Raw genomic sequence first — 137,233 nt, 5'->3', positions numbered from 1 at the left:
GGAGGTTCCTTAAAAAGTTAAAAATAGAACTATCAGGGTGCCTAGGTGGCTCAATCAGGTAAGCACCTGACTCTTGATTTTGGCTCAGGTCATGATCTTAGGGTTGTGAGACTGAGCTGACATTGGGCTCTGTGTTCAGTGGGTATTCTGCTTGGGATTCTCCCTCCCTCCCTTTCCCTCTGCCCCACCTCCTGCTCATGCACACACATACTCTAATAAATAAATAAAATATTTATAAATAAATTTAAAAAATAGAACTACAATATAATCCAGGAATTCCACTTTTGGGCACTTATCTGAGGGAAAGGTAAATACTTCAAGACATGCAATCATAAATTTGCACCCCTATGCAGCATTATTTACAATAGCCAAGATAGGAAAACATCCTAAGTGTCTATTGATAGATGAATAAATAAAGTATGTATGCATATGAGATATGGTATATATACATAAATACATACAATGAAATACTATTCAGCCATTAAAAATCAATAAAACGTTGCCATTTGTGTGCAACATGGATGGACTTTAAGGGTTTAAGCTATTAAGTGAAATAAGTTAGACAAAACCAAATACTGTTTGATTTCACTTATATGTGGATTACAAAAACAAATGAAACAAAACAAACCAAAATTCATAGATACAGGAAACAGATTTGTGGTTGTAGGGATGTCTGAAGAGGATCAAGAAATACAAAATTCCAGGGGCGCCTAGGTCAAGAAATACAAAATTCCAGGGGCACCTAGGTGACTCAGTTGGTTAAGTGTATGCTTTCTTCTCAGGTCATGATCATGGGGTCCTGGGATTGAGCCCAGCATCAGGCTCCCTGCTGAGCAGAAAGTCTGCTTCTCCCTTTCCCTCTGCTCCTCCCCACCTCCACTTGTGCTCTCTCTTGTGATTACTCACGCATGCTCTGTCTCAAATAAATAAATAAAATCTTTAAAAAAGGTACAAAATTCCAGTTATAAATAGCCATGGAAATATAATATATAGCATGGTGACCAAAGTCCATGACATTGTACTGCATATCTGAAAGTTGCTAAGAAAACAGATCTTCAAAGTTCCCGTCATAAGGGAAAAAAAATGTTATGACTCTGTATGGTGATGGATGGTAACAAGACTTACTGTGGTGATGATTTCAGTGTTTCCAAGTATCAAATCATTATGTTGTACACCTGAAACTAATATAATGCTATATGTCAATTATATTTCAATTTAAAAAAAGAAAGAACAATCAAAATAATGGGAGGTAAATAAAAAGTGTGATATATATGATACCACTGAAGATGTTACAGGCATACCTCATTTTACTGTGCTTCAGATTATGCTTTCACAGATACCATGTTTTTTACAAATTGGGAAGTTTGCAGCAACCCTGCATCAAGCAAGTCTATCAGTATCGTTTTTCCAATAGATTTGCTCACTTCATATCTCTGTCACATTTTGGTAATTCTCACAATATTTCACTTTTTCTTTTTCTTTTTTTTCAGATTTTATTTATTCATGAGACACAGAGAGAGAGAGAGAGAAGCAGAGACACAGGTAGAGGGAGAAGCAAGCTCCATGCAGGGAGCCCAATGCGGGACTTGATCTCTGGACTCCAGGATCATGCCCTGGGCCAAAGGCAGGTGCCAAACCACTGAGGCACCCAGGCATCCCTATTTCACTTTTTCATTGTTAATGCATTTTTTAAAAAGACTTTATTTATTTACTTATTCATGAGAGACACAGAGAGAAAGAGGCAGAGATATAGGCAGAGGGAGAAGCAGGCTCCATGCAGGAAGCCTGATGTGGGACTTGATCCTGGGACTCCAGGATCACGCCCTGAGCCAAAGGCAGACACTCAACCACTGAGCCACCCAGGCGTCCCACGTTATTGCCATTTGTTATGGTCATCGTCTGTGATCAGCGATCTTTGACGTTTCTATTGTAATTGTTTGGGGATACCATGAACCATACCCATATAAGATGCCAAACTTAATCAATAAATGTGTGTGTATAGACTGCTCCACTGATGGGCTGTTCCCCCTCATTTTTCTTCCTCCTCTTGTACCTCCCTATTTTCTGACACACAACAATACTTAAATTCTGCCAATTTGATAACCCTACAATAGGCTCTAAGTGTTTAAGAGAAAGGAAGAGTCACACATCTCTCACTTCATACCAAAAGATAGAAAGTATTAAGCTTAGTGTGGAAGGGTGGAAGATATGTTAAAAGCTGAGACAAAAAAAAAAAAAAAAAAAAAGCTGAGACAGACCAAAGCTAGGCCTCTTGTGCTAGTTAGCAAAGTTATGCATTAAAAGGAAAAGTTTTTGAAGAAATTAAAAGTACTACTTCAATAAATACATGAATAATGAGAAAACAAAACAGACTTATTGCTGATATGGATAAAGTTTTAGTGGTCTGGATACAACATCAAACCAGGGGAGCCTATGTGGCTCAGTTGGTTAAGTGGCTGCCTTCAATTCAAGTCATGAACTCAGGGTCCTGGGATAGAGCCCAACATCGGGCTCCCTGCTCAGTAGAGAGTCTGCTTCTCCCTCTCCCACTGTCCTTCCTCCATACTCCTGCTCTCTCCTCTCAAATAAATAAAATATTTTTTAAAAAAATCAAAACCAGCCACAACATTCCTTTAAGCCAAAGCCTAATCCAAACCAAGGCCCTAACCCTGTTCAATTCTATAAATAGGCTGAGAAAGGTGAGGAAGCTGTAGAAGAAAAGTCTGAAACTAGCAGAGGTTGGTTCATTTAGTTTAAGGAAAGAAACTGTCTCCATAACATAAAAGTGCAAAGTGAAGTAGTAAGTGCTGACATAGAAGCTATAGCAAGTTATCCCAAAGATCTAGCTAAGATAATTTATGAAGGCTGCTCCCCTAAACAAGATGCTCAAGGTAAACTAAACAGCTTTCTATTGGAGAAGATGCCATCTAGAATGTACATAGCTTCCAAAGCTTCAAAGGACAGAGGAGGAATTAATTAAGATGGCAGAGGGACCCTGTGCTTGCCTCATCCCTCAAACACACTAGATCAACATCAAGTTATTTTGAACAACTACAAAATTGATCTGAAGATTAAGAGAACAATCTGCACAACTGAAGGGAGAAAACGTGACAAGTACGAGGACATGAATTAGACATGAATTAGAGGAGGGAAAAGCTGTATGGATGTGCCCTTTTTGCAGAGAGATATCAAGGAGAGAGCAGGAAAGAAAGCAGTGTATAGGGTTGATGCTATGCTGTGGGGATCCCTTGGATCATCCTGGGAGAGAAATGCTACCCTTCCTGGAGGACATTTGAAAGAGGGTACATTGCCTATCCAAGGGCAAAAGGCCTGCTGGACTCCACTGAGTGGCCATTCAACAGCAGAGGACAGAAGCATGTTCAGAGAGCAGATAACCTGGTCACAGCTTTTTCCTGTGCTGACTTCTGGCACCTGTGCAAGCATGTAATAGCTTTTCTGGGACAGAATGGTGCTGGGCACAGCACTACAAGGCTCTCCTCCAAGGTTGGGGAGTAGGTCCACGCTTTGCTGGGTCCTTTAAGATTTGGAGTTTTGAATCCCAGCCATTTGCCAGAGAATGGTGGCATTGGGCATGCAGATGGCCCAGACACAGACAGGTTGAGAGTAGGGATCTGATGAAAGCCTGGAACACAGTAGAGGTGATTGTTCACTTTACTGTGAGGGCCTCCTGAACAGTGACTGAGGCGAGTTCCCCTCCCTGGGAACAAAAGGGCAAGGTAATACCATCTTCCACCCCTCTGCCCACAAGCACAGTTGGACTTCAAAGAGAAACAGTGCCTCCAGGAGAGGCTGGAGTCGCTTACACCAAACCCCATCCCCCTGCACCCCACAGGGCATCTTTACAAAGGCAAAGGCTTTACAAAGGCTGAACTAGCACAGCAGGCCTCTCTCCCTCAAGATGACCTAGGCCCCCCAGCACTAAGTCAACTGATCACAGAATGCTCCAAAATTTCAGCTTCAGTTCTGGTGGAAATATGACGAAGCTTTTTCTTTTCTTTTTTAAATTTTATTAAGTTTAATTTTATTGTATTATTTTTCTCTGGAATCAGGCTTATTGGTTTTGTCTGTTGATTGGTTTCCTTTTCTCATTTTTTGAATCAGCCTTCTTTTTTTTTTTTTTTCCTTTTTCCTTTTTCTTTGAAATCAGGCTTATAGTTTTCTTTGCTTGCCTTTTTGTTTTCCTTGGATCAGGTGTTTTGTTTTGTTTCGTTTTGTTTTAATCAGACTTACCTTAACAAATCGAAGTGCACCTAGGGAAAGGTCCAAACACTCCCTACTGCAAGCAAGGAGAAACTCTGCAGAGGACTAACCTGTGGGAAAGAGTAGCCAAAACACAACAACAGAGTGCATACAGCACACATCAGAAACACTTCCTGAAGCAGCAGGCCATGGACAGTATATGACCCCTTCCTGACACAGTATACTCTCAGGAGCAAGAAACATTAATAAGCTTTCAAAACACACAAAAGGCAGAAACCTAGACATAATGATGAGACAGAGGAATTCTCCAAAACGAAAGATCAAGAAGAAATCATAGCCAGGGATTTGCTCAAAATAGATATAAGCAATATATCTGAACAAGTACTTACAACAGTCATGAAAATACTAGCTATGCTTGAAAGAAGCACAAAAGACAGCAGAGAAACTCTGACTGCAGAGATAAAAGACCTAAGAACTAGTCAGGCTGAAATTTAAAAATGCTATAACCAAGATGCAAAGCCAACTGGATGTAATCACAAGGATGGAAGAAGCAGAGAATTTAATAGGGATACAGAAGATAAAATTATAGAAAATAATGAAGCTGAAGAGGGAAAGAAGACTATTAGATCACGAATATAGACTTAAGGAATTCACTGATTCCACAAAGCATGATAATATCCATATCATAGGAGTCCCAGAAGAAGAGCAAGAAAAAGGGGCAGAAGGTTTATTTGAACAAATTATATCTGAGAACCTCCCTAATCTGGAAAAGGACAGGCATTCAAGTCCAAGATGCAAAGAGAATATTCCTCAAAATCAACAAAAAGAGATCAACACCAAGACCTATAGTGAAACCTGCAAAATACAAAGATAAAGAGAGACTTCTGAAAGCACCTAGGACAAAAGGTCCTTAACCTACAAGGGTACACACATAAGTTTAGCAGCAGACCTGTCTACAGAAACTTGACAGGCCAGAAGAAAGTGGCATGATATATTCAACATGATGAATAGGAAAATTATGCAGGCAAGAATACTATATCAAGCAAAGCTATCATTCAGAATAGGAGATATAAAAAAGAGTTTCCAAGACAAGCAAAAACTAAAGGAGTTCATGAACACTAAACCATCCCTGCAATAAATATTAAAGAGGACCCTCTGAGTGGGAAAGAGAGACCAAAAGCAGCAAAGCCTAGAATGGAATAGAGATGATCTACAGAAACAGTGACTTTACAAGTAACACAATGGCACTAAACTCATGTCTATCAATAATTACGCTAAATGGAAATGGACTAAATGCTCCAGTCAAAAGACAAAGAGGTATCAGAATAAGAGAAAAAAAGGACCCATCAATATGCTGCTTATAAGAGACTCATTTTAGACTCAAAGACACCTCAGATTGAAAGTGGGGGGGGGGGTGAAGCATTTATGTTAATGGACATCAAAAGAAAGCTAGAGTGGCCACACTTATACAAACTAGATTTTAAACCAAAGACTGTAGTAAGAAATGCAGAACACTATATCATAATAAAGGGGTTTATCCAACAATATCTAACAATGCCCTTGTGGCCAATGCTCTGTGGTATAACCTTGTTAAAAATCAAGCTTCCATATATGAGTGGGTCTGATACCAGGCTTTGCAATTTGCTCCAATGTTTTACTTTTTTGTTGTTCATCTCTCCACTAATAACCACTATCTTGACAGCTACAGGTCTATTATAAGTTTTATGTGGGAAAACAAGTGACTCCACTTTATTCTCTTCTTGGCTATGCTTGGCCTTTTTCACTTACATGAAAAGTTTAGAGTATCTTTGAATTCAACACACACACCTTTTAGAATTTAACGGGGATGGCACTATCAATTAGGAATTCAAATGTCTATATCTTAGTATCTAAATATATATCTCGGGATCCCTGGGTGGCGCAGCGGTTTGGCGCCTGCCTTTGGCCCAGGGCGCGATCCTGGAGACCCAGGATCGAATCCCACGTCGGGCTCCCGGTGCATGGAGCCTGCTTCTCCCTCTGCCTATGTCTCTGCCGCGCGCTCTCTCTCTCTCTGTGTGACTATCATAAAAAAAATAATAATAAAATAAAATAAATATATATCTCTTTATAATATCACACATATCTTTACAATATCATCTTTCCATCAATAAGCATGATATTCCTTTTCATTCATTTAGTTCTTTTTTAAAAAGATTTTTATTTATTTATTTATTGAGACAGAGAGAGAGGCAGAGACCTAGGCGGAGAGAGAAGCAGGCTCCATGCAGGAAGCCTGATGTGGGACCCGATCCCAGAATTCTGGGATCACGCCCTGAGCCAAAGGCAGATGCCCAACTGCTGAGCCACCCAGGCGTCCCTCATTTAGTTTTTTTAAAATGTCATTCAAAAAAGTTTTGTTTTTCCCATATGATAAAAAGAACTAAAAGGCACCCAATTGAATGGGAGAAGATATTTGCAAATGATGTATTGGATAAAGGGCAGGTAACCAGGATCTATAAAGAACTCATCAAAATTAACACCTGAAAAAATAAATAATCCAGTTAAGAAATGGACAGAAGACATGAACATTTCTCCAAAGAAGCCATACAAATGACTAAGAGGCAAATGAAAAGATGAACATCACACATAATCAGAGAAATACAAATCAAAATCATGATGAGATACCACGTCACACCTGGCAGAATGACTGAAGTTAACAGCTCAGGAAACAACAGATGTTGGTGAAGACGTGGAGAAGGGAAACTTTTGCACTGTTGGTGGGAAATACAAACTGGTACAGCCATTCTGGATAACAGCATGGAGGTTCCTCCAAAAGTTAAAAATAGAACTACCCTATGACCCAGCAATTGCATTACTAGGTATTGACCCCAAAGATACAAATGTAGTGATCTGAAGGGGCATATGTACCCCCAATGTTTATAGCAGCAATGTCTCCAATAGCCAAACTATGAAAAGAGCCCAGATGTCCATCAAAAGATAAATGGATAAAGAAGATGTGGTGTGTATGTATGTATATATGTTATTATTAATAATATTAATATTACTCAGTCATCAAAAAGAATGAAATCTTGCCATTTGCAAGAATGTGGATGGAACTAGAGGTTATTATGTTAGGTGAACTAGAGGTTATTATGTTAGGTGAAATAAGTCAGTCAGAGGAAGACAAATATCACATGATTACACTCATATGTGGAATTTAAGAAACAAAACAGATAAAATAGGGGAAGAAAAGGAAAAATAAAGTAAAGACAGAGAGGGAGGCAAACCATAAGAGACTCTTAACCTTAAAGAGCAAACTGAGGGTTGCAGGATGGGAGGCAGGTAGGGGATGGGCTAAATGGGTGATGGGCATTAAGGAGGGCACTTGTTGGGATGACCATTGGGTATTATATATAAGTGATGAATCACTAAACTCTACTCCTGAAACCAAAACTATACATTAACTAACTTGAATTTAAAATTTGTTTTTTGTTTTTTTTACATTTTAAAAAATATTTTATTTATTTATTTATTCACAGAGATGCAGAGAGAGAGAGGCAGAGACACAGGCAGAGGGAAAAGCAGGTCCATGCAGAGAGCCCAACGTGGGACTCGATCCAGGGTCCCCAGGATCACGCCCCGGGCTGCAGGTGGCGCCAAACTGCTGCGCCACCAGGGCTGCCCTAAAATTTGTTTTAAAAGGCTTCAAACCACAGGATGACTCTTCTCTTGTTAGGGGCAATTGGAGCTGATGACTTTAAGTTGAAGCCAATGTTCATTTACCATTCTCAAAATCCCAGGGCATTTAAGAATTATGCTAAATCTACCATGCCTATGCTCTATTCTATAAATGGATCAACAAAGCCTGGATAACAGCCCATTTGTTTACAAGATGGTTTACTGAATATTTTAAGCCCACTATTGAGATCTACTGCTTGGTAATATTTCAAAATATTATTACTCACTGCATGCTACAGAGTAATCATTTGTAAAAGAAAGAGCCTATCAATGAGGCAAACTTCACTGTTGCCACTGACACCCCAACTTTCAGCAGCCATTGAAGCGAAACCCTTCACCAGCAAAAAGATTGACTCACTGAAAGCTCAAATGATGGTAAGCATTTTTCTTAAAGATTTATTTATCTATTTGAGAGAGAGTGAGTGTGCAAGAGGTAGGGGCAGAAGAAGAGGGTCTTAACCAGACTCTGCACTGAGAGCAAAGTCTGATGTAGAGCTCAATCTCACAATCCTGAGATCATGACCTGAGCTGAAACCAAGAGCTGGAGGCTTAACCAACTGTACCACCCAAAGGCCCCAGTTGCTAACATTTTTCGCAATAACATATCTTTTAATTAAGGTATATACATTGTATTTTTAGACATAATGCAATGGCACATTTAAGAGACTATACTATAATATAAACATGACTTTTACATGCACTGTGAAACCAAAAAATTTGACTTGTTTTATTGCAGTGGTTTGGAACCAAACAGACAATATCTCCAAGATATGCTTGAACACTTAGCTATAATCAAAATACATTGTGTACATGAACCAAAATTTGACAGCAGATCTGGAAAACCATTAAAGGGAACCAGTGAGCAGTAAGTTGAGAATTCCTAGTCCCTTGGAGCTAAGCTTACCTTCAGAGTATACCATATTATTCTGATTCCCTCTTACTGCATAATTAATAGAGACTTAACCATATCTTGGCTTTCTGTCCCAGGCCAACTCTGCCAGTGTTTATAAACAAAGTGTGGATGAAAGCACATCTGTTTACAAATGGTTTTCTGAGTATTTTAGGCACATTGCTAGGAATTACTGCTCAGGGAAAAAAATTCCTTTCACAATATTACTGCTCATTGACAATGAAACTGGTCAGCCACAGCTCTGATGGAGGTGTACAAGGACAGGAATGTTGTTTTCATAACTGCTTACATAACATCCATTCTGCAGTCCATGAATCAAGGAATAATTATGAGTTTCAAGTCTTACTACTTGAAAAGCTGCAGATGCCACAGACAATGATTCCTGTGATGAATCTGGGAAAAGTAAATTGAAAACCTGGAAAGGATTCATTATTCTTTGCCATTAAGAACATTCATGATTCACTGGAAAAGGTCAAAATATCAACATTCACAGGAGTTTGAAAGAAGTGGATTCCAACCCTTATCGATGACTTTGAGGAGTTCAAGACTTCAGTGGAGGAAGAAACTGAAGATATGGTGGAAACAGCAAAAGAATTAGAATTAAAAGTGGAGCCTGAAGATGTGACTGAATTCCTGCAATCTTATGATTAAAGTTTTTAAAAAATGAAGAGTTGCTGCTTATGGATAGGCAAAGAAAGTGGCTTCTTAAGATGGAATCTACCCCAGTGAAGATTGTTGAAAAGATAACAAAAAGTTTAGAATATTACATAAACTTAGTTGATAAAGCAGTGGCAGCACTACAGAAGAATGAATCCAGTTTCGAAAGAAATTCTATTTTGAGAATAATGCTATCAAAAAACATCACATGCTACAGAGAAATTGTGAACGGAAGAGCCAATCAGTGGGACAAACTTCATTGTTATCTTATTTTAGAAGTTGCCACAGCCACTCCATACTTAAGTACCAGCACCCTGGTCAGCAACCACTCACATTGAGGTAAGACCCTCCTCACCAACAAAAAGATTTTGACTTGCTGAAAGCTGAGATTATAGGATTTTTTTTACAATATTATTTTTTACATTAAGGTATGTGCATTGTTTTTAAAGATGTAATACTACTGAACATTTAATAAACTACAGTGAAGTGTAAACATAAATTTCATTATGAATATAAAAAAAAATTTCATTATGACCTGGAAAATCAGAAAATTCATTTGGCTTACTTTATTGTGATGGTCTAGAATCAAACCCTTAATATCTCTGAGGTATGCCTATATTTCAAAAACAGAATAAATAATACCAACTACTGCAAAAAGGACTAAAAACTATCTACTAGATTTAGTGATAGAACCACTGATGACTTTGGATAGCAGCATCAATGGAATGATAGAAGCAGAAATAAATTTTCAATTACAGGCTAACTGGATATTTTGGCTTCAGTTCCAGGCCACCATAATAAAGCAAGTATTACAATAAAGCTACCAAAAAACTTGGATCCTTATATTAAAGGGGGATCTTAGGGCTTTTTCTTCTTTTTTAAAGACTGGATGCTGAGCATACTTAAATTATATGAGATAGAATCAGTAGTGAGGAATCAAATTTAGACAATTTCTAGAGCTTTGTATCCCATAGGATAAAGATGTAGGACCCAAAGCATAGGCAAACAGATCAGCCTTATAATGGTAATTCTCCTTCTACTGCCACTAGAGGAAAGATGGGTAGAATTCAACTATATTTATAAATAGGGGGCAATAACTAAGGAATAGTTACAACTTCTCTAACAAATAAGAAAATGAAATAGTTCGCTAAGGTTGAATAGAAAGCTAATAAAATAAAAAGTCAAGATACATGAGATTTAATTTAGCCACTTTGACCAAAAGAAAAGGAAAACAGAAAAGAATTTTAAGAAGTACTGCAGGGTTATGAGTTTGGAGACAATGGATTTCTAATAGCACTAATAGTCTGATTCTGTGATCTCCTATGCAGCACTTGCCCAAGCCAAAACTGAGGGACTACGATTTACCCATGGTTTGTATTTTGGAGGGCACACAAACAAAAAAAAATAATAAAAGGGCAAATAATTTAAAGGTACTGGCAATAGAACATTTAAATAAAGTGGATAAGGTAGAAAGGCTGAAAAAGTTAAGAAAAAAAAAAAAGAAAGAAAGGTCTTGATGGAGGAGAATTGAGTGGAAGTCTAAGTGATGCCAAGTAAAAGTGTGATGGCAACAGTATAGTGATAAACATGAGAAAATGAAGGCTAACATAATATAGATGACATTAGAGAAGTCATTTTACCCACTGTAGGGCCAAGCCAAGTATTATAATATTATACATACATGTTTATTCATGAAGAATTGTAGATAGGATCAATTTTATATAATTATTAATTCCTAAATACTTTTAAATACATTAATACTTGATTTACAAAGTTTAATTCTTACTAACTCGGGTTACTATTTTAAAAAATCAAAATGCCCTGTTCACATGGAAATTTGCAAAATATTTCAATAATGATATATCAATTCGAATAAAGAAGAAAGTTAAAAATCACTGGTCTAGGTCAACCTGTTCATTTTACAGAAAAGGAAACAGAACTCTAGAAGTGATTTACCCAAATTCAGCAACTTGCCATAGCAACAGAACTTTAAAAATAAATGGAACTTTCTACAGAAAATGGTTTTTCTGTATTGAAAAATAACTCACTTTACCCTTCTAAATAGAAATATTTCATAATTATAAACCTTTCTTTTAAGAATCTAAGAATATCTACCACAAATACTGTGTATACACCATGTTTAAAACTTAAATACTGTGTTCATTACGCTTAAAAATTAATAAATTACGCAATTCTAAGTCCTTACGTAAAGACCTTAATTTACAATCTCTATGAATTTCTTTGCCAAAAGTTATCAAAGAAAAATTGATATGCTGAATCAGTATAGATGATATATTTTATTTACACTGCTGATTGAAGTTATTCCATTTCTTTTATAATCTTCCTCAACACAGCACTATGGAGAGCCATTACTAGAAAAGATGAATTTGGCAAGTGAGATGAATCCTATTTGTCTTCCCAGCAGCTTAACCACTCAATTGGTATATTAAAAAACAAACAAAACAAATCTCACATAGTTTTGAGCTATGTGCTATAAAAACAACAAAATAGGAACCATCCATACTCCTATGTATAGACTACATAATAGAAGCTCAATAAATACCTATTTATAGCAAAGAGGGAGTCATTTCAGTCTTCTGATCAAAGCAAATATTCTTATTTATTCATAATGCTACACCTAAGGATTAAAAACATTATCATACCTTACCCTTCCTCAAGGAATTTTAAATCTGGCTGTGAATATGAGACAGATAGACAATATATATAACCGCTAACGAGTAACTGTTTTTCAAATGTAGGCCAATAAAGTACATCTCTGGGAAATGGATAGTGAAAGTTCTATCTAATCCACCAATGATACCACTATCAAAATATTTTACAATCGTTTTGTAGTTTCCCTCTGTCAGTTTCACCAGGTCATTATCAAATCTCATTTTAGGGACACCTGGGTGGCTGAGTGGTTGAGTGTCTGCTTTCAGCTCAGGGAATGATCCTAGGTCTGGGGATCAAGTCCCACAACTAGCTCCCTGTAAGGAGCCTGCTTCTCCCTCTGCCTATGTCTCTGCCTCTCTCTGTGTCTCTCATGAATAAATAAAATCTTTAAGAAGTAAATAAATAAAAGTTTGTTTTAAAAAACTTCATTTTGGGACACCTGGATGGCTCAGCGGTTAAGCTCTGCTTTTGGCTCACAGCATGATCCTGGAGTTCTGAGATGGAGTCCCACATTGGGCTCCCTGAGCGGAGCCTGCTTCTCCCTCTACCTATGTCTTTGCCTCTCTCTCTGTGTGTCTCTCATGAATAAATAAATATTTTTAAAATATCATTTTAAGCCAAAAATTGCACTATTTCATTTATTCCCCAAAGTCAAACTCACATTTTTAAAGTTAGTTCTCAAAAATCCAACCTCAGGGGATGAGGTTTCTCCACTTACTTCTTCTCAAAAGAACATCCTGCAAATTCCTAAAATTTCAAAATAAGAATTCCCAAAATATTTCATGAGAGCAAGACCCCTTTTAAAAATAAAACCTGGGCATCCCGGGTGGCTCAGTGGTTTAGTGCCGCCTTCAGCCCAGGGTGTGATCCTGGGGACCCGGGATCGAGTCCCACATTGGGCTTCCTGCATGGAGCCTGCTTCTCCCTCTGCCTGTGTCTCTGCCTCTCTCTCTCTCTGTGTCTCTCATGAATAAATAAATAAAATCATTAAAAAGAAGAATAAAACTTAATCGTCATTATTTGTAGATACTATGTCTACAAATACTCCTAAACTCACTAAAACTATTTTCAAACCCAAAACCAATGCAACACTTTTCACATCACTCACAGACATGCAGAGTGACAAAAAGTTTTGAATCATGCAATGTTGAGGTCAAATAGCATTTTGGTTTTTTGGGGGTTTTTAAAAAAGATTTTATTTATCTATTCATGAGAGACACAGACAGAAAAAGGCAGAGACACAGGCAGAGGGAGAAACAGGCTCCATGCAGGGAGCCCAATGCGGGACTCGATCCCGGGACTCTGAGACCACGCCCTGAACCGAAGGCAGATGCTCAGGTGCTGAATCACCCAGGCGTCCCATTAATACATATTAAATAAGGTAACTCTTAACAGAAACACACATAAAACAAGGTTATATATTGATAGATTGACAAAAATGTTGACCAGAGGCTCACAGGAATGTAACCTGGTATTTCTCCTAGGAGCAATGGTTCAGTATTCACTAATGCAGTGTTCATGGTAACTTTATAAAACACAACTACCCCAAGTAATAAGAATCAACTTTACTTTGAATGTGACAACTTTATGTGCTAAAACTTAAGTCACATGATAGGGCAATAGAGTTCAGTCATCAAAATGAGCTACCACCTCCCAACACAGCATTATTCCATGAGAATGATAAATGTCAAATAAATAGTTCAGAAAATTAGGTGCTAAAGTCTTTTTTACGGTAAAGACTCCTATAGTTCAATAGTCCTCCCTAACCAGGACAAAGATAAACCATTTTCCTGTCATTAGCTGGAACACATAGAGGCAGGCATCAGAAGCTTAAGCACAAAGTCATCCAAGTCAGAGAAGAAAAAGGTTCAAAATGGACAGCAGAACATGGTCTTGGTGGAACAAGAAACCAAAATATTAAGTCTGTGTCCTGATGGGCCAGAGTTCTTTAAAGGGTCTAAGAGTGGACTTACCACCAGTGAACAAAGAAGGTAAATATTTTTGTTTCTTTAAGATTTTATTTATTTAGCAAGAGAGAGTGTGTGGACATAGGCATGGGTAGGAGGAGGTAGAGAGGGAGTGAGAGAATTCCAAGCAGACAACCCACTGAGCGCAGAGCCTGATGCAGGGCTTACTCTCATAACCCTGAGATCACGACCCAAGCTGAAATTAAGAATGGAGGCCCAAGGGCAACCCCAGTGGCGCAGCGGTTTAGCGCCGCCTGCAGCCCAGGGTGTGATCCTGGAGACCCAGGATCGAGTCCCACGTCCGGGGTCCCTGCATGGAGCCTGCTTCTCCCTCTGCCTGTGTCTCTGCCTCTCTCTCTCTCTGTGTGTCTCTCATGAATAAATAAATAAAATATTAAAAAAAAAAGAATGGAGGCTCAACCAAGCCACCCACATGTACTGAGAAGGTGAATCTTAAATGGATAAGATTTCAATTTCCCACTGTATTCATACTTCTAAATTTTAGAGGTATCAAATCCTTTTCATGGTTTCCCTCTGAAAATTTATTTTACTCCATTGTGACAGTTTAATTCTGTTAACTTAGGTAGGCTGCAATACCCAGATATTTGGTCAAATGCCATACTAGATCTTCTGTGAAGGTAATTTTTGGACAGGAATAACATTTAGATCAGTAGACTCTAATTAGTCCAGATTGCCCTCATGATGCAGGTAAGCCACATCCAAGCAATTGAAGGCCTTAAGAAAAACCCTGACTTCTTCTGAGAGTTTAATTCCACCAGCTAACTGACTTCAGATTCAAACTGCAACTCTTTCCTGTCTCCAGCCTGCCAGAGACCTCTACCTAGATTTTGAACTTGCCAGCATCCACAATTGTAAGCCAATTCCTTAAAATCAGTCAATCTCTCACTCCCTCTCTCTCTATATATATATATAAATATACACAATTGGCTCAGTTTCTCTAGAGAAACATTAACACACCAACATAAATTTCAAAATGCAAATACAATATTGAAGTAAACAGAATCCAAGTCCTCCACACTCTATAAAGACAGAGATCTATTTTCAGTTCATTGACAATACTTGGTACATAACATAAATATGATACTTGATGAATGAATATTAACATACACATATTTTCTTAACAATAACTTCTATTGATTACTCTGTTTCAGGCACTATGCTGGGGGGTGTTTTATCTTTGTTCAATGTTTTATTCCCCCAGAACATCCCTTCAAGAGAGTAATTTTAAGTTCCCATTAAATAGATAAGGAAACAGGTTCAGAGTTTAGGTCTGTCGCCCACAGTCACCATAATTGGCAAAGTGACCAAAATTCAAATAAAGGTATGGGGCCCCTGGGCGGCTCAGCTGGTTAAACGTCTAGCTCTTGATCTCATCTCAGGTGTTCATCTCAGGGTCATGAGTTCAAGCCCTGCACTGGGCTCCATGCTGGCCATGAAGCCTACTTTAAAAAAAAGTGAATAACATAAAATTCAAAGGTGTATGTGATTCCTCAAACTTGAAAGGCAACTTAGAATAACAAAATCAATAAACAATGAGAGGTACAAATAAAGTACAATGAGACTAAATCCCAGAATGTACAGGTAAATTGAAGGCAAATTAAGAAAAACTTGTATTTTCACAGTGAAAAGTAAAGTCTGGATCTCATTAGGATAATGGGTAGTACTAATGGAACATAAAACTAGTTAAGATTCTTTTAATTCTCACCGCCACCCCCCACTCCACCATGGCTCAGTTGGTTAAGCGTCTGCCTTCTGCTCAGGTCATAATCTCCTCCTCCTGCGAGGCAGCCCTGAATTGTACTTCCTGGTCAGCAGGGAGTCTGCTTCTCTCTCTCTCCCTCTACCCCTCCCCACTGCTCATTTTCTCTCTCTCAAATAAATAAATAAATAAATAAATAAACAAATATTTTTTTTAATTTAGGATTTTATTTCTTTATTCATGAGAGACACACACGACAGGCGGGGGCAGAGACACAGGCAGAGGGAGAAACAGGTTCCACGCAGGAAGCCCGATGTGGACTCCATCCCAGGACTCCAGGATCACGCCCTGGGCCGGAGGCGGCGTCAAACCGCTGAGCCACCGGGGCTGCCCTAAATAAACTTTTTTAAAAAAGAAAATCATTTAACTAAACTTACCTTACCGTTATATACATACCCTCCTAATGCTGGTGTCACTAAGATGCATGCATTCACTCCTATAAAATACACTCGATGTCCGGATCTCCGTCACCAAGTCTGCCCTCTCGCTGCTGTTCCCACGGTCGTGTTCGTCATCCTGAAATTCTTTATCGGCTTTCAGGACGCTGAGAAAATAATCTGTGATCACATACCGTGCATGAATGGTTCGGCTTGACTTAACATTTTTAAATGGCTATACGCACTCATCTTCACGCAAGGCACAGTACCGAGAAGTGCGAAACAGGGACCAGACCCGCACGGTCATGAAGCCGGACCCCCACAGTGGTCGTGCCGTCACCCCCCTAAGCAGGGTTACTCACTGACAGCTCGCGGGATGGGCGGGGCGGCACCCCACGGCCTCGCATCTGCCACCCACCGTGCGGGTAGGTGTGAGGAGGTCACAAACAGCACCTCGAGCCCGCCCGCCGGTGCTGTCCTGGGAAGGAAGACCGGAAGCCACGTCGGTGCGTGCGGCTCACTGGCCCGGCCACTCGCGGCCCAACCGCGTCCGCGTCCACCTGAGGAAGCGTGGCCGCCCGCCGTGCTCCTCACGCCGCCTCAGGGAGCCTCGGGGGCAGGACCTCCTAGTCCAGACGACCCAACCTCGATCTTTGGAAGGCAGCGCCTCTCTCTTCTCACGGTTCCCCCACAGCTCCGACCTCGGAAGCCCGGAGCGGAGTGCAGAGGCTGCCCAGGAGTCCCCCGGTGAGAGGGCAGGTAACAGGCGTCGGCACTGCTGAGGGGCATCCGGGGGCGGCAGGCGCCCGGCGGGCGGGCGGGCGGGGCGGCCACGGCTCTGCCCTGACCGTCTGCGCCGCTGGGAGGCGGCCTCCCGGGCACCCCCGCCCCCACACGAGCCCCGGGCCCTCAGGTCCCCGCCCGTTGGGGCGCCCCTCGCCCGCCCGCACCCCGCTCCGCGCCGTCCTGAAGCGTGGGCCCTCCACTCACCAACGACTATTTGGGGCGCTGGCGGCGGCGGCGGGGCTGCAAGTGGACCAGGTGGCGGCCGGGCTGCAGGCCCAGGGGGTCACACGGCAGCTGGGAAGCCGACAAAGAACCAACAGGCGGGCGCCGCCGAGGCGAGGCGAGGCCGACGACACCGCACGCGCCAGCCCAAGCGAGGGAAAGCATGAAGGCGTGAGCTCCCACACAACTGGTTTGCGCAGGCGCGCTGGATGCAAAGGGCATCCCTCCCCTCCCCCCGTTCATCTTCTCCCCTTGCCCCGCCCCTTCCGCTCAGAAACATGCTAAGCTCCGCCCATGTCCCCACTCCTTCCGCTCAACCCTAGCCTCACACTTGTTTGTTGCCATTCGACACCCGCCTCCCTGCAGGTCACACCCCAGTTAGCCCTCATTTACCTCTAGTGCACTGATAATATAAAAAAAAAACATTCGTGACAGGATAAAATAAGAGTGTGGACCTAGTGGAGAAGGTGGCATCACTACACTTGTAGCTCTGGAAGGAAAAATGGAATATATTGCGGTTTTTAAAATGTAATACTGTAATAAACCTGTTTCAGTCTCTAAGAAGATCTGATTTCTTCACACTATTTCCTTTTCAAGCCTATTGCATTCTAGGATTTCCTATGATTGCCCAACTCCTTCAACCTAATTATCTTCCTCTTTTTTTAGATGCCTATTTCATTTTCCTGTAGTATACCCTTAAACAGTTCTTTTAGGAGTGATCTATAAGTGATAAATTTCCTCAGTCCTTGGAAGTAAAAAAAGACAACTTTAGTCTGCTCCTCACTTAAATGCTAATTTGCCTGGCTATAAAATTTGAGGCTCAAATTCATTGTCCCCCAGAAATTTTAAAGGCATTATTCCCTTGTGTTCTAGTATATAGTGTAACTGATAAGAAGTATGATGCCAATATTGTTCTCAACTTCTGATTTATTTTTCTTTTTGGAGTCTTTTTAGGACTCTTTTATCTTTGGACTTGTGAAATTTCTCTAAGATATGGCTATCATTCAAATGGATTAGCACAGGGTGAGACCTTTCTATTTGAAGACATGGAGCTTTCCTTTCTGGGAGATCTACTTTTTCTCTACTCTCAATCTGAAACTCCTATTAGATGTATGTTGGCTTTCCTTTGTGGGTCATCTCTGCATTTCAATATTTCTTTTTGTCCTCTTGTTCTACATTCTGAGAAATTCCCTTGACTTTTTTCTCTAACCTTTCTGTTGAGTTTTCCATTTTAGAATTATATTTCTAATACTTATTACTTATTTGGGTTTTTAAGTAATCTCTCCACCTACTGTGGGGCTCAAATTCATGACCCTGAGATCAAGGGTCACATGCTTTTCTGACTGAGCCAGCCAGGCACCCCTATTTGGGGTATTTTTTAAGAGTCTCCTATTTATATTTTATAGATGCACTGTCTCCTCAAATTTCTCTGAGAATATTAATTTTAACTTTTTATTTTTATTTTTTAAATATTTTATTTATTTATTCATAGAGATGCAGAGAGAGAGAGAGAGAGAGAGAGAGAGGCAGAGACACAGGCAGAGGGAGAAGTAGGCTCCATGCAGAGAGCCGGACGTGGGACTTGATCCAGGGTCTCCAGATCACGCCCTGGGCTGCAGGTGGCGCTAAACCACTGCGCCACCGGGGCTGCCCAATTTTAACTTTGTAAAAAGTTCACCACTGTTCCCTGAACTATTTCTGTTCTCCTAGGGTGAAGTCTTCTTCATTTTGGCTCTGTTGGTTTTGTGGAACTATCTTATGGCCCTCGGTTGTCCTTTTGTGTTTTTTTTTCCTTTTGTGTTTTTGAATATGAGGAGCCAGATGAATTACTTGGGTTCTTTTCTATCACCAATCTCTTTCCAGAATGAAAATGCTGATTATGTGATCTGTATGTGCAGGCTGACTACTTCAACTGGCAGGCAGGAAGACTTCCTCTCCCACCCCCATGCTAAAGCTTCTTTTTTTTTTTTTTTTAAGATTTTATTTATTTATTCATGAGACACACAGAGAGAGAGGGGGGGGGGGCAGAGACATAAGCAGAAGGAGAAGCAGGCTCCACACGGGCCCTGATGTGGGACTCGACCCTGGGATTCTGGGTTCATGCCCGAAGCCAAAGGCCAATACTCAACCACTGAGCCACCCCGGTGTCCCAAGTGCATAAGGTTCTACTCTGGGCTTTTAACTACTGCCATCCCAGGACATAACTTGGTTTCTTTAGAAGAGTTCTCTAGCCACTGCCTAGGACAAACACTGCCAAAATATGCACAAAGTTGAGGGAAGAAACGAGAAGCAGCTGATCCACACATACCTCCTACACACTGTTTTCCATCAGTTACCTTGAACTTGTGCCTTTCTTCCCACTCTAGGTCTTTGTAGCCAATCATTTAAGTATCTGAGATCATTTAAATGGAAGGCATCTCTTTTCCCCTGCAGCTTCTTGTATACTCGAAGCTGTGGCTCCTTCTTCTCTGATTTACCAATCAATTTTATTGATTTGCCTTCAATCTTAGAGAAGCTCACCAAAACTTGATTTGCTAATATAGCCCTGCTCTTCCACCTCTACTTTCACTCATGGATTGATTTCCTCTTATACTTCTTTACTATCATTGTAATGGAAGGAAGAAATATTGGTAAACATGGGAGCTTTTCATCTGCCTCAAAGTGAATGTCCCACTTGAGTCATTGGGATTTACTAAATGTCATGGGAAGCCACTAGGGGCTCTAACCAGGGACAATCGCCCTGGCTGTTCTGTGGAGATATATAGAGTGAGAAATCATTGCAGTAATTGATACCCACTAGCCACATGTGCTATCCAATACAATATCTACGAGCTTTCTGTGCCTTCTGAGCCCTTGGAATGTGGCAAATACCACTAAAGAACAGAATTTTTCATATTATTGAATTTGAATTTGAATATTACTTAATTTTAATTTTATACCTGATTAATTTATTAGAGAACTTCTATATTTATAAGACCGTGGGCATTTCAGTCTACTTTTTCAGCTATACATTTTATGAAATCTAAATATAGTGGAGGTATTTTGGATGAAAACTAGCTTCCAAATTGAACTGTGACTGTTACTGCCAAGTACAAAAATTTGGTGCCTTAGGCTGTTATAACAAAGTACTGCAGGCTAGGAGGCTTAAGTAACAAACATTTCTTCCTTATAGTCCTAGAGGCTGGGAAGTCCAATATCAAGGCATAGGCAGATTTGGTGTCTGGTGAAAGCTCACTTCCTGGTTCATGGAAAGCTGTCAGACCGTGTCTACACAGGGGAGAAAGGGAATGGGAACTCTCTGGGATCTCTTCTATAAAGGCATGGATCCCATTCATGAGGACTCTACCCTCATAAGCTAATCACCTTCCAGAGGCCCCACCTTCAAATATCATCTCATTAAGAGTCAGGATTTCAACATATGAAACTGAGGGAGGGGAATGCAAGCATTCAGTCCACTGCATTTAGTAAGAAAAAATAATGCAAAATATATCATTAATAAAGTTTTTATATTGATTACATATTTGATGTGATACAATTTTAGATATATTTGGTTTAAAATACACTATAAATATTAATTATAGCCATTTCTTTTTAGTTCTTTTAACATGGCTGCTAGAAAGTTTAAAATTATAAATAGTGTTCACACATTTCTCTTGGACAGCTCTGCTCTAGAATCTTACCCTGAACAGTTCAGGCCCCATATAAAAGTACCTGGCTGGGACACCTAGGTGGCTCAGCGTTTGGGCATCTGCCTTTGAATCTTGGGATCCTGGGATCAAGTCCCACATCAGGCTCCTTGCAGGGGGCCTGCTTCTTCTTCTGCCTATGTCTCTGCCCTTCTCTGTGTGTCTCTCATGAATAAATAAATAAAATCTTTAAAACAAATAAAAAAATAAAAGTACCTGGCCACTTCCCTAACCTAATCTTCCTGTCTCCACTCTCTCCTTTATTGCTCATGTCCAATCCACACTAGCCTCTTGAATCCACTTAGCTTCTTCTGTCTTGCTTGCTGGTCCCTCCCTGGAAAATCTCCCCAACACATTCTCACAGCTCGCTACCTTAAATCATTAAGTCCCTGGACTACCTGCAAAAAACACCCCTAACCTTATTCCCAACTGCTCTCTTTCCCCTTCTCTGCTTGATTTTCTTCATGGCCCGTAAGCACCATTTGAACTTACAGATTTTGTTTGTTTGTTGTACATCTCTTTGGCTAGGAGGTAAGTGTTGTGATGGCAGGAGTTCTGTCTGACTTGCTTACCAGAAAGCACTCCAAAAAGCACCTCACACATAGTGGGTACCCAGTAAAAGTTTGTTGAATGAATGAATGCTCACACCTCTGTACTCTTTTTCTTTCTTTACTAAAGACATTGTCTGGAGAGAGTGGAGGATTAAATACTGAGAGGAATTATACCCTCTTCCACACAGCAGAGGCTGACAAAATAGGCAAGGGACATACTGAATTGTGAAAAGAGGGAATGAATGCATGGTGGGAATTTAAACATTGGTCATCTCTTTACAGCCGTAAGATTAACTGCGGGAGAACACAACCCGACGCAGTCTATTAATGTATAATTGCTCCCAGATGTTTCTCTCCTTCTATGGACCAAAGAGGACTCTAGTTTTGCCTACTCAATTTCTTTCCCTCTATCACCCTCCAAGAGGGTCAGAAACACTCTTTTGAAGATACTGTTGGGAGCAATCTTCTGAAGAGTTGAAAAGAAAGGAGTGTGAACAGTTACACTTTGTAACACAGAAGGAAAAAAGGAGAATTTTGAGAAGGATTGCTATAGTCTATGAGTCCCCTTTTGGATATCTGAAAAATTGAAATGGAATACTTGAAATTTTGAAATTTTTTCAAATTCTAGGTCTCAACTGACATATCTGAGCCTGGACCACATGGTTGATGACTACAAGTTATGTATGTTTAGACCTTTATATTAAACACAAATAAATATAAGTTATAAAAAGCAAAGACTGTCAGATTAGATTTTTTTAAAAAACCAACTATATATTGTCTAAAAGATGAAGATATAGGGCACCTGGCTTGGTTCAGCGTCTGCCTTCAGCTTGGGTCATGATCCCAGGGTCCTGGGATCAAGCCCCTCATGCAAATAGTGATTAGAGAAAACTGGAGTGACTATACTGTTAGACAAAGTAAATATCAGAACAAGGAATATTAGCACAGATTAAGGGAGAACAGTTCATAAGAGGATGTAAATGTGTATGCATTAATAACAACACTTCAAAATATTGGAAGAAAAAACTGAAGGAACCAAAAGGAAAAATAAACAAAGCTGAAAATATAGTTGGTGGGGTACCAGGCTGGCTCAGTAGACAGAGCATGCAACTCTTATCTTGGGGTCATGAGTTCAAGCCCCACATTAGACATAGAGTTTGCTTTTAAGTAAATAAATGAATAAACAAACAAATAAGTAAATAAAATATAGTTAGAGAATTCAAAAATCCTCTCTCAATAGCTGATAAAACAGACAATGTGATCACCACCATCACATTGAAGTAATTGACATTTATAGAACCCTCCACTTAACCATACTCAAACACACACTTCTTTTCAAGTGTACATACAATATATTCCAAGACAGAACATATTCAATGCCATAAAACAAGTCACAATAAGTTAAGAGGATTGAATTCAGGCACAGTATATTCTTTGACTACAATGGAATTAAGTTATAAATCAAAACCAGAAAGGTACCTGAAAAAATTCCTCAAGTGTTTGAAAATTAAACAAACACTTCCAAGTAACCCATTGTGAAAGAAGAAACCACAAGGGAAATTAGAAAATATTTACAACTGAATAAAAATTAAAATGCAACACACCAAACTTTGTGGGATACAGCTGAAGCAGTACTCAGAGGGAAATTTTTGGCATTAAATGCATATATCAGAAAGGACGAAGATACATGAAAAGATGCTGAACATCACTAATTACTGGGAAATGCAAATGAAAACCACAATGAGAGGCACCTGGCTGGCTCAGTTGGTAAAACATGACTCCATCTAGGTGTTAGACTCCCATTTTGAGTATACTTAAAAATAAAATCTCAAAAAAACCCCACAATGAGATAGCTCCTCACACCCATTAAAATAGCTATCATCGAGAAGACAAAAGAAAATAAGTGTTGGTGAGGATGTGGAGAAAGGGAACCTTGTGCACTGGTGGTGGGAATGTAAATTGGTTTAGCCACCATGGAATTAAAATACAACTACCACATGATCCAGCAATCCTACTTCTGGGTATTTACCCAAATGAAATGAAAAGAGGAATCTGAAGAGGTATCTGCACTCCCAATTATTGAAGCATTATTTAATATGGAAATATGGAAACAACCTAAGTGCCTGTCAAAGGATGAATGGATAGAGATGGTGATACACACACACACACACACACACACACACACACACACACTGGATTATTATTCAGCCATGAGAAAGAAAGAAATCCTGCTATTCACAGCTACATGGATGGAACTGGAGAGCATTATGCTTAGTGAGATAAGCCAGACAAAGAAAGACAGATAACATAGGCTATCTCACATGGTATCTTAAAAAAGCTGAATTCATAGAAACAGAGAGTAAAATGGGGGTTACCAAGGGCTGGGGGCTAGGGAAATTGGGAAGATGCTGATAAAGGATACAAGCTTGCGACAAAAGGATGAGTAAGTTCTGGAGATCTAATGCACAACACAGTGATTATAGTCAACAACACTGCATTACACACTTCAAATTTGCTAAAAGACTAAACGTCTCACCATAAGGAAGAAACGATCATTATGCAATGCGATAGAGGTGTTAGCTAAAGCTATGGTGATGATCATACTGCAGTATATAAATGCATCAAATCAACACACTGAACACCTTAATTTTATACAATGATGTAAATTAAATCTCAATTTTAAAAAAAGGAAAGAGGAAAGGTGTGATTAAGTCTTTCATCTTTAACTGTGAAATAGAAGGACTATTTATTTCCCTCTCTTTAGTAGCAAATGGGATGGAATACTGGGAAGATGTTGGACTCCATGGTCTGACAAATCCAGGTTTAATTTCTGGCCCTGTTCTTTTTTAATTGTATCACATCGAGCCACTCACATTCTTTCTCAGCCTCTGATTCCTCCTTTGTGAAATTGAGTTAATATGTTTACCATTTGGGCAGCGCTGGTGGCTTAGCGGTTTGATGCTGCCTGCAGCCCGGGGTGTGATCCTGCAGCCCCAGGATCGAGTCCCAGGTCAGGCTCCCTACATGGAGCCTGCTTCTCCCTCTGCCTCTCTCTCTGTCTATGAATAAATAAATAAAATCTTTTAAAAATCTATGTTTACCATTCAGGATTGCCAAGAGGACTAACCGCTGTCTTTGGCACCTAGAGTGTCACCTACAAGTAAGCATCATACTCATCTGTGTATCACTAACAGGGAGGGCCAGTTGAGGGTTAGGGACAGCAAATACTCAAAGGAGATGAAAAGAGAAGCCACATGGGGAAAGTTGGAACCCTGACACTTAGCTTTAGCTATCACATCATTGTCAGAGAAACTCAAATTACTGAATCAAGATATAGAACCCAAGTAATGAGAAAATTTCCACCCTTGCACTTCTTTTTGTGTAGTGCCTTAACACAGGATCCTTGATACTTTTGTATGATTTCTCTGAATGGTTATATTTTGATTCCAATGTTGTTAACATTTCACATAGTCTGTGAGCCTCTCTCTTCTGAAAACTGCCTCTCTCCCATCCACAAGGTGGTGGAGGCTATTATTATTATGATTTAACCCTCCTACAACACTGCTCTAAGTACTTTATAATTAACTGTTTTCATCCTCCAATATCCCTATGAGATAAGCATTGTTATTACCCCCATTTACAGATGAAGAAATTGAGGCTTAAAGTTTCCATGGATACATTCATGATTCACAAACTTACTGAGCTCAGGATTACCTTAAGAATTATTACCTTAAAAATTATTCTAAAGAGCTTTCATTTATGTAGGTTATAACTTTTAATATTTACCATACTAGAAATAAAAATTAATAAATGTTTAAATATTCACTTAAAAATAACAGTAACAGGGTGCCTACCTGGCTGGCTTAGTTGGTAGAGCATGGGACTCTTGATTTCAGTGTTGTAAGTTTAAGACCACACTGGGTGTAGAGATTACTTAAAAATAAAATCTAAAAAAAAATAACAGTAACAAACCCATCACATAGTAATATAACTAACATTTTATGAAATGCAATTTTTTAATAGTGTAAAGGAACATTTTCAACTTTTTGCATTTTGTGGGCGCTGCTTCTGGGACCCCAGGGAAGCTATACTTTAACTTTTACCAAGGTCAGAATGACTTCAAAGCATGAGCTCTATTTCTGCCCAGGCACACACTGTACATCTGCTTCGTTAGCAAATAACCTAAAAGAAACATTTCAAACTAAAGATAAGAGTAAAAATCTCCCTAAGTTCCATTCCCATACTCTCAGAGCCTGTAACCTTGCACAAACTAAAAGCATAAGATAAAGTTTATAATTTTCTGGAATGTCCTTCATCCTGATGACTTGTAACTCTTGATGTAACAAAAAACATATATAACCCTGTATTAAACATTCCTTCTCTGGATCATTCTCTCTCCATCTCTCTCTCTCTCAAGATTTTATTTATTCACTAGAGACACAGAGAGAGAGAGGCAGAAACATAGGCGAGGTAGAAGCAGGCTCCTTGTGGGGAGCTCAATGCAGGACTAGATCCCAGGACCCCGGGATCAGGTCCTGAGTCAAAGGCAGAAGCTCAACCGCTGAGCCACCCAGGCATCCCTCTGGAGCACTCTCTTACGTGTGAAGATTATGTATCCTAGGCAGCTATCCTCACTTGGGTTTCAATAAAACCCTCTTCCTTTTTTAAAAGAAATTATAAAAGGCTAGTTCATTTTGCATTGGCAATAGTGAGAAGAATAGCATATTTTTAATTTCTAAAATCTCTTTAATGTCCAACTTAACAGAAGATGAGTCCACCTGATTTCTCACATCTGCTTTTGCATTCAATCTATTCTGATAGCCCATATCATGCAGCATCTGGAAAATTCCACTGCATACTCTTCAGAGAATGAGTGAAAAAGTCAAATATCTTAGTATTATTTAAAAAGTAATTTTTTATTTGTTTTTAATAAAAATAATTTTGACATTGTAACCCCCCCCCCAAAGTATGGGGGACTCCTAAATCCCCAGATATAGTTTAAACACTAGGTTACATAATGAATCCCAAAGACCTGATTTAGTATAGCCTTGCCCCATTTCCTGGCCTTGGTTGATTAGCTTAAAGCTGGGTTCCTGACAAAGACCAGGCCAAAGAGCCCTTCTCCAAGGATGTTATGCTTGGGACCAGCAGGCTAGAACTCAGACTGCTTTATGCAATGCATGGTCTAATTTAGGAGCCATGTGCTATTTGTTTGGGTTTTTTCCTACCTGTGGAGAAAGCCCTTTCATGGTGAGTTAATAATGAAGGCAGGCCACTGAAAGAAGCAGAGATAAAGGACAGAAGGAACATTCAGACCATATTCAAATCCCTGGTTCTTACTGTTCCTAAAGCCAGGAGGAGTGTCTCGTCCTCATGTTTTGGGCCACTCTTTATTTTCTTTATAGGAATCCCACTTCGGGCTTAAACTAGTAGGAGCTGGATTTCTATCACTTGCAACCAAGAGAGTCTTAATGGACTATATTAATCAAGTCTTTTTCTCCAGGTTGTTCCCTCTTTTTTTTTCTTAAAAAAAAAAAAAAAAGGTTTTATTTATTCATGAGAGACACACACAGAGAGGCAGAGACATAGGCAGAGGGAGAAGTAGGCTCCCTCTAGGGAGTCTGATGTGGGACTTGATCCCAGGACCTCAGGATCGTGACCTGAGCTGAAGGCAGATGTTTAACCACTGAGCCACTCAGGCACCCCTTTTTGCTCTTTTTTAATTAAAAAAAAGTGACAAACAATGCTGAAAGAAGCGAAGAACAAGCTCCATAAGAGACAACCCTGGCTGAACTAATCCCAATCTTAAAAGTTTGGACTAGAATGCTGTTGATGTGAGAATCAAACATTTTAGGTCTTCCTCTGTGACAAAACTTTAAATTACTTTTGACAGTGTCGGTAAATCTGACTCCAAATTCAGCCACAACACAATTAAGCTCCCTGCCGCCTACCCCTACCCCAGGAGGTGGCACTTTTAGCTTCTCAAATTATAGGTTCAAACAACCTTCCTTAGTTTAATTTTTCCAAGTCACAAAAGACTAGCACTGTTAACTCAAACCTCTACAATTTTCAATAAAGGGCTTAGTGGGCCCTGGATTCAATATATTCTCAGCGACCTATACAACATGGGACCTTCCTGCTGCAGTTGTATAAAAGGACCTAATTAGAGCTGTCGCCTAGAGATCAGTTTTTTTTTTTTTGAGCTCTATGTATATAATGAATAAGAAAGACACACTCGCCCACTGATTTCTTTTTAATGTGATTTTTATAAATGTTCATGCTCTAAACAAACGGGTGTTAAGGTTCTAAAAAATTATATAATGAATTAAGACTGCACTACCTCAGGTCCAAATATCTTGACTTCTCTCTTTCTAGAAGAACACATTTAATTGCTTTCAAGGACCAAAGGTCTTTGCAGAATGCAGTGCATCCCTCTGGGTCTATTTGTGTCTGTCTTTACCATTGCATGACCTCAAAGACAGAGAAACTCAAATAAGCAAGCAACAAAAGCAGAAGAGTCACAAAGGTGGGGAAAACAGAGTTATGCAATTGGTAGCATCAGTAACATACTTTTGAATTGCCAGCACAGCCCTAATGAGAGAACCAACAAAAGCCTCTATCCATTATTACAAAAAACCCTGAGATAGAACTACTCTATTTTTTTGGCAAAAAATTACATGTGATGAAAACTTTTTAAATTTTCTTCTATCACCTTTTTGTTTTTAAATTTGACATTCCTTTTCCTCTCCTAACCATACCCAAAAATTCTCAATGGATTTATGTTATGCTAGAGTGGAAAGACCTTGGCTGTTGAAGCCAAAAGACCAAAGGTCAGACCTGAGCATTATAATTTGCTAGTTGCAAAGTCTCAGACAAAGTTGGTATAATAATAGTTCTCTTAGAATGCTAAGATAGAGATGAAATGAAATTATATATATATATGTATATATATATATATACATATATATCAGTCAAGATTACTTTGAATGAATGTTACAGAAAACCTAATAATAAAATTAGGCTCAGATAGTCTCAAAGGCCAAAAGTAGGACTAGTTTCAGGTAAAGCCTGATTTTAAGTATCTCTAATGATGTCACAAGGATGTCAGTTTTTCTTAAGGTGCAAGTTAATATTATCTTAGACAGACTTCTCTTGGTAGCAAGATGGTTGCAAAGAGCTCCTGGGGCCACACCGTTTTTCAGTCATATTCAATCGAAGAGGGGAAGACTCTTCCAGCGTCTCCTGTGGAAGAAGAGGTTTTCTCTTCCAGAAGCCCTAGCAAACATTTCACCACATCCTGGTTCTTGATGGGGTTACATTATCCTCCTCTGACCTGATCTTTAAAGTCAGGGGAATAGTTTTTGCTGAAAATTTCAAATCAGGAAACCACGTATAAAACATGGGATTGATCCCACTCAGAACACTTGATTGGGAAAAACGAGGAGTTATGAAGAAAAAGGAAGGTGGGAAATGGATGTAAGATTATGACAATGTGTGAGAATGCACCTAGAGGTAGGATGCTGAGTAAACTGAGGTGAATTCCATCTCTAGGTTTTGTGAGGGAAACATATCCTTTCAAAGGATTAGGGATTGGCCTCAACCTTGCTAATTAGACCTTCAGAATATTCCATAGCATCTTCAATACTTGAGATTTTATTACCATTACTCATCCTTGCTTTTCCATATAATTTAGGGTTTATATAATCTATAAACCAAATGGTTTAGCTTCACCTGTTCTTTTTTAAACACAATGCTAAGTTTTATTTAAAAAACTTTTAGATTTATTTAAGTAATCTTTACCCAACCTGGGATTTGAATTCACAAGCCCAAGGTCAAGAATCACCCACTCTTCCAAATGAGCCAGCCAGGTGCCCCAAGCTTTGCTTGTTTTTTTTTTTTTTTTAATTTTATAGAATTTAAGATGCTATTATTTAATATCTCACTCAGAAAAAGGAAAATACCTTAACCAAATCAGGACCTAAATGCTAAGAGGTCATCAATTTTATTTTTTTACATTAAAAAATGTAAAAAACAAACAATAAAAAAGCATATCTTAGGATGGAACACAATAATACAACACATGGCATTATCTTGTATGATCACCTCTGTATCTTGCTTCTTTGGCTTAACATCATGTCTTTAAGATTCATCTGTTTTTTTATAGCTTAATTTCATGTAATGCATGAATATACCACATTTTTATCCTTGCTCTTATTTATAGATATTTAAATTGCTATCAGTTTTTGACTCATATAAGCAATGCTGCTATGAACCTTCCTATTATATCTCTTGTGTACATGGGCTTACTTTCTCTATATACCTAATGTTAGAATTTCTGAGCCTTAGAACAAGCCAATTTTCATCTTTCCTACATAATGTCAAACTGCTTTTACAAATGGTTCTTCCTAGGGGTGCCTGGGTGGTACAGTCAGTTAAGCGTCCGACTCTGGTTTGGGTTCAGATTGTGATCTCAGGGTTGTGAGATCAAGCCCTGCACCAGGCTTCATGCTCAAGCCTGAGTCAGCTTGGGTTTCTCTCTCCTTTGCCTTCTGCCCTTTCCCTCACATCCCCATGCTCTCTTTCAAATAAGTAAGTAAATCTTTTTTAAATGGTTCTTCCTATTCTCACTTTTACCAGCAGTGTACAGTTCCTATTAATCTATATCCTCATCAACTCTTGAATTGTTTCTTTTTTTTTTTCATTTTTACCAATCTGATGAATGAGTAATTTTATTTTATTGCAGTTCTAAGTTGTATCTCCTTTATACTAACATAATTGAACACCTTCTCTCATTTGTCTCATTTGGATTCCTCATTTGTTCAAATCTTTTTTTTACATTTTATTTATTTAAATTAAATTTGACAATATATAGTATAACACTCATTGCTCATCCCATCAAGTGCCCTCCCCATTGCCTTTTACCCAGTTAACCCATCCCCTAAACCACCTCTCCTTCTGCAGCCCTCTGTTTCCCAGAGTTAGGAGTCTCGCATGGTTTGTCTCCCTCTCTAGTTTTTCCCACTCAGTTCCACTCCTTTCCCTTATAATCCCTTTCACTATTTCTTATATTCCACGTATGAGCGAAACCATATGATTATCCTTCTCCAATTGACTCAGCATAATACCCTCCAGTTCCATTCATGTCGAAGCAAATTGTGGGTATTCATATCTTCTGATGGCTGAGTAATATTCCATTGTGTGTGTGTGTGTGTGTGTGTGTATAGATATATATATACTGTCCTTTTGTATTCATATAGACATATATACTGTCTATTCTATTTATATAGACTGTCCTTTTTCCAGTGGATATTCTTTCCTGCTTTGTCAAATATATGTATATGTGTGTGTGTGTATATATATATATATACACATATATGTATACATATATGCATATATATTCATATATATACCACATCTTCTTTATCCATTCATCTATCGAAGGACATCATGGCTCCTTCCACAGTTTGGCTATTGTGGACATTGCTGCTATGAGCATTGTGGTGCAGGTGTCCCAGCATTCCACTACATCAGTATCTTTGGGGTAAATACTTAGTAGTGCAATTGCTGGGTCATAGGGTAGCTCTATTTTAACTTCTTGAGGAACCTCCACACTGTTTTCCAGAGTGGCTGTACCAGTTCGTATTCCCACTAACAGTGCAAGAGGGTTCCCCTTTCTCCACATCCTCTCCAACATTTGTTGTTCCCTGTCTTGTTAATTTTTGCCATTTTCCCTGGTGTGAGGTGGTATCTCATTGTGGGTTTTATTTGTATTTCCCTGATGGCAAGTGCTTTTGACCATGTGTATGTCTTTTTGGAGAAATTTCTGTTCATGTCTTCTGCCCATTTCATGATTTGATTTTTTGTTTTATGGGTGTTGAGTTTGATAAATAGATCTTTAGGAATGCCTGGGTGCTCGCTTCGGCAGCACATATACTAAAATTGGAACGATACAGAGAAGATTAGCATGGCCCCTGCACTAGGAATGCCTGGATGGCTCAGTGGTTAAGTGTCTGCCTTCGGCCCAGGGCGTGATGCTGGAGTCCCTGGATCAATTCCCACATCGACCTTCCTGCATGGAGCCTGCTTCTCTCTCTGCTTGTGTCTGTCTCTGTGTGTGTGTGTGTGTGTGTCTCTCATGAATAAATAATTAAAATCTTAAAAAAAAAAGAATTTTAGATCTTTTTTTTTTTTGAATTTTAGATCTTTATAGATCTTGGATAATAGCCCTTTACCTGATATGTCATTTGCGAATACCCTCTCCCATTCTGTACGTTGTCTTTTAGTTTTGTTGACTGTTTCCTTTGCTGTACAGAAGCTTTTTATCTTGATTAAGTCACAATAGTTCATTTTTGCTTTTGTTTCCCTTGCCTTCATAGATGTATCTTGCAAGAAGTTGCTGTGGCCAAATTCAAAAAGGTTGTTGCCTGTGTTCTCCTCTAGGATTTTGATGGATTCTTGTCTCACATTTAGATCCTTCAACCATTTTGAGTTTATCTTTGTGTATGGTGTAAGAGAATGCTCCAGTTTCATTCTTCTGCATGTGACTGTCAATTTTCCCAACACAATTTATTGAAGAGACTGTCCTTTTCCCAGTGGATATTCTTTCCTGCTTTGTCAAATATTAGTTGGCCATAGACTTGAGTACCCATTTCTGGGCTTTCTATTCTGTTCCATTGATCTATGTGTCTATCTTTGTGCCAGTACCATACTGTCTTGATGATCACAGCTTTGTAATACAAGTTTGAAATCTAGCATTGTGATGCCACTGGCATTGGTTTTCTTTTTCAATATTCCTCTGGCTATTCAGATTTGTATGGAATCATACAAATCTTATTTGTTCCAACTCTGTGAAGAATGTCCATGGTATTTTGATAGGGATTGCATTGAACATGTACATTGCCCTGGGTAGCATAGACATTTTCACAATATTAATTCTTCCAATCCATGAGCATGGAATGTTTTTCCATCTCTTTATGTCTCCCTCAATTTCTTTCAGAAGTGTTCTGTAGTTTTTAGGGTATAGATCCTTTACCTCTTTGGTTAGGTTTATTCTTAGGTATCTTATGGTTTTGGGTGCAGTTGTAAATAGGATTGACTCCTTAATTTCTCTTTCTTCAGTCTCATTGTTAGTGTATAGAAATGCTACTGATTTCCGTGCATTGATTTGTATCCTGCCACATTGCCAAATTGCTGTATGAGTTCAGCATTCTTGGGGTGGAGTCTTTTGAGTTTTCTATATACAGTATCATGCCATCTGCAAAGGTGGAGAGTTTGACTTCTTGTTTGCCAATTTGAATGTCTTTTATTTCTTTTTGTTGTCTGATTGCTGAGGCTAGGACTTCTAGTACTAGTTGAATAACAGTGGTGAGAGTGGACGTCCCTGTCACGTTCCTGATCTTAGGGGAAAGGCTCTCAGTTTTTCCACACTGAGAATGATATTCACTATGGACTTTTCATATATGGCTGGTTGTTTTATGAGTGTTGAACCACCCTTGCATCCCAGATATAAATCCTGCTTGGTAATGCTGAATAATCCTCTTAATGTACTGTTGGATCCCGTTGACTAGTATCTTGGTGAGAATTTTTGCATCCATGTTCATCAGGGATATTGGTCTATAATTCTTTTTGGTGAGGTCTTTGTCTGTTTTGGAATCAAGGTAATAAAACGAGTTTGGAAGTATCCCTCCCTTTCTATCCTTTGAAACAGCTTTAGTAAAATAGGTATTTCTTCTTTCAACGTTTGATAGAATTCCCCTGGGAAGCCATCTGGCCCTGTGTCTTGGGAGGTTTTTGATGACTGCTTCAACTTCCTTGCTGGTTATTGGCCTGTTCAGGTTTTCTATGTCTTCCTGTTCCAGTTTTGGTCATTTGTGGATTTCCAGAAATGCATCCATTTCTTCTAGATTGCCTAATTTGTTGGCATATAGTTGCTCATAATAGGTTTTTAAAAGTGTTTGTATTTCTTGGTATTGGTTGTGATCTCTCCTCTTTCATTCATGATTTTATTGAGTCTTTTTTCTTTTTAATAAGTCTAGCTAGTGGTTTATCTATCTTATTCATTCTTTCAAAGAACAAACTCCTGGTTTTCTTTATCTGTTCTACATTTCTTCTGGTCTCTATTTCATTGAGTTCTGCTCGAATCTTTATTATGTCTCTTCTTCTTCTTGGTGTAGGCTTTATTTGCTGTTCTTTCTCCAGTTCCTTTAGATGAGAGTTTAGCTTGTGTATTTGAGTTTTTCCAAGTTTTTGAGGGAGGCTTGGATTGCCATGTATTTTCCTCTTATGACTGCTTTTGCTGTATCCCAAAGATTTTGAATGGTTGTATCTTCATTTTCATTAGTTTCCATGAATTTTTAAAATTCTTCTCTGTTTTCCTGCTGACCCATTTATCTTTTAGTAGGATGACCTTTAACCTCCATGTGTTTGAGTTTCTTCCAAATTTCTTCTTGTGATTGAGTTCTAACTTCAAAGCACTGTGGTCTGAAAATATGCCGGTTTCCTTACACAGATTAGGGAAGTTCTCAGCTATGAGTTGTTCAAATATATTTTGTGGTCCTCTCTCTCTCTCTCTCAGCCTTTTCTTGAATCCCAACTAGACATATATTCTTCCTTCTCAAGCTATCATTTATTTCCCTAAGCCTTTCTTCCTGGGTTCTTAATTGTTTTTCTCATTTTTCTTCAGTTTCCTTCCTTTCCATCAACTTGTCTTCTATGTCAGTCACTCTCTCCCCCACCTCATTAACCCTAGCAGTTAGAGCATCCAGTTTGGATTGCATCTCAGTTAAAGTATTTTTAATTTTGGCCTGGTTAGATCTCAATTCTGCAGTAACAAAGTCTCTAGAGTCCTTCACACTTTTTTTCCAAAGCCAACAGTAACTTTATAAGTGTGCTTCTGAATTGAATTTCTGACATTGTATTTAAATCCACATTCTGTAACTCTGTGGCAGAGAGTATTGCTTCTGGTTCTTTCTTTTGTGGTGAATTCTTCCTTCTAGTCATTTTGTCTAGTGCTATATGAGTGAGCCGATTAAAAAATATCAACCAAGACCTAAGTGAAATATACCCTGGATGATTCCAAAGAGGCCAGAAAACAAAAGAAAAAAAAAAAAAGAACAGAACAGAACAAAATCAAACAGAAGGACCACAAAAGTGTAAAACAAATTTTAAAACAAAGTAATAAAAATAAAAAACCAGAAACCAAAAACAGAGAAGAAAAGAAAAAAAAAAGGTAGGGATGATGGTGGTGAGGAAGTGGAGAGAGAATGTAGTCTCCCTCTGAGAGAACTTAGAGGACGATTCTCCTGGTTCTGAGTGTATTTTGTTCTATACGTTAGAAGATGCTCAATCCCAAATTTATATAAACCAGCAATACTTATATAAAGACTCAACATCGACCACAAAAACATAAACCAGATAAAAGATGGGGGCAAAATAGGAAGGAAGAGAGAATATAGTCTCACAGAATGAACCAACACAGTGTTATTACACTTGGTTCTGGGTGTATTTTAGTCATGTGTTAGAAGGTACTAACTTCCATCATTGTAGGACAAAACAAGACAGAAAAAACAAAAAACAAAAACCCATATCTCATATATCCACCAAAATTAAATCGAATATGTTGAAGGGAATCCAGAAGTGAAAAATACATCTATATATCTATATCTATATTTCCACATGTAATTGTGGAAATATGAAAGTCAAAAAGGGAAAAAACTTAAAAATGAAGAGTTGGTAAAATATTGTAGTTAAGGTAGAAAATGAGAAAATGTATTGGACATTTTTAGCCTGATATAAAATGAGTCGTTAAAAAGAAAAAAAGACCCTCTAGTTCTAGATACTATTTTCCCTCAGTCCTGATGCTATCCAGTGCTGCTTGTTCAGTAAACTTTCTTTTCCCTTGTTCTTCAAGCAGTTCTTCTGGGAGTAGGGTCTGCTGCACTGATTCTCAGGTGTCTGTGCCTGGGCAGAGATGCCCCACCCATTGCCAGGTGCTGGGCTCAGTATGAACTGTTTATCCTTTGAAACCTTTGTTCCCGAGAGTCTCTGCCCCTCCCAGGAGCAAGGTGAAACAAAGAGAAAAAACAAAAATAGGCAGTAGCTCTGGATTTGAGCTCCCCTCGAGTAACTAACCACAGTCTCCCAGTCCACACTGACCTAGATGCTCCTGGGGGCAGGTGTGGGTGCTCTGATCTGCACAGCTTGTCAGGCACCCAGCAGCAGGAGAGTTTTTGCTTTCCTGTGCCCTCCCTGCTTCCACCTGTCCCAGGGGGAATGGAAGACAGCTGGCTTTGTCTGCTTCAGCGCCTTCAGATCCAGGGCCCTGCGCCACTGGACCTGTGCTCCTGGCGACCACTGTGTCCATCGCCAGGCTCTAGGGTAAAGGTAGCTTCGGGGCTGGCCTGTGTAACCAGCAGGCTTCTCCCAAATGTCCTGGAGGGCTGTGGCGCTCCAGCTCTTTACCGAGATCTGTCCGTGGTTTGCAGTGAACTTTTTCCCCGGCGCTCCAGTCTTATACTATCTCTGGGATTCTTCATGCTTCACTGACCCTCTTGTGATTCTGCCCGATTTCCCTGATAAGCACTTTTCCATCAGGGAAAACTCAGGTGAGTATTTTTAAAATTTATTTATTTATTTATTCGTGAGAGACACAGAGAGAGGCAGAGACATAGACAGAGGGAGAAGCAGGCTCTTCACAGGGAGCCTGATGCAGGACTCAATCCCAGGACCATGGGATCATGCCCTGAGCCAAAGGCAGATGCTCAACCGCTGAGCCACCCAGGCATCCCCCCCCCCTTTTTTTTTTGAGATTTATTTATTTATTCATGAGAGACACAGAGAGAGGCACAGACAAAGCACGGATTTTTAAAGTTACCGCTTGTCCAGGGCTGAGTTTCCATGACCTGGAGGCTTTTGCCATTCCACTTTAGCCCTGCTAGTCATGGTTCCCCTCCCCCACTTTATTTCTTTTAAAATTTTTTCACCTTCCTACCTTGTTAGAAGTAAAAACTTTTCTCTCTGTAGCATTTCAGCTGTTCTCTCTTTACATCTTAGGTTGAATTTGTAGGTGTTCAGGATGTTTTGAAAGTTATCTAGGTAAGGTTGTGGGACCAGATGAATTGAGGGCCCCTACTCTTCCATCATATTACCAGTCTCCTATAACCATTTGTTCAAATTATTGGTCCTTTTTAAAATTATTATTATTGGGATGCCTTTTTCTTACTGAATTGGAGAAATTCTTTATATATTTCGGATATAAGCCTTTTTGTTTTTATGTAGTGCAAATCTCTTTTCCTGTTCGATGGCTTGTCTTTTCACTCTCCTTATTGTGTATTTTGTTTAATTGAAGTTCATAATTAAGTGTAGTTGCATTCATGTGTAGGGTAGGCAAAACTTTACCTCTACCTCCTTAGGATCTCTGGCTGGGACTAAGAATTAAATCAAATAAACAGATCAACAAGAGAAAGGTATACAGAGTTTTCATGTACATGGGAGCTGATTTAGGAAAGTGAAGACCCAAAGAAGCAGTTGGAGCCAAACACCCACATACTAACATGGACAATGAGTAGTAAATAGAGAAAATAGGACAAGACAAAGTATCTGGAGTTAGAGCAGTTAATTATAAAATGACTAGAAAGATAAGGTTTAGTTGAACAAGATTTGTTTGTATACAGTTTCCCCAATCTTTTACTCTTTGAACTTTCTGTCTCTGGTGATAAGAATGTTTCTTTCCTCCTAGGATAGGGAAGAAATCTTTTACATCTTTCAAGGTACCAGTCACTCTCCTGGGCACTTTGACACATGTGTTTTTATTTCACTTAATATTTTAGACTCCAGGAGATTCAGAAAAACCCTTGGAAACAAAATCATTATAAGCAAAGTATAAGAAGAAGTAGAATTTTCCTTTTTATCATGATTTCAAAAACTCAGATTCCTCAGGTGCCTGGATAGTGGCTGAGTCAGTTAAGCATCCAACTCTTGATTTCAACTTAGGTTGTGATCTTAGGGTTATGAGATTGAACCCCATGTTGGCTCCACAATGAGAGCATGGAGCCTGGTTAGGATTCTCTGTCTCCCTTTTCCTTTGTCCCTTCCCTCATTTGTTCACTCTCTTTCTCCATCTGAAAAAACAAGCAAACAGAAAACAGCTTCCATACTGTATTCCAGAAAGAAGCCTTAGGAGGGGCTTCGGTGAATGGTTATGTATGGTAGAAAAAGTATGGAACAGAATGGAATAGCAGAAAACAGAATACACTAATGCAAGGAATGACTCAGGTTTTCAGCACAGGTGTCCAGGTGGATGGGGTACCATTTGCTGATGGAGGGAGCGGAAGGAGGAACGGAACACAAATTCAGGACTCTTGATGCCAAGTGATAGAATCCCACTATTTTTACCCACTCCCAACAATTTCAAGATTTTAAAAAGGAGGAAGTAAGGGTAACTAAATGGCTCATAAACATGAGAAAATCGGAGGTGGATTGGTGTAGGGCACAGCCATGCTGGAGAGTTCACATGATGTCATGGCTTCCCCTCTAGTAAGCTGTTTCTTCTTGTGGTCTTCATTCCTACTGCTCTTGACTTTCTCCTCAGAGCTGAAGAAGAAAATCTACATTGTCCTCTAAAGTAATAATCCCAGAGAAATAGATTAAGGGGAAACATATTCTAGGATAGTCTGGCAGAAATTTCCAGAAATGATTTTGATTGGCCTGGTTTGTGTCAGATGTCCACCCAAATCTGCATGTTTCTAGCACCCATTCTGTTCACCACTACTGAATACTATCTTAGTATTAGCCTTTCTTTTTCCCCCAGTCTGTCTTCCTACTCAGACTCTTAAACTCCTCAAAGGCAAATAATCATTTACTTTTTAGCCTGAGCATGGACACTGTTCTTGCACATGGTATTGGAGGTTTTAAAAAATGTATTAGAACTAAAATTAGACACATCTAAATTCTGAAGGATGTATAAACTGAGTTAATTAAGCATCTTGAAAGTGTAGCTAAGTGGTATAATAAGAAACTAAAAGGTGGATGAATTAAAGTGGAAAAAAATCATGGTACTCTTATGCTTGGGTTCTGTGAAGGTGAATCATACCCAACTAGTTTACTAGAGTTCTCTGAATGTATAGATGGACAGAAGGACAAGGTAGAACCAGCAGACCTTACTTGGTGTTTCAAAAAGCCTTTGATAGGGGTGCCTGTGTGGCTCAGTCAGGTAAGCATCTGACTCAATTTCTCCTCAGATCATGATCTCAGGATGGTGAGATCCAGCCCTTGCCTCTGTTCTATGCTGGGTGTAGAGCTTGCTTGAGATTCATTTTCTTTCTCTCTCTCTCTCTTCCCCCCATCTCTTAGAAACAAAAACAAAAAGCCTTTGATAGATTCCCACATCAAAGGCTTTTAGAAAACTGATATTATCCTGGAATTTTAGATTTCTATCGTTGTTGGTTTTGTTTTAATTGTTTTTAAACTTTTGTCTAGGAAACAGAACCAAAGTCAAATAAGGAGGGTCAGAAATAAGTGAAAAAGTGTAAATGATGGGCACTGATCTTATTTAACATTTTAATAAATTATCAAGAAGGGTATGGACAATGGAATTTTTAGTTTGCATGTAACAACTCTTTCAGTTAGTGCACTATTTAGCTGATTAAGACAAAGATAAACTGATAGAAAATACCTTGCAATATGCCCCCCCCCCCTTAGCATTCTTAAGTCAGGACAACCCAGCCAGGCCACGTATGTCAAGGGTCTGCAGGTCCCCACTCCATTGTTTCTTTGGTGATGAAGAGGGTAACACGGGGCATGTGCTGGCTTTGACCATGCTTTGCCTCATGGAAGGGGCCAAAGTGATGATTACTTACACATCACATGGAAGTAAGTGTGATGTGATAGAAGTCATGGCCCAGAATCATGACCACCAGAAGATTGCAGTCCCTGTGACCAACCTCAAGTTGTCCTGCCAACTCATGCTCAGTTGGGTGGACTTCCAGCTCCAACCACCTATAACCTTCTGCCTGAAGTCTAATTTTGGTCCCATGTAGTTCATGCAGTAGCACCAGATTATTGCTGTAAGCAATGACATTTCTGAGGAAGAGAGCAAAGACGAGGGATGGTAAGGAGGTGGAAGCTGAGTTGTCCCCCATTTTGCCTGCCAAGAAGCAAGGGCATAGGCCTCTTTGGTCAGCTAGCTGCCTGTCACATATGCCACGGACCAGATTTCTATGCAAGTTTCAGTAATTTTAAATGAGTCTTCTCCATTGAAGAGAAGGGAGGGAGGTGGTGGGATTGAGCTCAGAAGAGAAGGAGGTCTCATTCTCTATAGGACCCTGGTGTTCTACTAATCTTATACCATGCCTGGGGCTTCTCTTTTTTACTGGAGTGGAAGGAACTCTGAAATTCTATCCTGATCCTCTCTCCCCATTTGCTATGAATTTAGAGGTCAGCATCTGAAGCTCAGGATTACACATTTTTAACACTTTTTACATTTTTTGATAAAGGTTGGAATAAAGTGGTATGGGTTTTGTTTTGTTTGCAAAACAGGAAAATGACAATAGGTGGCTTGAATTTAAATAAGGTTCCATTATGCATTTATGATGAGTATAAAAGTGTGGCTAATAGGAAGTGGCACCCAGAGGTTTTTGTTTTTTGTTTGTTTTTTGCAGAGACACAGGAGGAGGGAGAAGCAGGCTCCATTCCAGGAGCCCCATGCAGGACTCCATCCTGGGACTCCAGGATCGGGCCCTGGGCCAAAAGCAGACACTAAACCGCTGAGCCACCCAGGGATCCCCAGAGTTTTTGGTCCTACTAGACGGACTTATTTCCCTTGTATTTTCTGTTTTCCATGTATTTTGTCCACTCCCTACACCTATGTGCTCAGTTGAAGAGACCCGTACTGGCTAGAAGAGAATTCTATTTTGGACAAGGGAATACTACAATCTCAGAACCTTCAAGGAATGGGGGAGGGGAGATGTATGGGGTGATGGGGTAAAATGGAGTAATACAGATTGGAAAGAAATAACGTTTTAAGGAAGTAAAGAGGGAATGGTTATGAGCACAAAAAAGATATAACAAATCTGAAGAAAGTTCAGAGAAAAACAACAATGATATTCACAGAGATAAAGTCCATCCATTGAAGGATGTCAAAAACAACAACAACTTGGTGGCTCAGGGGTTTATCCCCACCTTCTGCCCAGGGCCTGATACTGGGGACCTGGGATCGAGTCTCACCTGCATGGAGCCTGCTTCTCCCTCTGCCTGTGTCTCTGCCTCTCTCTCTCTCCCTCTGTTTGTCTCTCATGAATGGATAAATAAAATCTTAAAAAAAAAAAAAAAAAAAACCTTAAATTCTCCAAACACACATGAAATGGATAAAATAATAAAGGACCAAGATATGATTAAACACATCACAAAATTCGAAATTGCTCTTATTCTTTGCAGCTTAGAAGTGGTTTGAGAACAACAGACTCAATGTTACTTGGAAAACTTGTTTCTCAGAGGATGGGTAGAGATTAAAAATGCAAATATTTTAAAAAGGATTTTAAATAAATACATCAGGTCTCTCTAAGGCCTCCCTGAGAACTGTGAGGGGTGATGCGCCTGGCGACCAGGGTCAGGCTGTCTGGAGCTCGAGTCTGGGCTTGCCACGACGACTCCCTCATGCTGCGCGTGTGCCCCGGGGCAAACGACTGAGTATTTCTTAGCCCACGTCTCAGCTGTAAACCGGCCCCGCCGTAATACCCGTCGCGGCGACTTCAAAGGGTGGTTTGGTGTTCAAACGAAGCCATGTATTTAGCGGTGTTTTAAAGTACTACGAGGTGCTTCGTAAATATAAGGTGTTTTGGTTACGGCGTTGGCTGGAACGATCGCAAACTCCCAGACGCGGGGCCTGGAGGGAAGGGCGGTTTGGGTCCTACCAGGCGGAGATCGCTGCGCCTGCACCATTTCTTGTCCCTCGCTTTACGGAAGCATTTTGAGGAGGAAAACTTTTCTGTGTTTTTGAGGTGTTGTTGTTGTTGTTGTTTTAAATCGGCTTATAGCAAGGAGCAAGGCGCTGTCTGTAAAAGTACCCCTCAGAGGTGAAGATAAACCGCCCAGTCGTCACCCAAACGCCGAGACTGTCAGGAAGGAGTTTTCCGCGGAAGCGCTGTCGTCTCTCCGGCAAGGATGCAGGACGCGCGCTCCCTCAGGACGCCGGCGGCCGAACGGCAGCGCGAATTGGTAAAACCCGTCGTCCAGTCACGCAGTTATTACAGTTCCGTTCTGAGGCAGTGAGTGACGTGTCACAATTCCCCGGAGTAGGCAGGGGGCCGCGCGGCGCTTCCAACTCCGAGCGTCCCGCGCCGCGCTCCCGGCGCCGAGAAGGAATAATGCGCGCGCACTCGGGCCCGGCCGCTCCCCTGCGCGCGAGCCCGCCTCTCCGGCCCGGCCCGGGCGCGCGCGGCCGCGGGCGCGCCGCCGGCCCACGTGACCCTAGGCGCGGCGACTGGCGGGGGCGGGCGGGGGCTCGGGCCGGCTCCGCAGCGCCGCGCAGGCGCCCCAGGGCCGCGCCGAGCCGAGCCCCTCCTGCTCCCTCTAGGAGTCAAAATGGCGGCGAGGGGAACCTGGAGCAGCCCCGGAGCCTGAGCCACTGACAGGAGCGGAGAGGGCGGCGGCGGCAGGAGGAGGATGGCCGGGGGCGCTGGCGCCGGTGCGGACCGCGGTGCTGGTGGCGGCGGCGGGGGCGGCGGCCGCGGTCGCAGCGGCGGCAGCAGCAGCAGCAGCAGCGGCGGGAGGAGCCTCCGGGGTGAGCGTCCCTCGGTGTCTGTGAGGCTGGGAGCCGAGGCTGTGCCCGGCGCGGCGCGGGGCGTCCCGGCACGGAAGGGGCCGTGCCGAGGAGGTGGGGGCGCCGGGCTGGGGCTGGGGCTGGGGCTGGGCCGCCGCGGGGGGCGCCGGGCCGCCGGCGGGGAGGGGGCAGTCGTCCGTCTGGGGCTGAGGCGGCGGCGGCGGCTGAGGCGGCGGCTGAGGCGGCGGCGGCTGAGGCGGCGGACTGACCGGTCCCCGCGCGCTCCCAGGGGCGGACTGGGCTGTGCGCCGTCGTCCCGGGGACGGAGGCGCGAGGTGTGGCGCTTGGGGCGGAGAGAGCGACCCGAGGTGGCCGCGACGGCGGCTCGGCCGGCTCCGGGCTCCAAGGGGCGGGACCCGCCGCTCCCAGGACGCCGGGAAACCGCTCCCGAGACTGGGGCGCGTGTTTACCCGGCGGCGGGGCTGCTGCCGCCCCGGGGTGGGCGTGAGAGCGGCGGGCCGGGGTAGGCGGGCGAGCGGGCCCGCGGACGGCTGCTGCGGGGAGGGGGCAGAAGTTAGATGGTCCGGGTAAGTTACTGCCCCGGGATCCAGCTGGAACCGCGTTTTGACAGGTTGGGAGGAAGACAATACCTGGTGTTTGATAAAGGACTGTGAGCTGGGAGTACTTGAATGGCGAAGAGCGTGCGTTTCCCGTGCCCTGTCGTTTCGCACGGCTGTTTACCAGCCTTACCCCGAGGATCGGAACTTTCTCACCGTCTTTTTGGAGAAGCTCTGAGTGTTACTTCTGCTTTGAACTACAATAGCACCCTCTTCACACACCAGCTCAGATAATACTCTGGATTAGGTCGTATTTACAGAAGCGCTCTTGGTTATCTTTACCAGAGAACTGTTCCCTGAGCCCAAAACATCTTCCTGTAATGAGGAAATGGGCATTTTTTACAGAAGTACTTCGTGTTTTGTTTTGTTTTGTTTTCAACGAGCAGAATCTTTCGTCTCTGAATAGCATCCATTTCTTTCAGATTGTTGAAATACATTACTTTCTTCTGGAACTGTGGGAGAAAGATCTGAAATAGCGAGAATCATACATGTTAATAGAAGCTATGATTAAACTTGTCTTGGAATTTTGGAGTCAGAAGAACCTTTAGAAATCTGGTATGACTTGTTTTAGAGCCGAGAAATTAGGCCCAAGGAGATGAGTGACTAGCCGTGGGTCCTACAACTGGCCGAGGATTGGGCCAAAACTAGGATCTGGGCTTCTCTACGTTCCTATTTATTTATTTATTTATTATTTTTTAAAGATTCTGTTTATTTGTTCATGAGAGACACAGGGAGAGAGAGAGGCCGAGACACAGGCAGAGGGAGAAGCAGGCTCCATGCAGGGAGCCCGAGGTGGACTCGATCCCAGGTCTCCGGGATCGCGCCCTGGACCGAAGGCGGCGCCAAACCGCTGAGCCACCCGGGCTGCCCTATGTTCCCATTTTAGAGAACTCTTTTCACTACAGTCCCGAGCTTCTTATTCTTCGTTGATAGCATTCTTCACCACCAGTAGTAGTGCCCGTCCCTAGGTCTTTGTGCAATAAAGTTGAAAGCAGAAATGAGAGAGCCTCACTCTGATTCTGACAGCTACCCTCAGTTACCACAAGTTAGCTGATGAGATTTATTTTTTCCCCTAACCTGAATTTAATAAAACTGACATTTCATTTAGAATTTTCATAGGCCAGTAACAGTAGTTTCACCCAATTACAGGCACGGTTCATTCTTGCATGCATTCAGTAAAATCCATAGGTCAATATTCTGTCCCACAAAGCCTTAACTGCTCTACTGTTCTGTGTCCCAACACCAGCATTTAAACAAGTTTTGTATCAGACTCTGATTTTAAGATTTAAAACACCTTTGTTGCATTTGCTAGGTTATACCACCAACCTTTCGTGTATTTTCTTTTTGAATTACAACAGTTTTCTTTGTTGTGTGTCACAAATTAACCTTCAGAAATGCAATAATGTCAATTAATTCTGATCATGTTCTAGTCAATGAAATTCACGTATCAAAAGTTGTACCTTGTGTTCAGTTACCCTGGTGATTATTGAAAATCTGCTTTGCGTTTTACATTATATTAGTCGCTAGAGGAGAACAGAAAGAAGTATAATATATAGACTTTGCCCTCAGGAAAGATAAGGTTTACCCTTATGAGTGTAGGAGACAATCTGCTACATTCTCTGAATACAAAGAATGCTGTAGGTGTTCTGGTTAGAGGGAGATGAGTGAGGCCTCAGGAGTCTAAAGAACTTCCTGAACACTTGGGACTTGAGCTAGCCTATGAAGGTTTAGATTTACAGAGATGCTGGAGCAGTTACTCTGAGGGAAAAGTGAGAGTATGATGTGGAGATTAGCTTTGGGTGAGGGGAATGGAGGGAAACTTGGATGAGCTGATACCTGAATTTGAAAGGCCAAAAGGAAAAAAATCACACAGTTGGAAGGATATCTGTCTGTGGAAGAGTTTGATTACTAGATTGAGGAGACTTGGATTTGCATCTTCTTGGGCGAGATATGGGGAGCCTTTGAAAGGTTAGAAGCCAGATATTAGCGTGATAAACAAGCAAGATGAACCTGTCAGTGATCTACAGATTGAGTTCCAGCGGGGAGAGAATGGAACGAACCACCAATGACTAAGTAGCTGTTGTAGTTAATTAAATATGAAGAGATGAGACCCTAGACTGGGATAGTCAGTAGGAAGGATCCATGGCAATTGTTGTTTTTGTTTTAATTGTGGTAAAATATACATAAACATAAAATTTGACATTACCAGTTTTAAGTGTACAGTTCTGTGGCATTAAGTACATCTACATTGTCGTTCAACCATCGCCACCTTCCATCCCCAGAACTCTATTTTCCCCACCTGAAACTCTATACCTGTTAAATACTAACACCCCATTTACCTGTACCCCTAACCCCCATCAACCATTATATATTTTTTGTCTATGAATTTGAGTACTCTAGGTACTTCATGTAAGTGGAATCATACAATATTTATCATTTTGTGACTGGCATGATGTTTTTAAGGTTCATTTGTGTTGTATTTGTCAGAATTTGCTTCATCTTAAGGCTGAATATTATTTCATGGTATGTATGTACATCCATTTTTGTTTATCTGTCAATGGATTCTTGGTTTGCTTCTATATTTTGGCTATCAAGGATAATGTTGCCATGAATATGGGTGTTCAAATGTCCGTTTGAGTCTATACTTTTCATTTCTTTGGGGTATATACTCCCCTAATTTTACATTCCCACCATGCACACAGGCTCCAATTTCTCCATATTCTCACCAAGACTTGTTTTCTGTTCTTTTGATAATAGCAGTCCTAATGGGTATGAAGTGGTTTGTCATTGTAGATTAGTGGGGTTTTAATTTTTTTTTTTAAGTAATTGCTACACACAATGTGGGGCTCTAACTCAGAACTCATGACCAAGAGTCCAGTGAGCCACTGACAAAGCCAGCCAGATGCCCCCATTGTAGTTTTTATTTGTATTTTTCTAATGTTTAATGATCTCTTTTGGTGCTTATCAGCTTTTTGTATATCTTCTTTGGAGAAATATCTATTGTGCTTGTTTTGGCAACACATAGATTAAAATTGGAATGATACAGAGAAGATTAGCATGGCCCTTGCACAAAGATGACACACAAATTCGTGAAGTGTTTGGACTGTTGTGTGTCTTGCTCACTTCATTGTGCCCAGGACTTGCACAAATACACGAAATGATTAAACAAACAAATACTTCAAGGATCTGATTTCTGGTAACCGAGGGCAGCATATTTTTCAGGTTCTTCAAATACTCATCAACCATTAATGTCTCATACCATATTGTAATAGTCTTATTAAGTTTTCTACTTCTAAAAGAAAGAAATATGTATTAAGCTCTTTTACCATTTTTTAGTGTAGTTGTTTGCTTTTTTTGTTGTTGAGTTGTAGGAATTTTTTTATATATTCTGGATATCAATCTCTTATCAGGTACAGGATTTGCAAATATTGTCTGTGATTCCATGCATTACCTTTTCACTCTGTTGAATGTCCTTTGATGCACAAGTTTTTAATTTTGATGAAGTCCAGCTTACATAGTTCTTTTTTGTTGCTTATGTTTTTAGTGTTATATCCAAGAAATTGTGTGCCAAACCCAAAGTTATGAAGCTTTCTCCTGAAAAAAGTCTTACGTTTAGGTCTTTGCATGCAGATATCCAGTTTTTCCCAGCACCATTTGTTGAAGAGACTGTCTTTTTTCCATTGAATGGTTTTGGTATCCTTACTGAAAATGACTTGATTATACCCTGCAAGGGTTTATTTCTGAACTCTGTTCAGTTGGTGTGTGAGTCCGTCTTTATGCCAGTATCATATTATTTTGCTTACTGTAGCTTTATAGTAATTTTTGAAATCTGGAGGTGTGAGACCTCCAACCTTGTTCTAATTCAAGATTGTTTTGCCTGTTTGTGGTCCTTTGAGATTCCAAATGAATTTCAGGATGCATTTTTCAATTTCTGCAAAACAAAAAAAAACCTTTTTTTAATGCCATTGGGATTTTTTAAATAGGGATTGCATTGAATCTATAGATTGGAGCAGTGTTGACATATTAAATCTTATAGTCCCTAAACACCAGATATCTTTCAATTTACTTGTATCTTTAATTTCTTCCCACAACATTTTATGGATTTCAGTGTAAAAGTCTTTCATCTCCTTGGTTGAGTTTATTCCTAAGTATTTTATTTTTTATTTATCTATTTTTTTTTTTTTAAGATTTCATTTATTTAATCATGAGAGACACAGAGAGGCAGAGACAAAGGCAGAGGGAGAAGCAGGCTCCATGCAGGGAACCTGATGCGGGACTAGATCCCTGGATGCCCAGTATTTTATTTTTTTTGATGCTATCATAAATAGGATTGATCTCTTAATTTCCTTTTTGGATTGTTAATGTACATAGCTCGTTTTTGTGTGTTAATTTTGTTTTCTGCAGTTTTACTGAAAGCATTTATTCAAAGAGGTGTGTGAATGTGTTTGTGATCTCAAATTTTCTACGTATAATATAATGTCTTTTTGAACAAATATAATTTTACTTTTTTCCTTCTGATTTGAATGCCTTTTATTTCTTTTTCATGCCTAATTGTTCTGACTAGGACTTCCAGTACTATACTGAATAAAGTGGTGAAAATATACATCCTTGTCTTGTCCTGATCTTAGAGGAAAAACTTTCAGTCTTTGACCATTCAGTATGATAATAGCTGTGAGTTTTCCTTTATTATGTTGAAAGTTTCCTTATATTTCTTGGTTTGCTAAATGTTTTAGCAGGTATGTTTTAATGAAAGAAAAAAAAAACCTCAGTTAAGGGTGCTGATAGTGTCTCTAGCCTAGTGACAGGGCAAATTCTGCTGTCATTGGCAAAATAACATATTAATGCTCAGCTGATGTTTTAGGCATCTGTGTACATTTGCAGTTATGTTTTGGCTGAAGAAAAGTAGTACTACAGTTAATTCAGCAGGGAGGACTGACACTAATCAAATAATCATACAAATATATGCCTGAATAACTATAGTATGATTTTGCTCACAGCTGTATTCCCAGCATCTAGCATAGTTCCAAGCACACAGGTGCTCCCTACAGCTATTCATTGAATTCAGAAGCAGAAGACTTAAGATTTAACCCAATAAGCTAAAAACTGTATTGCGAATAATTTTTTAATGGAAATGCATTTATTTTTATTTTAAACTGTCTTCCCTGTTAACCCAGTCTTGGTACAGTGGTAAAATAAAATCAGACTTCTCTAAAAAGAAACAAGCAAGTGACTTTTTCTAAAACAAGTGTCTTTAAAAGTGAGGCAACATCTTTTTAAGTTGATGGTAGTGGAAGTTGGTTATCAGAATCCAAGATTTCAGGGGCACTTGCATGGCTCAGTGGTTGAGTGCTTTTGGTTCAGGTTGTGATCCCAGGGTCCCTGAGAGGAGCCTGTTTCTCCCTCTCCTATGTCTCTGTCTCTCTCATGAATAAGTAAAATCTTAAAAAAAAAAAAAAAAAAAAAAAGAATCCAAGCCAAGGTTTCAAAGGGAGACATAACTTAGAAGTGACTTTTCAGCTGCCTGTTGACTCCAGATTTATAATGCATTGCAAATATTTAGTACTTAGTTTATTTGCAGAACAAGTTCAAAATTCTTTTAATGCACACTGCAGTGGTTTTTAGTATCCTTTTTTTTTAATTTTTAAAATTTTGACAGTCTGTAAATTTGACATTACAAATTGAGTTTTCATAACATCCCTATCTCAAATAATACAGAAACTTCAAAAACGTATAATGTACTGTTATGTAAATTGATAGTGAATCCATGTAGTGAACAATATGTTAGGATTGGAATAAATAGGAATCACTTTAATCCAATACATAGAGCATCCTTTACATTACAGATTCAAGAAAGTTTTTTGAGCATTGTTGGAATTTTTAGGTATAGTTAAGTAAAAGAACATTGTACTGGGAATCAAATCTCTGTTCAGATTCTGACTACGGTTTATAGGTTTGATCTTAAGCAAGCCATTTAACCTGTCTGGGGCTTAATTTTCCTCCAGTGTGTGTGTGTGTGTGTGTGTGTGTGTGTGTGTGTGTGTGTGTGTTATACATCGATACATAAAATACAATAGTTTACAAAGCCATCTTGTTTTTGCTATTTAATTCTCCCCCGTCCTGTTGCCACTTTCTTATTAGTGTGAACTATTGAACATCCTACTGACCACTTCTCTGCCGTTTGTTCTCCCACTCTCCCTCTCCTTCTATATTCTCTATATTGCTACCACATTTATGTTTCTAAAAAACCCAATTGGGTTAGGTAATCTCCCTACTTAAGAAAAACCTTGTTAAAACTTCCCACTGCTTATAGGACAAAGTCCAAACTCACAAGAGTTTGTAGACTGTCTCCAGCCTTAGATTTCCCATCACTCCAGACATACTAAGCTCTTTCTTGTTTCCTGTGCTTGTGTTTTTCATGTGTTTATTCCAGTGCTTGGAGTTCTTTTTCTTTGTCATCCAGGAAACTCTGAGAAGATGATTCATCACCTACTCCAGGGGTAGATTTTGATTACTCCAAGCCAGTCAGCTCAAGGCATTTCCCTGTAAACTCTTATTTGTCCCAGTCAGATTGAAGGGAAGGAGACATTTTTATTTCTGGGGGCAAGGACTTTTTTCCCCCTATTGTATATGAACAAGAGAATACGTGATCCCAGTTGCCACTGGCAGCTGTCTTGTGACTGCAAGGGATGATAAAAATGCCTGGAGAATGGTAGATCAGAGAGAATGCACGTAGGTCCATGATAACATCATTTTAGACACATACTGTACTTGTACTGGAGCCTGGGGCTTTCCCTTCCATGGCATTTCATCACCTGACAGATAGAATCCTTATGTTGAAGCCATTCCTTTGGAGTTATTTGCCATCAAAAATCACCTTATTGATACAGTCATGTTTATTCTTCAGGACCCGGTTCAAATATGACCTTTACCGAGTACTCACTCATACACTTACTCCCTTACTTCTTTGGCCCACTTCCAGCTCTATTGCACTGTACTGGAATCGCTTGTATGTCTGACTCCTGCACTTAACTCTGTTTACATTGAGCCAAAGCCTACTGGATGGAGTGTAGTATCTGCTACATTATAGATACTCAGCAATGAGTTTTTGGATAAAATAGAAGCATGAAAAAGGGTTTTTGTAAACAATTTTTAAATAAACATGAGGTATGTCATTGTCTTTAAACTAAAGAGAAATGGAGAAATCAATTAGACTAGATATACAGAGTGTTCTTTGCTTGCCCTTAATTATTTTCTAAAAATGTTCACTTAGATAAAAAGTTTGACAGTTTCTTCTGACCACAGTCCCTTAAATTTATGAAAAATCTTACTAGTGTCAGAGCCCTGGAAGGAGCAATAATGTATAATAGTAATGTAAAGGAGTATTGTTACTGTGCAGTTTCCTTCCTTCTTTCCTTCCTTCCTTCCTTCCTTCCTTCCTTCCTTCCTTCCTTCCTTCTTTAGGAGACTTGAATGCCAGAACTAACTTGAAGTATAATATATGTATTTTTCCCCTATATTTTGAAAGCATATTCAGGTCTGTTTTATTTGTGAATTGTTCTTTAAAGAAAAATTCCATAATATGGTTCATAAGACCTACTTATTCTTGTCTTCAGACTTTCCCAAAATATTGCTTGCTTGCTTGAGACTACATGAGAATTTTCTGGTAAGAAAAAAAAAAAAAAAAAAAAGCTTTGTGGCAGAACTAGATGAATTGTAGCAAATGTTAGTAATAGCTTACAACAGAGAGATCTCATTATAGCCTTAATTACAAAGTCATAGTTTTGTCGCATGCTCCCACAATGAAGTCTAACAGAAGAGGAAAGATGGGAAAGGAGAGTTAAGATTCCTGTCTCAGTATACTTCACCATTTGTTGGCTTGAGTCAAATAAATTAAACTTCAACATAGTAATTTGTAGTTACAGTAGCCACCCCCACCCTTGTCCACAGGGGATATGTTCCTAGACCCTTGGTGGATGCCTAAAAGTGTAGATAGAACCCTACATGTAACCCTACATATATTAAATTTTTTCTTATATATACATACCTGGGATGAAATTTAATTTATAAATTAGGCACACTAAGAGATGAACAATAATATACTTGATCTTAGCCAAAAGTCCAAGAACTGGTCAACAACAATAATAGAACAATTTTAACAATATACTGTAATGAAAGTTATGTGAATGTGGTCCCTCCCTCCTTTGATATATCTTATTCTACTGTACTCACCCTTCTTGTGATGATATGAGATGATAAAAATGCCTGTGTGATGAGATGAAGTGAGGTGAAGGACCATAGGCATTATGATGCAGCATTAAGCTGGTGTTTACCTTCTGATGATATGCTTTGGAAAGTGAATCCATGGATAAGCTACTGTAGCTATGCTTAAAAATTATTTCTAATAATTGAATATCTCTTTTAATGATTCTTTTACTGGTTTAGTGTTTTTTTTTTTTTTTTAAGATTTCATTTATTTATTCATGACAAACACAGAGAGAGAGAGAGAGAGGCAGAGACACAGGCAGAGGGAGAAGCAGGCTCCATGCAGGGAGCCTGACGTGGGACTCAATCCCAGGCCTCCAGGATCACACCCCAGGCTGAAAGGGGCGCTAAACCGCTGGGCCACTGGGGCCGGGTTAGTATTCTTAATTGAATGATGATCTGTGAGATTTCCATTGTGACTATTCCTAGGTTGTTCATGACTCCTCAGAGATTATCTTTAAATCACTTAAACAGCTAAGAGATAACAAATTTTAGACCAGGTGAGATATACATTTATAAAGTAGCCATTTTTTTTAAAGTAGCCATTTTATTTAAGAAGTATTTCATAACTGGGGGGCAGCCCGGGTGGCTCAGTGGTTTAGCGCCGCCTTTGGCCCAGGGTGTGATCCTGGGGACCCAGGATCGAGTCCTGCATTGGGCTCCCTGCGTGGAGCCTGCTTCTCCCTCTGCCTGTGTCTCTGACTTTCTCTCTCTTTCTGTGTCTCTCATGAGTAAATAAATAAAATCTTAAAAAAAAAAAAAAAGTATTTCACAACAAGAAATTCTAAGAGAACACTAAATATATAGTTTCGTTTTGTTATCAAAAACTCAAAAACCGGGACACCTGGGTGGCTCAGTGGTTAAGTATCTGCCTTCGGCTCAGGGAGTGATCCTGGAGTTCTGGGATCGAGTCCCACGTGGGGCTCCCTGCATAGAGCCTGCTTCTCCCTCTGCCTATGTCTCTGCCTCTCTCTAGTAGAGCCAGAGTTCTAAGAACCAGGCTCATCTCCTCATCTCTGCATTTTTTTCTTTCAGTTTCTAGTTTAAAATTTTTAATGGTTACACTTAAAAGAATGTTGCATAGATTAGTGGAATGTGATGTACTTTTATATTCTTTTAAGGATGCATTTTTAATAGGAAATAAAAGTATCAGCAGGGAACTGACAGCTGTTTTGAATTACAATAGGTTATATTAGAAAAAGCCCACATGGACTTAATAAGATTCTCCTAAGCAAAACTCTAGCACGTAATCTCCATGTGCAGTAATACCCTGGAATTTTATAGAAAAATGCCATTTTAAAAGATATCTTCAGGTAACTACACTTACCATGGTGAACATTGGGTAATGTACAGAATTGTCAACTCACTATGTTGTACACCTGAATTAATATATATGTCATTAAATTTTTCATTTAATATAAATAAAAATGTTTTCTGACTTGACTTTTTAGGTGATGCTTGGTTAGGGGAAGTACCTTTTTTTTTTTTAAGATTTTATTTATTTATTCATGAGAGACACAGGCAGAGGGAGAAGCAGGCTCCACACAGGGAGCCTGACACAGGACTCAATCCCGGGTCTCCAGGATCACGCCCTGGGCTGAAGGCGGCGCTAAACCGCTGAGCCACCAGGGCTGCCTGGGAAGTACCATTTTTTAAAAAAAATATTTTATTTATCTGAGAAAGAGCAGAGCCACAGAGAGAACTTGCATGTCTGAACATGAGCTGTGGGGGGGAGGGCAGCAGGAAAGGGAGAAGCAGACTCCTTGCTGAGCAGGGAGCCTGACGCTGGAATTGATTCCAGGACCCTAGATTCATGACCCATGCCGAAGGCAGAGGTTCAACTGACTGAGCCACCCAGGCACTCCCAAAATAACTATTTTTAATAGATGATCATGTTAGCTACTAACTACAGGTCCACACTCTTTTATTTATAATTTGAATTTCCAAAAGTTCTGAAAATCATTTTTTAGGGAGACTCTTGATGGCAAACACTGATACGACCTGGATTCATTTGGCAGTGAAACCTGATCTAAACTAACATAGAAGGCAGCCCCGGTGGCGCAGCGGTTTAGCACCTCCTGCAGCCTGGGGTGTGATCCTGGAGACCCGGGATCGAGTCCCACATCAGGCTTCCAGCATGGGGCCTGCTTCTCCCTCTGCCTCTCTCTCACTCTCTCTGAATGAATAAATAAATAAATCTTTTTAAAAAAAATAAAATTAACATAGATTAGTTTAAATATTTAATATACTTTACTGCGAAATATTAATTTGTTTGATTATGGGGTACTATGCTAAAACTAACTGGGGGTGTTTACATACTATACAGTAAATAATTCACAGACCTCATTACTTTCTTAAGAAAGAAGAAGAAAGGTCTGAATTAAAGAACATATCCAGCTCTAGAGATTTCTGCCTGATAAGAGATTATGACCCTGTATTCTGAATAATACATTTAAACTGGTAATGGACATTCAATATATTTGTTAATGGTGGAACTAAGATCGAAAGATAGTATAGTATGTAACACTCAGTAGTTTAATTGTTGATAAAGTTTAATTAACCAGAATGTAGGGAGAATATGTAAAACGTAGAATAAACTCACTGATTACCTCATTGGTTTAACTGTAAGTAAAACATATATTATTTAAAATTAGATGCTGGGGCACCTGGGTGGCTCAGTGGTTGAGTGTCTGCCTTTGGCTTAGGTCGTGATCCTGGGATCAAGTCCCACTTTGGGCTCCCCGTGGGGAACCTGCTTTTCCCTTTGCCTATGTCCCTGCCTCTGTGTGTGTCTCTCATGAATAAATAAATAAAATCTTTAAAAATAAATAAAATCAGATGCTGGAGTGGTGTGTGTGTGTGTGTGTGTGTGTGTATACACACAAAATAGAATACTACTCTGCCATCAAAGAATGAAATCTTGCCATTTGCAATAATGTAGATGGAACTAGAGGGTATTATGGTTATTATGCTAAGTGAAATAAGTCGATCAGAGAAAGATAATTATGGGATCTTACTCATGTGTGGAATTTAAGAAGGAAAACAGAAGATCATAAGGAAAGAGGAAAAAATAAAACAAAATCAGAGAAGGAGACAAACCATAAGAGACTCTTAATCATAGGAAATAAACCAAGGGTTGCTGGAGGATAGAGGAGTGGGGAGACGGAGTAACTGTGTGATGGACATTAAGGAGGGCACATGATTTAATGAGTACTGGATATTATATAAGACTGATGAATCACTGACCTCTACCTTTGAAACTAATAATATATGTTAATTAATTGAATTCAAATAAATTTTTTAAAAGATAAAGGAATAAAATAAAATTAGATGCTGGAGTAGACAGGAGAAGGAAGTTACTAGATAATTTCATTATTGCTCCTAGTAGAGAGCCAGTGGATAGTAGACAAAAAAGAGGGAATTTGGGGTATTGTATGGAAGTGTTAGTAAAGGTGACTTTTATATGCTCATCTGGTCCCAAGATTATTTTTTTTTAAGATTTTATTTATTCATGACAGAGAGAGAGAGGCAGAGACACAGGCAGAGGGAGAGAAGCAGGCTCCATGCAGGGAGCCTGATGTGGGACTCAGTCTTGGTTCTCCAGGATCACACCCCAGGCTGAAGGCAGCGCCAAACCACTGGGCCACCGGGGCTGCCTCTGGTCCCAAGATTATGGGCAGAGGAATATTAGGGTCATCAAGAGTAATTTGAAGGTTGCAAGGACCTTTTTTTTTTAGAGTGTTTTCAAGTCTGACCTAGGACTCTTACATTTGTGGGTGGAAAAAAGTATTAATGAAGTTACCTATGGAGCAGGGCGTTAGAGTAGACAGGGAGAGCATCTAGTATTCACGAGTGACACAGAAAGAAAGGCAGAGACACAGAGGGAGAAGCAGGTTCCCTACCGGGAGCCTGATGAGGGACTCAGTCCCAGGACCCCAGGATCCCAGGATCAGGACCTAAGCCAAATGTATTTAATTAGCCAAAGGCAGATGCTCAACCATTGAGCTACTCAGGCACCCCTGTGGTTTTGACTTTAAACCCAACTAAATATTTTACAGAATTATGTAATAGTTAAATTAAAAATGAAATCCCTGAAAATCAAAAGTAACATAAAACTTATCAAATGTTCTTCTAGTTAGTGATATAATCACACAGACTAAACTACTCAAAAAAAAAAAAAAAAGAATAAACTACTCAAGTGACTCACATGCATTTGTAGGTAATTGTAGGATATCTTGAGTTGGATAGTATCCTAAGGGTAGAAAGAATTGCAAAAAATAAACATAAAATTATTTTATCATATTGTTGATGGTAGATAGTACTGAAATTTTAATTCTCAGCTGATTAGTCAATGAACAGTTGTGTAGGCAACTTTGACATGTAAAAAAGGAGAAACAGAAGAAAGATTGATGAGATTAAGTAAAAGTCTTATAAATCTGATTTTGAGTTAGAAGCATCAATATAAACTCCTATATGTGTTTGGATCTATGTATGTGCTTATATAGATATATGTGTATAAAATTACCTGCCTCGTTCCCACCTCCCAGCCCCCTCCCCAGCGCCCTCCTCCCCTCCCAGCTCCCTCCCCAGCCCCCTCTGCAGCCCCCTCCCAGCCTCCTTCCCACCTCCCCGCCCCCTCCCCACCCCCTCCCAGCCCCCTCCCCGCCCCCTCCCCACCCCCTCCCAGCCCCCACCCGCACCCTCTCGGGCGTTGCCCGGGCGCCCGCAGGGAGGCCCCGCCCCCCACGCTAGCCCCGCCCCGGTTGTCAGGACGGGGAGGCCTCGCCCCCCGGCCGACCCGGGGCCTCCCAGCTCTAACCCTGTACCCTCGCGGGGCTGTCACTCGAGCCACCACACGTCCCGCGGACTGCAGCCTCAACCCAGGAGGGAGAGCACGACATCGCGGCGGCCAAGGCCGAGAACCTCACTCTGGTGGTGCACGGACCCGGAGACCTGCGCCTGGAGAACTATCCTATCCCAGAACCAGGCCCAAATGAAGTACTGCTGAAGATGCATTCCGTCGGAATCTGTGGCTCAGATGTCCACTACTGGCAGCATGGTCGAATTGGGGATTTTATTGTGAAAAAGCCAATGGTGCTGGGGCATGAAGCTTCAGGAACAGTTGTAAAAGTGGGATCACTGGTAAAGCACCTAAAATCAGGGGATCGTGTTGCCATCGAGCCTGTTGCTCTGCGAGAAATGGATGAATTCTGCAAGATTGGCCGGTACAATCTGTCACCATCTATCTTCTTTTGTGCCACACCCCCTGATGATGATGATGATGTCACCTATGAAGAAGGGGCCCTGATTGAGCCACTGTCTGTGGGGATCCATGCCTGTCGGCGAGCTGGAATCACCCTGGGGAACAAGGTCTTAGTGTGTGGAGCTGGGCCGATTGGACTGGTCACTCTGATTGTGGCCAAGGCAATGGGTGCAGGTCAAGTGCTGGTGACTGATCTGTCTGCCTCTTGGTTGTCTAAAGCCAAGGAAGTTGGGGCTGATACCGTCCTCCAGATCTCCAAGGAGAGCCCTAAGGAAATAGCCAGTAAAGTGGAAGATATGCTGGGGTGCAAGCCAGAGGCGACCATCGAGTGCACAGGGGTGGAGTCCGCCATCCAGTCAGGCATCTATGCTACTCGTGCTGGGGGGACCCTGGTGCTCGTAGGGCTGGGCTCCGAGATGACCACGGTGCCCCTAATACACGCAAGCACCCAGGAGGTGGATATCAAGGGCGTGTTTCGATATTGCAACACGTGGCCGATGGCAATTTCAATGCTTGCGTCCAAGGCTGTGAATGTAAAGCCCTTAGTTACTCATAGGTTTCCTCTGGAGAAAGCTCTGGAGGCCTTTGAAACAGCCAGAAAGGGAACGGGGTTGAAAGTCATGCTCAAGTGCGACCCCAATGACCAGAATCCCTAATATTAATTGGGCTCTGCCCTCATCCTCCCACCCCCACACCGAGCCAGTATCTCAGGGCAGGTGGGCTTTGATGCAGAAGTTTCTTTTGAGAAGCAGAAATAATTAAAATAATTCATTATAAGCAGAGAGCCTTACACAGAGGAATTGGTGTGCCTTAAAAACACAAGTAGGGAGAGTTTGGGGGAATTTGCAGCCAGAGTGACCTACTTACTCATCCAGAGCAAAGTTCAGCAAATGGAGCCAGGTTAGGCAGGTGCTGGGAACTCCCCTTCTTCCTGGAGTGCCTAAATCAGGAAAGAAATCTGCCCCCTTGGGTTCCTGGTTCCACTGTGACTGGCCAGGTGGGGGGTGGGAGCTAAATTATGAAGAGATAACTTTATCCAGACTTGACTGGCACAGAAATTGATTTTCACGAAAACCTCAGTTTGTGACATGAAGGGTTGTCAGCCATTTTTAGAGCACAGTGTTTCTAGATATAAGTGCTGTTTAGTTTGATGATAAAAGGAGACTTTAAGGGACTGACCTTCTTGGGTCTAGGATAAGTTTTAAGTCAATTTAAAAAAACCCACGAACTGAAATCCCACATGAGGGCCAACCAGCTTGTGCATTCTCCAAAGGTAGAAATAGGGAAGTTCTCAGTACAGCTTGAAGATTGCCTCTTCTTCAACTCCTGAGAACTGTGTGTAACCTAAACTGCCTTCCCAACACCCCCCTCCCCCCACCAACCCTTCTGCAGATTCAGAGGCAGTCACCTGGGGGGGGGGTTCCTTTGTCGCTAGGCAACCAGGAGGCTCCTTCCTCAGGGCAGCAGTCAAGGGGAGTCCTCCTGGGAGACCTGCCCAGGAGGGTTTGGCCAGTGTACCTGTACTCCCCCTCCAGCCCCAGGCTTAACATTCCCTTCACCCTCCCTGACGGTGATGATAGGCAATTCCATTTATTTCTGATCATTATAAACAGAAATCCCTCCTCCTAACCTGTTAACACTCTTGTTATCTTTTCTCTTGGAATGATCTCTTCAATTGTATTTTAATCATGGAGCTTTCCTGTGTAAACACGATTTGGGTCCAAATCACTTTATGCCCATTTGTGACTTTGAGATTATTAGTCAAGAATGAGGATATTGCAGCTGTGACATAACTTGGGTTGCAGCCTTTTAATCCTTGCCTTCAGCTGGGAGTGGAGGGTGAGTTTGAAGAGGCTCTGGCTTTCTTGTGACTGGGGAGAGCTGTGACCAATGCTTGGAATTCCTCAAACTGCTTTGGGTAATAAATTGTCCTTGTGGTGCCTGAAAATAAATAAATAAATAAATAAAAAATAAAATTACCTGTCTCTATGTACTAAAAAGGCACTTAGCTCCCCTAGCACTCAGATTGTGGTTTCTAAATACCATTTCCCACTGAAAGAAATTAGAGCTTCTTTAAAGAGATGGTTGAGGGGCGCCTCAACTCAATTGGTTAAGCATCTGCCTTGAGCTCAGGTCATGTCATGATCTCAAGGTCCTGGGATCAAGCCCTGCCTCAGGTTCCCTGCTCGGCAAGGAGCTTGCTTGTCCCTGTCCCTCTGCTCCTCCCCCCAGCTCATGCTCGCTCTCTCAAATAAATAAGTAAAATCTTCTTTTTTTTTTTTTTTTAAGAGTTTTATTTATTTATTCATGAGAGACACAGAGAAAGAGAGGCAGAGACACAGGCAGAGGGAGAAGCAGGCTCCCCTCAGGGAGCCCGATACAGGACTCAATTCCTGAACCTTAGGCCCCGAGGGAACCTCGGCCCTGAGCCGAAAGCAAAGCTTAATAACTTAGCCATCTAAGCATCCCAATAAGTAAAATATTTTTTAAAAATAAAGAGATGGTTGATTCCAGGTCTAAAGCAAGAAAATAAAAGATATGTCTGGAATGAGATGTAACCCCAGAAAGCAAAGCTACAAGAGACCAGTAGGATGTGTCATAAGGTCCCAGAAAGCAATTTGAATAAGTTTCCAGTGTCCAAATATGGGATAATTTGAGCCTCAATAAGGGTAACTGCAAAGGATTGAAACCCATCAAATACATTTAAATCCATAAATCTCCTTTAATCTTGCTGATGATCTTTAGAAAATACTGGGAAGTTCATTGCTTTGAAAATTAGTAAATAAAGGTAAGGAATCATTGATTATTCTGCTTCTTCTACACAAAGTATGTATCAGAAAACTGAATAGTTGATGAATTTCTCTTTCAGAAGTTTTCCAGCTAATGAACAAAGAAGGGATGATAGAATATCACCATGTTGCAACTCCTCATTAATTAATGACCCTAGTTGGTGATCATTGGTAATTGTTAATATCACAGACTGAGAAGTAGACATTTTATACCTATTGTTGGAATTACACACCACCACCTGTGGAGTAGTCTTGGGAAAAATAAGCTTTAAGAAGTATAAAAATGATCCTGAATCTGATCAAGTCACTAGTTCTATCAATTACAGTAAATACAGATCCAGAGGAACATACTAAACTACATCATGGTGATGCATTTGGCAAAATCCACACTTGGAAACTCTAGATAATCTGATTTTTTTCAAGAACAACAACAACAAAGTGGCAAGAGGGGGAAAAAGAATGAGTGAGTGAAGGAACCTATTTAAGAAACATAGTCATGCAGTCACAATGTATAGACCTTATTTGGATCCTGCGTCAAACTAAGAAGAAATAACCTAGTTGGAGAAATGTGAACACTGAGTGGGAAGTTCATATTATGGAATTACTGTTCATTAGTTTAGATGTAATAATGGTACTATAGTTGTCCTTGTATCTTTTCTCTTAGAGATGTATAAAGATATATTTACAAGTGGAATAATATATGCTATCTGGAATTTGTTTCAAATAATCCAGAAGGATTGCATAGAGAATGAGTTGGGATAAGTGATACAAGACTTCCACAGATTGGTAATTATTGAAACTTGGTGATGGATGGAGATTGTTTTACTATTCTCTTCTACTTGTATAATTTTTTTCTTTAGTACAGAAATTGCAAAAGTATTTTCTGCAAAGGAGAAAAAAACAATAGGAAGGAGTGAAAATAGAAGCATAGACACTAGGGAGGGTTGATGTTTATGAAGTATAATCCACAATCCAAAAACTTTTAGTGTTCACCAACACTGCAGAACACTGAAATTAATTTAAGATTGTCCCTTAACCTTCACTGAGTGATAAAGTAGAAACTTTAACAATTTAAGACTTGAGTAGCAAGAATTGTGTGCAGTAGATACAGAGAAGCTTAAAGAAGACATGGCTGTTCTCCTTGGAAAGGTTGATACGGGACTGAAGACTTGAGATGCTTTCTTTTTTTTTTTTTTTTTTAAATTTTTTATTTATTTATGATAGTCACAGAGAGAGAGAGAGAGGCAGAGACACAGGCGGAGGGAGAAGCAGGCTCCATGCACCGGGAGCCCGATGTGGGATTCGATCCTGGGTCTCCAGGATCGCGCCCTGGGCCAAAGGCAGGCGCCAAACCGCTGCGCCACCCAGGGATCCCTTGAGATGCTTTCTTATTGAGACAAAAACAGTAGGTTAGAGATCAGAATGCCTAGGATCTAGTTTTGGCTTTGTCATTTTACAATATATTTTACTTTGGATAAGTCACTTCACCTTTCTGCCTTCCCTGCCTCATTCATCAGTCAGAGAATGAAGCCTATCCTGTAATGTGAGAATAAAATGAATTGCTGTGTGAAAAGCACTTTGTAAACTGTATGGTCCTCTTATAAAATACTCCCACTATAGTTATTAAAAGAATATAAGGAAAGGCAAGACATTGTTTTTCTGTTTCAATGGAGATTTTTCAACTTTTTAAAAATTATGGTTAAAAATACATATAAATTAAGAATATATATATATATGTATTATCTAAGTAACATATTTACCATTTTAACTAGCTTTAAGTGTATTGTTCTGTGGCTTTAAGTATATTCACATTGTTGTGCCAACATCACCACCATCAATCTCCAGAACTTTTTTTCTTTCCCAAATTAAACTAACCATTAAATACTAACTCCTCAGCCGCTGGTGACCACCATTCTACCTTCTGTCTCTATGATTTTGAGTACTCTGAGTACCTCATATAAAATAGGATCAGGGATCCCTGGGTGGCTCAGCAGTTTAGCACCTGCCTTCGGCCCAGGACAGGATCCCGGGGTCCTGGGATCAAGTCTCACATCGGGCTCCCTGCATGGAGCCTGCTTCTCCCTCTGCCTGTGTCTTTGCCCACCCCCCTCGAATAAATAAATAAAAATTTTAAAAATAAATAAATAAAATAGGATCATACAATTTGTTCTTCGTTGACTGGCTTATTTTACTTAACATAATGTCAAGGTTTATGCATATTGTAGCATGTATCAGAATTTCCTCCCTTTTAAAGGCTGAATAATATTCCATTGTATGTTATGTATCATTTTGTTCATCCGATTATTTGTCAGTGGACAGTTAATTTGGCTCCACCTTTTGGCTATTGTGAATGTTGCTGTGAAGATGGGTATACAAATAGCTGTTTGAGTCCCTGTTTTCATTTGTGTTTTCATTTTTTTAATAGGCAGAAGTGGAATTGCTAGATCATATGGTAATTCTGTGTTTAATTTTTTGAGGAATAAGTATGGGTTTTTAAAATAATTGTGTATTTTGAAACATCCCAAGAATGTCATATTTAAGGCTGTGTATATATCCTGTGACTCAGGGGAAATGTTGGGGGGTTTTCCCTCCCAAATACTAGTACAGTTTTTAAATCACACTCTTCTATGAGGCTTAGATTATATCCAGTGGATCTGAAAGACAGTTTTTGGATTGAAAAGCTTGAAGAATAATTACAAACACGTCTTTTATTTTTAAAAAACTGATTTCATTCAGCAGTTTTCAACTCAATACTTCATATTTGTCAGGCATTGTTCTATGTGCTGAGAATTTAATGTTGACTAAATGAAATCCTGGCTTTCCTGGAGCTTAGTATGAGGCTGTTAGCAAAAAATAAGTATATAGTTTCAAGTGATGCAAAGTGATGTAGAGAAAAATAAACAGAAGAAAGGGGATAGAGAATGATGGGCTAAGATGGCATGTTATTTTTTAAACGATGATTAGGGAAAGTATCTTTGAGGGCATGACATTTGAGCAAAGATCTGAATAAAATGAAGACATGAGGGGATCGATCCCTGGGTGGCTCAGCAGTTTGGTGCCTGCCTTTGGCCCAGGACGTGATTCTGGAGATCTGGGATTGAGTCCCACATTGGGCTCCCTGCATGGAGCCTGCTTTTCCCTCTGCCTGTGTCTCTGCCTCTCTCTCTCTCTCTCTCTCTCTCTGTGTGTTTCTCATGAATAAGTAAATTAAAAAAAAAAAATGAGGACATGAACCATTTGAGGACTTTGTAGGAAAGTTTTCTAGGCATAGGGAATAGCAGGCCCTGAGGTAGGGGCAGGAAATGTAAAAAGACGAATCGGAAGTCAAATGAAGACCTGTGTATCTCAACCAGTACCCAGTACTCATCTAAAGAAATGGGTAGGTTTAAGATATCTCATTAGAAAGAAAGGTAAGGGAAAACTTAAGATGGAAAAATGTTAGGGAAATTTATTTGTATATTCTGTTAATGATTCTAGAAAATATATATATTCATTTGTGAAGGGAAAGATGCTGGCAAAATATTACTGCTGACAAGACATTCATTCCAATAATGATTACCACATGGAAGACCTATCCTCTTCCTCTAAGGTATAATTTTCTTGGCACAGTGAACCCAAAAGGTATTATCTTTGTTCAGAGAAGGCAGAAATGAGACTGATAAAGAGAATGTGTTTCAAGAAGTGATGTCTAAAAAATCTTAGTTAATAAAATGTTTTAATATCCAATATATCAGGCAGCCCCGGTGGCACAGCAGTTTAGCGCTGCCTGCAGCCCAGGGTGTGATCCTGGAGACCCTGGATCGAGTCCCACGTCAGGCTCCCTGCATGGTGCCTGCTTCTTCTAAGGCCTGTATCTCTGCCCATCTTTCTCTCTCTCTATGTCTATGAATAAATGAATAAATTCTTTTTAAAAAATATCCAATATATCTTAGTGATAGCATATATGACTATTACACAGATAGTATTAGGAGAACACATGGACTCAGACATGCTAAGGATTGGAAGAGAACTTCAGTATCACCATTGTTTCACCAGGCACTATGCAATAATGCTGTTATGCCCAAAATGGCTTTAGGCCTCAAAAAATGAACAGTATCAGGGCACCTGGCTGACTCAGTTGGTAGAGCATGTGACTCTTGATCATGGGGATATGAGTAGAAACCCCACATTGGGCGTAGAGTTTAAAAAAAACCTGTCACTTCTTAGATGCTCTATCTTTGTAAACATTGATAGGACCTTTATAAATCATATCCCTAGTCAGAAATAAATGAATTTTGGAGTGCCTGGGTGGCTCAGTCAGTTTAGCATCCGACTCTTGATTTTGGCTTGGGCCATGATCTCAGGGTCATGAGATAGAGTGCTGTATCAGGCTCTGCATTCAGTGTGGAGTCTGCTTGAGATTCTCTCCTTCTCCCTTTGCCCCTCTCCCTTACACATTCTCTTTCTCTCTCAAATCTTTTTTTAAAAAGGGAGTAAATGAATTCCAATCTCCAAAGAATGCCATATTGTTAGTATGTATTTGAGTGTTACCTCTAGAGTTGAAAATATTAGTATTAGGAAGCTCTTGTTTCCAGACTTCTTTTACATCTGCTCTGTTTGCAATACTTCTTCCTTGGTATGTCTCTCTGGAACCCCAAACCTGTTATCCTTATTACTCCCAATTCACCCATAAATTACATGTCCTGTGTTTCTTCTTCATTTATAGCATTGCTAACCACCCGGTCATGCAAGGTAGAGACATGATCATTCCCTTCTTCCTTTTCATTTATTCCCTCACCAGTTGTGTGCTATGTTTTATAATAAAGATTATCTTAATTTTTTAGTATAGATATCTTAAGCAAATGCGAAATAGTGTTTTAACATGCAGAAACTGGACGTAGAATATATGTTTCAGTTTTATATATCTGGACTGCAGTATCCCTGTGTTTCTGTTACAGCAAGCGGGTGGCACAGGATGAGCCATGGGGTTGAGGAAAGAGATAGGAAAAATTTTTATCACAGTTCCAAGAAAGTCTCTACTAATCATTATGAGAGTAAGAGTTTTGTCTAACTTTCTACTTCTCGTTTTACCTAAGAGGCGTTTTTTGTGTCTCTGCTAAAGGTCCTTCATAACTGACATTTCTCAAAACTTGTTCCTCATCAAACCCACTTCTTCTACTGCCACCTCCATACAAGATTCCTTCTATAGACTTCAGAAGATATTTAGGAGGAACACTCTTCATTCGTCATGCCAACAGTTTCTGTAAGGTTCAGAATAGAGAGGCCTTTATTAAGGCTAATGTCCCATTATAGATAGCTTGCTATCCCTTTTGAAACTGAAAATTTAAAATAATAGGGTTTTCTTCTATATATTTCTTCTATATATAGAAATATCTATATTTCTTCTATATATTCTTCTATATATTTCTATAAACTGAAAATTTAAAATAATAGGGTTTTCTTCTATATATTTGTACTCTCTTAGTCTGAGCCGTGTGAGGAAAAATAAAATTTTAGTACAGAATTATCTCTAACTTATAAACTGTTATTATCTTCCAATTTATAACAACTTGAATAATTTGTGGGACCATTCACGTGACTATTCCCTTGATGATCTAGTACTTTAGAATTTGATGCCCTTAAGAAAACTGCCTTGGATGAGGATACCTTTGAGTATTTGGCCTCACGTTTCTGTTTTGTTCTGTATTCTGCTTTTCTCCATGTGGAGCCGAAGTCCCATAGCTTACTGTCGGGCTCACTCAGCATGTTTTCCTATCTCTCCAGCCCTACTGGTGGAGCCCACAGAAACTCATCAACAAGAAATACATCTTGTATTTTTTGTTTGTTTAAAATTTTCATAAGTTGGTTTTCAGAAAATGTGAGATGTTGGCTTTGAATGGAATTTATGAGAAATTCTGTGTTTTTCTTTAAATTCAGTTGCTTCAAATATATTGTCTGGTTTCAGCTCTATTTCTCTCTGTACTTCCTTTATAAACTCAAATCTAGATTCAGATTTTTTTTTTAAGATTTTATTTATTTATTCATGAGAGACACACACACACACACAGAGGCAGAGACACAGGCAGAGGAGAAGCAGGCTCCATGCAGGGAGCCTGATGTGGGACTCAGTCCTGGGTCTCCAGGATCATGCCCTGGGCCGAAGGTAGCGCTAAACTGCTGAGCCACCCAGACTGCTTTTTAATACACCATTAAGCCAACAGTAAAAACAGTTGTCCCTGATTAAAATAGTGATTTTATTTATTCACCCAAATATTGTATACTTAGCTCAAAACTAGTCTCCCTGTCGTGAACACAAAAGTACCAAATTGCACCATTATCTTATAATACAGTTGATTGGGCAGTTCTGTAATCTGTCTTAGAGGGCCTCGTAATCATTTCCACCTTTGGGTTACAGGCCCTTGTTCCTAGCTGTTGGAGAAAAATTTTCCCATTCCTTTGAGAGGTACATCAGTTTGGGGATATAGCTACTAGGAGAAGGCAGCAAAGGCTTGGGTGTCAAGGATGGCTGGGGCCACACAGCTCCTGCTCTGGTTGCTGTGGATGTCACTACTCTGGCTCAGGCTGCCCCATCAGGTCTCAGTCACCACTGCCAGAGGCACAGACAAGGGGGATAAGCAAAAGCCCAGGAGCTGAGGGTCAGACTTCCAAACCTTTTCAGCCCTATTACCCATTTTTCCACCAATTACTTCAGGAGGCTTTTATTCTGAGGTTTTAGGTCTAGATGAAGCATTTTGTTTGTTTTTTTAAGATTTTATTTATTCATGAGAGACACAGAGAGAGGCAGAGACATAAGCAGAGGGAGAAGTAGGCTCCATGCAGGGAGTCTGATGTGGGATTCGATCCCAGGACTCCAGGATCACACCCTGGGCCAAAGGCAGGCGCTAAACCGCTAAGCCACTCAGGGATCCCTAGATGAAGCATTTTGAATGTGAGCCCTGAAGTAAAGGATACAGAATAAGAGGCTTATTCACATCTTCACTCTGCAGCCACATGGGTCCTTTATCCACCTCTTTCTAGGAATTGGCCTCAGCTTTTTTTTTTTTTTTTTTTAATATTTATTTATGATAGTCACAGAGAGAGAAAGAGAGAGAGGCAGGGACATAGGCAGAGGGAGAAGCAGGCTCCATGCACCGGGAGCCCGATGTGGGATTCGATCCCGGGTCTCCAGGATCGCGCCCTGGGCCAAAGGCAGGCGCCAAACCGCTGCGCCACCCAGGGATCCCTGGCCTCAGCTTTAAATGTCTAGACACTGAGTATTTCAGGATACCTCAACATCTCTAAGATGTATCTCATTCAGGCCAGGTCAGACCTGGCACAAGACCAGGCCAGGCCCGTCATGAAAACCCTTATGATGGGCTACTTCTGCTTTCCACTGTCAGTCCATATTATCTTATTTAATTCTTAACGTGAAGCACGTGATAGTGTCCTCATTTTAGGGATTAGGAAGGCTAGGTCCTTATTTACACTTTCCTGGACTATAGCAAGAATCCTCTAATAAGTCTTCCTGCGAGTATCTTCTGCCTTCAGACCATCTAGTAGTCTTTTAATACAAATACTAAGTGTGCTTCTTTCCTACTATTTTTTTGCTTTATTCCAGTAGTTCCCCCATTGTGTTCTGAATAAAGACTCAACACTTCAGTGTGGAATTTGAAGCTTTTTTGATCCAACTCCTACCCATGTACTTTTAACATATATATTCCTTAAGGCCTTAGACACATTATTTATCAATGTTAGTGATAATAGCTAACATTTATTTGTCAAATGTAACATCTTTGTGTTCTTTGGTAGATGGTAAAAAAGATAAAGCTGCTGAGCACATACCGTTGGGAAGCATACAGTTCAGTGGAAATGTAATTATGCTGCAGTATTAGCCAGATAATTGAGGTGTGGGGCTGGGGTGGGACACTGACTGGGACTGGAGTTACTCCCGCTTATTCATCCTTTTTTTTTTTTTTTTTTATCTACATTGAATGCCCTTTCCTTTTTTACTTGGTGCACTCCTGTTAATTCTTGAAGGTCTGGCTCTAAACTAGGAAGCCAAAATAGTAGCCTTTCTTTTAATTTCATGAGAAATCCTTCTACTCGGTATATAACCGCTGCTATATTCCCAGGCCTATCAAAGTGCCTTGCACACGTCAGGTGCTCAGAATTGGATGGGTGGATGAATGGTTGATCAGGCATAAACAAGTGTTGTCCTGCCATCAAAGAACATGCAGTCTAATGTAAATATTCAGAAAGGCACTTTTGCTCTGATTTTATAAGCTACCCTTTCAGTTAAGTCATTTTTTGCTTTATATTAGAGATCCTTTTAATTGCCAAAGGTAATACTGTCAGGTGTGTACTCACTTCCCATTTCTGGAATGGAACTATATTTGTCTGCTCTGGAAATTTTTCCTTCAAACATTTGGGGGGAAATTTTTGCAAAGATAACATTGTTCATAGATAAACAGCCTGAATGTCAAGCCCATTTCTGGAACTTATCAGTTCTGTGACATTGAGGAAGTAACTAAGCCTTCCATGCCTCATTTTCCTAACCTCCCAGTTTTTCCTTATGCAAGGGGGAGATAATAATAGACCCACACCTCACATGAATGAAGAAATTAAAGGATTAATGCAGGCACACTGCTTAAGAATGGTTGGCTTATAGTAGTTAATAGTTACGATAATTGTAATCATACATATATTTAGTCAGATTTTTATTTCTATAAGAAGCTAATAACAGACATTTAAATTCTAGCAATAAACTTTACACATCAAATTTAAGGATTTAAATGTAAGCCAAAACAATTTTGATACTTCTGGGATCTGAGTGATACAGGTTTGGGGGCTCAGTATACTATTACTTTTGGTATATTTTTGAAAACTTGTATGATATTTAAAATCAGAAATGTGTAAATAAATACAAATAATATTTTCTTTATTTTATTTTATTTCTTTTTTTTTTTAAGATTTTATTTATTTATTCATGATAGACATAGAAAGAGAGAGGCAGAGATACAGGCAGAGGGAGAAGCAGGCTCCATGCTGGGAGCCCAATGTGGGACTCGATCCCGGGACTCCAGGATCGCACCCTGGGCCAAAACCAGGCGCTAAACCACTGAGCCACCCAGGGATCCCCACAAATATTTTCTAAATATAAAAGTTAGTTAAAGTATACTACATTATTTCTGGCAAATATAATTTTATGAAATATTGTTTATTTCATTTGACATTGAAATATTTTTTCCTTTTTTTAATTTAAATTGAATATGCAAGCATATAGTGTAACATCCAGTGCTCATGACATCATGTGCTCTCCTAATGCCTTGTTACCCAGTTACCCCATCCCCCCACCCACCTCCCCTTCAGCAAACCTCCGTTTGTTTCCCAGAATCAGGAGTCTCTCATAGTTTGTCTTCCTCTCTAATTTTTCCTCACTCAGTTTCCCTTCCTTCCCTTATGGTCCCTTTCACCTTTCACTATTTCTTATAATCCACATATGAGTGAAACCATATGATAATTGTCTTTCTCCAATTGACGTATCTCACTCAGCATAACTCTCCAGTTCCATCCACGTTGATATGAATGGTAAGTATTCATCCTTTCTGATGGCTGAGTAACATTCCATTGTGTGTGTGTGTGTGTGTGTGTATCTTTTTTATCCATTCATCTGTCTAAGGACATCTCGGCTCCTCCACAGTTGGCTATTGTAGACATTGCTGCCATGAACATTGGAGTGTGAATGTCCTGTCGTTTCACTACATCTATATCTTTGGCTTAAATACCCCAAATAGTCCAGTTGCTGGGTTGTAGGATAGCTCTATTTGTGACTTCTTGAGGAACCCCCACACTGTTTTCCAGAGTGGCTGCACCAGTTTGCATTCCCAATAGTGTAAGAGGGTTCCCCTTTCTCCACATGTTCGCCATTTGTTGTTTCCTGTCTTGTTAAATTTAGCTATTCTCACTGTGTGGTATTGCATTGTGGTTTTGATTTGTATTTTCCTGGTGACAAGTGATGTGGAGCATTTTCTCATGTGCCTACTGGCCATGACCTAGGAATATTTGTGTATATTTTATTAATGGTTGATACAGTGAAACAGTCCTGAAATGAAAAGATTTTTCCTATCTAAATTTTTTTCAAATGAATTCTCTGATGCTTGAAGAGAAATATAGTAATAATTAATCTGTTTTACTTTATCTGGAAAAGGAATTTCCTTAGATAAGTCAGTTTTGAACCTTAACCATAAACTTCAAAAGTGAATGTTTTTTGATGACAATAGTTTTTTGATGGCAATGTTTATAATTCTTTTTTAAATTGTAGACTGTATTATATATATATGTATAAAATTTACCATCCTATTTTAACTGTACAGTTCAGTGGTATCACGTATATTTGTATTGTATAACTGTCACCACTATCCATCTCCAGAGCTCTTTTATCTTTCCCAGCTGAAACTCTACCCATTAAACACTGACTCCCCACACTCTCCCTCCTTCCAGCCCCTGACAGCTATCATTCTGCTTATGTCTCTTTGATTTTGATTACTGTCTCTTTTTTTTAAGATTTTATTTATTTATTCATAAGAGACACAGAGACAAAGAGAGGCAGAGACACACAGGCAGATGGAGAAGCAGGCTCCACGTAGGGAGCCCGAAGGATCACACCCCGGACTGAAGGCGGCGCTAAACCGCCGAGCCACCAGGGCTGCCCTCTGAGTGTCTTATATAAAGGGAATCATAGAATATTAGTTATTTTGTAACTGTCTTACTTCACTTCTCATAATGTCCTCAAGGTTCTTCTGTGTTGAAGCCTAGATCAGAATTTCCTTTAATTTAAGGCTGAATAATACTCCATTTTACGTACATACTACACTTTGCTTATTCATCTGCTGAATAATATTCCATATATATACACCCCATTGTGCTTATTCATCCATTTGTTGTTGGACTTTTGGGTTGCTTCCACATTTTAGCATAATGCTACTATGAACATGGGTGGACATGTCCCCTGCTTTCATTTCTTTTGAGTATATAGCCAGAAGTGAAACTGCTATATCATATGGTAAATCCAATTTAATTTTTTGAGGAATCTGCAAACTGTTTTTCACAGTGGCCATTTCTATAACATGCGTTTGTTCTCACGAAGTATACACAAAAGTTCCAGTTTCTCCTTGCCAACACTTGTCTCCTGTTTTATTGATAATATCAATAAAATATCACTCCTAATAGGAGTGAGGTGATATCTCATTGTGGTTTAATGATTTGCATTTCCCTAATAATTAGTGATATGTTTTCATGTGCTTATTTGGTGATCCATGTATCTTCTTTGGAGAAATATCTATTTAAGACCCTTTCCCATTTTTTAATGGGTTTGTTTTGGGTTTTTTTTGGGGGGGGGGGTATTGAGTTGTAGGAATTCTCTATGCATTCTGGATATTAATCTCTTATCAAATATATAGCATGCAAATATTTTCTCTCATTCTGTGAGGTTATAGTTCACTTTCAAAAACAAGGTTGACCAAAAGAAAATTGAAGGCCCTTTCCAGCTCCATAACTCTGGCATCTCTGCCTTAATAAATATGTTTAATGAAACATAGTTTTGCTTTTGTTTAATAAATTGCTGCTATAAACACTTATTTTATGTTATTGGAATGACTGAGGTTTGTGGTGCTGGGTGGAGATCCTCTGCCTCTATATTAGATGGCCCCAGAGGACACATATAAGCCTAGTTCATGGCTTTCTGAACTCCCTTCCAATCTGGTCTTACCTTTTGAAGAGATCTTCAAACAGCAAGGGTCTATTGCTGACTCTGCTTCTCACTTAACTGTTCACAGTTGCCTTTTGTTTTGTTCTTAAAATGTATCCAAGGATAGAATCAAAGATTTACAAAGTAATCCTGGCTCTTTCACTTAGTATCTCTGAGACCTTGGGCAAGTCACTAACTTCTCAGCCTCATCAGTAAAAGTTACTGGGAGATGTTAGTAAATGTGAAGCTCTAAGAACAGAGTCTGGCATGTATTAAAACCTCAATAAGGGGATCCCTGGGTGGCTCAGTAGTTTAGCACCTACCTTTGGCCCAGGGAGTAATCCTGGAGTCCCGGGGTCAAGTCCCACATGGGGCTCCCTGCATGGAGCCTGCTTCTCCCTCTGCCTGTGTCTCTGCCTCTCTCTCTTTGTCTGTCTCTCATGAATAAATAAAAAATACATTTTTTTAAAAGAATAAAACTTCAATAAATATGAGTTGTTATATTGGGTAAAACATGCTTGGGGAATGAGGTGGACATAAAAAGTCTTACACTTCTATCTTAGGTTTTAGGAATTTTTTTCTTTTTAAACTTTGCCTTATTTCTAGCTCTGGAAGTGTGAGACTTGTCTGTAGGGGTGTCCATTCAAACACTTGGCCCCACTAGACCCAGACTATACATGTTCTGGCATCTTGTCTGATTTGTACCCCCTTTTCACTCCTGGTGTGATGGTATGTTATATGATCACCTTAGATTTGACAGGACTGAAGGATTACCATAGGTTTGCATTTCTCTCTCATTATGAATTGTTTTTTATATTCATATGTGCCCCACATTCCTATCTTTCTATTAACCATAGTTAATAATCAGTCTAGGAAGAAAACGTGTTTAAATTTTTTTTTTAATTTTTTTATTTACTTAATAGTCACAGAGAGAGGGAGAGAGAGAGAGGCAGAGACATAGGCAGAGGGAGAAGCAGGCTCCATGCACCGGGAGCCCGACGTGGGATTCGATCCTGGGTCTCCAGGATCGCGCCCTGGACCAAAGGCAGGCGCTAAACCGCTGCGCCACCCAGGGATCCCAGAAGACGTGTTTAAAACACAAAATCCAATTGCCTCCCCACCCCCTATACACTAACATTTAATATAAAAATTACTCCCTTCCCCATCCTCATTTTCCAAACCAGTAAGTCATACAACTTCATTGAATTTTAGGAACTCTATGTCAGCTTTTTATTTTACAGATGCTGAGACCCATACATCTCAGTTTTAGGATTCACAGAAGTTAAATGTGACTTATCTCATGTACGTGATACATTAGTGACAAGATTACACTATCCCAGGACGCTTGATGTCGATTGTTCTCTCTACTGAGTAAAACAATAAAAAGTGTTTTTATGGCAAAGATTAAGGTTTTCCAAAGTGTATCATATAAGCACATTCCTTTAATGCTCTGTGGGGCAAAGGGGCTCCCTTAGATGATGCCAAATACTTCCTCTTGTAGGTTCACAATACACCTTAGCACTTTAAAGATGCTAAAACATTCTGGAGTAAAGAGACCTATCAGTTTTTGTTTAATCCTGCATTTTCCAGGGATCCCTGGGTGGCGCAGTGGTTTAGCGCCTGCCTTTGGCCCGGGGCGCGATCCTGGAGACCCGGGATCGAATCCCAAGTCAGGCTCCCGGTGCATGGAGCCTGCTTCTCCCTCTGCCTATGTCTCTGCCTCTCTCTCTCTCACTGTGTGCCTATCGTAAATAAATAAAAATTAAAAAAAAAATCCTGCATTTTCCGGACCTTGGGTAAACTTTGGAAATGTTGGTCTAAGGGTTTTTTGAAAGGCAGAGAGGTTGATTTTTTTTTTTTTCTAAAAATATTTCCATGGGATTGTTAATTCTGTTGCCTTTGGTATCATTTCTTCCCCAACCCCTCATTTGGGGGGGAATCTGCTATAATCACTGAAACTTGTTTTAAGCCAGTTAGATCATTTGATTGAGATTGGTCATATTAACAGAGGGATCTCTCGTAGAATGGTGATTCTAAATCACCATTTATCAGCTTTCTAGGGCCATTTGCATCCTGAGCCCTCTCTTTTCCTTTCTTTCCCTGCCATATCATCCAAAGATTGGATTTCATCCTGATTTATATAAGAAACCGACGTTGCTTGCCTAGAATGAAAACATCCTTGGAGAGATTTAGCTGTGACTTATTTCTAGCATCTAAAGGCAGTGGGTTAGATTAAGAACTAAATAGCTTAATGCTATGTTCCATATGGTATAGGGGTTTGGTTACTTAATAAGTAAAATTGTTCCCTGAGAATTTTGAGAAATACGGTTTTAGTAGTATAACTGTACAGTCAGGATTACTTCCAGGATTTGAAACTAGGGACACAAAGTGGATTTAAGAGTTATATCTAATCCTAAGAAATCTCTCCCACTAAGTCTTTCCAAGACGGATGTTTATTTTAATATAAGAGCTCCAGTAGGAAATATGCATGTTGTCCATCAGTTCATCTTGAAGGGAATTCCCAATGACTAGGAGCTGCTAGGAAGAGACTCTGTCCCAAAGTCCCCAGAACATTTTTGTTTCAAGTCACCTCGCCAGAGTGAGACCCCAGCTGTCCCTGTGGTGCTAATAACAATGGCAGTTAGCCAAACATCCTTATCTCAGCTCGTGACTTCCCTAATGCTTGTTATATGGTCTTATGTCTCCAGTGGGGTTGATGAAGTTTTGTATGGTTGCTTTAGAATTTATAATTATACTTATAAAATTGAGCTTTTTTTTAAAAAAGAAGAAAGCAAAAAGAAAAAAGGTGTTTTTGACGTGGTTTAAATTTCAAACAGACCAGGGTAACCATTTTGTGTCCCTATAAACCTTGCAGAATTCTCAGATGAAAATAATTCTAGATATATGTGCATACTTTGTCACAGTGTGACAAAGTGAGAGTAGGAACTCTGTCCATTACTGTAGACACTGATTATTCTTAATCTGGAAGCGTGGGGCCATATTTGTCTTTTTCAGCCACATATTTTGTGTGATGTTAGTGAGTTTACTCTGTAGTCTTTAAAAATTAAAAAGCAAACCACCTGGTTGGCTCAGTTGGTTAAGTGTCCTACTCGATTTCAGTTCAGGCCATGATCTGAGTTGGGAGATGGAGCCCAAAGTCAGGCTCCACACTCAGTGCGGAATCTGTTGAAGATTCTTTCTCCTTCCCCCTGTTTGCACCCCCCCACCCAAAAGAATTAAAAAGCAAACAAAATAAATATGTAACTTTAAGAAGGAGTAAAGAAGGAAATGAAAAGAGACCTACCATAGGAGGGACACTTTACCAGCACTTTTTACCCAGGTTCAAAGCTCATCTTTTTAATCCTTTTTTCTCTCATTTTAGTAAAAGGTTTTTATTTTACATAATTTTTTGTTCTGCATTTTTCTTAATCTCTTAAAATATTTTCTTAATATATTTTCTTAATCTCAAATAGATTTGAGAAAGAATTCTCTGTGCTGTTTTTGTTTTAACTACAAATTTTCAGTGATAACAGGATTTGACTTGTAAATGAAGCCACAAACTTGGCTTCCAGGACCCTAGTTTCTTCTAAAGAACTACTAAACGTACCTGATAGAACCTTAAAACTTTTAAGAAGCTCAATTTGAAAACTAAGATTTATTAGACTTACTGTTTAAGTTTGAACTGAAATTAACACAGGCATATTTAATTTCTGTTTTATAAGAATTGACAATATTAACTATAATGATAAATTTTTTTTAAGTTGACAGTGTTCAAAATTACCCCAAAAAGCAGCTTTTTTTTTTTTACATTTCTAATATATTTTTTTAATTTTTTATTTATGATAGATAGTCACAGAGAGAGAGAGAGAGAGGCAGAGACACAGGCAGAGGGAGAGGCAGGCTCCATGCACCGGGAGCCCGATGTGGGATTCGATCCCGGGTCTCCAGGATCGTGCCCTGGGCCAAAGGCAGGCGCCAAACCGCTGCACCACCCAGGGATCCCCATTTCTAATATTTAAGAATAGAAAACTGTATTTACTTACACTAAGCATCAGACTTTAAAAAAAACTGACTTTGGTGGAAGAACTAATTTTGACAATTTAATGTTTACAAAAATAATACATTAAACTCTTTGGGTTCCTCGCTGGTTATTTCTTATAGAATGCACTGTCACATCTCTGTCTACTCATAGCCTTTCTGACTTCAGTAGCAGGCACCCAGAGTAAAAAGTTGAATGACATGCTGTGTTTTCCTTGGTAGGTAGGTGAATTTCAACTAGGAAATTTGTGTGAGTGTATGATTTGATTGGATCATACACTTACCTCCACTTTGCATAATACCCACTTTGTAGAAGGTTTCCCAGTCTTGAACACCATAGGTAGATCATTCTATGCTTAAATTTTCATATTTATAGTGGAAAAAGTTGAAGGAAGCACAGATGTTAACAGTGATTTTCTTAAACTTGAATTCCTATGGTTATGCTGTATCGGTAACAGAGATATAAAATTTCAAGAATCTTAATACACTTCTGTTTTCTAGCAGATTTTTTGTGATTTTGCTTGTGTGTGTTTAACTCTATTTGTTAAATCATTTCATCCTTCATTTTGAGACTAGATTATGTCCTGATTGGTTTCATAATAATTCCAATAATATATTTTAAATTGTGTTTTCTCTTAAAACCATTATCCCTTTTAGTCAGATAAACTTTATATATCCTGATGCTATACCAATACAGTATTCTTATTAACCCTGTTCTCTAATCTTAGAGTGTTTTGTTTTTGTGCATATATTTTTTGCTGGTAGTTCTGATAGTTAAGGTTCCATGGTATGGAATTTACTCTATAATTGTTCAGATTGTCTCTTACTGGTACTGCCTTGTCTGTGTTAAGTCTAATATCAGGTAATAGAAAGCAGTATTTTAATTTCAGGGGTTCATGAAGAGGATAACCTCTAATATCAACCTCTTTAATATATATATAAATTGCTTAGAATGTTAGATTATAATGACTGGCAGTTGCCTCTAGGAAGTAAGAAAAAAATTGAAAAATTTTTTAGTCCTCTAAATACTTTTCCCTGTAATTTGAAATATCTTTCCATAATTATATATTTAAATTAGTCTGATTTGTTACTTTTCACTGCCTTAGAAAGTGTGTAATTGGTACATTTTATGGTTCAGAATTGCAGCTAACACTGATTCATAATTCAAGCTTAACTATTTGTTTACATTTTCTGAAATTTTTACATGTGAATTTGACAGCCTGTCATTTGCAAATAAAAGCAGTTTTCAGTAGCCTGCTTTTTTTTAACTGTGTAATTTGAAATACATTTGAAAAAATGAATAAAATTATTTTTGTTTCATATCAAGAAATGGATGAAAAGAGGCTGCTGGATCCAGGGTTGAAAGTTCGTAAAGGCCTCTGGGATTACACTCTGAAGAACCAGCAGATGGAATGCCTGAGTGACTGAAGAAAATGGGTGCTAATGCATCTAACTATCCTCATTCATGTTCCCCGAGGGTAGGGGGAAATTCTCAAGCCCAACAGACTTTTATAGGTAACTGTTTCCGTTTTTCTAATTTCACTTGCTTTTGTGAATATTATAAATAGAATTTGTTTTCAGTGGCCTTTCTGGATGAAACTGTGAAAAAGTTATTATAGATAATAATTCTGCAACAGCCATATTTTTTCCGAAACAAATGTAAATCTGGCTTGTATGATTTTTATTCTGACCAAGCTGCTATAGCACCATTGATCTTTTCTTCGGTGTCTTAACCATTATTGCCATTGCCCTCGGAAAACCGGCAATCTCCATTGGTGTAAAAATAGTGAAATACAGGACATCCTTATGTCCTGGTCCATTTATTTTCTCTAGTACAAACCACTGCTAGTTAAAAAAAAAAAAAAAAGTCATATACAAACAGTATTCTTAATTTACAGGTCTGCTTAACTCTCATTTCCTAAAGATCCATGATTAAAATCTGTTAGTATCTGGTTTTTGATAGCCAGAGAACCAAAAGCATTTTGTCAACTAAAGAATAAACTGTCAGTCTCTATTACTTATTTAATATAGAAGGGAATTATTTGAAATTTTATAGAAATAAAAGTCAGTTTTATTTGAATGGTTCAGGAATGTCTGTTTATAAAAATTTTAGCGTGAAATATATGTTAAAGTGACATTGAAAATAAATGTTGAGAACAAACATTTTCATTTGTTTGATTTCCTTCTTAGGGACATCATCCTACTCTCAGCAAGGCTATGGTTGTGAATCAAAATTATATAGCCTTGACCATGGCCATGAGAAACCACAAGACAAAAAAAAGAGAACCTCTGGCCTTGCCACCCTCAAAAAGAAGTTTATCAAGCGTCGAAAATCTAATAGGTCTGCCGATCATGCCAAGCAGATGCGAGAACTCCTCTCTGGGTGGGATGTTAGAGATGTTAATGCTTTAGTGGAGGAATATGAGGGAACTTCAGCCTTAAAGGAGCTTTCTCTACAAGCCAGTTTGGCTAGACCAGAAGCTCGGACATTGCAGAAAGATATGGCCGATCTTTATGAGTACAAGTATTGTACCGATGTAGACTTAATATTTCAAGAAACTTGTTTTCCGGTTCATCGTGCCATTTTGGCGGCAAGGTGTCCGTTTTTTAAAACACTGCTTTCTTCCTCACCGGAGTATGGGGCAGAGATCATTATGGACATCAATACAGCTGGTATAGACATGCCCATGTTTTCTGCTTTGCTACACTACCTTTATACAGGAGAGTTCGGAATGGAGGACTCAAGGTTTCAAAATGTTGATATCCTCGTTCAGCTTAGTGAAGAATTTGGAACACCAAATTCCCTTGATGTAGATATGCGTGGACTTTTTGATTACATGTGTTATTATGATGTTGTCCTTAGTTTTTCTTCAGACTCTGAACTGGTTGAAGCTTTTGGTGGAAATCAGAACTGTTTAGATGAAGAGCTCAAAGCTCACAAGGCTATTATTTCAGCACGGTCCCCATTTTTTCGGAATTTATTACAAAGGAGGATACGGACTGGTGAAGAAATCACAGACCGAACTTTGAGGACTCCCACAAGAATTATATTAGATGAGTCTATTATACCAAAAAAATATGCGAAAGTTATATTACACTGTATGTATACTGATATGGTGGACCTTTCCGTCTTGCACTGTAGCCCCTCTGTGGGGAGTCTCAGTGAGGTTCAGGCTCTCGTCGCAGGGAAGCCAAACATGACCAGGGCAGAAGAAGCCATGGAACTTTACCACATAGCACTGTTCTTGGAATTTAACATGCTTGCACAAGGTATGAAATTCTGGCTTTTAATTTTGATTTCTAGAATTACATAATTGTTTTCCAAATTCAAAACACAGCCAGTGGGTTCCATGATTTGGCTGTTTGGGATGTGCCAGGGTGTTATTTTGAATCTGTAGTTATGAAATCTGAGAAACAATTGAAAGTCAGTATTAATATGTGTGTTCATTTAGTACTAAAACCAAGCATTCAAAACTGCTAAGAGCAATAGATGAGATGAGAGACTCTTAATTCTCTAATGTAAGACAGTAGGTATGGGATATCTAACTACCACCTGCACCTGCACTGTCTGCACTCAAGCTTTGAGCTAGCCTCTTTTCCCAGATTTCATGGTTATTCTTGATTTATGACTCCTGGGATAACTTAGGTTGTCATTTTTATACTTTGTAACTTACTGATGTTTAAATGTTTAGAAAGAGAATGAAAATTCCTTCCAAAAATGAAAATAGTCATATTTGGATACAGGTTTATTTGAACCAAAGAATTAGGCAGTTTCTGATTTAAATTTTTAGGCATTCTGTATCTTCTTTTCAAGCTTAATTTGTACATTAAGCAACAGCCTCCAGTGGGTAAGGCAAGGTCAATGCTAGACTCGAGCCTTCTTTATTTAATCTAAACTAAAACTTTTAGGTTATAAAAGCACATTTCTGGGGCTATAGGCAAATAAATACATGAAGATAACATTAAAAGAATTATGTATCTATTGGTAAACATTAGAATCTTATCAGAGCTGGAAAGAGACCTTCCACAAAGAGCAAAGGGAATTTGTGATCTTGAAAGAATGCATTCTTTGCTTTCTGTGGCCATATGTTAAAAGAAAACAAGCTATATGACATGAAATTACTTAAGAAATTTAGCCAATGAGTATTTCCTAAAAGAACATTAGAAGTTGCCAATTAAAAGAAAATGTTGGGATGCCTGGGTGGCTCAGTAGTTGAGCATCTACCTTCGGTTCAGGGTGTGATCCCGGGATCTGGGATCAAGTCCCACTGTCGGGCTCCCTATGGGGAGCCTGCTTCTCCCTCTGCCTATGTCTCTGCCTCTCTCTCTCTGTGTCTCTCATGAATAAATAAATCTTTAAAAAAATAAATATAATTAAAAGAAAATGTTAATGTCTATGGCAAAAGACAGAAATTTAATGAAATAAGGAATCAGGAAAGCTACATTTTTCTAACTTGAAAATAAAAATGTGTGTTGTATGGCTCAACCAACAAATTAATAGGACTTTGAGAAATAAAAGCCCCAGCTAAATTGCAATAATTAATTTCATGAGAGGAATTATACAGAAGGTATTGATAAACCTGAGTAGAAAAGGTTGAGATTTCTGTTACATAAAGGATCTTTTAAAATCTTATTTTAGGGGCAGCCCGGGTGGCTCAGCGGTTCTGTGCCGCCTTCAGCCCAGGGCCTGATCCTGGATCCTCTCTCTCTCTCTCTCTCTCTCTCTCTCTCTCTCTGTGTGTGTCTCTCATGAATAAATAAATTTTTAAAATCTTAAAAAAAAATAAAATCTTATTTTACCATGATATTTCTAGTGATAGTACTAATTTAGTTTTGTTACCACAATCAAAATGTTGTTAAAATATTTTTATTTAAAACAAGAATCATTACAGTGATGTTAGTAGTCTATTTTGATGTCAGACTATAGGAAAATAATGTTATCAAAACAACCTAGCAGCTTGACCTACCACTATTTTATTTCTGTAAAACCAAATTCATCAGAAAATTTGAAGGTTGCAACATTGCCTAAAAGGTGTAATAACATCTATTTTCTCAAATTGGCTTTGTTTTTTGACATGTTTAAATAATAAGAAACCAAAGTGTATTGTATACACTTTTCCTGTTTTTAAAAAACAGGAAAGGGATCCCTGGGTGGCGCAGCGGGTTGGCGCCTGCCTTTGGCCCAGGGCACGATCCTGGAGACCCGGGATCGAATCCCACATCAGGCTCCCGGTGCATGGAGCCTGCTTCTCCCTCCGCCTGTGTCTCTGCCTCTCTCTCTCTCTCGGTGACTATCATAAATAAATTAAAAAAAAAAAAATAAAAAAAAAAAAAAATAAAAAACAGGAAAACATCCCTTAATACACTTCTTTGGGAGTTTGTTGTTTTAAGTTTTGAATGAAAAGTAAAATTGTGAGCCTGCTCTTGGATCTTAGGTAATACTTGATCTAGAATTCTTTTTATGTTACATGAGTTTAAATATTTTTTTTATTATTTAGCTAGAAATTATATTTTTTGAGTACATTTAAAAGATATAAAACAACACTCCTTGTATTACCGTAGTTTTGGTTACTGTAAAAACTATGTATATTCCCTTAATATACAAATGGTTCTCTGTTTCATTATTCAAAATACAGAGTTTAGGTTATTTGGTGTTTGGATTTTTGATTGTAGGCCTTATGTTTCCCCCCATGACCATAATACTGTTCATATTAGTGTTTATAACAGACCATACCTGCAGCATAATTTTTACCCCATTTCTCTGGGAAGAAGAATATTCGGTCACTTGGAGAGGAATTTTATACTATGAAGTTTAGAAGCTCAGCTCAGGCTCTGAAACCAGACAAACTGGATTTGAATCCTTCACTACCAACTTTTAATGTGCTTGACCTCAGAGCAAGTCACCCTTTCTAAGCTTCTGTTTTCTTGTCTATAAAATAAGAATAGTAACCCTTGAAGTAGGATTGTGAGAATTAAAGGAACTGATGTATGTTAAGTGATCTGACTGGCACCTGATACAAAGTTAGCATTCAATAAATATTAGCTGCTAAATGATAGTCTTCAGAACACATTTCAGTTTTATAATTCTATTGATTAAACTTAATACTCAGCATATTTCACAGATTTTTACTAAGTTATTACTAATTTTAAAACTTTCTTATAATTTTATCACTAGTGAGATGGTACATGCCACTTATCAAACTATTGTAAATATCTGGCTATTTGGTTTTTCTCAGCAGGAGTTCTACAAGTAGATTAAGCCTGTAGTACTCTGAGGCATCTATTATATGTAATGAATTAGCATCTCTCTGATGCATCCAGCATGGTGATTATTTATGTACCATTTTGGAGAGAATTAAGAAAATAATCACTAAAATCATCTGTGTTCTATGATGCAGACAAGGGCTTAACTTCCAGTTAAGAGATGCTGTAAGACTAGCCTGTTGGGCAGTGTGAAGCTAGGACCATATTGTTCTCATCTTTGTGTCCCCTATGCTGAATAGTGGGCATTCAGTAAATGATTCTGAATTAATGATGGTTACTTTTTATCCCTAAACAGATTTAACTTCCAAAGTTAAAGCCCAGTTTTAGAAGGAAACAAATTCTGTCAAGGGAGGCTGGGGACCTTGAGACTAAATATGTCCTTCAAGACAGAGAGGTGATTTAATAGTTTCAAGAGCATTGTAAAAAGAAGTGATAATAGGCAGACAGCCAAAATGGTTTGGACCAAAGGACAGATTCCTGACCTACACTGAGAATTCGTTTTATTCAGACAAGTAGGCAGTCACATTAGGGAGGTCAATCAATAGGTAATGGGGGGCCTCAACTTCTGGCATTTTAGGATAAGCTTTAATTTCATTTGATTTCCTACATAGCAGATTAAATATAAGTTTATTTCTGGCTCCCCCAAAGCCCTAATGGTATAGTAAAGAACTAAAGTAAATATAAACCCTTAAGGACAAAGATATCCAAGAAGAAAACAACAGTGGAGAGATACTGAAATTTTTAGAAGCCAGAAAGTAGATAAGGACTTATCACTGGCTTAACACAGAGGAGAACTCTAGAGCCTATTAGAGGGAGCCACTGAGGATAAGAGAGGCAGTTCACAGTACTTAGTACACTGGAAAGAAGGAATAAGTGTAGCAAATTAACTGAAAAGAGAGATTTGATAAGTCTGAATATTGACTGGATCAACCCTTTCCTCCACTCTGGAATTCACCTTTATAGGTGGTGTCAGAAAGGAATGAGGTTTTGTTTTCCCCGTATAGTGAGCCGGTTTTCTGAATACCCTCTATTTAACAATCCATATTCTCCTCTGTTTTGTGCTTTTTTTAAAGTTCCCCAGTATGTATGGGTCAGTACTTTTTCCATTTTGTTTCAATAGCCTGTCTGTCCCTCCATCAGTATCACGTGTGCAAGGTGGCAAATCCTAACCTGCCCCTTTAATTCCCTTCTCTACCACTGCTCCCCCTCCCCACAACCCCACCCATAGCAACCAAACACAAGAAACCTTGAGATTTATTTTCTAAAGAAATTGAACTAGAGAGATTTCAAATCTGGAAATAGCTACAAAGAAGGAGAGTGGAGGTGTGGGGTAAAGCACAAGGTTAAAATCTGAATTTATGTGAAAACTTAACAAAGTAAATGGCAAAATCTTTCCCCTTCCTCTGCTCTAGTTCACGCCAGGCAGATACAAGATAAAAAATTGAAACTTTAGAAATAGTGAACAGCCCAAGGGTATATAGACTGGTGGAGACTGATATGGTGGAGTTCCATGAAGAAGTTTATGCTCAGGAGTTACATGGTGACAAAACCAGTTTGCCTTCTGGTTTTTCTACAGAGAAGACCATAGTCAGCAGTCCTGCTTTTGCAACAGAGCTTCCACACAGTAGTTGAGTGCTTCATTCTTAGATATGAAAACCCATCTAAGGCTCACTGGACTTTTGAAAAAAGCTTCCAAATTGAGACAGAGGTCAGAACAAAAAGAACAAAGTGTTAGCAGAAACCTTGAAGAAAGCAGAAGAGAACTTCAGCAGAAGCAAAAATGCCCTTATGTTAGAGAGCTGTTGCATCAATGAGATATAAGTAGGATACTGTAAGAGTAAAGACAGGAGCTCTTGGAAATAAGGTAGCAGAAATGAAAAATAGAAGAATTGAAAGATATAATTGAAGAAATCTATAAAGTAAAACAACAGAGATGGACAGCAAAGTATAGTATTGGTCCAGAAGGTATAACAATTTAACAAATGGTGGTCTTAGAAACACACCAGAGAAAATGGAAGAGCAGCAGTATCCAAGGAGTAATGTAAGAAATACTGTTAAAGCTAAAGGAATTTATTAAAAGTTTCATCCTGGGGCACCTGGGTGGCTCAATCAGCTAAGCCTCCAACTCTTTTTTTTTTTTTTTTTTTTTAATTTTTTTTTTTATTTATTTATGATAGGCACACAGTGAGAGAGAGAGAGGCAGAGACACAGGCAGAGGGAGAAGCAGGCTCCATGCACCGGGAGCCCGACGTGGTATTCGATCCCGGGTCTCCAGGATCGCGCCCTGGGCCAAAGGCAGGCTCCAAACCGCTGCGCCACCCAGGGATCCCTAAGCCTCCAACTCTTGATCTCAGCTTGAATCTTGCTCTTGGGGTTGTGAGTTCAAGCCATGTGTTGGGCTCCGTGCTGGGCTTCTACTTAAAAAAAAAAAGAAAGAAAGAAAGAAAAGAAAGCTTATCCCTTACCCTAGGGAACCATAGGGAAAAAGAGAAGATTCTAAAATGTTGCACAGAGGAAAAAATTAGATTCCATACAAAGAAACAGGACTCCAAATAGTATTGAACTTTTCAATAGCACCAGCTAAACACTCTAGTACAGTGGCATAGTGCCTTTAAAAAGCCGGTGGAAAATTATTTTCAACGCAAAATTTTATTTAGCCAAACTGTCAGTCAAGTGTAAGGCTAGATAAAGGCATTTTTTTCAGTCTTGCCTCAAAGAACTGATCTCCCCTGCTGCCTTACTGAGGAAGTTACTAAGGATGTGTTCCACTAATTGATGAAATCTGAGATCCAGGAAATGGCATAAAACACAGAAAATAAGAAAGGGAAATCTTAAGTATTCGCTGTATAATAGGTCTAGTAGGCATCATGTCTAGACTGGACCAGGAGCGCCAAAGACTCAGAAACATTAAATGACAAGGGGCATTGAAAGAGATTTTATTTATCTTATGATACTTTTATAAAGAATTAACAAGAGTTAAGAAAATGAAGCAAGTGGGAAAATGAAAAAATTAAAACTGAGAAAAATTTAAAATTACACATGGAAGAAAATATGATTCTGGTACACTGCTTGGCTCAGCAGTAATCAGTATTTAAATAAGGCCACTGAATATTGATTTAATAAAAATTATAATACAGAGAGGTGAATACCAGAAGAAACAACTAAGAATTGAGAGTAGTTGCCTCTGAGGAGCAGGACCGGGAGTAGAAAAGAGAGAGGAGAGGGTTTTGTTTTTAGAATAATTTTTTTGTTACTACTAGCTACAGTACTTTTTAGATTATGAGCATATACTGCTTTGATTACAAAATTAATTTTTAATACAATAAAGATATGAATGACATCTGTGCTCAGAAGAACCAGAGAGACCTAGATAGAATAGGCCTTAATCCTGAAGAACTAGGGGATTTGTCATATGTATCAATAATGTTAACTAATAAGATCATGCTTATCATTTTAGGTTACAAAGGGCTTTTACTTTCTCATTTGGTTGCCCTGACAACCTGAGTATGGTGGGGCACAGAGATGAATAACTAGCCTTTTCTTGAGATTGTGAACGATAAGGTTGTGACTCATACCAGCCCCTCTGACCCCAACCCCAGAAATGTGGGCATTTTGAGAGAGGGGAGCAATATGAGAACCATTTTCCAGGGCTGAAGGTGGGAAGCCACTGTGACCTAGTTGTAAGAATGAAATAGCAGACTAGTGATTGAAGCATCAATTCAAGAGTCTCAGGCATGAGCCTGGTTTGTGCTGAACCACTTGGGCAGGAATATTTGAGGCAAATGTGGGCCCAGCTAAGAGGTTTTAAAAACAGGGGGAGGGGGGACAGGGAGAGGGTAGGGGCCTGAGTAGGTCACCACTCAGACTGCTTCAGAACACTTAACCAGAGAACAGAGGGCTTTGTATTGAGTAGGCCATTCTTTCCTGAATAGATGAGTGTTCTTGTATCAGTTATTTGACTTTTTTGGCTGCCAGCATTACAACCTTCCTAGTTTTGAGAAATTCCTCACTGTACAGGTCTTGTTGGACGGCAGAGCCCAACCCCCAGCGTAAAAACTCAAAAGGTAAAAAAAAAAGGTAAAAAAAAAAAAAAAAAAAAACTCAAAAGGTTACCTACTTGGTTTCTCAGCCTCTCAGTGGTTAATGTTTAAGCACATGACCTAGGCTTTTTGAGTTAGGAACTGATAGGACAGGAAAGCAGGGACTGTAGAGAACTCTTTCTGTAAGCAGGGTGGAAGCAGCAACATCTAGTGGGAAAGGAGAGAGGTCAGTGGCAGTGATTCCACTGACAGCGTCCACCATCTGTACACCAAGCAGGAACTGTGTGGCCAGGGACCCAGGATAAGCTCTTTTCCTGACGTAAGCCTCACTTTACAGCCTTTCTCTGCTCTTTGTTGTTTTCTGAGTCTGGTCTTCACTTTCTCAGCAACTATGGGCTAACAGTATCCTTTCAGATAAACTCCTTTTCTGTTTAAGCCAGCTAGAGTTGTTTTCTGCAGTTGCAGCTTGAAATCCTGGTTGAAAACAGTACCTAAAAAAAAAAAAAGAAAACAGTACCTATATTAAAAAGACCAGTGTATAAAATTCCAAAATAGATGGCTAGGTTGGAAAAGCCTCAAAAGAAAGACCAAGTGTTTTGAGTACTGACTTTCACAATGATTTTAGCATGCACTATACTGTGTAAAAAACAACTCTGAAAATGTACCATGATGAGAATATATACTGATTCCTAATTTTTTTTAAAGATTTCATTTATTTATTCATAAGAGACATAGAGAGAGAGGCAGAGACACAGGCAGAGGGAGAAGCAGGCTCTATGCAATGAGCCCAATGTAGGACTTGATCCCAGGACTCCAGGATCACGCCCTGGGCCAAAGGCAGGCGCTAAACCACTGAGCCACCCAGGCATCCCTGACTTCTAATTTTTTGACTAAAAATCCACTCTTTAGGAGAACTACAGGTTTTCTTATGAATTTTAACAACTCTTGGGCCTACCATATGAACTTATGTTTCCAGGCGCCTGGGTGGCTCAGTCAGTTAAGTGTCTGCCTGCAGCTCAGGTCATGATCTCCTGGGATCAGGTCCCATGTCTGCTTCTCCCTCTGCCCTACCCCCCTCGTGCTCTTGCTCTCTCCCTGTCTCTTTCTCTCAAAAAAATAAAATCTGAAGAAAAAAAAAAAAAACCTTCGGTTACCTTGTCATAAATATTATTGACCTCAGAAAAAATAGCCCAGAATTAGCATCAGTATCTACATGTATATTCCAATTTAGGACACTTTACAGTAGTATACTTTAAACTGCAGATTTTATTTTTTCATCTTGATCAAATGTGTACTTTTCAGTCTTTGGAATATGAAAATTATTTATAATATTAGTTCTAAAGTAGACTCTGTAATGCATTGCCCATATTTTTAGTCATAGTGCATGTGATTATATTTTATTGAATTAAAAAAAATCTAACAGAAACAACTGAAAGCAGTGAGTGACCTAATTTTTCCCCTAGCAACCTGGTCAGATTTCAAGAGTGTGTGTGACTTGAAACAAATGCAAAGTAGTAAAGACTAACTGTCCAGACTCACTAAGCCCTTCGTCCCTCTTCCCATCCTCTCCATTGTCCTTGTGTTGACACTCATCTTCTGTCTCAGTTCAGTTGACTTGGCAGTTCATTTTGCTTCTGTCTGTAATTGTTTCCTCTTCAGCAAATTAGTCTGAATATGCTTTCTAGAGAATAATGGAGCTAAGTTAAAGACCATTATCAACAGATCAGAATACTAAGTGAAGATTTCAGTTAACTATACAACATAGATGAAGAATTAATCTCAGTTTCAGGAATGATAATTCAAACAACTCTCAAATTATAGATCTCTAGTCATAATGACACTTAGCACTTAAGAAAGTCTTTACTCAAAATTATGGGTGAGCTCTAAAGTGTAATAATATATTGCATTTTTTATTTTAGAATTTAAACCATTTTTCATATAGACTATAAACTCTTCACCTCTGACCCTCTGCTCACACGTTGCTTTTGTCTTAGAGCATCTTTGCCTTTGACCACTAAATGTCCCAGTTCTACCTTACTCTTAAAGACTAAATTTACATGCTACTTCCTTTTGTTTTGTCTTAGTATTCCAAGTTAAAAGCATTTTCCACTTCCTCCAAACTACTTTTACTTTTATTTTAGGTTCTTACATATAACTTATTTTGTAATTACCAATGTACCTGTCTCATTTCCTCTGTCAGTTAGTGTATTATATATTCCCTAATGACAAGGTTAAAATCATCATCATCCTGAATCACCCCAAGAACCTAGCACAGTGCTTTGCTCTCTTAGTAGACTCTCCGTTACATTTTTTAAAGTGTTTTATTTAAATTAAATTTAATTAACATACACTGTTATTAGTTCCAGTGTTAGAACTCAATGAGTTACATATTTTGAGTTAATACTTATGAAAACTGAATGACTTTTTCTTTTTAAAAGGGGGTGTGCATAATAAACATTTAACTGTATAAGTTGCATTTCCATCTTGGAGATATGAAGCCTTATTTTTAAAAATAAGTTTAGAAGTGATCTAAATGGTATGTAATTCTGTACCATTGAACTCCATTTTTTTTACTAAAGACTTTATTTATTTATTCATGAGACAGAGAGAGAGAGAGGCAGAGACACAGGCAGAGGGAGAAGCAGGCTCCATGCAGGGAGCCTGACGAGGGACTCGATCCCCGGTCTCCAGGATCAGGCCCTGGGCTGAAGGCGGCACAGAACCGCTGAGCCACTCGGGCTGCCCTGAACTCAATTTTAAGTTAAATTTCAAATAAAGGGGGATCCCTGGGTGGCTCAGTGGTTCAGCGCCTGCCTTCAGCCCAGGGCATGATCCTAGAGTCCCAGGATTGAGTCCCACATCAGGCTCCCTGCATGGAGCCTGCTTCTCCCTCTGCCCCTCTCTCTCTCTCTCTCTCTCTCATGAATAAATAAATATTTAAAAATTTCAAATAAAGTCTTATCAACTCTTTATTTTATTGTCTATTGATATGTAATATCAGTTGAATTTAACATATTCTTGGAAGCCAGTCAAGGCTATTATTAATCTTTTGAAGCCATAAAGTTTAATATAAGGACAATTAGGAGGCTTTCTCAACAATAAGCAAAATCTTTTCTCTGTCATACTAAAATCCCAAGGATGCCACAGTCAAGGAAAATGATAAAACAGAAAGACTTGCTTGGTTTGGTTTGATTTTATTCCCCAGCACAAAGCATATGTTGGTTATAGTTAAGATCTGAGAGATTTAATTAGAAATTTATAGACATTAACATAATCAGACAAAAGATGAAATGTTATAGTCAGGTCATTATGGATATGAACACAAAACTGAACAACATAGGGACAAGAAAGAGCTGAGCATTTATTATTTGAAGAGTATATGGAACTCTAGATACCATGAAGATAGCAGAAAGCATCTGCAGTGTATTCTGAAGTAGAGAGAAACTTGATTTCAGATTAGCGTTTTTTTAACACCATTACTATACAAGATGCAATACCAGGGAGAAGAGAATTAAAAGGAGCCATGTTTGAATGTCACTAATGTTCAAGCTAGCTTCATGATGGGCACCCCATATATGTCTTTTTATTTCATCTTCACAACAGCCCCATGGAATTTAGAGATTTGCTCAGGTTCAGAGATAAAGAACGGTATCCAAACTTAACGGTATTTTATAAATACGAAGCCTGGGGTTAGATCTGTGCTCCAAACCTGGTTCTGCTACATACTTACCATATAAATTCTCCTGGGTTCCTCAAGTTGGTTTTGTTCCTTTCTCTTCATCAAGTGTGGGCGTCAAGCACTATGCCTAGCTTGTAGCTAGGAGGGCCTTAACAAAAATGTTTTTAAAACTGAATTTACAGGGTACCTGGGTAGCTCAGTCTGTTAAGCATCTGCCTTTGACTCAGGTCATGATCTTGGGGTCCGGGGATCCGCCATGGTCAGCTCCTGCTTAGTGGGGAGTCTGCTTCTCCCTCCCCATCTCCCCTCCACTTGTATTCACGCTCTCTCTCACTCTCAAATCTTTTTTTTTTTTAACTGAATTACGTTAATTCTTTGGCAATTTCTAAAGATAAGAATTGACACATCATCTGATAGCATGGTTCCAAGTTTCCAAAGTCTAAAAAATTACCAGATTCAGACTTTATTTAAACAGTGATACATAGGATTACAATTGCAGAGAACATTCAACGTTGGATGGCAAAGCAAAACCATAAAAAATGGCCCCATAGAGCTTTCCCATGGTAGTAGGCTATTTGGTATAAATTTCCATTCCACTTTGATTTGATTATGGTCCCTTTTTCTCTTTGAAACACTAAGAGAAGTGGCCTAATTGTGGCCTTTTCCTGAAAACCCAACTTATTTTTGTTTTTCTGATTCTGCCTTAGTCAAATTTTGACTACTCTTATACCTTCTATTGCCAAGGAGTACAACAAACTAAGGCAATCCAAGCTGCAGGTTATTTGGGGGAAGGCATTAATGATCAAGGAAGGAAAATGATAGATGGAAGAACCTCAGCATTATACAGATATCCTGGCTTTTCAAACTCAGTATTGAGATACAGAGTTGGAAGTTTCTGCCTTAACACCAAATATTACACTTATCTCCTGAAAAGTCTAGGGTAGAAGGGACTTTGACCAGACAAAGGTATTTGTCTCCTTCTGTTTTTGACAGTAACTAGAAGTTACTCCAAGAATTAAGATAGATTAGTAATGACCTTATTTAGCTATTACTGTGTGGAATACCCCACTTAATCTTTACAGTAACTCATATGATAGCTCCCATCGTTCTTCCCATCATAGAGATGTGGAAACAAATACTTATGTTGTTTCTTCCCCAAGGCCACTTCTGATCACATCTACTTTATATGTGTATGAATGTGTGTGTGTATTTCACATGCATAACTTGTTCTGTTGTAGCATAAATAGCACCACACTATACTTATTATTGTCTTGCCTTTTTCACACCTAGTTTTGCAAAAATTATATCGATGTGTGTGGTTATTTTATTAATTTTTTGTTTCTAAAAATATAAGATATACTAATGTTTAGATATTGAGATAATACAAATACAAAAGGTGTTTAAGAACCTTTCCGTCTCTTCCCAGTGAAAAATACTGCTAACAAATAGTATCACCCTATAAATACCTCCTAAAGACTGAGTCTGAGTTTGGAGTGTATGTAACTGACCAAAAAGTTTTGCCTCCAACTATTTTTTCATATATTTAGGTGAAAAAAAAAATACCAGTTTCTATTACAAATTAACATGGGCTAGCCTCACTAAATATATCTCTACGAAGGGAATGACTTTGATTTATTAAAAGACTTTGAGCTCTGTTTTGGTTCTCTTCACTGTAACATTTTTATATACCTTGTACTTAGCATTAACATGGCTATAAAACTTCTTGTATATGCTTTACATGTCATGGCACTTGAAGGTGAAATATCCACACATCTGAAAGTTGTGCCAAAAACCCAAAAACAGTTTGCACACTTACACATCTTTGTTTCTAACCATATTCCTCTTCAACCATAACAGCATTAGACCTTTTCCAAAATGGATTGGTTTTAATACTGTTTCCACTGTCTGTGTTTCTTCCTAATGGAAACTTACATTGAAGAACAATGCTGAATTTTGACACTGATTCCCTCAGATATTTTTAGAAGATACACGGGCATCACATTGGTTCTCTAAACCTATTGATATTTGAGCTGGTATCTAATTGTAAGAGGTTCAGAAGAATTTCTAAACTAACCTATGAAAAAAAATAAAATAAATAAAAAAATAAATAAACTAACCTATGATTAAATAACTTGTTACTCTAATGCATCATCTTAACTTTCAGATTGATAGTTTTTTTGCATATAAATGTAAGCAGTAAAAATATTAAGTATCTAAAGTTTTCATTGGTAGGAGCCCCTCCTTCTAAAACAAGTTTTGATGTCAAATTTTTAGAGATACTAAGTTAAATAGAAATGGATGGATATAGTGTTATAAATCTGATAATAGGTCTGTAAACCTGAGAGAATGGTAGCTGCCTGAATCTTCAGCAAATAAAGGTGAAAATGGGATGTTATAGAGGAGAAGGAAGAAAATAACCTGTTGATTCAAATAGACCTTTTTATAGAATTAGCTCTGTGACTCCTATACTTTATCCATTTAGTGCTTACTGTATGCCAGAACCTGAGATTGAAGTAATGAGTAAGATCGTCTAGTGCTAAGTACCAATAGGCAGTTACAGTATTAAGTGTAGAGCAATGCTCTAGGTAGTAGGGGAGCACACAGGAAGATGAGCCTCAGACCTCAATTTAGGGAAGGGAGACCATATCAGGAGCTTCCCAGAGAAGCTGAAACCTGGAGAATGAATGGGAGTTAAAGATTGGAGATAAAGGTTAGGCAGAAGGAAAACAGGTAGAAAAGCCCAGAGATAAATAAGAGCCAGGCACTTTGGGTTGGGATGGGGGGCAGAGATAATAGAAGTGTGATGAGAAACGAAGATCCAGAGACCAGTAGGGCTGTGCATTAGAGAGCTTGGTATATACCATGTGGAGACATTGGGCTTTATCCTGAGCACAGCAAGTAATATGGCCTGATTACATATGCATTTTCTGAAAGATCTCTGGCTGAGACGGTAATCAACATGTAGACACCATGAGAAATGTTCCAGAAATAGTGGGATTTTTTTAAATACATAGATCCTTTAAGCAGATACAGTCTATAAATTACTCATCAAAAACTACTAATTCGTTTTTAAGGTTTCTTGCTATATTTATTAATTTATTTAGTAGAATTTTTGAGCACCTGCTTTTTGCCAGGCACTGTTGCTAGGCTCCTAACTCACATTGTCTGTGCTAAGTATTCTCTCCATTTTATAGGTAAACAGATGCTTGAATGTATTGTTACCTGGGGTTTCAGCTAGAAAATGTGAAGTCCAAAATTTGAATCCTGGTCTTTTGAACTGCAGGGTTTACTCATTCCCATCGTGGGGGAAGAGAGAGAATGGTCTCCGTGAGAAGAGATCATCTGTGAGGTACATTGTTTGGAAGGGAGACACAATTATATTTAAGAGATAACTAACCAGTAAATACCAAAAAGTTTTCTGAAAATCAACATGGCTCTATCCCAAAACCTTTGGAGTTTTCCTGTTGTAACAGAATTAAGGATACTAACTTACTGTTGTGTCACAGTGGGAAAATGGTTTAAGGATGGTAAACAAACTATAGATATAAATGGGTGGGTTTTGTTTTTTAGTTAAAGGTATGCAAACCTGGGATCCCTGGGTGGCGCAGCGGTTTGGCGCCTGCCTTTGGCCCAGGGCGCGATCCTGGAGACCCAGGATCGAATCCCACATTGGGCTCCCGGTGCATGGGGCCTGTTTCTCCCTCTGCCTATGTCTCTGCCTCTCTCTCTCTCTCTCTCTGTGACTATCATAAATAAATAAAAAATACCTTTAAAAAAAAAAAAGGTATGCAAACCTCTGAGTTTTTCACAGTTCTGAGACTATTAGAATGTTTAAGATTTTATTTATTTTAGAGAGAGAGAGAGAATGTGCAAGCAAAGGGAAGGGAAGGGACAAGTAGACTGCACTGAGCGCGGAGCCAGACATGGGGCTTGATCCTAGCACCCTGAGATCATGACCTGAGCCAAAATCAAGTCGGACGCTTAACCAACTGAGCCACCCAGGCGCCCCTAGAATTGTTTTTATTTAACATTTGAATAAGTGACATGTGAGTGGAACGTATACAGTACTTTCAGGTCATCAGCATTTCGGTTCCATTTATTTATGTATGTATTTATGTATTTATAATATTTTATTTATTTATTCATGAGAGGCACAGGGAGAGAGAAAGGCAGAGACACAGGCAGAGGGAGAAGCAGGCTCCATGCAGGGAGCCTGATGCGGGACTTGATCCCGGGACCCCAGGATCAGGCCCTGGACCAAAGGCGGCACTAAACCGCTGAGCCACCCAGGGATCCCCTCTCTTCCCTTTATTATCTTTGAGTTGCTCTCCTCTCCTCCTACCCTCTCCAAGTCCCCACAGATCCTGTGCTTGCTTCTGAATTAGAATACACCAGTATAATGGTACTCAAGGAAACTTAATTACAGTAAGAGATTTTTGAGGAGTAGGGAACATTTTTTCAGATGAGGAAACAGATGAAATTTCATACATCGCACAGTAACGGGAATTGGGGTCGAGTCTCTGGTCAGTCTGACTGTTAGTATGCCACATCTCTAGTCAGATGACCTAAGAATGTGTGTTCAGTTTCAAGGAGTTTGGGTGTCCTCTTCCAGAATTCAATCCCCCTGCTTCTAGTATAGCAGAAACTTAAATAGGGTGTCTGTGTTTAGAGAACTGACATCCCTTTCATCGTGCTGTTTTCACTTATCCCAAAAAACACTTAAGCCTAAATATTAAACATACCATATCAAATATTAATTTATGAAGTAAACATTAAAACAATATAAATATATATTCAAATAGGTATCAAGAGTTCTTAGTCTTGTCTTTTTCCTTTTATGTCTTCGAGAAATCTTTCTGTTATAATTGTCTATGTGCTTTAGCCTCTTCCTTTATGTACCAAGTTACTACAGTAACCTGTTTCCTATCTTCCTCTCTGTCCTTTCTTTTCACACAGCTTGGCAAAAGAATCAGAGTAAAGAATTCAAGCGCTCCGGATACATTTTCATACACAAGCAACATGAATCTGTGATTGCCTCTTTCCCATCAGAAAAGGAGTAGTGGGGCAGCCCCGGTGGAGCAGCAGTTTAGCGCCGCCTGTGGCCTGGTGTGTGATCCTGGGGACCTGGGATTGAGTCCCACGTCGGGCTTCCTGTATGGAGCCTGCTTCTCCCTCTGCCTGTGTCTCTGCCTCTCTCTCTCTCTGTCTCTATGAATAAATAAAATCTTTAAAAAAAAAAAGAAAAGAAAGAAAGAAAGAAAAGGGAGTAATGTTCTCAAAACAGAGAACCTTCTCATTTCCTTCCCAATATTTGCTTGGATTCTGTGGTCAGTGATTGATTTTATATTGGCACTGACAATCCAGAGGTAGTCTAAGTATATAACTTTTAAAATATTGAAAGAAAACATAAGATATTTGGAATAGATCTATAATATTACTAATGCCCTCTGGCATTTAACTATTGCAAGGAACTTGTAACACTATTAAAAGGGATAGAAACTTGAAAGATATCCTTCTGTGTAAATAAATATATTACACTTTAAGACTCTGCCTCTATTTTATGTTTAGAGGATATTTTTGGTATCTACCAACAGGAACAATGAATTCTGAACACTAGCCAAAAAAGTATGAGAAATAAAACCCAGAAAAACTCAACTTACTTTTCCTCTTTTTTTTTGCACTGAAAATAATTTTTTTTAAAGATTTTATTTACTGTTTGAGAGACCATGAGAGAGAGAGACCACAAGTGGGAAAGGGCAGAGGGAGAGGAAGAAGCAGGCTCCCCGCTGAGCACAGAGCCCAACGTGGGGCTCAATCCTGAGACTCCAGGATCATGACCTGAGCTGCAGGCAGATGCTTAACCGACTAAGCCACCCTGGTGCCCCTGAAAATAAGATTTTAATCTAGATTTTTTTGTTTTTCTCCCTCCAACCCCTTCATTGAGATGTAATTGACATATAGCATTGTGTTGTTTAAGGTGCACAGTGTAATGATTTGGTAAGTGTGTGTGTGTGTATACACACACACACATTTCACTATATATATATAGTGAAATGTTCACCACTGGTAAGGTTGGTTGATGCTTCCTTTCCATCACACAGTTAACATTTTGCAGTGGTGGTGGTGAGAATGCTGGGGCTGTACTCTTAAAGCAACTTTCAAGTATACAGTACAATATTAACTGTAGTCGCCATGCTGCACATTAGCACTCTGGGCCTTATTCATTATATAACTGAAAGTCTGTACCCTTTGACAAAGCTCTCCCCATTTCTTCACCCCTCAGCCCCTGGAAACCACCGTTCTGTTCTCTGTGAGTTTGACGTTTTTAGATTCTGCAGGTAAATGAGGTCGTACGGTATTTGTCTTTCTTATTTCACTTAGCATGATATTCTAGGGTTCATCCATGTTGTTCCAAGTAGCAGGATTTCCTTCTTTTTTATAACTGAATAATATTCCATTGTATATATACCATACTTCAGCCATTCGTTTCTACATCTTGACTATCTTGAATAATGCTGCAGTGAACAATGGAGTGCAGACATCTCTTTGAAGTAGTGATTTCATCATCCTCAGAATACATACCTAGAAGTTAAGACTGCTGAATCATACGGTAGTTCTGTTTTTAATTTTGTGAGGAACCTCCATACTCTGTCATGGCTGTACCAATTTGTTTTCCCACCAACAGGGCACCCAGGTTTCCACATCCTTGCTGGCTTTTGTTATCTCTTGTCTTTTTGCTAACAGCCATTCTGACAAGTGTGAGGTGGTATACCGTGGTTTTGATTTGCATTTTCCTGATGATGAGTTACGCTGGGCACCTTTTCATGCACTTTTGGCCATCTGTAGGTTTTCTTTGGAAAATATTCAAGTCTTGTGCCTGCTTTTTAATCAGATTGCTTGCTTTTGAGTTGTAGGAGTTCCTTATATGCTTTGGATATTAACACCCTATCTGATACATGGTTTGCAAATATTTTCTCTCATTCTGTATTTTAATCTTATCAAATGGTTCTTTGGCTAGGCAGAAGCTTTTTAGTTTGATGCAGTCCCACTTGTTTATTTTTTTTGTTGTTGCTTGTGCATTAGGTGTCCTATCCAAAAAATCATTACCAAGACCCATATTAAGGAGCTTTAGTCCTAATCTTTCTTCTAGGAGTTTAATGTTTCAGGTCTTACATTTAAGTCCTTAATCCATTTTGAGTTAGTTTTTGTGAGGGGTGTAAGACAGGAGTCCAGTTTGACTTTGCATATGGAAATCTAGTTTTCCCAGTGCCATTTATTGAACGAACAGTTTTTTCCCCATTGAGTATTCTTGACTCCCTTGTCAGCACCTCTCTCTCTCTCTCTCTTTTTTTTCTTTTTTGGCCAAATTATAATGCACCTTTGCCTAAAATATTGATAGAAGTTTTTCTTCTATTCAGAGAAGTGGTAAAATTAGATGTGATCTGAGAAAAGACCTGAAGTAGATCAAAGAAAGGAACACTCAAGACAGATTAAAATGATTAGGATTGTCCGGTATGTCAGAAGCAGTATTACTGGAATGGTCATAAACTTACTGTGACAAGGAGACCCTAAGGTGACGCCTAATGATCCCCATCTTCTGATATTTATACCCTTCATTGCAGTCCCTTCTGCTTTAGTGTAAGCACAGCTTCTGTCTTATTTCTAACCAGTGCAGTATGGCAGAGATGGGATGTCATTCCCGTAATTACATTACATTAGAGAAGACTCCATCTTAAAAGTAGACTTGCTCTAGAGACTTCCCTCGCCGGCTTTAAAGAAGTAAGCTATCTGTTGTTGAGCAGACCACAGGACAGGAAGTTCAGGAAGTCTCTAGGAGCTGTGTGTGAACCACCCCCTCCCACAGCCACAGGATGCTGGGCCCTTCTGTGGGCACAAGGAAAGGATTTCTGTCAACCTGAATGAGCTTGGAAACAAATTCTTCCCCGGTTCTTCAGATGAGAAGGCAAGTCCAGTTGACACCTGATTGCAGCCTGATGAGACCCTGACTGAGGGCCCGTGTGACCTGTGCCCAGATTCCTGACCCATAGAAAACAGGAGATGAGTTGTTTTAACCTGTTGTGGTAATTTGTTACATACCAGTGGAAAATTAATACATTATTTAATCATCTGAGGTTATTTTCATAGGTCAAAATGGTTTAATATCAACAATTTGATGTGATTTAAATTAATGAGGAGAAAACAATAATTTAGATCCAGTTCATCACAGAGCCTTCAAGGTGATTACCAGCCACACCTCTACAAAAGACTCAGTTCAGGAAAGATGGTGTAATTAGCCACAGTCCCCACTGCTGCAGCTGACTGGAGACCATAATTGATATTCTCATCAAAACTTTATCATTTGGGTGCCTGGGTGGCTCAGTTGGTTAAGCAGCTGCCTTCAGCTTGGGTCATAATCTGAGTCCTGGGATCAAGCCCCACATTAGGCTTCCTCCTTTTCCCTGTCCCTCTGCCCCTCTCCCAGCTCATTCTCTCTCAAATAAATAAATAAAATCTTTAAATTTAAAAAACAAAAACGAAATGAAACAGGGATGCCTAGGTGGCTCAGTGGTTGAACATCTGCCTTTGGTCGTGATCCCAGAGTCCTGGGATTGAGTCCCGCAGGGAGCCTGCTTCTCCCTCTGCCTATGTCTCTGCCTCTCCCTATGTGTCTCTCATGAATGAATAAAATCTTTAAAAAAATAAAATAAAACAACCTCTATCACTGAGTTCAGTTAGGGAAGCAGAACAAGTATGACTTATGGTATAGGGGAATTCTTTTAGGAATTGAGCCTCACACACGGCAGGGGGTGGGGGTAGCTAGGGAAGGGAAGATGTGAATGGGAGAGTAGTAGAATGCAGAGGAGCTACCAGCCAGTCACCCTGAGAAGCCAGGCACACTGAGCCACTGACAGGAGGCTGTTCAGGGGAGGGGAGAGAGTGGCTCTTTGGTTTGTGGCTCTTCAGCCAAGCATCTGGTGGTCGCCTGGGGTCAGTGTTGTCACCAGGGCTGCAAGTGGGAGGGAGAACTAGACTTGGAACAAGGGAAAGCAAGGATAAGCTAGCATCCACAGACTCCTCTGTGACTGCCTGTCACCACATCTAGTTATGGTGACTGGCTTCTTCTGCCCTCCCAGTTTCACACATTTCTCTTTTGACCAACTTTGCTTGGAACCCTGTAGGAATGGAGATTGTAGGAAGTGGTTCTAGGCTTAAGCAAGTTGGAACAGTACAAATTACCACAATCTCCCTCTTCTATCCCCCAACCTAGATTTTCATTATCCTTTGCCAAATATTTCAACAGATCTGGGTGGCCTGCCAGGTAGGGTAACCCAGATTTTCATCCCAGAGGTGTCTGAGCTCTTAGTTGCTTTATCCATGGTTGCTATAGTGGCTCAGTCTCTGTTATCACTGGGCAGAGAAGCAACACAAGATGCCCTGGTGAATCCCTTGGATTCCAGACAAATACCTTCCTGCTCTTGTTGTATTGCCACAGACCTAGTAGCATCCTTGTCCAGCACCCTCAAAAGTCACTCCCACAAAAGGTCTTAGAGACCCTGCCAGTACATATCACTAGGTCTTGCAATTCTTGGGTGTGTGTAGTCTTTCCTCCCAGAACAGAGACTGTACTTTCTTGTTCAGACTGTGATCATGAGTGATCAGATCCTGATTATTGGTTTGGAGCTAGTGAGCAGAGGCAGAGGCAGACCTTGAAGAGGACAAGCATTGTCTTTGCAGGTACCTGTTGGGTCTCCTGACAGGAGGAGGCTACTGTCCTCTACAAAGAATGAGGAGAGCTGTGTTTCCCAATCTAGAAAGTTCGCCAAATCTTGGAGTTTCACATTCCTCGCTCTTCTATCCAAATAGCCCCATTCCAGATTTCTGTCACCAACTATTTGTATGCAGACCCAGATTTGATCATAGATTTATCAAGGCTTTACATTGAAGTCTTTGTAGGTCTGATATCTTTAAAATTAAATCTGGAGCCTGAGTTTTGACAGTCTGTTCTGCACCTGCAGGGAATAAGGATTGTTTTAAACACCAACCTAGAAGTCTTCTGACTTTGACAGAATGCCTATATTGAGGGGTGGCTAACTGGAGCCTGTTTCCTTTTTTCTTGACTTGATAAGCAATTAGCTAAAGCCAACCAATTTCAGGTCCCTATAATTCCTAATGTTCCCATTCCATTCAAGTGCCACCTCTACTACTAAACTAATACTTCACTTAGGGGAACCCATAGTATTGTGATGCTGCTGCATGCAGGAGTCACTTACCCCCCACCCCCACCCCCTTACCATTAGCAATCGGAGTCCTTTTTGCTGTTTCTTCAGTGAGTGAGCTAGTTCCACAATCTCACTGGAGAATCTTGTTTTCTAGGGCCTCTTCTATTCCTCTCATTGTATGGGTATCTCTTCCCATTGCCCCACAAGCTGTGCTGAGGCTGCCTAAAACAAAGGCTTGCTTGTATGAGCTTATCTGCTAAGTAAGCCCCTGTACAGGAGTGTAGGCTCAGAGAGAATGAGGTAGAGGAGGAGAGAAAGCAGAAGAGTGGTCTTGGTCTTGGGCTGTTTGCCGCTGGAGACACCAGGGTTTTAACCCTGCCAGGATGCTCTGAGGAGCTCTGTAAAATCTTTAGAATGGTCCTCCTGAGGAGTAGCAGAGAGGAATATTTATCCAATCAGCACTCACAAGTTGCAGAGTCCAAGGACTGGCAGTTAAAAACACTGCAGCACAGATTGACTTGTCTTCTAATTCTTACATGTCTGACTCTCATTTTCTGCCTTGGCTCTGGAATTCTGGTTGCCTGTTTAAAATAGAGAAGATGCAGGGATGATGGTGGAAAACCTTTCTGCCGTGTGCTCTGTATGGATTGGAAGACTGAGGGAGGTAGACAGCAGGAAGCTTCTCAGTGTTTGATGTGTGAAGTACTAAGGATTTGGACAGAGGTTGCATTCCTGGGGATGGAAAATAAAGAGGCTAATCAAAGAGCATCTTGAAGGAAGAATCAGTAGGACGCATTGACTAGTTCTATCTATATGTCAAAGGAGGTGGAGTTGACAAGCTGATTGAAGATTTCTAGCCTAGAACGGTAGTGTCCATGGACACACAGCTCCCTGATGTTATTTAACATAATCCTTAGAACTCTGATGGGATTATTTCATCCTCTGTATGAGGAAATGAGACTCACAGAGGGTGTGCTCTGATCCTGCACAGGACTCTAAGGGAGAGTCAAGAGTTAGTAAGATAACTGCCCGAATTCAAAGCCTATAAGCTCTTTACACTGTCCTCAGTTCCCTCTCGTTTTATGATTCCATTTCCTTGGGAACTGGAATCAGTTCCATACAGGTTAGTTGAAAAGAATTAAAGAAACTTTTTTCTCAAGCCTACTTGCACTTGAAGTCTTCTAACAGGCCACTGAAGAGCCACCATGCCTGCTGTAAGACCAGCCTTCCTCTAAACTTATTATACAGTGTGTGTTGCTTAGCAAGCTGTGATCACCCTCCACTGTTCCCTTCACTTCTTTCCCCTTGCCTGTGTTCTTCCTCTTCCCACCTCAGCCCCAATATGAAACTCTGAATCTAGAAGCTGATTACATGTTTCCTGATAGACCTGAGTTAGTGAAAAAGTTTCCCACTAGTGCTGGTGGAGGGAGTATGAGAGTGGCAAAAAAGACAAATCCTGACTGTTTTCAGGAAATCTGTATATATTGAAGCTTATTTTATAGTCATCAGAGGAACATAAAGGGGGGAAAATGTTAATAGTAAAAACAGAAAATGGTCCTATTCAACATGCAGCATTTGTATTACTAAATGAACAATCATTTGTATTACTAAATGTCAAATTAATTCGTTGTACTTCATATCTCTGCCTTGATCATTCATAGTGTTTAGCTCACATTTTTAAAAAGAGGCATTTTTGCCAACATTAAGTATCAGAAAGAAAATATTCTGGTAAAAAAAGTAGAAGGGATTAATCAAGTAAGCAGTGGATCTGTAAAATGTAGTTTTCACAAAAGCAAAAAAAAAAATCATGAAACATTAACTTCATATTTCATCTGCCAATCTCACAACTGCATCATTGAAAATCTACTACCTGAGCAGAATGCATGAGCAGCTTTGAGCCATTCAATGTCTTGCCTATAAATGAGTTTTTCTGTTACAAGGAAATTGGTAAAGGCTTTTGAGTTCATCTAAAAATGTATGTGGTGTATTAGTCAGTCACTGCTATGTAACAACCAACTGGGGAATCTCAGTGGTATATGACATGAACATGTATTTCCTACAAATTTCCAGGTCAGCTAAAATTACAAATTTAAGTTTGTAGCATCTGGGGTCATCCTGATTGCCACTGTGGTTTAGCAGAGCTGGCTGGCTCTGTTTCTGCTACTGCTTATTTTCCTCCTATGATCAACAAGCTAGCCACACACATTATCTTCTTACCATGGCGGTGGCAGAAGGCAAGAGGGCAAGCCCAGTTCCCAAAAGTACTTTTGAAGCTTCTTCTCACATCATATCCACTAACGTTTCATTGGTCAAAGCAGATCTCATGGCCAGTCCCAAAGTCTTGGGCTGGGGATGTGTACTCTGCACATGGGTAGGGGTTGAATCGGAGGACTGGTGTTGGTGAATATGTACAGTGTTGTGCCATATTTGGATAATAGTCTTAAGCACTATATTTCTAGTTTATTTTTTTATTTTTTTTTTGTGAGTAAAGGGACAGAAGTTTATTAAGTAAAAATACAGAGAAAGCTCTCAGGAGTGGGAGGGGTCCTGAAAGGGTTGCCCTATTTCTAGTTAAAAAAAAAAAAAAGATAAAGTGGGGTGCCTCGGCGGCCCTGTCAGGGTTAAACATCCAACTCGTGGTCTCATGTCACGTCTTGATTTCAGGGTTGTGAGTTTGGGCCCTGCATTGGGCTGCACACTGGGCATGGAGCCTATTTAAAAAATAAAAAAGATAAAGTAGTCATTCTGATTGTGTATTTGGTTGTCTTTAAAGAAATACAGATACTGTTTTATCTATGGAGTCAGTAAACTCTATAAGAAACCAGAAGAGGGAAAAAGAGTTCCTTCTGAGAGTTTATTAGTACCAAATGGGAGGAAATAAACTTAACCTTCATATATCCTGAAACTGGCATAGAGAAAGAGAAGGAAGTCTAGCCAGAGCAGTGCTTCTCAAAGTATGTCTGTAGTGTGGGAAGTACAGTTACTGAGAGTAAGCATATAGAAACTTTTTGGCAATTTGATATTGCCACAGTATTCAAGCAGCATTTTTACTGGTTTCCACTAAAGTATTGGTCCACGACAGATTAGAAACTTAAAAAAAAAAAAAACAAAAAAACAAGCAATAACAACTATTTCTTGACCCAAGATAGTTTGAAACATGGCATTCTGCTCACTAGAAGTGAACTAAATAAATAGTTGCACTGCACATAAGTGGACCTTTTGATTTATACATTGGTCTTGTGGGGTTTGGGTTAGTATGACTTTGTCAGCCACCTTCGATAGTGTGCTGGTAATGTTTCCGGACCAATGAGACTGGTCCAAAATTTATCAAGGAAATGACATTGCATGAAGCCTTTTTGCATATTTCTTGCTGGCCTTTCTCTGCCAGCACCCCTTTGGCCTTGTTGCCGTATTTACATTTTCATTCCAGTATTGATAACTGTGACAAAGTGCAAATTACCACTAATTGAAATCCTTTACTGTAATATGAAAATATTATATTTGACGATATTAGATAAATTTCTTTTTAAAATATACCTTTCAGGGACACCTGGGTGACTCCATGGTTGAGCTTCTGCCTTTGGCTCAGGTCGTGATCCCAGGGTCCTGGGATCGAGTCCCACATCAGGCTCCCTACAGGGAGCCTGCTTCTCCCTTTGCTTGTGTCTCTGCCTCTCTCTCTGTATCTCTCATGAAAAAATAAATAAAATCTTTTAAAAAATGAAAGTAAAATATACCTTTCAGCGTTCCAATTTTTTGCCTAATTGCCTTCCTTTCACATTTGTGAGTTAATGTCACCATGTTTGGTATTTATAAGGTGCTTTTCTGCTTATAAGAAGAGTGGTCATAAATGAAAAAGTTCTAAGGAGCATTAATCCATGTAAGACCTAAGTTTAGAGACATAAAAAAGAGGGAAATTTTTTGGCAGGAGGGGAAGGCTATGTTTAGTTAAGTACAACTTGTCTTCTTCCTAGCTGTATGACTTTGAGCGAGTATATTAATCTTTGTGAATCTTAGTTTTCTCATCTGTAAAATGGGAATAATAAAACTACCTTCTTTGAATAGGAGTGCAGAAATTAAATATTCTAAGTATAGACTTGGCACATAGTAAGTTTCAAAAGTATTAGCTATTATGTTTGTTTGTTTTAAAGATTTTATTTATTTATTCATGAAAGACAGAGAGAGAGGCAGAGACATAAGGCAGAGGGAGAAGCAGGCTCCATGCAGGAAGCCTGATGTGGGACTTGATCCCGGGACTCCAGGATCACACCCTGAGCTGAAGGCAGACTCTCAACTGCTGAGCCACCCAGGGACCCCCTATTATGTTTGTTTTTAATTGATTAGCTACTAGATGTCAGGCATTGTAGAATGACACAAGGTGGGGGGCCTCCACCCCAAAAGAGCTCTTAGTCTGGTAGAGGATTCAGATAAATATTACAGAAATATAAAATACTATGAGAATTTAATGCTATTGTATATATAGAGAAATAGGGCTTTTTTTTTTTTAGGTAGGAGGAACACCTGATCTCAGCTTTTGGGGAACAAGATCAAGATAGGGTTTTGAAAGAGGCAACATCTAAGCTAAGTCTAAAAAATGTGGATGAGTTAATAAAGAGAATTAAGAGCATTTCAGAAAAATGGAACAACATATGCAAAGGCCTGGAGGTGAGACAGTTTGTTGGAACTCTAGGAAATGCTAAGTGATGAATGCAATGTAGGCTATGAACAGGAATGGGGCTGGAAAAGTTGGCAATGACCAGACTATCAAGAATATGTAGTTTGGATTTTATCTTGAAGTTATTTGCAAGCTATTGAATAATTTGTTACATATATAATCTAATTTACATTTTAAAAGATCATCTGGCAACAGTATGGAGAACAGATTGGAAGGGAGAAAGATGGGAACTTTTTGAGGCTATTTCAGTGATGCAGGGTTTAGAAAGTATCAGATTCTGAAATGGGGAGGTGGTAGAGTTTCAGGGGAGGGGATGTATTTTTTTTTTTTGAGGGGATGTATTTAAGAATAGAATGAAGAGCATATGATGGTGATTGGATGTGGGCTTCAAGAGAAGGAATCATTAATAGTACTAAGATTGCTGGCTTTGGGAGGAAGCAGGGGTAAGAAGTCAGAGGGGGATACTAGGTTTCTCAGAGGAAACGAATTGATTTGCCTTTAAGAGGTCTGCAGAACATCCCCATGGAACACTCCAATGGGAAGTTGGAGTGAGTCTGGGAGTCAGGAGAGAGCTCTGGGTTGGAACTGTATGTAGACTTTTTTGTAGAGCTTGAACTCACAACCCAAGATCAAGAGTTGCATGCTCCTCCGACATGGCCAGGCACCCCGGAACTGTAATACAGACTTACAAGTCATGAGAATGCTTTGGGAATTAAGGCCATGTGGGCGAGATAATATCACCCAAGAAAGTATGCAGTAAAAAGAGTGTTGTATTCATAGTGCTTGGCAACTAGGTACTGCAGAATGTTTGAACAAATGAAGAATGTCAAGGGTACCATCTCATTTAAATCTCATAACAACCCTGATTTAGGAGTATAAACTTAGCTTTACAAATGAGAACACTTCAGGCTCAAAGAGGCTAAGGATTTAAGCAAATGACTTTGCTTCTGAAAGGCCAAGGTGGGATTTCAATCTGTTGAAATCAAGCCCACTTTTTATCACATCTCACTTCTTTGAAAACCTCAGAAGTTTAAATATATGATGTTATTAATTCTCTTTTCTTCCCTCTGCCAATATCTTGGTTTCGTAGGATCGTGATACATCTTTTTGAATAACCACTTTTTCTCTAACTTCACATGTTTCATGCCCAAACATATCCATTATATTGCTTTATTCTCCTCCCCTGCCTCCTTTAAAGCAGCAGACTGACAAGTCTTCCTCTGGCTGCTGGCATTCAAGGCTCACCATAAAATCATGCGGGCAGCTTACAGCTTTTCCATATTCCTCACTCTTCATCAGTACATACTCACCTCTTTGGGTGTTGTTTACATGCAGATTCCATTGTGGTGGTCTCCATGTCCTTTCAGAATCTCAGGTTAATATTGAGATTAAGTCAGTTAATCTTTAATCTTTAGATTAAGTTACTCTCTCATTGATACTCTGTCACCGCTTTTCTAAAAATGATTTTATCTTTGTGATAGAAGCAACTTGGATGCTATCTAATGTTAGCTCCGTATCCAGCATAGGGGTTCTTGGTACTCTATCTCATATATTTTTCTAGAAGGATCCCTATTCTTTTTTTGTCAGAGGGGACAAGAGGAGAGCAATCTAACTGTTAGAAATTTCTTAATATTGAGACAATATCTCCCTTCTTCCAACATCCATTTAACATCCAGGACCTGCCCTTGGAACAGCAGGGAAGTCTGTCATTTCTCCTCTGCCTCATGAAGGTCTGTCAGAGGGATCCCTGGGTGGCGCAGCGGTTTGGCGCCTGCCTTTGGCCCAGGGCGCGATCCTGGAGACCCAGGATCGAATCCCACGTCGGGCTCCCGGTGCATGGAGCCTGCTTCTCCCTCTGCCTGTGTCTCTGCCTCTCTCTCTATCTCTCTGTGACTATCATAAATAAATTTTAAAAAAAAATTAAAAAAAAAAAATGAAGGTCTGTCAGACATTTAAAGATAGCGGCCTATGGTCTCCCCTCAGGTTTCTCTTCCGTAAGCCTAGTAATCTTGGTTGCTCAGAGAGCTTCTCCTGTTACAGTTCTCAAACTCTCTACTGTTCTTTTGCCCTCCTCTGAGAAATCCTGCGTGTGTCAGTGCCCCTTCTAAAACATAGGGCCTGGAACAGAACACAGCACCCCACATGACAGCAGTGTGACATTGTTCTATTGATTAGGACTCTGCTTTAATCATAAAAGCTTGAGCTTGTTTCAGCTCTACAGCAGCCATATCACAGTTTGTACCCATTCAGCATGGGTTATGGCTGAGGCAGCTCTCCCATCATCTTTTGTGCCGTTGATTTTCTTTCACTAATATATAGAACTTCCTAATTTTCCTGGTTCTATTTCACCTTCATTTTGACCCATCTGTTTAGCCGGTTTTGATCCTGTCATCCAGTGTTTCCCAGTTTTAGATCATCTGAAGATTTTTTTTTTTAAGATTTTATTTATTCATGAGAGACACAGGCAGAGGGAGAAGCAGGCTCCATGCAGGGAGCCCAAAGTGGGACTCGATCCTAGAACTTCACGGTCACACCCTTGGCCGAAGGCAGGCGGTAAACCGCTGAGCCACCCAGGGATCCCTCTCATCTGGAGATTTTTTTTTTTTAAGATTTATTTATTTATTTATTCATAGAGACACAGAGAGAGAGAAAGACAGAGACACAGGCAGAGGGAGAGCCAGGCTCTATGCAGGGAGCCTGACGTGGGACTTGATCCCAGGTTTCCAGGATCACACCCGGGCTGCAGGTGGAGCTAAACCGCTGTGCCACCAGAGCTGCCCATCATCTGGAGATTTTGAAGCATATTTTCCCCATCTTCATTCAAGTTCTTGATTAACATCACAAAAACAGAGACTCCCCATTCCCATCCCCCAGGTTAATCAGTGCTACTTACAAACAGTTCCGGTAACCACTGTTCTGTCACCCATATACTGCTCTTTATCTTATCTGCAAAGATCTGGTTTGCACACTCAACAAATTTTTATGTAGCACCTCCCATGTGCAAGAAGGTGCTAGACATACAGTGAAGACAGCAACCCTGTCTTTTAGAGACTTCATAAAGTATTTTGTTAAATGCTTTGCAGAAGTCAGGTTACACCATTCTCTATGATAGTCTGGTTATCTGGTACTGTATCAGAAAAGAGAATGAAGCATGACTTCTTGTACCCTGTATTGTCTGCTAATGATCTCATGTCACCTGAAAAAAGGGTAATCAGTCATTACCTTTCACTTTTTGCCTTTCATGGTTTCACAGTAACATTGAACTTTGCAAGTCTCTGGAGTTCATTGATGTTCTTTATTTTGGCTGTATCTTTCAAAGCTGTGAGCTCATTAGAGAGCAGCCTCTTTAGTGGTAAATGCCTCTTTTTTCTCCCCCAAATTATCAGGGTTTCTTTTAAACAACTATAAAGAATTTCTGTCCAACTTCAATCATTTTCCCTTCCACAGTTTTTATCACTCAGATTTTACATTTTTTATCTTTATATTTTGAAATGATCTCTCCTAAGGAAAATAGTTGACTATCCTCAGGTTATCTTCACTTTTTTGAGCCCTTACAGTGTCATAATCACTTTCTCCAGAAGCCTAGTTCTTTTCCTTAAGCTACTTATTTCTTTTAAATCTACCAGAATTCATCTCAGATGAGCATAAAACTATATTGTCTCTATTCTGAGAGATTAAGCTATCAACAATGCAAATTGTTGTTTTATTAGAACATATATTCTCCTAGTTCATAGAAGATAGCCTACTTGTCTTCTCTATCCGGATAGAGACGGATTCTCTATCCGTCAGGTGTCATCCATACCCATTCTCTGGCCAATTCCCACAACTGTGTCAGTTTTCCCTTCTCTTCTTTCCCTTATGATCCAGTCCTCTCTGCTGTAGTGTCTTACTTTAGGTTGTTGGATTTGCACATAGATACTGATTTTCTTAAACAATTATGAAGATTCTCTGCCTCTTTCTATGGATCTGTCTCTACTGGACAGCAGATTTCCTATAGATGTCATAGTCTATTGTTACCTGTTGTTACCCCATCCTACCAGGTCTTGGTAATTTCTCTTGAAATTTTATTTATCTCCTTGTTCTTTTTTTTACTATTGTTACTTTTAAATATAGTGTCTAACATACTAATGTTCAATAAGGAATATTTATGATTAATCTTAAGAAGTATTTGCCTTCTCTTTTAGGCTGTGAGGATATCATTGCTGAGAGCATCTCATTAGATACCTTAATTGCCATCCTCAAGTGGAGCTCTCATCCATATGGCTCTAAATGGGTACACCGACAAGCTTTACATTTCCTCTGTGAGGAGTTTTCCCAGGTCATGACTTCGGATGTTTTTTATGAACTCAGCAAAGACCATCTGCTCACTGCTATCCAGTCTGACTACCTACAGGTAATCATTTATATATACTTGTCAAAGTGATTGTCATCCATGTGTTCACCAGGGAACCCATCTATACTCTGTTACTCTACCATCTAGGGAGATCAGCCCAGCCAGGTATGCCCTTTTCAGATTTGTACAGGAAAAGCCTTCTGGCTCTCTGGCCCTTTGTGCACTTGCTGCTCTAACTCAACACTGTGAACAAGTTCTGGTCTCAACCAACTATACACCAATGGGATTGAGGCAGTAGGCGAGGTCAGAGGCATATCCCAACAATGATTTTCGTGGCTTCCATCAATTCATTATCACACTTTCTTGTTTTTGATGGAGTATCAGGTACTTGGACTGTAGACAGTAGCTTACGCAGCACAAAGTAAGAGTAGTATTCAATTTCTGACTACTCAAATGCTTATAAAAATTTAGTGTATGTGTCTTACCAAAATACAGTAATGTTTTGAACTACTTATTTTTAATCAGAAGTAGTTTTTAGCAAATTCTTCTGTCATTGACTTATATGTCAATATAATTTGGTAACTTAAACTAACAATAGATTTAAAATATTGCAAAAAATACTTTGAAGTAACATATGTTCAAGTTTAATTTTTTTGGCATTGTTATACGAATTTTATGCCGAAAACTATACAACAGTTTTAATGTTATAAAAATATAAACCCACTGAGCCATTACCTATTTGTTTATATTTATACTAGAAAAATTATAAAATGCTTCCATCCCAGTTAGAAATTCAGTGACGTGGGGATCCCTGTGGCTCATTGGTTCAGTGCCCGCCTTCGGCCCAGGGCGAGATCCTGGAGTCCCGGGATCGAGTCACGTTGGGCTCCCTGCATGGAGCCTGCTTCTCCCTCTGCCTGTGTCTCTGCCTCTCTCTCTCTCTCTCTCTCTCTCTCTCTCTCTTTTTGTGTCTGTCATGAATAAATAAATAAAATCTTTAAAAAAAAATTAAATGACAAGTTAAATAATCAATGTAGCATCTGTGCTTTGATTGCAATACAAATGATGTCGTAATTAGATTTGATTTATTTAGGATCTGTGTTCATTAACCTCGTTTCATTGTCCTGATCCAGACTGCATGCATTATGGGGATTAGGATTTGTCAGTTCTCTCAGATTATTTACTTTAGAAAGTTTTGCATTTCTATTTAGAAAGCAAAAACCTTGGACAGAAGCCTAGATTTGCTCTAAGATTTTCAGTAAAGTACAAAGAATTGAGGGGCACCTTGCCATTTCACAGACTGCTTGAAGGGCCCTCACCAGTCAGTAGCATACCTTGTGCAGATTGTAGTTTCTCTGTCAAAACAAGTCTCTGTATCTGTATTTTCTGTTCTTGCAACAGAATCACTTGGTATCTATATACATTTACTTTCATCTATTCATCTCTTCCTATCCCAAGAAGAATTTAAGGCAGCTGTATAGAGACCATATAGTAGAATAAAATAAGCTTAAAATAGGTGAAGAGAATAGGATAAAGAAAAAATAAAGATGAAAGCCAGAATAAAAAATTTAGTTGGAGCCAAGAGGTAAGTTACTGGACAAAACACATGCAAAGCAGTTGTGTGTTTGCTGCTGGTGGACCTCAGCTTTAGTGGAACATTTCAAACAGCCAGTGTAGCATGAAATGTGGTAAGTTGCATACTGTGTGTACATTACGACCTAGGAAGTCATTAATGAAATTTGCCATTTGTCTAATTTCACTAAAATGAATATAAATCATTTTTTATTCTAGGCAAGTGAACAAGATATCCTTAAATATCTGATTAAATGGGGTGAGCATCAATTGATGAAAAGAATAGCTGACAGAGGTAAGCTTACAAAATCAGTTTATACTGTAAGTTTTTTTATTCAGAGGCATGCTATGTGTCAGTCTTGACAGTAGCCACTATTACCTGCTGGAAATAGAAATGTTTATGATATGTAAAATCCTTTAGTGGAGAAGGGTATACTTTATTAGAAACAAATATACCAGAAAATTTTATTTTACAATTTTAAAAGTGTACCTTTAATGTTATCTATGTGCTAATAAGAAATGTTTACTGATTTATAGAAGTATTAGAGTGAAAAATTTCATTTAATGATTAAAATATTACAAAAGCATATTGCTGATGGAAATGTTTAGGAATTATCTATGTGCTAATAATAAATGTTTACTGATTTATACAAGTATTAGAGTGAAATTTTTCATTTAATGATTAAAGTATTACAAAAGCATATTCCTGATGGAAATGTTTAGGAATTAGATAGTAATGTGTGTATAACATTTTAAATATACTAAAAACTACTGACTGAATTGTATACTTTAAAATGGTTAAAATGGTGAGGTTTATGCTAACTTTACCTCAATTAAAAAATGTATGACTGATCTCCCCACCTCCCACCCTGGCCCAAAAAGCATGCTTGTTTATTTTTAAATTTTGTGGAAGGTAGGGACACCTGAGTGGCTCAGCGGTTGAGTGTCTGCCTTTGACTCAGTGCCTGATCCTGGGGTCTGGGATACAGTCCTGCATCGGGCTCCTTGCAGGGCCTGCTTCTCCCACTGCCTGTGTTTCTGCCTCTGTGTGTGTGTGTCTCATGAATAAATAAATAAAATCTTTAAAAGAAATTTTTTTGTGGAAGGTAAAGGAAAAATAATGCTTTTGGATGGCTTCCAACTGGGGATACTGCAGAAGAGGTAGAAACATTGCACGCATGCTCCTTCCCACAGAATGTTTGTATGCCTCTATATAGCAAATCCAAATCAAAACATTTCCTTTCAAAACATTTTAACTAGAAAAATTAAATAGAGATTTCTTTTGCCTGTCATTTCTTGATGGCTTTTTTAGATATACTTTTCATACCATGAAGTTCACCTATTTATAAAGTGTTCAAGTTGGGACACCTGGGTGGCTAAGTCGGTTAAGCTTTTGACTCAGGGATTGGGCCCCACATTGGGCTCCTTGCTCAGCAGAGAGCCTGCTTCTCCCATTCCCTCTGCTACTCCTCCTGTTTATGCTTAACTCTCTCTCTGTCAAATAAATAAATAAAATCTTTTTAAAAAAGTGTTTAGGTCAATGATAAATTTTTAGTGCATTTATAGGGTTTGTCTGTCATGTTTTAAAATACATAAAAATTTCAAGCTAAATCTGACTTTCAAAACCTCTAATTTCTCCTACTAATTTTTTTCTCTATGGCCTGCAAAAGCCTTTTAGTAATTCTCAGATAAGAATTGTGTTGAAGGGCAGCCCCAGTGGCTCAGCGGTTTAGCGCCTGCCTTCGGCCCGGAGTGTGATCCTGGGGAACCAGGATCGAGTCCCACGTCAGGCTCCCTGCATGGAGCCTACTTTTCCCTCTGTTTGTGTTTCTGCCTCTCTCTCCCAATCTCTCTCTCTCTCTCTTTCTGTGTCTCTAATAAATAAATAAAATCTTAAAAAAAAAAAAATAGAATTGTGTTGAATATTAAAGCCACTAGTTTTAATTTAGGTCTTTTTGAAATGCCAATATACCATCTGTCTTTACTTGCAGACTCTGTATTTGCAAATTCATCTACCTGCTAAAATTTATTTATAACCCCAAAACCAGTACCCACAACACTTTCATGGTCAACTACAGACATGCTCAGAGTGACAAAACATTGGAGTCCCCTGATGCACGTATTCCCAGCTTCGGGTGGAACAGGGTGCCGCTCTGCCTTCTCATTTCACTTCTCATACTGCAAACAAGTGTCCTTTTCATTCCATTCAGTGCCAAGTTTTTCATATTTTATGGGTGGGTGTTGTTTTTGGTGACCTCACTGATCCAGCTGGCCTCCCATTATAACTTTTAGTGCTGTATGGTGTTTCCAGGCACAGGAAGGCTGTGATGTCCCTTCACAGAGAAACTAGGAGTTAAATTCAGCTTCATTCAGATATGAGTGGCAGTGCTTGTTTACTGCGAGGGCAAATCAACAATATATAGTAATAAGGTGTCTTTAAACAGAAACACACCTAAAACAATGTTTTGTCTTGACCAGGTAATAAAACTGGAACCAGAGGCTTATAGGAATCTCACCCTGTGTTTCCCTTAGGAGCAGTGGTTAAGTGTTTGCTGATTGTTGACAGTGACTTTATTATAGAACAGGATTCCTCCAACAACAAGAATTAATTTTATATGATGCTGCATAATCATTGTAGGCCATAGGCTTGTTCACTGGTGTAAGGTTGGTTATGATAAAATGCCATGTTTATTTTGAGCAGATAATGAGCATCCTTGATAAGATTTCCCTTAAATAGTAGTTTCCCGATGGGGTTGGAGCAGAAGGCTCTTCCAGGAATGAGCAGGAACCTGAGCATACCAGGCAGCTCTTTTCAGCCTCCTTTCTGTATAAGGTTCTGCCCTTACCCATTACTTACTTGGGAGTTTTATGTAAGATTTCATATGAAAACAGGATGCCACTATTTTAAGGGGGGAAAAATTTTTTTTCGAAAAGCAGTGCTTTGTATAATAAGTATGAAGCCAAATCATAGCAAGGCAAGGAAAAAAACCCTTTTCCACATGCTTGCAACAATTTTATATTGAATGATGCCAGAAGAAGCTTAGCTTCTCAAAAACAATTATTTCTTCTCTCTCTATCCATATATCTATCACATGATTTAAGGGAAATACTTGTTTGCCTATAGAGTGTTTGCAAAAAATACAGCACTTATATTTGGGAATGATAAGGATCTTTTTAAAGAAAAAATATATGACCACTAGATTATAGATATGATTAAAGATTCCCAAAATTTTAGTAATTTTTGTTTTCCACTCAATGTTGTAAGCTTATATATACTTAAGATCTTCTTTCATTGATACCTAATGAAGAAAACCTTTACTCTCTGCTCTGGACAGTGGGAATATATTTTGTGTCAGAGATCAAAGTGTTCACTTTTATGCGGTAACATTCCCATATTAGGGAGATTTAGGAGACTATCATAAAAATCAAAGTTAAATACAGTGCACATTAGATTTCACTTTAAAAAAAAGATTTTATTTATTTGAGAGAGAGAGCAAAAGTACAGAAGCAGGGGGAGTGAGGGTGGCAGGGTATGGAGAAGCATAGACTCCCCACTGAGCAAGGGAGCTCGATATGGGGCTCCATCCGAGGACCCTGGGATCATGACCTGAGCCAAAGGCAGATGCTCAACTGACTGAGCCACCCAGGTGCCTTAGTTTGCTGCTTTAGATACCAGGTAATTGGTATTTTATTAAATTGCTGGTAAACATAGGGTAGCCTAATCAGTATCCTGATAACCCAGAGTTACCGGAAATAGCATTTGCCTTGTAATGCCCTTAATTGTACTAAAAACTGGTTACAGCAGTGTAAAAGCTTAAGAGAAAGCCCTTGGTCAAACTAGATTTTAATAGATTGTCATATTTTCTCCTTTGTGTTAGTATGTGGAAAAGAATTCTTCTTATTCTTTAGTGCAAAACAATAAAAAAAAAGTTATACTGTTGACATCATGCTTTATCTTTGTAGAAGAACATCTCTATTAAGAAAACTTAAGACACAAAAGTAATTTATAATCTTTTTTAAAGCAGATGCACTTAAGTATAAAGCATGTTACCAAAAGTGTACTAGAGAAAAAAAGGTAAAAATTTGGATTTGGTAGGAGACTTTTCGTTTTCTGTCTCATAGAGCCAAACTTACTAAGTGGCACTGCCCATAGTGTAAACAGAAGAGGCGTAAAAAGACGAGACCTAGACATCGAAGAGCTTAGAGAGATCCTTTCTTCTCTCTTACCTTTTGTGCGAATTGAACATATCTTACCTATAAACAGTGAAGTCCTAAGTGATGCGGTAAGTACATTTGTTCATTTATCTCTTTCGGAAAAGAAAATGCGCCAAAATGTAAAGACTTCTTTTTTTTTTTATCATTTTACGTAATTTCTACTAATAAAGTATTGTGAATCCACAAAGTCCATGAGAACAGAGACAGATGTGTGTTTTGTACCATATTGTGTCCCTCATGTTGGCCAATGGCACAAATAAATCCTTGGTGAATGAGAGTTAAGTGGGTAGAGCCGTCTTACTTTTGCAAAAGATAGTGTAGGAGGAGTTACTTCAGCCATTTGTCAGTGTAGATCAAGTAGATCCTGTTCACAAAGAAAAGGGTAGAAATTACCTCTGGAGACTTTTCAAACACAGCAGTAAATCAGGGAGAAGAGAAGGGTTCAGTGTGAAAGGGATGACTGGATCTTATGATCATATTTCAGTTAAAAATTAATGGAGCTGATCATATTACTTTCATAGCTTTTTTAAAGTGAATTTCTTAAACTAATAGAATTGCTTGAATTAATGGATGTGAAAAATAAGTATTATAAATATTACTTGTTCACACATTGATCTATAACTTTATTGCAATGCTTATAGACAATTTTTTCAGCTGCTCAGAAACATAAAAATCATCTGGAAAAAAACTGATAAGAATTTCTTTTTCATTGCATGCGACTGTTTCATTTATTTATTTTCTTTCCAAGTTTTTGTTGAAATTCCAGTTAGTTATCATACAGTGTAATATTCGTTTCCGGTGAGGAATTTCATGATTCATCACTTATATACAACACCCAGTGCTCATCACAACAAGTGCCCTTTTTAACCCCCATCACCTGTTTCCCCTCTCCCCCTTCTACCTCCTGTCTGGTTAGCTTCACTTTGTTCTCTGTTAAGAGTTTGTTTTTTGGTTTTCCTCCCTCCCTCTTCCATATTCATTTGTTTGTTTGATAAGAATTTTTTTTTTTAAGTTCTGTAAAGCGAATATAATGAAGGAAGGATAACTATTCCAGAATTTAAAATATATTTTAAAACTCTAGGGATGGGGCAGCCCGGGTGGCTCAGCGGTTTAGCGTTGCCTTTGGCCCAGGGTGTGATCCTGGAGACCCAGGATGGAGTCCCACGTTGGGCTCCCTGCATGGGGCCTGCTTCTCCCTCTGCCTGTGTCTCTGCTTCTCTCTCTCTATGTGGGTCTCTCATGAATAATAATAATAATAATAATAATAAGTAAAATTTTAAAACTCTAGGCATGCCTGTCTGGCTGAGTTGGTAAAGCACATACCTCTTGATCTCAGGGTTGTGAGTTCAGGGCCCACATTGGGCCCAGAGCTTTAAAAAACAAAAACAGAAACAAAAAAAAAATTCCGATCTGTGATGCTAGCAAAACAGACAAGACCAAATAGCCCAGAAAAAAATCCTCATTAAAAAAAAAATTCCTCATTAATATATAAGAATTAAATATATCATAATCTATCAGAAATCAGTGAATCAAAAAAAAAAAAGAAAAAAAAAAAAACAAAAAAAAAAGAAATCAGTGAATCATTGTGCTGGACTAGATGGTGAGCTAGGGGGGAATTTGTTTAAAGTTAAACCCTCATTTCACTTGCACACAAAATTAATCACTATTAGATTGCAGAATTAAATATTAAATTGAAACATGGGAAAACTAGAAGAAAATAATTAAATATTTATATTTCTAATTAGAAAAAAGTTTCAGTCTCACTAGTAATCACACACCAAAGAAGGCAAAGTAAAACCATAGGTTACCATTTTTTTCACCTATTAAGTCACTGTTTTTATTTTAGTAGGAATTATCTTTTTTTTCCAAGATTTTATTTATTTATTTGAGATAGAACAAGATAGAGTGAGAGAGAGCTGGGTGAGGGAGCAGAGGGAAAGGGAGAAGCCGAGCAGGAGCCTGACATAGGGCTTGATCCCAGGACCCTGGGATCATGACCTCAGTGGAAGGCAGACACTTAACCATCTGAGCCACCCAGGCACCCCAAGTCAGTATATTTTGAAATAATATTACCATCCCATAGGGGAAGTATAGCTGGTACATTAGTAGCATATCCTTAAATATTTGGAAACTTTGTTTAATACAAAGTTAAGAATGTTTAATAACAGAAAAAATAAAAGAATGTTTAATAACAGAAAAATAAAAGAATGTTTAATAACAGAAAAAATAAAAGTAAACTGTAGTACACTACTCAGAATATTTTGCTGCCCTGAACAATGATTATAAAGACTAATATAGCAACAATGAAAAATGCTAATGATAGAATATAATTTCAGAAAGAATAATACAAACTAATGTATTTTTATGTATTCTAGAATTCAGTTATGTAAAAATCCATTGAAAAAGACTGACAGGAAATATATCAGCATTATTACAGTTAGAGTAGGTTAGAGTTATGAGCTTTTCTGCTTTTAATCTAGTGCTTTTATCTAATGCTATATTTTATTAGTTAAAAACAATTTTAACTAATGGAAGAATTAACAAGAGTAATATTAGACACAAAACAATGTTGAGGGCAGCCCCGGTGGCGCAGCGGTTTAGTGCCGCCTGCAGCCCAGGGCGGGATCCTGGAGACCCTGGATCAAGTCCCACGTCAGGCTCTCTGCAAGGAGCCTGCTTCTCCCTCTGCCTCTCTCTCTCTCTCTCTCTCTCTCTCTGTCTCTGTGAATAAATAAATAAAATCTTTAAAAAAATGTTTAGTTTTTGTTTTGCCTGTTTGTTTTACAATATTTGGTTTTGTTTAAAACATGGGACACAAGCCAAATTGAACCCTGAATTTGGTTTAGAAAAATAACTTAGAACTTTGTTTAGTAGACTTAGAAAATACATATCTCTATTCTTAATTCTGTGCTTCACACAGAAGTCCCTGGTGAAAGTTTGCTAATAATGGCTGCTAAGCATAAAACACTCCTAGTGTGTGCTAAGCACTATGCATTACTGTCATTAATCCTCACAACCACTTTATGAGCTGTAGGTATTTGATTTATTTTCTCCTAGCATACACCAGGAAACAACAAGGCCACCACATTTAGTCATGCAGGGTCCCATCTCCAGGGCCATCTGGGAGCCCTTTAAAGTCAGGTCTAGCCTAAAAGGACATATCCATGGTCATGTACCTGTTAAATGGGGAATTTGAGATTTGTGTCCAATCTGCCTCCCCAAGAGCTCCTTTCCCTTAACCACCAGGCAGACCACGTGCATCCTTGTGTTGTAGATACAGGCCCAAGAAGATGTTCTTGTTTTGTCTTGGGCGGGGCGTGGAATGGGTATGGAATCCTCTAGATGAGTAAGTAATAAAAGGTAGAAATTGGTTTTCATTGAAAGTTCTGAAAGCTAATCCAACTAATTATATTTTTAATTACTATAGCTCTTGTTTTAAAAACATCATTCCTGGGGATCCCTGGGTGGCGCAGCGGTTTAGCGCCTGCCTTTGGCCCAGGGCGTGATCCTGGAGACCCAGGATCGAATTCCACGTCGGGCTCCCGGTGCATGGAGCCTGCTTCTCCCTCTGCCTGTGTCTCTGCCTCTCTCTCTCTCTCTCTCTCTCTCTCTCTCTCTCTCTGTGTGTGTGTGTGTGTGTGTGTGTGTATGTGTGTGTGTGTGTAACTATCATAAATAAATAAAAATTTAAAAAAAAACTTTAAAAAAAATAAAAACATTCCTCTATATAAAGAAAAGTGGTATATTGTAGTACCTCTTTATTGCTGAGTCTTTTAAATAATCTCAAACATTTGGAGTATTTTGAAATTTCGTGTATATTCCTAAGTTTTCATGATTCATAGGTGTAATTATTTTTCATCTTAGTAGTATTCTAGGTCTACATAAATCATTAGTTCATCTAAAAAAAATTTTTTTTCAAGATGAAAAGAGGCTTGATTAGTACTCCTCCATCAGATATGCTTCCTACAACAGAAGGTGGAAAGTCCAATGCTTGGTTACGGCAAAAAAATGCTGGAATATACGTTCGTCCTCGACTATTCTCTCCCTATGTGGAGGAAGCAAAGGTAATGAAAACCATTTTAAGATACTGGAATACATTTTATGAACTATAAGCACAAAGATACTCATTGTGGTATTGTAAAAGTATATAGAAGTCACCTAAATATCCAATAATAGGGAAAGTGAAATAAACTCTAATGTGACTACTCATGAGAATAGTTTTCTGAAATGTTTAATTATCAAGCATGTTTTTATAACTTAGGTCATGTTGAATTGCATTTTACATTTTTCTCATCTTAGTTGCATTGCAAATTGTTAATTTGGAAAAAAATTAATTTAACTGAAATTATTATCAGTATATTGTGATCTTCAAGATGGGAAAAATGTTCTAAAAGAAGATTGCACACATTTTGTCTTTATTAAACTAAAGAAATGACATGATTTCTTGTAATGTGTTTCTGTAGTGGCTGACTGTTGGAAATTTTATTTAGTTTTAGAATAAATGCACAAAACTAAGAGAAAATTTCAGGCTTATTAAGTAAATTGTGTATCATAATATGAAGAACTCCAAGAAAATGTGGTAATGTAGAAATGGAATTCTGTGATATTTATTAGCTATATTTGGCCATTGGAACTTTGCGATGGACTTTTGAGGAACTCTTTGAAAGTCAGAAATCACCCTTAAGCTTTGTGAAACAAATTAACAGGCAAAATGTTGTGTTTGGATATAGAATGAAGTTACCTTAATTTTTTTCTCATTTTGATGTTTAGAGCTCCTCCTAGCTTAAGTTATGTAAAAGGATTTGTGAGAATTTTATTGGCTAGGTGGATAATCTACCTCTCACTGAGTGATTGACAATATAAATAGTCCAAAATAGGAAAAAAACTAAATGATTGGGTCTGGTTTTTTGGAAATAAGTTCAGTGCTTAACAGCATGCAAGTAGCAGAGGCCTTTAGCAGAGGTTGTATATGGTAAACAAAGGTCTGTAAGAAATGACCTTGCATTCTCCTCTGTCTCAGAATGGGGCAGAGGGGAGCTAATCACATAGTCCTCCTGGGACTTCCTGTTCCCCGACAGCTGAACCCACACATCAGTAGGTAATTGCCCTCAGAAAATGTGGAAGAGGTTTATACATTACATCATTTTGGCCACTCTGCAGTTTGTTGAGATTCGTCTGAAACTAAACAGTTGGGTTTATATAGGTCTGTTGAATTTAAAATTGATCTTCAGTATTTTGTGTTTTGACCATTTCATGTTGGATCTGATACTTAGCCCATGTATAGATTGTTTTCCTTCTAGTAACTTTAGGTATAATTTACTTCTGAATAATTTTATACCTTCCTTCAAATTTTGAATACTTTAATTAAAAGCAAACAACCAGAAGATGATTATTTCTTTTCAAAGATGATACAGAAAGATTCTTTAAAAATTAAAGAAGTAGGGGTTCTTTCTCCTTTCACTATTAATTTTAAGCTTCATACACTGAAAACAATAAACTAGTTCCTTTTTTATATGATAAAGGTTATAATCTTTCTCCAAACGTGACTTCCAGAGATGAGTTGATGGATTCTCTTAATACTGAATTGTTATTTCAGTCAGTGCTGGACGAGATGATGGTTGAGCAAACAGATCTTGTGCGTTTGCGAATGGTTAGAATGTCCAATGTGCCAGACACACTTTACATGGTCAATACCGCTGTACCACAGTGCTGTCACATGATGAGCCACCAGCAGATCAGCAGTCACCAGTCAAGCCCTCCTTCAGTCGTAGCCAATGAAATTCCAGGTGAGGCAGTAGCTTTGTGTCAGGCATTTATATTTAAATGATTAATCTGATCATTTTTGTAGCCTTTTTACATGTGCTAACTCTCTCTGCTTTCCAATGCCCATTATGCATTGTTCTAATTAATACTTAATAAGCTAGGGTTTTTGTTTCATATTTTATTTTCCTGTAACAAGTATGTACAGGTTTTCTGGTTAGCCCAGGATTTCTCAACCATGCCATCCTGACATAATTCTTTGTTGAAGGGCCTGTCCTGCACACTGTAGAGAGTTCAGCAGCATCCCTGGCCTATACTCACTAGATGCCAGTAGCATGTGTGTGCAAAAACACACGCACACACATCCTTTATGACAACTTTTTGGAAACATTTTTCTGTTTCTAGACATTGCTAAATACGCTGTGTGGGGTAAAATCGCTTCCTGTTGAGAACCACTAGTTCAGAGGAATTCAGATTTTTCATATCCATAAACCATTGCTCACATAAGACTCTTTGAGGAGAGTTATAAACTTGTATATTTGAGTCTAGGCTTGTGCCCCCAAATGTGATCACTGTTGGTTTCCTAGAGATCCATTCAGCCTCCCAGGATCTGCTCTGTGAATTCTGTTGTAGTACATACAGGCTTATGTCATGACTTTGAGAAAAGTAACCATAGATAGAGATACATAACTGTTACACCCAAAAATTTCTGAGCATCAGTTAATGTTGATTTTAACCAAAGGGCTCTAGTGTTAGTTTTTAAGGTAAGAAAATCCACAGTGATCTGGGGGTCAGAAATTTATAGCTCTTGCCAATTACCACTGGAAGATTCAAAAACATCAGCAAACTATAGCATTATTAGAAATGGTATCATTCATTTTCTGCTTATAAATGTTTCAATTAAGGACAAATAGAAGAATAACAACTTTTAATTGAACACATATATTTTATTCTGGGACTAATGTCTGTTCAGTTGTTGGCCTTATCAGATTTGGCCACTACTGACAAAACACTGACAATCATTTATTTAAAGTATACATTGGACAACAGAAGAGAAATATCACTAATAGCTGATTTGTGCAGATATTGAAGCTATGGTCACTAGCCCGGTTTTTATCAGCTTGAGTTAATACAATTGAATAGCAGCATAATTTAATCTTAGAACTGAATCTAAAAAGCCCAGAGATGTTCACAAGAAGACTTGGCTTTGTTGTCTTATTTAACAAGACCCGGTCCTATTCTGGTGTTCTCTGATTCTTCTCTCTTCCTTGCCCACCTCACTCTAAAGAAGACAATATAGCCTCTTGGAGAAGACTCATGGGCTCATATTTCTGGCTCTGCCACTTTATTTGTGTGACTTTTGACAAGGTAACTTACCAGAGCATTAATTTCCTTGTCTACGAAATGGATATATCTCCTTTCTAGGGTTGTTATGAAGATTTGAGGAAGTACTGTGAGTAAGATGCTTAGGAGTTTGCCTGGCACAGAGTAAGCACTCAGTGAGTGGTAGCTTGCCTTTCCCCAGAAAAAAGAGCCGGTGGCCAGTCTGGTCAGTTTGTTTCTTAGATATTTGTAGACTGTGTCCCCTATTCCTCAGCCCCCTGTTACAGCCTTAGTCTAGGTTCCTAACTGCTCTTCCTGCCTCTAACCTTACTCCCACTCTGGCTTTTACACCAGGACTCAGCAGACATTTTCTGGTAGGGCCACTTGGTAGATATTTTAGGCTTTGTGCTCTGCAGTCTCCATCGAAGCTTCTCAACTCTGCCATCAGAAGCAGCCACAGACACTGCCTGAACGAGTGGATGTAGCTGTGTGCCAGTAAAACTTTATTTACAAACTAGGCCGCAGGCTTGGTTCAACCTCCAGGATGTAAATTCCTTATGATATGCTGGGTCATTTGTGATCTGCTCCTACCTGTCTCGCCTTCTCAAGAGTATTAAGAGAATAATACTCTTCCTGCTTGTACCTTTGAACCCTAAGTTCTACTAGTGGTACCAGCTGCTCATGCCATGCTGTCTGTCACCTGCCTGTTTGACATATGCCTGGTCCTTCTGCTTGAGACACATGCCTTCATGCTACTTTACCTGACTGGTTTTCTCTCATTTTTCAAGACTCCATTCAGGGTCCCCCTTCTCTAGGCAGCATATAAGTTACTATGTTTCCAGGAAATTAAAAGGCTATCACCAAATATTTAAGAAGATTCTAAGCAGAATACATGCTTTCTTTCTCATGCTCAGTGGGTGGGTTTTCATGCAGCTCAGATATTTTGCCTACCAACTTTTTCTTTTTTCAGTTCCTCGTCTCCTCATTATGAAAGACATGGTCAGGCGTCTGCAGGAACTACGGCATACTGAGCAGGTGCAGAGAGCCTACGCACTCAACTGTGGAGAAGGTGCCACGGTCAGCTATGAGATACAGATTCGAGTGTTAAGAGAATTTGGTCTTGCGGATGCTGCTGCTGAGCTCTTACAGGTGGGATGGCTTTTGACAGTGTGTGATAGGGAGCCTTGATCATTGTGTAGACAGTAGTTCAGACATCTTAAGGAGCCCTCACAGCATGTGCATCTGTTTCTTAGCACATGCCCTTTCACTGCCTTGAGGGTCTGTGATAGCCTGGAAGTCGTCCTCTGTACCCCCACCCCCACTCCCAACCACCGCCTCCCAGGTAGAGGCGGTGTGTAGAGTGGATGGAGATGGAGCACACAGGCTTTGGAGGGAGAGCTGAATTTATATCTTGGCTCTGCTGCTTATCAGTTAGTTAGTTAACCGGGGCCAACCACATAAGCACTCTGAATATCAGTTTCCTCACCAGTAGAGTGGATGTTGTGAAGATAAGAGGTGCTGTATGTAAGCAACTGTGTCTCCGGTGCCTAATAGGCTTGCTAAAAGTTAATAGCATGCATCCTCATCAAAGGTGAAAGAAGAAGTAGGAAATTCTGACCCTCCACTGCTCTCTGTCCCCCATTGGGTCTCTAGGTTTCAGTTTGTGGCCTACTACCAGACTTAACAGATCTGCCAGGTGCCCTTCTTCTTCCTCTCTCCTCCATGTAATAAAAATGTTTTTTGTATGAAGTTACAAATCCTGTAGGCATGAGAATCAAGGAATGAATTTTTTTTTTAATAAGCAGGGGGAAAAAACCTAATTTCTTACCAAGTACAAAAGCAGTAGCGTCAGTTTTGCAATGAAGAAAGAACGTGTAAAGTAGTCTGTTCACAGCCGCTAAATCAGAGCCTAAAATAAAATTTAATTTTGTCTGGTTAAGTGATTGATTTTTTTTTTTTTTTTTTTTTTGCCACTGACTCCAGACTTCTTTAGCCTGAGTATTCAAAGAGGAATGTAGTGTGGTGTTTCTAGGCAGGGCAGCAGGCCGTTCTTGATTTTTATTTTTTACCATGGTTTCCATCCCTGAAATAGAGTCTTGTTTCCTATTCCTTTCTTTCAAGCCTTCGCCATTCTAAATTGTATCTTAACTTGATATCTTAAATTGTATAAAAGTTTTATAAGTTAATTACTATATAGTGTTTATCAAAATACTAATCAAACTGAGTGATATGTAATAAACAGGTAAGGATTAGTATTTTATAGGTTTTATTTCAGACAGAGTGCAATGCTTTGTCAGAAAATTCTAGGAAGATCCTCACTTGTATGCCTTTTTTTCCTTTGGTATTTAATTTTATTTTCTCAGCAAAGACATATTTGAATTAAGTTTTATTTCCTACTTTTGCATTATCACATAATCTTGCAAGGGATTACTGACCTGCTTGCTGGAATATTTAGTTAAACAGCTCTCCTTGATAGCTCTGTCTTAGGCTGCAGAGACTCTGCTGTATCCTTTTGTGCTGTTATTAATTTTTCCTTGGGCTTCTGGCCTAGAGAAATATGTTGTGCCTTTTTCTCTTGCCAAATGTATGTTTATTGCCATCCTTTTTTTTTTTTTTTCAAGATTTTATTTTTAAGTAATCTCTACACTTAATGCAAGATCTCATTTAACGCTCTCAGCCTGTAAATTTCTATCTAGGAAATTTGCTAATAAATGTCCTTTTTGTTTATTTGTTTCTTTGTTTAAATCTTTCTTAGAATCCTCACAAGTTCTTTCCGGATGAACGCTTCGGGGACGAAAGTCCACTCTTGACAATGAGACAGTCTGGGAGATGTCGAGTTAACAGCACCCCTACTGCAGAAACCATGTTTACAGATCTGGACTCTTTTGTGGCCTTCCATCCACCCTTGCCCCCACCACCACCTCCATACCACCCCCCAGCCACCCCAATCCATAACCAACTCAAAGCAGGCTGGAAACAAAGACCTCCCAGCCAGCACCCTTCACGCTCATTCTCTTATCCTTGTAATCATTCACTGTTTCACTCCAGAACAGCCCCTAAAGCTGGTCCCCCTCCAGTCTACTTGCCAGGTGTTAAAGCAGCAGCACCTGATTGCACCAACACCACAGGACTAGGGAGACAGACAGTGGCCGCTGCCGCCGCCACCACCACCTCAGCAACAGTAGCATGTGAGAAACAAGTGGTAAGTTAGCACTTCGCTAATTTACCTAAAATAAAATGTTCGTGGAAAATTAGAAGCAATTTCCCTGACCCTAGGAGCCGTACTGGGACTCGGCAGTGCCCAGAAGTGTTACTGACAGGCTAAAAACCTAGACTGCAGGGAAAGAGAGAGGGATAGTGGACCAGAGCGAGAGCCAGGGGGAGAGATGGGATGTGTGTTGGAAGTAGTTGGTACCTTCTTCATCTTAGTGCTCATTGCAGGTACTCAGAAGGGGTAGTGGCACAGGGCAGTGCCAGTGGATCTTACCAGTTTTGTGATGCTCCATTCAAGCACATGTCTAGAATCTGCCCTAACTTCTGTAGAATCTACTCTTCTATCAGATGCTTTGATGGGGCGGGAAAGGGAAGTTATTTATAGCTGTATATACTGTCAGGAGCAATGTGGGGAAGACTCCTGTTCAGAAAATGGACAGATAATCAGTTCTCATGCCTGTGTCTGCCTCTGGCAGGCTCTTCCATCTGAGCACTCATTTGACTGGGAACCGCAGTAGCTAGTGTTAGTAGCTAATAAATTAAGCAAGAATTCCTTGATCAATTTTGCATTGTATTAGAGGTTCAATTTCTGTTTATATAATACCTTTGGGAAAAAGTAGCGATTTTTAAGTCTTCCTGCTCAGTCACACACATTGTCGGTGGCCTTCAATAAAATAACAAAAGATACATATATTACTTCAGGGAATCTTTGTTAAAATATTTGGAAACTGGACTAGTATACACTTCAGATCAAATTATGATCCTTCCTTACCTTACACCCTTCTACCTACTTTCCCTGCAGTCTCCCCTCTAAAAAAGAAGAAACAACAGAGATTGATAATGTTAGATAAGCCAAATTCCCACCCTATTGGCCTTGCCCTCAATTTTACAATTTCAAAAATTCTACTACTATTTATTTTAAATAAAATTCCCTTTAAAGGTAATTTATTTGTAAGTTCATTGCAGTCTTTTTTTTTTTTTTTTTTAAGATTTGATTTTTAAGTAATCTCTACATTCAGCGTGGGACTCAAACTCAGGACCTCAAGGTCAAGAGTCACACATTCCACCAACTGAGCCAGCCACGCACCCCATTACAGTATTGGTTATAATAATAATAAGTTGGAAACAACTTTAATGTCAACAGTGGAAGAAGAATGGCTAAATAACCCATGACTCCTCAATACGGTGGAATATTATGCTGTAATTTAAATAGTAATCTCAAAACTTATTGACAGGCTTAATATTCACTACATTTTATGAAAATTAATATATGGGCAGAGAAAAAATGAGAAAAATACCTCAAAATGTTAATATTGACTATCTCATAGGGAAGATTAGCGGGTTTTTGTTTTTTTTTTTTTTACCTTTATGGTTTTCTATATTATTGTTTCTTTTTTAAGTTGTTTTTTTTTTTTTTTTTTTTTTTTAATTTATTTGAGAGCACAAGAGCAAGCAGGGAGGGGGGCAAGCAACAGAGCAGAGGGAGAGACAAGCAGGCTCTGGGCTGCCCTTGGAGCCTGACAGGGGTTTCAGTCTCACAACCCTGAGATCACCACCTGAACCAAAATCAGGAGTCAGACACTTAACATACTGAGCCACCCAGTGGCCCCTATAGTGTTACCATTCTTAAAAATAGGCATGTATCACTTTCATAATGAAGAACCAAAATTGGTGAACATCATTTTTACAAAGAGGGAGTCGTGGGTCTTTTTCTTTTAACCCTCCCTTCTCTTGTCTCTTGTTTGCAGTGTACACAACCTGTGCTAAATGACCTAATGCCAGACATCGCCATGGGTGTGTCCACACTGTCACTCAAGGACAGGAGGCTTCCAGAACTGGCTGTAGACACAGAATTAAGCCAATCAGTTTCTGAAGTAGGACCAGGGCCTCCCCAGCATCTGTCATGTATTCCACAGAGGCATACACACACGTCTCGAAAGAAACACACACTAGAGCAAAAAGCAGATGCTCGAGAAAATCAGCAGGAATATCCGGATTTCTATGACTTCTCAAATGCTGCTTGCAGACCTTCTACTCCTGCTCCTGGCAGACGCACCCCTTCCCCTTCACAAGGTGGATATTTTGGTCCCGATTTGTATAGCCACAATAAGGCATCACCAAGTGGCTTAAAGTCAGCCTACCTACCTAGCCAGACCTCTCCTAAAAAGCAGGAAGAAGGTAGGAGAGAATATCCACTTTCCCCTGATGGGCACCTTCACAGACAAAAGAATGAGTCTATCCACCTTGACGTCGTCGAACAACCTCCCCAGCGGTCAGACTTTCCTTTGGCGGCCCCCGAAAATGGTGGCAATGGTCCAGCCCACGTCAGGGGACGAACAGCAGTAGAAACTGACTTGACTTTTGGGCTGACTCCCAACAGACCCTCACATCCTGCATGCAACTCTGAAGCTCCGGAAGAGAGATCCAGTAGGAGACTGGCGGACAGCGAGTCCCTGGGCCGCGGAGCTCAGCAAAATACTGATTTAGAAAGGGAAGATTCAATAAGCAGGGGAAGGAGGTCACCTAGCAAGCCAGACTTCCTCTACAAAAAGTCTGCCCTCTGAGAGCAACCTCCAAGTCGTCTGTGCCTGAGATGTGAAACATCCCATTTTATGATGTAACCCGACAACTTAGAGACCAGTTTATCGATGCCAGCTAACTCAATTTCACATTATTTTATTCTAGTTTTTGTATATACATGTTTATGAGACGTGGCATGCTACGAGGGTTCTTTTGAATGCTGCATCTGTCTATTTTGTGTTTGAACAGTTGTGTGGGGAAGCATTTTTAAGAGCAAGCAAGCTGGCACTTTTTTTTCCCTCTTTACAAATGATGGAATTTTTTTGCACTTGTACATTTATTTTACCTGTATTGATTTTATATCAGTATGTCAAACTTTATTGCCACATTTAAAGGAACCGTATTTTCATACTTTTTTGCATTTTACCTTTCATCTACCAGTTTCCACGTGCATTGGACTGCACAATGAGATGTATTTTCTTATGAAATAGTTCTGTGCTTATTTTTTAATTATAGAAATTCCAAAGAACAGCACATCAAAATGCTCCTCTCTCTTCGGTAATTGTTTTAGTTCAGAAATCTTCCTGCTCAGTCTCCATAAATCTAATATCATTCTTTTCTTAACAAGTCTTGGGAGCTGGTCTTCATTCCTCCAGCGAGAGTCCAGTCAGGATCCTGAAGTTTTCTGGTTCGGTAAAGAACCGAAAGGAGCAAAGCCTTTTGTGCCCGGGCTAACGCCGTAGCTTTGTTCACAGTGTGGACGCTGCCAGAATCACTGCAGGTGCTGGTCATGTGCATTAGCGTAGCCCTAGAGGAGGTTTCAAAGACATTGGATTTCTTGGAATCCTAAGGCAGTGAAAATAGCGAAGTAACTTAAAGTTTGCCCGACAGGATTTCTGGTTCTGAGCTTCGACTCTCCAGCTGAGATGGGAAATGACTGCTTGCTGCCTTCAGTTGTCTTGCTCTCTGTGGGAAAAAAAAAAAAAAACAAAAGGGCTTCAGTCTTATGGATGTCATTTTGGTGTTTGTAAGCCTGTGTTTTCTTTTAAACGTTTTTCAAAGTTTGTCTGAATTTTGGTGTCCTAAAAAGTTGTAGAATGCATAATGCTTTGTCACCAAAAAAAGAAAAAGAAACCTTTTCTTTCTTTTTTTTTTTTTTTCCCAGTGAAACACTACACGTCCTACTTGAACTCCACTGGGGACGCTGGTTTAGGATTTTACTGAACCACTGAGCACATGGGATCTTTTAAGATCCTCTCCCTTGGAAGGGCAATGTGTGAGCTAAGGACTGTTTTTTTTTTCTTACTCTCCAATGTAAATATATTAGTATTTGAGTTTTTAAATCACTTCAACATTATTTGAGCATTCACTTTGTATTTTTACAAACACATACACACACACACAGCCGTAGCACTTAGAACAAAAGAGACCTGCTGAACATTCCTTTGTGTGAAGGATGTCTGGGAGCCTCTTTTCTACGTTTGTGTGTGTGTGTATATATATATATATATATACACACACACACACACACACATATATATATACACACACACACACACACATATATATATATAACTATGAATCACACTCACTCTAAAACTATGCAGGGCTAGGGAGCCTTTACAAGCTACCATATAAATGAATTACATGCACTTTTAAGTAAATAGGTTTCTATTGGGCGTCAACAACTCTGATTTCTCCCGAAGCTGTAGTTTCTCTTAACAGTCTTTCCTACTTTACCCTGTGGATATACACTCAGGAATAATCTGACATTTTAAAAAATCCTAACAGTAGGTAGTCTCAAAGACAGGGACCACATCCATCTGGTTACACCGGCAAACCGCTGCCCCATGTCCTGCTGCCTGCCTAGTTAGCTGCTGCCAGCGTGTCCAGCGATGCCAGCAGTGTTGTATGCTGAGCTCCATGCCTCCCAGAGTGAACACTCATCCCCTAGGAGGCCGGCTAGCATTGCCTCTGAGGCTCTTTTTTTTAAAAGATAGAAAAACATAGGACTCTGTTCTCATTTTTCGGAGGTTTGACTCTATTATAGATGATGGTGTCTTTTGAAGCCAATCTCAGTCCATCTCTCTTCAGAAACAAAAATTAATTCCATCATATTCTTTAAGGTGTATTTATATACACGTGTTGACATGAATTATCTTGATGCAGTTTTAAATTTCCGAATTCAGACTGTACTGTGCTGGTACTGCAAATAAGAGTGAGTAGAGCTAATTTGGGTGGGAAAAGGTATTCTCATCTCTGACCTGTATTTTTTAAAATGTTAGACAAGAGCTATTTGATGTCACAGACTCATTTTCCTGAAAACTTATTAAATATTCTTTCATATCCCCCAAACATAAAAATAAGTGGCCACTGTTCCTACTTTAATTTATGAGGTTTGTTTTTAATAATGTAGTAGCTGATCTAAATTGTGTACAGAGAGGAACTTGCTTTAATCTGTGGGATTGTGGACTGGTGTGACTTGGAGAAGGTAAGCAGGTGTGGTGTGTGTGCTAGGGTAGGCGTCAGTGGACTTCTGATATATCTTGTGAAGTGTGGTGGCTAGGGTAGATTAGCTGTGTGCCTCTGGGTTTGGAACCCACCTCTCCAATCTTCTGTATTGCTTACTTGGCATTAAAATCTGTTAATGCTGTACTAAGATAAATGTGAAGTCTGGGTAAGATTGCTCTTAGGAAAAAAGTGTATGTATAATATAAAATTTAGGCTGTAGGACCTGGCATTTCCCTTGGTTTAGAAATTTCAGGAGAACTATATCTCAAAATACCAGATCTCTTCTCAAGGTTGCAGACAATCAGGCTGTCAGTCAATCGCCACCTTCAGTGGTTTAGAGAACTACCACTTAGCTCCTGGAGAGGGAAGAGAAGGTCCATGTTTCTTCAAGAAGCTGTTGGTCCTCTACTTACATTTTTGGTTTTAGTTTTGTGATTTTGATGGCTAAGTTCAAAGTCCCCTGTGGCTCGAAAAGAAATAGCAGCATGAAAGGCAAAAATTATCAGTGAAAAGCAGCTGTTTCAGATTCCCACCCACCATGGCCTGTGCCCCCCATTAGCTCATTCTAGGCACACGCCCCTAGACCTAAGCTCTCCCGGCATTTCCAGAACCAGTTGGATATTAAGGATTTTTAACAAGATCTTTATATTTGAGTCTTTTTTGTAGAGCTGTGAAACTTTACCTAATTCTTGGTTTTGTGTCCTCAATAACTTTTTATTGCAATTGCCACCTATTAATTGGGTTTTCTTTTGACTGGCTGTTCACCTTCTGCCAGCGGGCAGCCCTTGTCCATGAGAACGTGGGTGATGCTGCAGGGCCTGGGGGGCAGCAGGGGCCACAGGAGCTCACGGCTGACATTGCCATGTCCCAGTCTCCACAGGGGAAGGGTGAATGTTTCTCAGTAACTACTCAGCAAAATAGGGATTTTCATATGTGTAATCCGCGATTCATGGGGAAACGCGTTTCATGAAACACTTGTAAGACACTTGTTTTCCAATTCTGAGGCATTCATGTTTTTACCTTAGGAACGAACTCAAAGGGAAATGTTTGACTCTTTTTTTTTAATTATTATTTTGTTGACCTTCAACTTTCAGTTGAAAGTTACTATTAAAGCAGCAGTGATGGGTGCTATTCCCGGTTCTGCAGTGGTTTACTTTGTCTACTAAGTGGTTTACTTTCAAACCTCATTACACATAATGTTACTAAAAGAGTTATCATCACACACTAAAAGATATTTTACTCTTTTCCATTAACACTGTTGTATGAACAATGTTTTATGAAATGTTAAGTTGTCTTTTTGTCCTGTAGATTGCAGTAGCTGTTATATAATTGTTTTATTGGCAAGTCTTCAGATCTTTTTTTTTCCTCTAGAAAACCCTCAGACCATGTGTTATTCTTCCACATTCTGAATATTATAATGCTGTGGCTGTTCCTATAGAAAGATTACTTGCAGGTGTGTGTCTTGAAAATAACCTCTCGTGTTTGTGTGTTTATGTGGGTTCTAAGAGACAAGATAAGCTCTGGAAGCTTCATTGTGTACCTACACGTAACTGTGCATCTGGGTTCCATGGGCAGGTGGTATGGAATCCTGCTCTTAGATGGGGTGGCTGAAAGCTAAAGATTCCTGAACCCCACTTGCTGTTTATGTACCACATCTGTACTTCAGAGAGGTGGTATCTTCTACAACACTGCATTTCTTGTGGTTGTGCTGTTACTGGTATAAAGTCAAGTGCCTTCAATGCTAAAGGCTCAGAAATTTTTCTTAAACTGATTTCATGTCCTATGCAAGTGTTTTCTACAACCTGCATAACCAGTACTTTGTAAAACTTGTTTACGCTTCAATTGTACATAGTGTTTTTTAAAGAAATATATAGTATTTTTATTTAGGTACCTCCAAACTTGAATTCGTCTGTGTGAAGCATTGTAAAACGATAGATTTCTCTTTTGAGTATCATTACGGTTGTACAAAGGTTTCCACTGGTTCTATTTTTCTACTGTTACTGATAAGCATGTAGCACTGACTTTATCCTACACATAGTTGGCATTTCAAATAAATGGCTTGTATAGAATCTGCTGAGTTGGATACAGTCTGTTTTAGCCCTATAGCATGCAGATCTCAATTTAGAGGCAATTGTACTCCACTAAGGGTAGAACTGGGAGTTTTCCAGATGAACTTACCCTCTGTTTCCAGGATCTCAGTTAATCAGGGGCTCTTTAAGATTATTACAGTTTTCTTGGAAATATCACATTTTCATCTAAATCAGGTGCATTCTTTTCTATTATTTCAGTAGGACACTTATGAGAGACTTCAGTTTACAAATTCTAGCAGAGAATTAATTTGCACAGGGGTCTCCAAAGGAAGTCCAGCATTCTGCCCACCTGGACCCAAGCCTGGAAGGTGCCAGGCACTGGTCCAGCAGCAAGATACCCAGATACATCCAAGACTCAGGTCTCCCAAGTATCTGAGCTTTTTTCCTCTTTCAAACTCGGGGTCCATTCACTTACTATTTGAAAGGGTAAGAGAGTCATGATCTAGTCTAAGTTTCTGAAAAATGTGAAATAGAAAGTTTTCTAGTAAAAAAAAAAAAAAAGTTTTCTACTTTCCATTTTTTCAGTTGCTATACAATCAATGTCATTTTTTTTTAAAGATTTTATTTATTTATTCATAGAGACACAGCTAGAGAGAGAGGCAGAGACACAGGCAGAGGGAGAAGCAGGCTCCATTCAGGGAGCCCCACGTGGGACTCGATCCCGGGGTCTCCAGGATCACGCCCTGGGCTGCAGGCGGCGCTAAACCGCTGCGCCACTGGGGCTGCCCAATGTCATTTTTTATTGTAATCCTTTCACTAATAAGTTCCCTTCTAGCATTTCCCCTTGCACGTCTCACTAAGGTGACTGACTATATCTTGTAGCCATCTTAGGTTTGACTGTAGACTCTCGATAAAATCTAAGGGCGTTATTGTATGTGAATTGCTTAAAAATCTAAAAAAGAAAATTGAGTAAGTCAACTTTCACTCCTGTACTCGCAGATGACCCCTGGGATAGTGGGTTCAGGCCACCTCCTTAGCCATGGCAGGCCTTAACCTTTCCTCAGTGCATTGAGGGATATTTCTCGATCTCCTCTTTCCAGCAGACAGAGCCAACAGGATACCTACTCTCAGAAACTCTGGACTCTCGCCGGAAAGGAGTTTTGTCCCAGAAACAAAGCAGTATAGAGCAGTAGGAGATTATCATGGCTGAGGGGAAGACTGGTTTGACATGGCTCAGGAATGGATGGGAGGAGGAATACATGGCAGATTCAATCCCGGCACTTTTTTTTTTTTTAATCAATGAATTCGACATTATTTCCTTTAATCCTCTGTGAATTACATACTATTATTAGTGCCATTTTATTACAGATCAGGAACCAAAGCACAGAGACATCAAGTAACTTCTCCAAGGTCACACACCTAGTAAGTTGGTAGAGCCTAGGCTCAAATCCAGAAAGGATGGTGGCCCAAGCAGGCACAGGCATGGCAATCGTTTGTTTCACAAACATTGACTTATTCAATAAGTAACTTCTAACTGCCAGACACTGCCAAGTCCTGTGGTGACAGTAATGAGCAAGACACAGTCCTGCCCATAACAATTTTAGGGTGTCAAGGAATAAAAGACACTGGATTATTACAGAGGTAAGGCTGGGGATCTAACTGGCCCCAGGATGGGAAAGACTTAATGTGGAAGTGACCTTTCGAGTGCAGGTCAGGGGAAAGTCAGAACCGCAAGGCTGGGAGGAGGGAGTTTCGGGGGGAGGGTTCCCAGGAAGATGCAGAGCACTGAGGAAATAAGCTTCAGGGAGTGAGAGGCACATTGGGGCATCTTGACCCTAGCAGCAACGGGAAGCTTCCCTGCCAGAGTTGTGAGGCAGGAGGCCGGTGCAGCCCTCCCTCGAAGAGCCCAGACGGCTGACCAAAACGAGGAAGGTTCTGGATAGGATCCTGAGTACCCTGTGACAACTGCAGGTACCAGCAGTGCCCGCTGGTTTGGGGGAGAGCAAGAGAAGTCGGGTCGGCAGGAAGATGAGAGTTTAATGGTGATCATGTGTGCTTGGCAGTTGGGTGCAAGCTAGGAGCTCAGAGGAGAGGGTCCAAAGGTGGGGGGCGGTGCTAGGTGGGAGCTGTCCACCTCGGGAGTAGATAGGGTGGCTTCGGGGGAAGGTTTAAGATGCAAAGAAGGCCCAGGAATCAATTGGAGGAGCTCCAACCTTTACAGTTCAGCTAGAGGGAGTTTCCAGCCAGGGCAGCCCAGCAGGTGGAAGGAAAGCAGCACGTGGGGCACCCGGAGGCCAGGTGGGGGGACCCGCTCAGGGAGCAGGGAATATGACCTTCAGAATACAGGAAGTGAAAGAAGTGAAGGACAAAAGAGCGTATGAATCTGCTCCCACTCGAGGAGAAGACAGAAGGGTCCGCAGCCCGCTCGCAGGGACGTGAACATGTCTGCAAGCACCGTGCGACGTCCCCAGGACAGCCTCGAGGGGCACCATTGTCAGGTGGGGACTCAATTGCACACTTTAAGTCCTGATTGAATTTTCAAGGTATGTGCACGTATTACCTTTTTTTTTTTTTTTTAAGATTTTATTTATTCATGAGAGACTCACACAGAGAGAGAGAGAGGCAGAGACACAGGCAGAGGGAGAAGCAGGCTCCATCCAGGGAGCCTGACATGGGACTCGATCCCGGGTCTCCAGGATCAAGCCCTGGGCTGAAGGCGGCGCTAAACCGCTGAGCCACCGGGGCTGCCCACGTATTACCTTTTCCAGCTAATTACACACACCAGATCGGGGACCAATCCCACCCCTCCTCAAAACCCAACGGCTGCTGTTCAGAGGGTCGGGGAGGCCGGGCCTGAAGCTGCTCTGGGCTGGCAGCGCGGAGGAAGGGGTGCAGGGCCCGAGCTGTGGGCTGACGGACGCTGCAGAGTGGCGCTGTCCTCCCGGCTGCCCTGCTCTTCATCTCCGCTTGTGACGGCGGGTGCAGCCTGGCTGGGGCATGTCCCCCACTCGAGGACTGCTGACCCCATCAGCGTGGGAAAGGAGGCCAACTCAGCACAATTTGTTCTCAAAAGACCCCATTCCTAACCCAGCTGCTTCCTGCCCGTGTACGGAGATCATTCAGCACCAGCTGGTGGCTCTTCTTAGGATCCCCGAGGGAACACGGATGACAGCGGCCCGTCCCAGTCACCAGAACCTATCATCCCGCCCCTTCCCAGGCCCTAGGCATGTGAACTGAGACATTTGGTCACTTCTACTATTTGCTCATTCTGTACAGATGACAGTCACATGCCACTTCCCAAGTAGTGACCCTCAGGGTCCCCAGACCCTCCCTGTCACATTTGCTCAGCTCATTAGGGTTTGGAGGGCGTTCCCTTTGACAAAGGATGGAAGTGAGGGGCAAGGTTCTGCCGTCCATCACCTGCTAACCTTGCACTGTCCCTGCTCCAAACACAACCTTATGCGTGACACTGATAATGACATCGGGATCTTTCATGGGCTTCCTTTCAGTGACCTCCATCTGCCTATTTCTGGCCCAGGGACCCCTTTTTATTCAGTCTCTGGAACCCCCCTGGAGCTGGCCGGCCCACATAGCCATGTGCATTTCCCCAGATGCCAGCCCTGGGCTTTGTGTCAACGCCAGGGCGAGGTTGCCCGCCTCTGAGGTCTCCCCAGTGCGGGAGAGCCCGGGATCTGGGGGCGAGCATCACATGTCTCCACCCTGGGGAATCTGCTGGATGGTGCCTGGGCTTCAGAGGGAGTGAGGAAGCCAAAGCCAGGAAAACCCAAGGGAAGAAGGGCTTGTGTTCCCAAGGAAGGAACCAGAGCACCCACCAGGGCACGTCCGGGCCTGAGGGACCTAGAGCTAAGCACCTAACCCTAAGATCCTCATCCTTCAATGGGGCGACAGCAGTTTACTCCTTGAGCCCTTGATGGGGCCTCATAATCCTAAGGCACCTGAGCCAAAGTCTTCTTGTTCCCGTTCGCAGAGCAAGGGCTGCTGTGAGGTACCGTGGGCAGCTGCTGCCTTGGGCACACTCCTCCTGAAACCCTTCACCCTTACACTCTTCAGCTACACAAATATCCTGCGTATCCAGAATCTTCTCTCTAATGTACCATAAATACTTCCTCACCCTCTGTGCCTGAACTAATTTCTGTATATTCCAATAGGTGCACCCAAACTCCTGAGAGGCCAGAGTGCCCCCACTTCCCACCACCCCAGGGCTACCCAGACCCACCACACCTGGCCTGGTCCCCAGCCGCCCTCAGGTCAGTAAATTAGGGTGGGCACTACCCACCTCGTTTTCCCCTGCTGGGAGTTGGTGTTAGGGAACAGGAAGGCGAGGCTCTGCCTGCGGGCCCGCCTCTCCTCTCCTTCCTTTCTCAGGAACCAGCTACCCCAAGAGCAGAAACTCTCAAAAGTCCCCAGGCAATGGGGCCAGCCAGCCAAGCAGTAGGCGACCCTGCTTGCTTGTCCTGCAGGGGGTTGCCTGCCAGCGGCTAAGTGGCTCATCCTGGGGCTCTGGCCCAGGAGCCCATAACTCCACAAAGAAAGCTACGTCACCCAAATAAGCTTTATGAGGAATGACGGGGTGGCCGGGGGGCTAGAAATCCACCCATCTTATCTCTTTGTCTCTTTCCTCGATTGGCTTAGAGCTTGTCTAGATCTCAACAGACACTTTATACCTTATGTGATTTGGCAACATTGACCCCATGACACCCCTAGCTTCTGTGCCATGACTCCTGGGTCTGCTCTCACCACTTTGGCAGCCTCTTGGCTTCCTGTTTCAGGCTCCTCCTTTCAACCTTGGCATTCCCTGGCATCCTCTCTCCTACTCCTTACATCCGTCCGTGCGGAAGAGCTCATCCGTCACCATGGCTTCCATAACTAAGCGTGCTGAGAACTCACAGATCTACCCCCGGCCTTGACCCCTGGACTTCAGGCCCATAGATGGCACCTCCTCTCCGATGTCCAGCAAGTGCCTGCGCCCAACCCAGCACCTCCCTGTTCCTCCCAAGCCTACCCTGTGCCACCCCAGGACCTGGGGTCCTTCCCGCACTCTTGCCCACTCAAAGCCCCGGCTGCCATGCAAGGTGGAGGCTTGATCCCCACAGTGTCCCATAAGGACTCCCAAGTCACTAGCGGACATCGCAGTCTTCCTTGGACACCCTGGACTCCGACAGACCCTGTGTCCCCAGATCTCACATACCGCGAGCTCCATTGACCCCCCCCACTTAATCGTGGTAGGACTTCGTGCAGCCTCCAGCGCCCTGAGGACAAGGGCGTGTTGACAAGCACCTCAGCCCCGTCTTCCATGAGTCCCTTCCCCTTCCCCACCAGGAAGACGGAGCTATGCTCGTGGAACACGCAGCACTGTCTGTGCGAACACCCTCAGGATACCGTGACGGGCTGTGGAGACACGTCCCCCAGGTCTCAGGCTGTGGGCTACAAAGGCTCAAGCGCCCAGTATGACAAAAGCTGCCGCCCTTGGAGAGGGGAGGCCTGTGTAGGCCGCACTTGCTCTGTAGGGTGCTTATTGGGTCATTTAGAAGCACTTACTGTGTGCTGCCTGCACGCCAGGCCCCCAGCTGGAGACAAAGAGCTGAAGGACTCGGTGGAGCACATTTTCTTTCTTTCTTCTTTTAGAGAGTGAGACAGTCAGCGGGACATGGGGACAGAGAGAGAGGACCCCAAGCAGACTCCGCACGGAGCCCAGTGCAGGGCTGGATCTCACCACCCTGAGATCATGACCTGAGTGGAAATCAAGAGTCAGATGCCCAACGCCCTGAGCCACCCAGGCGCCCCACACATTTTCGTTTTCAAAGTGCTTTTACCCTGATTATGTCGTGGACTCTGCTTCCTCTACTAAAAACACTCAG

The 137,233-nt window shown here is 39.9% G+C and overlaps 1 protein-coding gene, 2 non-coding genes and 1 pseudogene across 4 annotated transcripts; all 4 read left to right on the top strand.

The window, feature by feature from the left end:
- Positions 1-31,459: 31,459 nt before the first annotated feature.
- Positions 31,460-31,566, top strand: LOC112907373 (U6 spliceosomal RNA). Its single transcript, XR_003232760.1, has one exon. It is a non-coding gene; the product is annotated as a U6 spliceosomal RNA (small nuclear RNA).
- A 10,623-nt stretch (positions 31,567-42,189) lies between these two features.
- BTBD7 (BTB domain containing 7) lies at positions 42,190-131,393 on the top strand. 2 transcript variants are annotated; one of them, XM_072745596.1, is made up of 11 exons: positions 42,190-42,326; positions 76,327-76,514; positions 77,190-78,269; positions 108,062-108,270; positions 110,002-110,077; positions 113,905-114,065; positions 117,918-118,061; positions 119,594-119,783; positions 122,051-122,229; positions 123,836-124,282; positions 126,042-131,393. In XM_072745596.1, the coding sequence occupies exons 2-11, from the start codon at positions 76,433-76,435 to the stop codon at positions 126,855-126,857; spliced, it is 3,384 nt and encodes a 1,127-aa protein (XP_072601697.1). In that variant the 5' UTR covers positions 42,190-42,326; positions 76,327-76,432; the 3' UTR covers positions 126,858-131,393. The 2 variants fall into 2 exon arrangements, with proteins under 2 accessions (XP_072601697.1, XP_072601698.1); XM_072745597.1 differs by lacking the exons at positions 108,062-108,270; positions 110,002-110,077; positions 113,905-114,065; ... (3 more) ...; positions 123,836-124,282; positions 126,042-131,393 and adding an exon at positions 93,939-94,094.
- LOC112907378 (U6 spliceosomal RNA) lies at positions 45,925-46,031 on the top strand. The gene has a single exon (XR_003232765.1). It is a non-coding gene; the product is annotated as a U6 spliceosomal RNA (small nuclear RNA).
- Positions 55,978-58,385, top strand: LOC112913375 (sorbitol dehydrogenase pseudogene; annotated as a pseudogene).
- Positions 131,394-137,233: the final 5,840 nt, after the last annotated feature.

Source organism: Vulpes vulpes, unplaced genomic scaffold, assembly GCF_048418805.1.
Source record: "Vulpes vulpes isolate BD-2025 unplaced genomic scaffold, VulVul3 u000000660, whole genome shotgun sequence".
Lineage (NCBI taxonomy): Eukaryota > Metazoa > Chordata > Mammalia > Carnivora > Canidae > Vulpes > Vulpes vulpes.
The sequence above is the reverse complement of the archived record's forward strand: the minus strand, read 5'-3'. Positions and strand labels throughout refer to the sequence as shown.

Bases quoted from the DNA above. Each gene is read 5' to 3' on its own strand.
- BTBD7 (XM_072745596.1), top strand. From the start codon at position 76,433: ATGGGTGCTAATGCATCTAACTATCCTCATTCATGTTCCCCGAGGGTA. The intron at 110,078-113,904 runs GTAAGCTTACAA...TCTGTCTCATAG, and splicing joins GAAAAGAATAGCTGACAGAG to AGCCAAACTTACTAAGTGGC. The intron at 122,230-123,835 runs GTGGGATGGCTT...AATCTTTCTTAG, and splicing joins CTGCTGCTGAGCTCTTACAG to AATCCTCACAAGTTCTTTCC.